Genomic DNA, 139,430 nt, shown 5'->3' with positions numbered 1-139,430 from the left:
ACACACATCTGATAACATATAAGGTCACACGACTTTAAGAATTCAGAACCAAGTCTGAAAGACAATACATGTGAAGAACTTGAATGAAGACTTATATGACAGGATCAAAAACTTTTACAACTTTACAAGAACATATCAAGAGAAAGTTTGTAAAGAACATAAAGACTCATTTGAACCAAGCAAAAAAAACTTTAAACCTTCACAACAAACAACGAATCACAAGATTCAAGACACAAGTCTGATAGAAATGAGAATACCATAACCAATCATACCAGACAAAATACACAACCTAAACAAATAATGAAATACAATATCACATGATTTAATATCTCACACACAAGGCTAAGAATAATGAGACATACACAAGACAGTAAGACACAGCCAAACAAATCCTGATTTAACACAAAATTACACAAATTTCAACCAGAGAATACATCTTCACAAGAAATAACATACAAGGCTGTCACAAATACAGAATAATCTTGACAACACCATCGGTTAAACATGAACCATACAGCTCAAACTAACCATACAAACAAGATCATAGACAAGCAGACATTAAGACTGCGAATAAAAGACATTTAACCACATATAAGACAAAGATCCTCAACATATGGATCTCATAGCAAGGCAGACACAGACATCAAGAACAATCTTGACAGAACAAGCGGTTAGAAACACTCAAACCATATAGTTGACTAACCAAACAATAAGACATACACTGATCATGGCCACAAGACATTTATACATTGTTCAAGACAAAAATGAATAATCACTTGATTCTAAGACAAGGAAAACTATCTCTTACACAAGAGAAAACACATTAGTCAGAAACAAACGTCCAATCAAAAACAATTTTGACTAAACCAACGCATGGTAAAACGATCAAACACAATAATAGACAAAACAAACATCGACTAAACCAAACAACAAAAAATTCCTCCAACTACTCACACGAGTATCAAGAACAATATTAAAACATAGTGTGCCGGATCTCATAAATTCAAAGAATGTTTTCCGGTTTAACCAAATTTGGAGATTTTTAAAAACACACCGAACAAGACAAATCCAAGTTTATTGTTACCACAAAAAAGAGAATACAAAACAAGAGAAACTTATATTTTTCAATCAACTTGTCCCTTTGAACAAAAAATCTTGACCAAACATATCAAAGCATCAACACTTTTAGAGCCATATAGTCAATTAGTACATATATCTTCTTTCAAACGAGTGAAAACAACGACCAAATAAACAAAAACATTTTTAAGGAACACTACTCAAAATATAACCTAGCAAAGGACTCGAGACTCAAGAACATGCATGTAGTGAATCACTAAGTCGATCAACTTTCAAACACTATTGCAACTAGCAACAACAAACTAACATAAGAACAATGACAAATTTATTATGTAATGCAACCAAGACCAACAAGCACTAGACTAACGCACATCACCAACATAATAACATGATCAGTGTAAAGAACAAAACTAACCCCTTTACCATAAATCACAAAACATTTGAAAAACAACCACAACTCATATGACAGATAGACATTTCGATTGTTCTCAACAAGAGACATTGAGCAGTCAAACCATAAGAATTTTCTCATAACAAATAACAATCGCACAAACACCAATAAAAAAACCTTAACATAGAGTTTAGAAACATAAGATCTCTACTAATGCTTTTATGGACCATCTTTAAAAAATTTTTTAGCATTTAAAAAACAAGACAATAAAAATCAGACAAACAAACACAATATAATCAGTAGACCACAAGTTATCAGACAAATAACTAATTACCGAAGCAACAGACAAAAAAGAATAAACAGCTCTAAGGCGAAGCTGAGTCAGAGACAAGATTCCAGGTTCATCACTCTATGGTGCCTGGACATGCCTTTACTCAGGAGCCACAATCTAACAAATGACAACAACAACAAAGTAATAAAAAATAAGAGCAGACTGGAAAGATCTTACAGAGGGTGCAATATGCTTCAAAAGAAGATCAGAACTGTAGTTTTCAAGAACTACAGGAACTGATTAAGCCACAACCAAACAAGACATGGTTTTCAGAACCAGCAGATAACAAACCTCACAGCAGACAACAGACATTCTTCTTGATCTCCAAGAAACCCTAATTAGGATTTATGTAACACCAGAAAGAACAACAGACAATAGATCCACCAACTTGTTCCTGCACACACTCCAAGAAACAATCAAAAAACGAAAACATACAAAAAAAACAATCAAAGAAACAGATATAAAAAACTTATTTCACAGCGGAAAATCCCAAAGAACAAACTCAAGGGCTATTACAAAGAACAACACAAAACACTCCCAGACCATCAATACAAAGATATGTAACACCACACTAACCAAATATATATGACAAAGGGTTCTTCATCACATAGAAATCACGATTAAAAAACAGATTTAGCAACCAAAAGAATTAGTGAAAAACTATCAAACAAAAAAATGTTTAGAAACCCTAACGAAAGAAACTGTGGAATCATTTGAGAATAACATAAAGAGAGACCAAGAACTAACAGGTTCGAAAAAAGACTCCACCAGATTTTAACAAATACACACACAATCTTGATTTAATCACCAAGAACATTTATCAATACCATAATCAGTTAGAGACGAAACCTCTAACCCTAAATCCGAATCTACTAAAATCACAGCGGAAAAACCATAAATCGGAGCATTATAGCTCTGATACCATGTAAAAAACTATGGTATGAACCGAAACAAGAACGAAAATAGAACAATCAACACAGCCGTAGCTACAAAACAGTGACGGAAAACTTTATTGTTTAACCCAAACCGAAAAACACCCCCCAAAACCCTAGATCTTACTTATGCAAGATCTGATGTACAAACATTTAGATCAACTGATTAATCAGTTGATCTACTAAATACAAAGACAGAAAAAAAACAAGAAAGTATACGACCTGATTTACACAGCAAGATACAGCAAGACAAACAAATCTCTCAGATGAGATTAACAACTAGACGGACTGATCTTCACGAGATCGATATGCAGGCCGAGAGGCAAACAGAACTCCATAGATGATATTGATACTGATCACCGATAGACTTACGGTGTGAACAACAGGGAACCACCAGTAAATTTTTCGGGAGAACTATCTTGAAGAAGTAAAGAGCCACACTGCTCATACTCTCTCTCTTCCTTTTATACCCAGCAAGAAACAATGTTACGCAATAGTCCCTGGATATTTACACTTTGCACCCTGAGTAACTAACCTGCACATGTTTACACCTTGTATGGCCCAATAGTTAGTAATTACTATAACAATATGTAACAAAACAATCCCAACAATAATAACAAAGTCATGACGTATATCAACAGTTAGTAATGTTAACAACCCAATAACAACTACATAGTATATGAATTAAACTGTTATTCTCAACAATTATATATATTATAGTTTTAGCTAGAAAGGATACCATATGGATTTATAATTTTAGTAGGCGTTGTATGGTTCCGTTGTGTTTTCTAAATTTGGTCCCCAAAGCATGTTTTGGGTGACCAAGTGATAGGTTCTCGGGGTATGTCCCGTTAAACATGTAACAACCTTCTTTTTATTGTAGTCATTTATTCACTACTTATATTATTGCTAAGATATAGATGGTTCAACATTTTGAAAAAGTGGAATATTTGCAATAATTTTGAACAAATATTTCAATGGATTAATTAATTATATTAAATAGTAATCACCATTTCAATCGATGGATATGGTCTAAATTGAATTTATGTTTCAAGCCCATTTTCATTTTACTTTTATAAATTAGGTTATCAACCTATATGTTATACTCAGTAATCCATTATATGTTTCATTCCTTCATACAATCATTTATATTCCTTTTGAAATGCTACTCTTTGAGATTTTGACCAATCTAAATGCTATATCAATTCATCGTTTCAAATGTGTATCCAGAGAATGACGAGACGGGCTATCATCCTTTCATCTTGGTCTGAATCATTCTACATACGTAGAACATTATCTGGTAATATGTTGAAAATTATATGGTAATTGTTACCATTGGTAAATCACATTGTTTGCATATATTATTATATACGATTAACATTGAATCATATTATATATATCCCCACAAATTTTATAAAACGGACCATTGTAATAAAATTAATAAAATATTAATATCCTTAAAAATAGAGTGACCCGTGGGTACCACGGGTTATAACCTAGTTGTACAAATAAATGTATACATCATGTTATAGAAGCACAGGTCATATCTGAAAGTAATATAGGTTATCACACTTTTATTCCTAGAATTGCTTTAACCCCTTCAGACAAAAGGATTCCATTTAAGTTTCAAAGAAGACAGTTCCCACTGGCTTTATGTTTTGCAATGACGATAAATAAGAGTCAAGGATAATCATTATCCCAGGTTGGTTTGTTTTTTAAGCAACCTGTTTTTACACATGGTCAACTATATGTTGCATTATTTAGAGTTAAAAAGTAGAAAGGGACTGACGTAGATAAGGATAATAGAATCTTGAAAATCAAGGGTCAAACTTGTCTCCTACACTTTGTACAATTATAACCTTTCTCAATATCATAAATGTATTAAGGAATATACTATTGTGTTTCGACCATAATAAATACTATGATTACAACTCTATCTATCTATACTATATAATAAAAGAAACTGATTAAAACACGTGTCACTCCAACAAAAGTTTGAATCAAACCGAAAATGAAGAAGATCAACATGAAAATGAAGGGTAACTTTGTCATAAAAGTTTTTACAATCTGATGTGGTCTAAAATATACAGATTTTTTATATAATTATTCCTAAACCGGTTGGTTCTATTAAATTTATACCCGTTACCTGTTCATATTTGATATTTGATTATTTTTAGAAATATGAGGAAAAATCTATACTATATAATAAAAGAAACCATTTTGGGGACACTTGTCATCATATTACACCATGTTTTACAGATAAGTATTATTTTAGTTTAATCTTTTCTAATTAATTATAGATAATCCTCCAACTAAATATTATTTAGTATAATTTCTTATGGATAATTATTATTTAGTTTAATCTCCTTCTCATTTATAAAGAACCTTGCTACTAAATGAACTGAGTCCTCTATTGACCAAGAAGGTCGGTTAGACTTTCGGTGATGCCAGAAGTCGTTTTGATATACGATTTTATCTTGTTTCTATTTTATTTATTATCCCTGATCCGGAATATTATTTATTTAACTAATAGAGTAAACTATGATTTTGGCCCCTCTGTTATATCACTTTTACTCTTTTAGCCCAAAAAGAATTTTTAACATCTGAGCCACCGTCTTTTTTTTTCTAATTTTTTTGGCCCCTAACGTCTTTTTTTAACCCTTTTGGCCCCTAACATTTAATGGATAGGGTTGGTGTTATGGGGTTAGGAAAAAAAAATGTTGGGGGCTCAGATGTTAAAAAATTCTTTTTAGGCTAAAAGGGTAAAAGTGATATAACCACAGGGGTCAAAATCGTAATTTACTCTAACTAATATTATTTATCATTTATACATTTACAAAGTTTTAAATAATAGATTAAATTTATTGAGACTTCGTTAACAAATTTTGCTACAACAAAATAATCTATTTATATCAATCTAAATTTTTATCTATACTATACTATATAATAAAACACTAATGTGTGACACATGTCGTTCATTGTAGGTATTTATTTTATGATTTTCTCGTCTCACTTCCAAACTTATCTTATACTAATTAAATAAATAAGTGAATAATGAGCTAATATTAAATTTTATCATACTTTAAATTTCGAATACCATTCATCTATTTTTCTAATAAAATATTATCCAAATTTGTAAATTGTTAATTTAAAACATTTTAAATAAAACAAATTATTTATCACGAAAACCAAACTTTGTATTAATATATTAATATTTTTATTTTCACTATACAAAATTACATTTACTAACTTTTTTTATTATTTGGTATATAAAATTACATTTATTTAACTCGTGTAATAAATGAGGTTTTTTAAAGATGTATTATTTTATTATTTGGTAAACAATATTACATTTATTCAACCCGTGTAATACATGTGGTTTTAAAGATATAATTTTTTTTATTTGGTATATAAAATTACATTAATTCAACCCGTACAATATGGTTCTTATATATAACTTTTTATTATCTATATATATTCTAAAGTTTAGTTATATGTTCTATTTTAAAACCAAAATTTATGGTTGTTTTAAATGCACTAGCCTATAAAAATCCTATTAATTGCATTTAATTTACTTTACTTAATAATCTATATCTATAATATATTAAAAAGAAGAAGTGATGTACCAAATTGTAATTTTACTATTTTTACAAGTTGTGAAGCATTACGTACAAGGATGTGTAAGCCATTTCATCCAAAATTTTAAGACACTAAAAGGGTAAATGGGGGATTTCAGACTCCTATATCGGCGATTGAATGCATCTGTTTCTAATCGATTCAATTCCTTCAACCCTGCTTCAATTCATGCTCAATTAATACATATAGAGAGAGAATCAGGCATAGATCGCCAGAAAGAGAATGGGGGGAATGAGAACAGGCAAGCAGAGGAAGGGACTTTGATGGTTATTCAATTGAATGTCAGTAATTGTGAAACCCTTTATCATCCAAACGCACAAAAGACAAGACCAAAGCACATCTTCATCATCATCTTCTACTTCCAAATTCCCAAATCTTCCATCTAGGGTTCCGATTGAGACTTGCAGAGGTATGTTTTTGGATTTGATTATGTTCGGTAATGATGATAATCGAATGAGACTAATCTATACCTGTGTTTTGAAGCTGTAATCGGTGTTTAAGTATACCGTATGGTGGATGTGAATCGCCCCTTCGTTCAATTCTAACATCGTCTGCAACGAATGCTTTATGTATATTTGCTCTCTCCCCAACCAATGATATATTAAGCTGATTACGAATCCATTGTTTTTGCAGGGACATAGGGTTCTTCGGCTTACCATGTCCAAGAAAGGGTTTTGTTTTCTTTTTTTGTTTACATCCACTTATTATTAGTCCTTTAATATTGGTTTTCCATTTCGATTTATAAGAAATCAACGTTTATCTATGTTTTGCAGGTTGGTATACACGATTGTTCCAGTAAAGGTTTTGTTATTAGGAGGTGTTATCTGATCCTTTTTAGTTTCCTGAAATACCCACGTTAAAATGATTATGCCTTTTTATCTGGTTGAACCTAATACTTTCTTGATTTGAAATTCAAAACTACAAGAGGTTGTGATGATTGAACACTATTTGAATCGAAATTGGGTTAATACTTAAGTAGTAAGCTCATTTACACAGGCTAGCCAACTCGAGCTCTATAACTGAAGCTTGGGCGTGAGTACTGATTCTTTTTTTTATGTGCAAAGATATATTAACTTTTTGTACTTCTTACGGTTCTGATTCTTTTTTTGTGTGCTTATAGTGTGTGTATAAGCCTTTGGAATGTCACCCAATGGTTCCGCAGTTACAACCTTACACTTTGGCGTGAGTACTGATTCTTCCTGTTTAATAATTCTTTGTCCGGCCTTTTTATTACTTGAGCTTTAATGCGAGTTTCTTTTATGGGAAAAATCACTTTGGAAATCTACATCTCTCATATTCACATATGGCTAAGGTATGTAAGCTGGCACCTTAGTGATGCTTATATATCTTAAAAAGTTTTACCTACAAATCTTGAGTAATTATCGTATTTGTTGTTTTGCAAGGCAAGTTATTGGTTAGCAGATCAAGAGTGCCAAATGATCTTTTCACGTTTATGTTTGTAGAAACCAGAAGACTTTTTGGCCAGAAAAGAGTGCTCGGATATACGTACGTGTTCAGGGCGCACAACTTAAAAAACACATTGATGCAACTTTGGGTAGTGGATATTTGACGGAAGTTGTTTGCCTACCTCCTGGAGAAGATCTTAACGAATGGCTGGCAATTAATGGTAACGATCTTCAATGATTTATCATGTAAATTAGCATATGATTACTAATTTTTGTAATTACTGTTTTGTTCATATTTTGTTATCTGCAGTTGTTGATTTTTTTTAATCAAGTGAACATCCTTTATGGTACTCTTGCTGAGTTCCGCACACAATCGACATGGCCAACATGACAGCCAGAACAAAGTAACTTACTTGCTTAAAGACTCTTCACCAGTAACTTGCTTAAATTAACCTATTCTGACCCGAACCTGTTTTGACCCGTTCTATTTTTTATTATCCTTTATTGAAATACAATTATATGTTTTAAAGCATTAAGCATATAAACTGCCATGTATTCTCACACAAACTTTATAAATTTTGTGATATGTTTATAAAAAATGTTTTATTACATAATATTATATGTTACTAAGCACTATTAGTTTGGATATTGTTTGTAAAATTTTTATTTTTGACTTTTTGCTATAGATGAGGTTCAAAGGATGGTATGTGGGTTTAACGATGGAAGAATTTGGAACTTGTGTTGGGCATTCATCATTTGGAAGCAGATGCCGTGATTGTGATTTCTGATTACCAAGAATAAATGTAATGTGATGTATGCTATTGAAAAACTTTTGAAAATTGAGGGCATGAAGATCTCTTTCTGGGCAGCTGTTTGCTATTAGCCATGATCAATAGTTAACCATTCCTAATGTTACAGGTATAGTTTATTAAAAAGGCGATTGAAGATATGGCTGCCAGAAGTTTGGGATACTTACTAGAATTGCTAATGCCAGAGCCATCCCAAGTTGAGCCCAACTTAAAAATCAAGTGAGTTTACAATGGCAGTTTTCAAACGTGTTTAGTAACGTGCCAAAACAAGTCATTTTGGTACGGGTCAAAATTGGCTGGGTAAGGTTGCCGTAAACAGTTTTTTGCACAAGCTTAGCCTACAATTGATTTAGATGTCAAAATTGGTTCAAAAAGTGATATTTTATTATTTTGTTTTTGAACATCCAGGCATACACCATTGAGCAGACGGATTCGTAGATTTTTTTTAATTAATACTTTCTGCACAAGCTTAGCCTATGATCAAGCATTTGACTTTGACCTCATCAAGTATATAGAGATATGCATGACCTCACCCATAAAGTTGATGTTCATATCCAGTAGTTAGTTGAACTATTTTTATATGCATCAACTTTTTTATATTATATATGGTTATATACTGTCACTTTAAATGGAAATGTTATTGATTCAAATTATGCATGCTTACAAGTGTTGGTGATTTTAGTGTAATTAATTTATGAAAGGTGTGGTCCGTGTGGGCTACGTGCTTGAAGTGGGTTCAAAGGGGAAACGCACAGGGCCCAAGGGACAAAAGTTTATAGTAGGAAGCATGAACTAATAATCGCTAGAAATTATTCTCTTAGTATTAACCGGTGATATTAGTAGTGACTACGACAAATAGTAACTTTGCCTAGCAACTTTAACTACCGTGATTACCCGAATTGATACTGTTCGAACATGGGTACCAAGGTTTGGTTTTTAATGGTTTTAATCCATGTAAAACCGGTGTTGATTGGTATATCGAATGCATGTATACCGAAACGAACCATTATAAACGATATCTGGTTTTGTTATGGAGTGCCCAAAATTCTTTGAATGGACAAATGCATTGCTTGCTAAATGAAAATCCATGTAGAAGCTATGCTGCAATGTCACAACACTTGAGTCAATGGGTGCCTTTTGGGTTATTATATCTCAACAATTATTACGTGGTTTTACTTTGTTTGATATAAATAAGTTGTTAACATGTTACTTACAACCCTTCCCCATGTACTGTTTAACCTGTTATAGCGTGGTCTCAAAAGGCAAAATAAAGACAATAACTATTATGTTAGTTACAACCCTTCCCCCTGTCGTTTCAGAAAAAAACCAATAACTATTATGCATGTCGTGCATCGCACGGGTATTCCCCCTAGTTTAATATAAAAAATTATATTTATTCAACCCGTGCAATAAAGGAAGTTTTTAAAGATATAATGTTTTATTATTTAGTATATAAATTTATTTACTCAACCCGTGTAATACACGGGGTTATAACCTAGTATCTATATAAAATAAAGAAGGCCAATTGGATTTTAACACCTTTAACTTTGAAGAATTGGCCGATAACACCCGCAACTAACACTTTGATCTGTGACACCCCAAACTTTTAATTTTGTTTGTCATTTCACCACTCAGTTAAAAAATGACTAACTGAGTTAGTCTTCCATCCTACGTGGCACAGACTTGATTACGTGGACAAGATGACATGGCAAATTCTTGATTACGTGGCACTACATGTGTATAACTGTATATAAAAAGCAAAAGAAAGTATTTTAACTGGGTCTCTGTTGGATGCGTTCTAGACAATCTCAAATCCATTAAATTCTAATAATCCAAATCCATTAAACTCATTTGCATTTACTATGGTTCATCATCATTTGAACACTCAACTGAACACTCAACTCCAAGACACCACCACCACAACCGCCACCGGAGATTCTCAACAGCAAAACCCACATCCACTTTTCAACAAACTCATCACACACACACACACACTCTCACACCAATCCACAAACCACAATGGACTTCGACACACCGTCAGATCTCATCCACAAAGCTCAGATCGGCTTCAAACAAGCTGCCGGACTTTCATCTTTCAATCGTAACGACACAAATCTGCTGTCCATTTCCACCGTCGAAGCCTCCATATCCTCCTTAGCCCCTTCGCCGCCCTACCTCGGACCGCCGCTGCCACTGTTGCCGGTGTCGGAGAAGACGACCAGAGCTTCTCTCTCTTCTGTTTTCTCCTCTCTCTCTCTCTCTCTGTCTCTATCCGTTACTCACCACCACTCGACAGTGGTGGTGGTGCTCCGTTTTGATGAAGCTAAAAATTGAGGGCGTGTTCCACCGGGAAACATCTCGATCGACAACAGGAACGACGGTCGGCACCTCCTGGACTATCCGCCGGAACCGACGGTCACCGGAGATGAGGGCGAAACAGAGGCAGGGTGTAGGTGTGCAGGTGATTGTAGGCTAAAACGTGATTTTGGGGGTGCTGTGGGTGGTGTTTGGCGGAGAGGGTGAGACGCCGGAGCGCCGGTGATACGGCTCCGGTCATCGGAGCTCGTGAGGATGAGAGAGAGGCCATGAATCGATGAGGATTATGAGGAAATTAGGGTTGTTTGGATTTGTCTGGTTATAAAGAAGGAGATGAGAGTTAAAAGACACATCATCGCCACACAATCAGCTCCAACTCATCACATTTGTGCCACATTGGCAAAAATAGTCCACGTAGGATGCCAGCTAGGATGGAAGACTAACTCAGTTAGTCATTTTTTAACTGAGTGGTGAAATGACAAATAAAATTAAAAGTTTGGGGTGTCACAGATCAAAGTGTTAGTTGCGGGTGTTATCGGCCAATTCTTCAAAGTTAAAGGTGTTAAAATCCAATTGGCCAATAAAGAACTAACATGAAAAGCTTTAAATATGAAAAAAAAACTAAGTTTACAATTATTAATTTAAAAGCAATTAATGATATTTAGTGTTGCATTAATATGTAAATTAATTTGTTTGTTTGTATACTTTGCGTAAATGACAGATTTAAGAAGACTTGGGCCAAGGTTTAGGAAAAAATTTGGTCGACAGAGGGCTTGGGCTACCAAGAGATAGTTGGGGGCGCAAGTTGTGGAGGAGGCTGCCATTTAATTAATGTAGAGTAAATTACGTTTTTGGCTCATGTGGTTATATCACTTTTACTATATTAGCATAAAATAATAATTTTTAATATATCTGTTCTCATGGTCTCTATAACTAACTATTTTGGCCCCTAAGTCTAACCATTTTAGCCCCATGATCTCTATAACTAATCATTTTGGCCCTCATGATCTCTAGACTTAGAGGGCAAAATGGTTAGTTATAGAGACCATGGGGGCAGATATGTTAAAAATTCTTATTTTGGGCTAATACAGTAAAAGTGATATAACTACAGGGGCCAAAAACGTAATTTACTCATTAATATATTGGGGAGAGCCATAAATTAAAACCCTACGGTACATATATAGACGGTAGATATACCATACAGAATATATACGGCTGCATATTAGACGCGCACGGCAAAAGAGATATATTCGAAGAAGGGGGGACGCAAGTCTTGGACGGCTGAGAAGACGATAACACTATTATTAGTGTGGGTGATCAAGAAGAAAGAAAAAGAAAATTGGTTTGAGGGTTCAAGTCGCGATCAAGATTCAAGTCCGGGTTTACAATTTATTAGTATTCGATTTTGCAAGACTTTGTGTTATTCATACTATATACTATGAATTGTTATATATTTAAGACTTGGTTCATGTTTGTTACTATGATTCCTGGCTAGTTATTTTTCTACCTGAGTTTGTGATGAATATTCGTTTTAATCGGTAATCTTTCGGTTTTGGTAATTTATTGATAAATTAATATTAAAGTAAGAGACCTAATTATTTTTGGCTAGATGTGTATGCGTACTTTATTCTAATTTATTATCTTATAATTGTTCCTCGTGTGTCTTTGTGAATGTCTTTCATGTATAGATGCATGTTAGGTTACCTACTTTGTGTTTGTAACTAGTTTATGGTTTATTGAGCTCGTATCCCATAGGAACATTGTTTGATAATTTAGAGGAGTTTAGTGTTCTACCTGTTCTTGAGACCGGAAGGAGATAGATAGTTGGGATTCTCTTTGGTGCTAGATATTTAGGTGCAGTGAGACCGGGAGAAGATCTGTCTAAGTTCCCTAGTATTATTTGTTTTTCTAAGTCTTGTCAAGATTTTTTAGGTTACCCCGTACACTTTAGGGTGTATTGTGATTAGTGAGACCGAGAGGAGATCTAGTTTTTGGGTACTTTAGTATTGTTAGAGAGACCGGGAGGTGATCCAACCCATACCAGTGAGCTTTATTTGACCTTTAGACCTTAGGAGAAGTTGATGAGACCGGGAGGAGATTCAACCTGTCTTTAGTCTTAGAGTGTCGTATTGTTAGAACCTGCTTCCATCATAGTTACCATTGCCGAGAGAAAACCGATAGTCACGAATATGATTCCAAACCTGAATAGTATTTTCTCATCCTTGATTTCACCTTAGTAACCTTCAGCCTGCGTCTAGGTACTCTAGTTCGTTTTAGTTAATTCCTTTAGTTTAATTAGTTAAAACCCCAAAATCCAATCAAATCAAATAAACTAGTTAAGTAATTAGTTGAGTCAGAGTCTAGTGTAGCGTCGCTAGTGTCTCGTGGGTTCGATACTCGGACTTCATTAGGCTTTACTACGTACGATAGGTACACTTGCCTGTCACTGGTCCAACATTAGAGAGTCTTAGGTGCTGTTTGTTTTTTAAGAGGTAAAATGTCTGTAGTCTGCGAACCACATCTGCAGACATCTGTTGAAGAAGAGGTGGACCAAATGTCTGCAGTCTGCAAGAAGAAGACTGTTTGTTTTTTAACATATGTAGACTTCTAAAATAAACTGGTGGAGGTGTACAGACGGTGGTGGGTGGTGGACGGTGATGGTGGTGGACAGTGGTGGTGGTGGGTGGTGGATGGTGGTGGTGATGGACGGTGGTGGGTGGTGGTGGTAGACGGTGGTAGTGGGTGGTGGACGGTGGTGGTGGCGGTGGTGATGGTGATGGTGGGTGGACGGTAGTGGTGGGTGGTGGACAATGGTTGTGGTGGTGGTGGTGGCGGTGGTGGTGGTGGCGGTGGTGATGGTAGGTGGACGGTGGTGATGGTAGGTGGACGGTGGTGGTGGGTGGTGGTGAACGGTGGTGGGTGGTGGACAGTGGTGTTGGTGTTGGTGGACGGTGGTGGTGGTAGACGGTGGTGGACGGTGGTGGTTGGTGGTGGTGGGTGGTCGTGGCTGGTGGTGGGTGGTGGTCCGTGGTGGCCGGTGGTGGTGGGTGGTGGTTGGTGGTGGTGTTTAACCTTCTGCAGACCTTAGAAGATCTTAGAAGTGGTTGGACCAAGTCTGCACCAAGAAGACCTCGCGCAGTTACAAAAGAGTAACCCTTGATAAATCATGATTGCAGTCGGTTGCTACTAAAGTCTCTCACGCATTCGAATATGAATATTCGTTAAAGTTTTAAGAGCTGGTATGTGAATTTGTTGATTAGAGCGTCATATTATAAATGTTGTAACTTGAAAATAGTTAATTAGGGTAAGCCAAGCCTACCTCGTAGTTTCAGGCATGACTAAAAGATTAAATCAATCTAAAGAAATAATACACATGTGTGCAACTTGTGGTGATAGATATGTTGTAGGCATAAAAGTGGTGGTGGCGTGGTGGTGTGATATACGGATATGAATAACTGAAGTGATATAATATTATGTGGGAGTACATGCAGCAGCATGATCAAATAACATGTGGTAGTGAAGAAAACCAAGCTTGGATAAGGTACGTTGCATGTGTTTATAGTATCGTGTATAAAACGTAAATTGGAACATAAAAAGTCTAGGCGTGTTAAATGACTTAGTGGTTAAAAGGAAGAATCCGTGTTAAGGTTGGGAGAGTTTTAACGTCGAAAAGTTAAAGGTGTGTATTAAAAGGTAGAAAGAGAAATGTTTTAGTGATCATATTTATAAGGCCAGAGGGTGTGGGGGGGCGCCACCACCGCCAGCTCACCAACTATGGCGCCGCCGGCGCTATACCCCACACCGAGCACTTCAAGGAGGGGCACTATAGAGGTGTCCGCCATCATGTTAACGGGAGGAAGGGGGTGTTCAGGTGGGGCCCATTTGTTTTGCACCAATCAATTTTTTTTTTTTAATTTTGATTAATAGGGGGCCCCATCCCACACCGTGCAAATTAAAGGGGGCGTTATGGCTGACGTGGATCCTACGTGGTGTTTACGTGTCTTGATAAAGCCCCTAGGGGCTCCATCCCACACCCTCCAGCCTAAGTAGAGATGTTGATTGATTTAAATTATAAGAAAAAAGAAAGAAAATATTATAATAAATAAAAAAGGAGTATTAAAGCAAAAGCCTTTTAACAGGGGGAGGGGAAGAAAAATAAACAAAGAGAGAAAAGGAAGGAAAAGACGGGACTTTTTTCGTGTTCTTGAGTTTAATGAAAACTAAAGGAAAAGAGAAGAAATCAAGCATTTTATGTGTTCCCGAGTTAGGAGGAAAAGAAAAAAAAAATAACAATTTTACCATTAACCCTTTAAACATAAAACATTTTAATTAGATATGAGGGCAATTTAGTAATTAATAATATTTTTTCTACTAATCTCTCCAATTTGGGAGGATGAATATATGAACAAATTTTCTTTCCTTTTCACTCCTTTTCCTTCCCCTTCTATCCTTAAAAAAACTTGAGAACATGGTTTTTTTTTATATTTTCATCTCTTTTCTTTCCCCGCCCCTGTTAAATGACACCCGGGATCAGTAAAGTAACTAAAATCCTAGTTATACATACTTATGAAAGTAATGAATTTAGTTTGGGACAAAAAGAATAAACCTTTGAAGATGAGGGGTTAAAGTTGGAATCTAATAAAAAGAATCAGACAAATTACGAAGGGGGAGAGTATGGGCATGTTTGGGATTCCTTTTCACTCAAAAGGACTTTTGAGAAGCAAGAAGTAAGAAATTCTTACTTATTGACTTCTCCTTCTTGAAGGCAAAAAACTGCATATAAGTCCTTTTCACAGAGTGTTTGGGATTCCTTTTAGATATACAAGTCCTTTTCTAGATGATGTTTGGGATTACTTTTAACTTTTAGTAGGTTAATAAGTCCTTTTGAGCTCAAAAGTCCTTTTTGAGAAGGAATCCCAAACACCCACTATATATATCAGCCCTACGCCCTTTTCTACTCTGATCGCAGCAATTAATTCGCAAACGATCGTGATTTCGAGATTCTTGGTGGTTATATCCCACTTCTTGTGTGGGATTAGGTGTAAGGTATGAATTTCAAGAACCCTGGTTATATCCCACTTCTTGTGTGGTATTGACTGTATAGATTACTGTTGTTGGAATTGGGTTTTTATGCCAATTTGATGCATGCCTTGGGGGTCGAACCCTATAACCGTTTAATGTGTAATGAGAAACTAAGTATGTGATACTTGAAATTTGTGTGTATAGTTGTTGATTATATGATGATGTCATAGCTTTAGAAGTTGATAATCATAGTTGTGCATGTCTATTGATAACTTATTAAATGTGCACACACGGTGTTTGTACAAATGTCACAACCAAACCTATATCTATTCTAATGTGGAATTACTTGTTACTAAAGTATGTCAAACATGTGAATTTAACCCGCGATCTAATTGCTTGATGATGACCGTATATATAGGTTGAATTAACCATTAAAATTTGATTAGTTGGTAAAAGCTCTAGGTGTCTTCATAATGTGCCTAACATGCATAATTAGAAGAGGTGGTTCAAGTATACTTGTGGTCGTCTTACGTGAAAGGAAGTTTTGAAGTTGGGAAAAAAATCACTAGCATCTCTGTTTGAGGTGTATTCTATATGGTTGAAAAGCTTGTTGAGAACGCTATGTTCAGTGGCGAAGCTTGACCCGAATGACCCGGGGGGGTGGGTCGAAAACATATATACCAAAAAATTTCTATAGAACCGGGGGGTCGAAAACGTATATACCAAAAAATTTCTATACGAAAACTACATATATAACACTGCTAAGCGAAAGTTCAGGGGGTCGGGCGCCCCCTCCCGCCCCTTCTATACTTCGCCCATGGCCATGTTTCATCTTTCAAATTAAGAATCTAATTCAGATCGGAAGTGATTCAAAACAGTACGTTAAAATGCCTTTTCAGCATGCTGTTTGGGATTGTTTTTAGGCTCTGTCCTGTTCTTAGATAGTTTTATATAAAATTGTACAAATATGTTTGGAGAAGGTGTGTAGTATACATGCTCGGAAAGCCCTTTGGATCTACTACACTCCATATTTGAACATGAAAGGCTAAATAAAATCAGAAAGTGGTCAAAAACTAATCGAATCGATGTGGTGGACTTCTCATTTGTTAAGTGATCGGTTAAGTTATATGTCATTACTCATTCCTAACATTTGTAATTCTTTTAGGGTATGTTTGGCATGGGGCTTTTAGCAGCTTTTAAGAAAAAGCTCCTACTTAATAAAAAAACCTTGTTTGGTTGAAGGAGCTTGAAGCTTTTAGGTTAGGAGCTTGAAGCTTTTGGTTGAACGCTCCTACTAGTAGCGTTTAGAAGGAGCTACAAGCTTTTAGGGAAAAAATGACTATTTTAACCTCTAAAAATAGTGAACTTTTAAATGCACAAACTTTTTAAATTTTTAATTATTTCCATTTTGGTCATTTTATACATTTTATTAACAGCTCCAACTACTCTGCCAAACACCAAATATATCTAAAAAGCTACATCTACTAGCTACCAACTACAGCTACCAGCCACCAGCTTCCAGCTACCAGCTTCCAGCCACCAGCTACTTTTGCCAAACATACCCTTAGTGTGTAGCAATCTGCAAAAGAAGAAGAAAAATTGGAAATTGATATGTTGAGTGCTAACTAACAGTAACAGCTAATTGATCATCAACGTTAGGATTCTTTGTACTTTAAGTCTGGTGTCTGGCATGTATATTCATATAGTGATATAGCTCTTCTGAAAAACAAATAGGTTTTACGTATTTTATAAACACTATTGATATTGGTATTTTGGTGTGGTTAGACTCTTTAGGGAATGGTTCTATTATCTGCACCAGTTTTCTCCTATTTTGGAAAAATAGTAAACCATAGAAAACAGCGTTTTATAAATGTTTACTTACACTTCTAAAAATTCGAAACCAGTTTACAAAATTCTGTTGGACCCTGTTTAATTTTTTTTGAATTTGACCAACAGTTTTGCAATGGATGACCTTCTGAGAGCAATTAAGGCAACAAAGGATATTAAAGATGACATTCCATCTCAAATAGAAGAGGTAAACTAAAACTGAAAAATTAATCTCCTAAAACTTTATTAACATCATCATGTTACTTATGAATTCTCAATCAATCTCACACATTGCTTTCTTGCCCAACGATGTAGGGTCTTTATTTGGGTTCAGTTGAAGCTGCCAATAACAAGACCCTTTTGAAAAGTCTGAACATCACTCACATTTTAACCGTTGCCTCATCAGTTCCACCCGCATACCCGAATGATTTCACTTACAAAACTTTTGATTGTAAGATGGTTCATTTTATTGATCAATGATAATGTTCCGCGTATATGCTTCAGTAAACTTTTTCTATATCTCACCCGTATAACTTTATTTGATTTAGTACACGACAGAGGAGACATAAATATTGCACAGTTCTTTGATGACTGTTTTGGTTTCATTAGTGAAGCTAAAAGAACGGGCAACGTGTTGGTTCATTGCTTCGCAGGAAGATCTAGAAGGTGATTTAGTTTTTATGAAATAATTTTTTGGAAATGACAGTTGTAGACCTTCCTTTCAATAACTTCAATAACGGATTATATGTTTGATCTAGTGTGACTGTTGTTGTGGCCTATTTGATGAAGACGCATGGCATGAGCTCGTATGAAGCCCTGAACCTCGTGAAAAGGAAACGAAGCGTGGCTGCTCCCAACGCTGGTTTCATATTGCAGCTGCAAAGTTATGAGAAATCCCTTCCAGGTATGTGGTGGTTTTATGTAGAAAACAGCTCGTGATTAAGGATCCTCTTGAAGGATACCTTCACGTTCACGATAAAGAATCTTAAACCTCAGTTGTTTTAGATACGAGGAATTAAAAGTAAGTCCGTAAATATGAGGAATTACTTTAGCTTTCTCTAAAAATTTAGGGATGGGAAACGAGCAGGGCCGGCCCTGAGAATTCATGTATCCTGTTCGAGCTTGAAAAAACGTGCCCTTAGGCCTTAACAAAATTGGGTATTGGGCCCACTAAAGGTCTAAACCGCTAATGGACTAATAACTAATCTAAACCATAAAAATAGTTTTGTAAGTGGGCCTATGTTGGTGTTTGTATGAGTATACCCTATTAATTTATTTATTTTTACATATACATATCGAAGTTTTTTAAAAAATATCGGACCCTTCGAAATATCAGGCCCTGGCCGGTGGTCCTCCCGCCCACCTTTAGGGCCGGCCATGGAAATGAGGATGGGGATTAGGATGGAGTGAAAATAGAGAAATGTGTTTTCCCTGTAATTGGAAGATGGGGATGAGGATAGGGAATGGATTAGAGCACTCACATCAGGTTCTCTAAACCTATCACTATCCTCAAAGCTTAAAGAAAAACCAAAGATCCTTTTTTTTCACCCTTACAATTAGGTTCTCCATCTATGTACCCCATCCTCAAAATTTGACGGAAATGTAATACAATAGTCCCTATAGTTGGGGCTGCCTTGTTGATAATGCAACTCATTCTTCCAACCATCACCTCCTTCCTTAACTGATTCTTTCTTCTCTCCACTCCAAGTCAAATTGTCGGCTTTTAGAAATGGGAACGTGCACAGATTCTTGGTAGCAATTTGCCTTTGGATCTTGACTCCGCTTCAATTGATCTGGTTGAAGATGAAGATGCATTTAAAATCTGGTTGAAGATGGCGATGAGTTTGAAAATTGATTTGGTTGAAGATGACAATTAGTTCGAAGTTTGTAGTTAGCTTAGCAACTTATGAGATGTTTACTTGGATTCTTGTCATGTTGTGTACTTGGGTTTTTGACTTTAACGTTTCACCATTAGGGTTCTTAACCGAGTAATCGAGTATCAACAACGTAACAAAGACTATGGAGGTTTAAGAATCTTAGCAAACTTGAATTTACAATTAGACAATTGAAACACATTAAGGGGCTATTTGGTAGCCTCTTAATGACCATTCAAATGCTATCTCTTAATGCTTTAAAACCTCTGAATGAATAAGAGGCAACCTCAAGTCTGAATGTTAAGAGGTAACCTCTCAATGATAAATCATCACATGTCACATTCTTATACCTTCTCATTGGTAAAATTTTTAATGGTTCCATTAAGAGGTAGCCTCTTAATGACCATTCAGAGGCTACCAAACAACCCCTAAGTGAATGTTTAGGAAACTAGAATAAGCAATTAACAGAATGCTGGATAAACTTGAATAAGCAATTACACTTCTAAACCGAGTACACAATTAAATATCGAGTCAAAACACATTATAGAGCTGGAAATTTTCCGTAATTAAAATCGCACTGTACATCCCATTCTAAAGTGTCTAACTTGGCCCTAGAGATGGGCAAATTGGGTTTTTTGTATACCCGGAACCGGTTCCTAACCGTACCCGGTTCTTGACTGAGTTTGAATGGAACTGATTCTTCTAGGACCCGGTTTCGGTTAGTACCCAGTTTCAAACCAAAATTACGGGAACTGTTCCTAACCGGTCCGGATATATTGTAACCGGTTCCTCCGAGGAACCGGTTCCTCCGGGTATCTTCCAGAAAAGCTGCAATAAAGCTGCCAGAAATCGATTCCTAACGACTTTATATCCGTTAGAATCGATTAATTGCCATTAAAACTTTAAAATCAGTTTCAAGTATTTATAAGCATATCACCTTCAACCAAAACTTAGTCCCACTCAAATCGGTTTCAACCTTCAAATTACACCTCAAATCGGTTATGGCATGCAACGATGAAGTGGTCATGGTTTTGGAAACCAAAAGAAACCCCAAGTTTGGAAGCACTTTGATCTGTGCCTGATGTCTGATAGCCATGAAATGGCACGTTGCAAAGGTTGTGGGAAGTTCATGAAGGCTACGGCAAACTCGACGCTTAAAAAAACACACCGACCGTCATTGTCCGGTGACAAAGGCTACGGCGAAGAAAAGTGAAGGCGGTGAATCATCCGGAACTGGTTCTTCGAATGTTTAGTGTGTTTATGTGATGTTGGTTTGAGTATGTTTTATGTTAATCTTATGTTTAGTTATGATGTTTAGGTATGATGTTTGGTTTTATGTTAATGTTATGTTTTAATGGTAGGTAGGTAATGTTAGTATAACTCCGAATTCATGTCTATTATATAATAATTTACATCGAGATAGTTGGTAAACGGGCAACAAGCTGCGCCGCTACCCCTTTTTGAGTAGCAAAACTAAGCCTTTTAAAAACTACGTCCATAGATCTCGGGGTCATAACATTACTATGCATGTCCCTTTGAACTCGACTAAGAAGGTCCACAGCCTGTGGCGCCAGAAAACCAAAAGTATCAAAAGCAAATGTTTGGTTTTAACTTTTGGATAAGTGTAAAATACATTAACGGCTTAATGTACATCACGTACGACAACGTCCGTGATTATGTGTATAACGTGCGTGATTAATGTTTTCCAACATGCGTGATTAATGTTTTCCAACATGCGTGATTTGGGTGTTTTAGTTTATAACGTGCGTGATTTTCAAATGAACGTGTGTAATTAGCTGTCGTACGTGATGTACGTTAAGCCGTATTGTACGTTAATTGGCCTCTTAACTTTTAATGTAATTGGTTTTATTTTAATCCTGCCGGTTCTTTGTGTTTACGGAGGAACCGGTTCCGGGTAGGAACCGGGTACGACCCAATTTTTTTTTTTTTTTTTATAAAATGTGGAACCGGGTAAAAACTTACGGGTTTTTTAAACCCGGAATCGGTTCTTCTATACAGCAGGTAGGAACTGGAACCGGTTCCTGGTCGGGTCTACCAGGTCGGGTTTGGAACCGGTTATTATGCCCCTCTCTACTTGGCCCTGTTAAAATTGTTATTCGAAAGCAACTAACGAAGCCTATATTCGAGTTTTAGGCTACCATATGTATGCCATCGCATTTAACCTACCCTTTAAGACCACGTTTAATTTGGGTCAAATACTTTTCATTTAAACATCTTCAGTATACTTATCCAAACATTAATAATCTATATGCACCAGCAAAAAACAACTCATTACACCCAAATCTTCATGAGATGAAAGAAATGCATAAAAAGGGTAAACGAGTTCAAGACATGATTACTTCCTACAATCCGACTCAAACACCAATGAGGAAATCTCAAAACAAAGTATTCACAGTGACAAGATTTTTAATTTTGAGAACACCCAAATTAATATCCTCTTCCAATTGCTCTCAAGGTACATGTTCATGGAATCGTGGTCGTGTTTTATTAGACATCAATGCTTTAAACATGCCTCCAAATAGCACATATGCATAAAAGTTCATTTTAAAAACATATGTCTAACTCATTGAATGCTTGACACCTACTTTATGCATTTATCATGTTTTCTTTTCATTTTTCCATATGGATTAGAACGAGATACATTTTTTATGTGAATTTTCAGGCATACGAGTCATTTTTCTTTCTATAATGACAAGGTAAAAAGGTTTTGTTGGTAACTTTAGTGTTATCACTTCTCAACTATTGTATGTAAATAATATACCATGATAGCAAAGGGACTTATGTTAAGCTTTAAAATGGGTGAGAATGTGTTGAGTAACAATGTAAATCTAATGGCTTTTATAAACGTTGACTATTTTTGGTTAGCTTTCGCCTTTACATTATTGCATAAACGTATAGATGAAAAGAACTTGCAAGAGATTCTTTTATTTAGCATATATGTCTCATTCGAATACGGCGGGACATAAAATAACAAAATGACTCAACAAATTGCACACACAACAATGTCTAGATACTCAAAAGCCCCAACTATAACCCTTTGAGCCCTTGGCTTTATGATGTTCTTCATCTTCACCAGAACGATGGTTAAATTTTTTAATCATCACTTGGATCCTTCGGAATAGACTTGGTTTATGGGTTGATACGCGGAACCCAATTGAATCCAGAACCCACCAACTTCTTCCATAAAAACTCACAATGTGGCCTCCATTTGTGAAGAACTTAAACGGTGTTCCTTTTTCCATGCCAAATGGCCCAAATGTTCTTCGATTACTCTTAAAACTAAGTGATTGAATCACAGGGAAACCTCCATAGACCATAGGGCAAAAATGCCCGCTGACACCTATCAAGATTTCCTCCGGAAATTGTAGCTTAACCTGAAATTAGTCCAAGAATAAAAAAAAAACCATGAATCTGTATAATAAATACGTACGCCTAGATTTAGCTGAAAATGTACCTGGGCGCTTTTGATTCCGCCCATGCCACCATGTTTTACCGCCCGAAAAGATTTATCATCGTTATCATATGTTACACGGAATGAGTCGATGCAACTTCCATATACTAGAGTGATTTCTCTAACTCCACCATGTATTCCATCATCCCATTGATTCCCAACATTTCCTCCCCATGGTCCCAATTGTATGCTTGTATCCTGTTGCATGTATTTCAGTTCTCAAGTATCAGTGATCGAGATCATTATCAAAATTCATAGAAGCTAGCCAGCACTACTAGAAAAATTAAAATTTCTGACACCATTTTCCATAGGAAATGCGTCACAACTCGCGATTTTCTACGAATTTGTGACGAAATGCATATGTAGGAAAACCACTCGTAGGAAACTGGTTTCTTACGCATTTTCTACGCATTTTCCTACCCATTTCTGACAGAAAAGGGCTGTCACAAATTGCTACACATTTTCTACGCATTTTCCTACCCATTTAATGGAAGTTAAATTTTAATTTTTGCTACACAATTGTCACGAAATTTAATTTTTATATTTTTTCTTAGTTTATGACAAATTTCCTACTACCTGTTTACTACGCATTTCTGACGAATTTGTAATAATAAAATGAAAAAAGAAAAGGTTTCTTGCGATGGATTTTGTGTCACAAACCCGTCACTAAAAATGATTTGTTTAAAAAAAATGTTTGTAGGTCCCTATCCGGTGGATGACGAACCTCAAACCTTGTTATACTAACTCACTAGCGAGTGCGGAATCCAAGCTAGCAAGCAAACCGGGATTAAACAAGTATGAACACAAGCACATACGGGTTCACCGATTAACACAACTTGTATTAATGCAAATGAAGGTTTCGGTTACAAGCACAATGTTTACAAACCTAACTTGTAAACTCTCAAAGTGTGTGTGTGTTTTCTGGACAGAATGCTCTCAACAATATCTCTCGGATGTGTGTGTTCTGTCTGTGTGCCTCTGTCTAAAACTCAACACTGCATGGGTATATATATACCCAGCCTAGCATGCCTGATCGAAGGATCTGATAGATGGTCCGAAGGATCATCTATCGAAGACCAAGTATTCGAAAGATCATCAAGGACCTCGAAAGATTACCTTTCGAGGTCTATGATTCGAACCATATCTTTCGATGAGGTCGAAGGATCCACATTATCCTTCGACCTCTTATCCTTCGACACAGTACATCTTTCAACTGTTGACTAAGTCAAACTAGGAGGACGGTTGACTTTGTCAACTTACAGGACTGACAAGGACATCGTTTACATACAGACCGAATACAGACAAAGTACAGACACAAGTGCACCAACAAACTTCCCCTTGGCTGTAGCTTTGTCTTTATCTTCTATAGTTGTAGACTCGTCTCGAACTTCGACGGTCTTTTGGTCTTCGAGTTCTCAAAACTCTGATGTCCTTTCAAGTCTTCAATGTCGGAGGATCTTCAAAGTCTTCACATCTTGAAAGCAGAGAGTGTATCAACAAACTACCCGTATCATGTAGGAAGTGTGTTGACAAACTCCCCCTTAACATAAGCTCCCACTTGAGTTATGCTCGTGAAAAGACTTTATCTTTATGAAGTGAGATCCTTGTGGTGTTGATGATGGTCAGCGGCTACTCGATCATCTTCATCTTTTGAGCGCCTTCTCGTCGTGTCCTCCTTCCAAGGCTTGTCATCGACCATGTTCTCCTAGCTTTTAGAATCTGCACATGCAAGAAATCTAAACACGTAATGAGAACAACTGTTTGGAACAGTATAAACAAATGACACACGAATGACCATGTCATAATCAAACACCGTCCGACAGTTTGAAAGTTTAATAAATTTGTTAATTTTAGATTTAACTTTCAAAACTTGCAAATTTTGACCGTTTATGAAGATTTAGTCAATTCGGTTTTCGTTCAGGTTTCAGGTAACGAAGACTTGAGCTCCAACATCGTACGATCGAAAATAAAGAAGAAAGAAAATCTTTTTGGCTTTTATAAAGTTTATATTAAAACACACCTAAAATCTTTTTGGTATTTTTGAAATTAAAAGACAACAATTTAAAATCCTTTGAGTGTTATCAAACGACATCACCGCTAATGTCGTGCTGATATGCACCAAACGACGAAACTGTTTAAAAGAAACACACTAAAAGTTAAGCAGTAAATAAATAAATATATACAAACATTCTTTTTGCGAGTTTCGAGGGTAAGAGAATCATATCAGTGTACGGTCATGCCAAAACACTCTTGTTGTTCAGTTAGTTAACATTAAGATAAGCATCCTATAACAATTATCGGTATTGTTGTCCACTTAAGCTCAACTTATCAGATGTAATCATGGCGAGGGGATACGTTAAGGTATGATTTATACTTACCGACCGGTGTTCATCCACATCACGACACATTCCCGTATCAAGGTATGCACGAGAGTTCATCTTACCGGTGAGTATACCGATTATCATCTGTTTGACCGTATAAATTGTGAGATACTCACTTATTTTGATTTGAAAACAAGTCCTATGTGATATAATCACTTATTGATGAGGAACTTGATTTTCATATGCATGAGGGCACAGGTGCAAGTCCGTGAACAGGTCAGTACTTTCGTACAGCAGAGAGACGAACTTGACACCCGGATAAATGTGATATTTTTATCACTTATTAGATGGACATGTGATTGTTTATCACTTATTGAGGTCGAATGCAGTATGTATTATGTACACGTATGTATGGTATCATGGAAGATCTAGACTTGCGTCCCCGTTATTTTTCGGTAAAAGATACAACCATGATACCCAGATGATAAGCAGCATAAAGACCGAATATCTCAGAACCTCGGCAATCTATCAAACGAAATTTCGGTACTAAGACCATATGCCAATGAATGGTTCCCACCTGGTCTTCAGTCGATTAAGATTTATATCACCCTGCACACTTTAAAATGATTGTGAGCCTACCGATACATCTTATATAGAGCTGCTTATCGTTTTTCATTTAATGTTTAAAGAGGTATGGATAGACCACTGATGTACTATCATTTTCTCTTTTGCTCGCCAGGAAACTCATTTTTGTTTTTCTATTGTTTTTGTGTTTTTGAAATTTTTCGATGTTTTTGGATTTTCCGATTTTTGGACTTACTCCCCCTAAAATCAATAAACTAAGATAAATTTAAAAACACAAAGGTATTTACAAAAATGATTTTCCGATGTTGGTTTTACTCTTGCTTGACCTTAATGCCGTTTACCAATAATAAGAAGTCAAATCTAGATTTGTCAAAAGCTTTGGTAAATAAGTCGGCACGTTGGTCATCGGTGTGGACCTTAACAACATCGATTAGCCTTTTCTCAAAGCAATCACGTATGAAGTGATATTTGATTTCGATGTGTTTGGTCTTTGAATGCTGCACAGGATTTCTAGTGATATCTAGGGCAGCAGAATTATCAACGTAAATAGGAGTAGTTAGGAATTCAAAACCGTAGTCCCGCATTTGTTGTTGGATCCAAAGAACTTGGGAGCAACAACTTGAGGCAGCAATGTATTCAGCTTCGCATGTTGATGTAGCTACACACGTCTGCTTCTTGCACTGCCATGTGACTAGGCGATTTCCTAAGAACTGACATCCAACCGTTGTGGATTTACCGTCGATTTTGCATCCGCCAAAATCAGAATCACTGAAAGCTACCAATTCAAAGTTATTATCCCTAGGGTACCACAGACCGGTGTCAGGGTACGCCTTCAAATAACGAAAGATCCTTTTAACTGCAGCAAGATGTGAGGCCTTCGGGTTAACTTGATATCTGGCAAGCAGGCATGTTGGGTACATTATGTCTGGCCTTGATGCTGTGAGGTACATAAGAGATCCGATCATAGCGCGGTAGTTTGAAGGACTAACAGCTTCTCCCTTCAAATCTGGAGTAATTCCGTGATTAGTTGGCAATGGGGTACCAATGGGCGTTGCATCAGACATCTGGAACCGGCTCAAGATGTCACCAACATATTTAGTCTGATGGATGAATATCCCAGACTCTGTTTGTTGAACTTGTAGGCCCAAGAAGAAAGTCATTTCCCCCATAGCACTCATCTCGAATTTATCCTGCATGATGCGCTCGAATTCCCTACACAAGACATCATTAGTAGAACCAAAAATAATATCATCAACGTATACCTGTACCAGAAGAAGATCTCCATCTTGTTCCTTGATGAAAAGAGTACAGTCGATAAGACCTCTACGAAAACCGTTCTCCAGCAGATAGTGTGATAAGGTTGCATACCAAGCTCGTGGTGCTTGATGAAGACCATAAAGAGCTTTGTTGAGCAACCAAACCCGATCGGGATGGATAGGATCTTCAAAACCTGGAGGCTGTTCGACGTACACCTCTTCTTCAACCACACCGTGTAAGAATGCACTTTTCACGTCCATCTGATAAACCTTGAATCCTTTGAAGGATGCATAGGCTAGAAAGATTCGAATTGCTTCGAGACGTGCCACTGGTGCATAGACTTCGTTGTAGTCGATCCCTTCAATCTGACGAAAACCTTGAACGACTAAACGAGCTTTGTTTCGGATAACAACTCCGCGGTCATCCTTTTTGCATTTGAAAACCCAACGGATACCAATCTTCTTGTATCCAGCAGGTTTCTCTACTAGTTTCCAGACACCCAGCTTCTGGAATTGTTGCAGTTCTTCCTGCATTGCCTCAACCCAAGCGTTATCTTTCAAGGCTTCTTTCCACGTTCTTGGTTCTTCCTGTGAGACATAACACGCGAAAGACCAATCGTTTTGTTGCCCGGATTCTCGAATAGCTGCGTACAAGCCTGCATTGTTGTTGTTTCGCAACATGTTTCTTGTTTGAACGCCACTCTGCACATTTCCAATGATGTTTTGTTGAGGATGGGTATTATGAATCCTTGTTTCTGGATTATCTGGAACTGGAACATTTATACCCAGGTTGTTGAGGTTAAGATCAACAACCAAATCAAGACCCGGAATTGACGAAGAGGATGATGCAGTAGCCTCAGTTGTTCTATGGGCATCTACTGGAGGAGTACCCTCTGAAGTACCATGAACTGCTGTTGTAGGAGCTTCCTGATCTGCATCTAGAAATTCATCATCCTCTGAAGATTCGTTCAATTCGTTTGCATCATGAAAATCCTCATTGTTGAGAGTATTGTTGTTCACCGAAGAAGATGGTTCTTGATTAACAAGAATTGGACGAACCACCGGTGAAACTGTTGCATTGTCACTCTCGAAAAACATCCTAGCCGCAGCATTTTCTTCAACGGCTTCAACATTGATCGAATTGAAAAAGTCATCGTACTCAAACATCCAAGGTTGACCCGGATTTTTGACTGGCAAGGTGTGCCTTTGTACTCTGACCTCAGACCATTCCTCGACCCTTTTAGTCTCTAGATTCCAGACTCGTAAGTTAGGGGTGGCATACCCAAGAAAGTATCCATCAATTGCTCTTGCCCCAAACTTTCCATTAGGATCGATGATTGTGCATGGAGCTCCAAACGGTTCTAGATAAGACAAATCTGGTTTCCGTTTTTGAAGAAGCTCAAAGCAGGTCTTGTTGTGTCTTTTGACTGTAAGGACTCTGTTCAATGTGTAACATGCAGAGGCCACAGCTTCAGTCCAGAATGGAATGGGCAACTGTGACTCTACCAACATTGTCCTAGCAGTCTCGATCAATGTGCGGTTCTTACGTTCAGCGACACCATTCTGTTGAGGAGTATAAGCTGCACTAAACTCATGAAGAATACCCTTTGAAGTGCAGAACTCCGCCATGGAATGATTCTTAAATTCAGTACCATTGTCGCTACGTATCCGCCTAACCTTCAACTTGTACAAATTCTCAATCTGAATGATCAAGTTTTTGATAATGCCAAAGGTTTCACTCTTGTGTGCCATGAACGCAACCCAAGAAAATCTTGAATAATCATCAGTAACCACGAGGCAGTATTGATCACCTCGAATACTCTTGTGCTTGACAGGACCGAACAAATCCATGTGCAAGCGTTCAAGAGGAACTGCCACCGTGTTGATCTTCTTTGTAGGGTGCTTATTCTTTGTTTGCTTTCCTTTCTGGCACGAAACACAGACGTCTTGAAGATGGAAATTTTTGAGGGGAACACCATTCACCAATTCATTTGAAACCAAATGATTCATTTTGCGTAAGTGAATGTGACCCATTCGTCTGTGCCAAGAGATAGTGTCTTTTTCTGTGGCTTTGGAAACGAAACAAGTTGCTTGTGCAGACGTAGTGATAGCTTGGCTCATGTCAAGGACGTACAAATCATTTATCCTTGGAGCCGACAAGAGAATCCATTCTTTTGGAATTTTGAAGCCGGGTTTCAGCACATAACATCCATTAGCATCAAAGTGTACTGAAAATTTCTTGTCACAAATTTGAGAAACACTAAGAAGATTGTGATCAAGTTGTTGCACAAAATTGATCTTGTCAAAGCTGACAATCCCGTTAGATATCATTCCTTCACCCGTTATATATCCACCCTTATCTCCAGCAAAAGCAACATAACCTCCTCTAATAGATTTAACGTCGTAGAGAAGCTTCATGTCGCCTGTCATGTGCCTGGATGCCCCACTATCAACAATCCAATGACTACTGATAGTTCCTCCTGAAGCACCCTGCACATGAACTCAAAGGAATTAGTTGGAGATGGGGACCCAAGCCATTGTGGTCTTGGGTCTTCCATTTTCATCAATGACAATAACTTCTTGTCTTTGATGGTTGGTGAATTGTGATGGTCCCCCTGATTCAGTAACCGATTTAGGTTTCCATGTCTGTTTTGTTTTACCAGTGTCTTTCTTTAAAATTTTAACTTCTTGATTGTTCGAAGTTGTAGAATTTTCTGGTTTTACATCAACAGATTGTTTTTGAACCACATCAGTTTTAATTGTTTTTTCAATCTTCTTGACCTGTTGGCGTTTCTGTTTCTTTTCCCTTTCTTTTACAAGTCGGGGATCTTGTTTTGTGGAAACAGTTGGCTTACGGTCAGTCTTGCCACGGGGATCATCAACCTTTCCTTTTTGTTTATGAAGATATGGACAATTACGAATAATATGTCCAATGGTTCCACATTCAAAACATGATCTTCGTTCTACAAACCCCGAAGAATCATGTGATCGTCTAGCCGATGATGTTGAACTTTGTGAACCCGAGGTACTAGGTTTTGAACTGCTTGGTTCATTTCTTTTCTCTACAATAGCTTTCTTGACAAAATCTAAGTTAGATTGATTTTCAAACTTTTCAATTTTGTCCGTTCCCGTCGATTTCACAAAGTTAACCTTTTTCTTCTTCTTTTGGTTCGGCTTCTTGTTAGCTTGAGCCGGTGTTTTACCTTTGGGTTTGGTGTGATTTTGCTGTGTTGGCACTGTTGGTAATTTCTTGTTACCAAATTGTTTTCGAATTTCAGCCTTTGGAATAGGAGGACACTATGTAACTGTAACTTTAGGTCCTGCCTTTCCCAAGAACTTACTCGTCGAATTCTCAAAGACTTTGCAGATTAAGGATTGATTAACATTCTTAATGGGAAAATCTTTGTCTGAGTAAATTTTATCATCACCAACTAGAGTGTACAGCAAATTCACACTCTCCGGCTCTTCTGCAGATGAGGACTCAGTTGCAATAGTCTTAACGGGTTGTACAGGGGGATCACATAGAATGTGATTCTCAAGAGGTATGTCCTCATTTTTGACTACCGCATCAGACTCTGCTGGGACAGTATCATCAGATTCATCATCAGAATAATCAGCATCCTCAATCACAACTGGAGGATCTTGATTCTGTTCAGCACTCACAAATGTATCTGCTGACACATCTGAATCTGAGGATACTTCCTTTTGGTATCCGAGTCCTGCAGCAAACTCCTTAACATCTAGAGGCACAGAAGGTTCAAAGAATACCCTGTCCTCTTCATCAGGCATGGCGTCATAATTATGTCTCACTGGTGGTGGACACTTCTTGTAGCCTATGCATGTGACATCTCTCTTTTCCTTCTGAACATCAATGATGTGATCTAACACATAGCTAGAGCTCAAATAACTGTCTAGCTTGAGTTGGATCGCATCACTTTCGGTTTTCACACAAGCCATCTCTTTTTGCATTGTTTCAAGACGAGAGATATACAAATTAATGTCCGTCTGTTTTCTTGAAACCATTTTTGTCAATTCAGTTTTATCTTTCTTTAATGTCTCAATCATTGACTTAAATTCTTTTTCATGGTTTTCATGAAACATGTTGGCTTCTGTGCATTTTGAGAGATCCACAGTCAATTTCTGATTGTGGAGAAAGGTCACATCATATTTTTCTTGCAAAGCGTCATGCTTACTTTGCAAGTCACTCAAATTCTCATTCACAGTAGTATGTTTGTCTTGCAAGTCAAACAAACTAGCTTGTAAAGCATCATGTTTGCCTTGCAACTCAGACATACTTTTCTCCAGATCAGCACATCTAGCATGCAACCTAGCACATTCATCACAATTAACAGCAGTGGGTTCATCGACACATACCTGACTTGATGAACCGTCGACATTAGCCATAAAGGCTGAATGGAGAGAAGACGAAATATAGGCAGCTTGATCCACCAGAATAGATCTTCTTTGAGTTTCTGCTGCAGCTTCCTCCAAGAGTTCATCAATATCTGCATCGATTGCTGCATTCGATGTCTCACCCACATGATCATCACCAGAATTGGATGATTCTTCATCAACACTTCTACTGTACCCAGAAGAGTCTTCATCTTCAGACGATTCACCACCACTGGCAGAAGATTCTCCACCACTGGTGTGAACTAGCTCCTTCACAATCTGAGCAAAACATGCTGTTCCATCAGGAGCATCACCACCCAACTGGATTGACCAGTCACAACCTTCATCCACCTGAACCGCAAGTGCCCGGTTGGTTTGGTTGTTGACGGGTACCATGGTACGATCATTGTTTCTGTTCTGCCGGTTGCCTTGGTTTCTGAAGGGGTTTTGATTCCCGTGCTGGGCTGGCTTGGTGCATTCCCGTTTAAAGTGACCCCTTTCACCACAGTTGAAGCATTTAACGGCCTGCTTATCGAACCCATACTTGGTGTCTCGCTTACTTTCCAAGCTGGTTCTTCCAGTACTCTCCATCCAATCCTTTGCTCTTCTCACAGCACTCGCAAAGGCCCACTTGATGTCCATCAAGTCCATCTCCTCTTTATCAATCTGCCTGTAATCTTCTTGTGTCAGATTAATGTTGCCAATCTGACCTTCTATCAACCCACAGTACGCGCTCACTACAGTGTTAAGCAGCTCCATGTGTTCCTTAGCTACTTCTACACTGATTTTAGAGAAGCTTGACGTGTCGAGCTGCACTGTACTTGACTTTGATTGTTGACCAGCAGATGATGTTCCTCCATAACATGCACGTTGTTGTTGTTGAGCAGGAGGAGGTGGAGGTGGTTGGATTGGATTTCCATACATGTCTGTGGTGGGAGGTGGCTTAACAGGAACTTGTATTGGGTTGCCAAAACAATCTGTGCTTGTGACAAACGCTGTCTGAAGTGGAGCATGTGGACCGGTTCTTGCAGACGAAGAATTGGAAGTTCCACAGTACATTTCTGGATTCTGTGGCAATGGAACTCTCTTCGCCTTCAATGTTTCCTCCTGATCCTTGTTTTCCAAAAGTTGCACGAATTCGTTGATATTAGTGGTTCTCAACACTCCGTTGTACTTCAGGATCTCCAAGAAACTACTCCATTGAGGAGGCAAAGCATCAGCAAACTTCTTCACAACTTCAGCTTGAGTTGTCACTACACTATAATTATCCAATTCCGTAAGCAGATGATAAAATCGGCTTGTCATATCTCCCAAGGACTCCTTATCCATACAAGTGAAACCTTCGAATTCTTTCTTGAGAAGATCATGACGCATTTGACGTGTTGCTGCATTTCCCACTCCTCTGTTTTTCAATCCATCCCACAACTTCTTTGTTGTCTTGAAGCTGACAAACTGATGGTAGATATCCTTGCTCAACGCCTGAGTGAGAATGGCGTATGCCTTCTTTTCCAGATCATAGGTTTTCTTTTTATCTTCTGGAAGATCAGCAAACGTAGCAGAATCTGAAGCAGCAACCTCTATGGCTTGATCGAAATCTGTGGTGAAACGTATCCACAGTTCCGTATTTTGACCAAGAACATATGTTTTAAACCTCTCAACCCATCCTGGATATTCATTCAAATGCATCAACTTTGGAGGTCGATTCAAACTTCCTGTTTCACTTTCGCTTAGTAGAATACTTTGAATGCTCGGAGTTTGATTCGATACCAAAGCCCATTGATTTCCCTGAGAAGATGTCGATACCGGCGACTCGACCCATAAAGGAGATGACCTTGTATTCGTGTATTTTCCATCGTCTGGAGCCGATGTACCCCACCATGAGGGAGTGACATTTGATCTTGTATATTCACCATTATCTGGAGCAGGATTCCACCAACTCGGATTCATGATAGATAAGCAAAATAAAAGCTAAGTGAGTAAACCGAAAGATATCACGGCCGAAAGATCCTGTTCCGAAAGATCTGAAATCACAGAAACTTGTTAACAATAAACTGTCCACAATCGAAAGATCAATCACTTGTTCGAAGGATCAACAGTACTCGAAAGATTACTGTTGAATTTCGAACAATGATGTCGAAAGATTCAAGAACTCGAAGGATTCTCCTTTGAAAGATCCTTATCTTTCGAGTTAAATATCCTTATCTTTCGGACACTTATCTTTCGAAAAGATTCCTTTATCGAAAGATATGTTTCAGACTTCGAAGGATGGGTCGAAGGATGATGATCTTTCGAGCCTTCCTTGATCGAAAGATGGTCTTTCGATGTCGAAAGATATCTTTCGAGAGATTCTGACACAACTGACGTTGATGTGATAGGTTGGTGAAAAAGGTGATGGGTTGGTGAAGTACTTTCGGCAGAAAGGTATGTTCTGCACACAGATCTTCACCAACTTTTTGACTTTCAAAAAAATGTCCAAAAATGGCAAACCTTATCCACAAAGTCCGGTCACCGGAAACACACCGGAAATTGGCCGGAAAACACAAAGTTTCTTAAAAACCAATTTCCAAGTTACCCAACCCAACTTTAAACACTCCCGAAGGTTTAGAAACCGTTTTCCAGTTTAGAAAAGCAAGAAAAACCACCAAAACGGGTGCTAAACCTAGTGTTCAAACACACCAAGAACTTGAAAAAAAACCCGGTTTTAAACAAGGTAAAGAGCCAAGCTCTGATACCACTTGTAGGTCCCTATCCGGTGGATGACGAACCTCAAACCTTGTTATACTAACTCACTAGCGAGTGCGGAATCCAAGCTAGCAAGCAAACCGGGATTAAACAAGTATGAACACAAGCACATACGGGTTCACCGATTAACACAACTTGTATTAATGCAAATGAAGGTTTCGGTTACAAGCACAATGTTTACAAACCTAACTTGTAAACTCTCAAAGTGTGTGTGTGTTTTCTGGACAGAATTCTCTCAACAATATCTCTCGGATGTGTGTGTTCTGTCTGTGTTCCTCTGTCTAAAACTCAACACTGCATGGGTATATATATACCCAGCCTAGCATGCCTGATCGAAGGATCTGATAGATGGTCCGAAGGATCATCTATCGAAGACCAAGTATTCGAAAGATCATCAAGGACCTCGAAAGATTACCTTTCGAGGTCTATGATTCGAACCATATCTTTCGATGAGGTCGAAGGATCCACATTATCCTTCGACCTCTTATCCTTCGACACAGTACATCTTTCAACTGTTGACTAAGTCAAACCAGGAGGACGGTTGACTTTGTCAACTTACAGGACTGACAAGGACATCGTTTACATACAGACCGAATACAGACAAAGTACAGACACAAGTGCACCAACAATGTTTTTTTTAGTTTTATTCTATTTATAAACATCCGGGAGATGAGATACAAAAACAAATAAAACTAAAACTATACAAATTCAATAACATTAATCACAAATTTATAAATATTTACAAAATAAAAAGTATAAAATCTACTAACATAAATTTATAGAAATTTACAAAAAAAAATAGAATCAAAAAGTCAACAAACTCCACATGAGGGAACCGTATTCATCTGCTTTGGGTTCCTGGACAAACTCTCGCAACAACTCTAAAGTAACATCTTACATATATTCATTTGTGAATGAATGAAACAACAAGGGCCAAATTTCTGATTAGTTTATTTGAATTGAGTTATTTGTTAACAGTGATAAACAATCTTCATTCCATTTCGTCTCCACTCCTTCCTGCTTTGTACGGACCGCATCACTTGATCTATAGCTTCAGATCGATCGATCGCCGTTTCATTAGCGAACAGATGTTCAAATTCCTGAAAGATGTGGTGACTGGATCTAGTGCGGGCGTGAAGGATTTGCCGTACAACATCGGCGAACCGTGCATATCCTTCCTAATTCGAAGTTGTGAGTACAAAGGCTGTTCCGGTGAGCATGAAGGAAGTTTCCGATGAGCATGAAGAAAGATTTTCAAAAATGATTTTTTTTTGAAGTTTTGTCTCTCTTTGTATGTGTCTAAGGTATAAAGATTTTGTGTTTTTGAAAGTGTATTTTCATCCGTTGATCTAAAAGGATGTGAGCAATGGATCACCCTAGGATTGTGATCCATGTGATGGCTGACCAAGCATTTTGATTGGCTCACATCTTTATATTTGAAAGTGATTTATTTATCACATGCCTCCATCACATTCTTTTTAATTGAAAATTGGAATCTATGATTTTATTATTGTTGCACATAAATTATCAATATATTTTTATAAAACATTTTTTTAAACAATATATTTCAAAAATTGTATTATATATACTATATAAACAAACGAAATAATTTTTTTATATCTTATATTTATTATACATTCAATATGTTTTCATTTCAAGTTTATAATTTTTTTAATCTTATATTATATTTATTATACATTTAAATAGTGTCATGTGTAAGAAGCTTCATAATACCCCAATCTTGTCCTCTTGTGCGTTATAAGGGCTTGAAGAGGTACAAGCATTTATATTATAATGCTAAATGAGTGTCAAGTAAACGAACCGAACGTTCAGCGAACGGCTCGTGAACCGCTCGGCGGGAAGTTTGTTTATGTTTGGTTCGTCTAGTAAACGAACAAACATGAACAAGAAATTCCATTCGATTAGTTAAATGGACGAACATGAACAAAGTTCTCGTTCGTTCAATTGTGTTCGTGAACGTTCGGAAAGGTGTTCATGAACATTCGTTCATTTGCGTTCGTTTATGTTCGTGTTTTAATTAAAGATTTTTATACTTTCATATATTTTATCTATACTTTTTATACAATTAAACTTTTATTTATATCATTACCCTAACAATTAAACTAGAAAACTCTCTTTCACCTTGTTTATGCACCATTTCTCTTTCTTTTCTCATTATTTACATCGACGAATATGATCTACCTCCGTTCCACAATAAGGGATTCAAGTTCTAGTGCTACTCTCTGGGCCATCCACATTTATCCTTCATCGCGTTCGCCAAATTTATTTGTGTTCGTGAACCGTTCGAAATCGGAAGCAGTTTTGAGGAGATGGAGAAGATAAGATGCAGGGGTATGGTAATAAATTTTCCATCACAAATGCGTAGCAAGTTGCTACACATTTCCTACACAATAAATTTTCCATCACAAATGCGTAGCTAGTTGCTACACATTTCCTACACAATATGGTAATAAATTTTCCATCACAAATGCGCAGCAAGTTGCTACACATTTCCTACACAATAAATTTTCCATCACAAATGCGTAGCAAGTTGCTACGCATTTCTGACGCAACAATTAATATTTAAATGAATTTAACATATAAATCTAATTCCAACAAATAAATAATGGTTCCGTCGGAAATGCGTAGCAACTTGCTACGCATTTCCGACACAATACTTAGAATTAGTATATTTGTCACTATTGTGTCACAAATTGCCCAAAAAAATCAAGGTCTTTTTTCCGTAGGAAATGCGTAGTAAATGTGTCAGAATTTGCGACGCATTTTTTTGCGTAGGAAATTTCCGTAGCAAAATGACCACTTTTCTAGTAGTGCAGGGAGGTTAGCATGGGTTAACCAAGTTAAAAGAATGTTAAGCATAGAAGAAGGATTTTCATACCATGATGAGTCCAAGGAGTTGCTAGAATGATAAATTTTAAAGAAAGATGTAATGATAATCATACCAACAAATTGATGTCTTATAAAGAGCAAACATAGTGGTAAATGTTCAGCATTCTATAAGAATTTTTATTCCTTTCCAAAGTCCTTATTTCATATTCTTCATGCATAAAACATTTTCGGTTTCCGATTCTATTCCTTCCCGATTCCATCAGTCTCAATTCCATTCCATTTCATCGCTGAGGTCTTACTTGTATTCTCGCATTCATAAAACATGCACAATTTCTGATTCCACTCTAGGACAGTTTATGTGCATAAAACATGTACCTTACTCAGTGGGATGAAGCCATGCTTTCCATGGATCTTGCGTCCCCTTTTGCATTTGTGGTGACAAAATAAAAAAGGTTCAAAAGAAGACCCAACCTAAAGCACGTTGCCTAAAATTTAAACTATTTTATTACTAATTAGTGTATCAAATACAACACAAATTTATATCGGTTTAATACTAATAAAGTTGTTTTAAAAAACTAAATCACATGGTTTTATGGATAAAAAAATACTGTTGGACGACTTTCGAGGTGTCGGAGGGGTCTTGCTGCAACCTGCTGGTCATGCAGTGCCGACCAAGAACACGGAGAAGGTCAAGGAAGCGACCTCACTAGGCGCCTAGCGGAGCTTAAAGCGCGTGGCTAACTGAAAGTTTACATGGATTCTAGTAATAACTTTATCTGAATTTTCTGATTGAACATGTAAATTTGACTGACTTATGTTTGTGTTATGTTCTTTTTTACTGCTGCTTGAAATTAGTACTTTGCATACATTATTATTATTATGCGGGTAACGTCAACTCGCTATTATTATTATTATTATTATTATTATTATTATTATTATTATTATTATTATTATTATTATTATTATTATTATTATTATTATTATAAAACAATGCATCTAGCTTCTGCTGCTTGTTGGGTTGATCGGGTCGTTCACGGGTCATGATCCCGGGTCAGCGGTAACGGGTCAAGATCCAGATTTAATTCAGTAGTTTGAATGGGTCAGTTGGGTCCAGATTTTCTTTATTCACAAGCTAAACAAGGAAAAGTGACGTTGAGGTTGACCAAGTTTTGCGGAAAAGACCGATTCATTTGGATGGTTACATACGTGGGTCATGGTGCATGTGTTTAATTGTTTTAGCTTGCTTTGGGCACACGGGGTGGTCCGTTATACCACCCCCATCACTCGTTAAATAAGAATGGAACACCGCCGCCGGCCAAAGTATCACTCGTTAAAAAAAATAACGAGTTGAAAACTTAACGCGTGAAAGTTGAACGTATCCATGGCATGACTGCATTTTTGTTTGTGAGAGTATCATGCATGTGTGACACCTAAGCTCTGGACACGTGCAACACCCACTTAAATGGAATTTAAAATAAAAAATTAAAAAAAATTGGGAGTGATAGAATCCCATCACTAGTGATACCACCCCGCCTACATTTCTATCACTAGTGATAGAATATTGGTTGTACACATGGCATGACTTGATTGGATAGTGGGAGTGATAGAAACTATCACTAGTGAACCACCCCTCCTCCCCTTATAAATAGTTGTTTATTTTATTTGTTATGTACCCTTCTTTCTTTGATAATATAGTAATACAGAAGTTTTCTTCTTCATATATTCTCTGCATATTTCATACTACATACATACGTGAGTGTTACTGTGTGTGTGATAGGGGCCTGTAACCAACACTGCTTTAGTTATTTTCTCTGCCAATGGAAACATATTATGTTTGGAGTTCAGATTATACAACATGCTGCTGTTTGACAATTTTTTATTTAACTGGTAATTAACATCATTCATTTTATTTAATTTTGAACAAGTTTATTGGTTCGACAACAATTAAATACTAGATGAAATTCTGACTGCATATCCTGCAATCATTTACAAGAGATTCCTATATCTAGGGTCGATATCTTTCTAAAAGTGGCTGCAATACCATACTTTAGGGAAAAACTCATATGCCCCACCAATGACCTTTTGAGCCTTTGGTTTTGTTATGTTCACCATCTTTAATAGCAAGAGGGTTGAACCCTTTGAACTTTATCTGGAATCTTTGAAAGAGGTTTTGTTTAGGGCTTGATAGGCAGAACCCGAGTGAATCCAGAAACCACCCGCTTCTTCCGTTAAACCCTACAATATGGCCCCCATTTGTGAAGAAGTTAAAGGGTGTTCCTTCTTCAACCCCGAATGGCCCAAATGTTCTTTTGTTGCTCTTGAAAGTGAGTGACCGAATCACAGGGCTGCCTCCATAGACGACGGGACAATAGTGCCCGCTAACACTTACCACTACTAGAAAATTAGGCAATTGCGACCAAAATTTGCGACCTACATAAAGTGGTCGCAAAATTAGCGACCGGTTTGCGATCAAAACCAAATAGTCGCAAAATTAAAGACCAACTCAGATTCGGTCGCAAAACGATCGCAAATTTTGCAAGAAAATAAAAACGCAAAAGTTCCAACCGTTTAAAGCGATCACAAATACGAGAAATATATAGAAGGACAAAAGTTGCTGTCACACCCCCAAATTACCACCTAGGGCGTGTCCCTAATGGAGGTGTAACGATTCAACAAAGAGCCACCAATCATATCAAACACAAGTTATAATAAAATACCAAATTACTAGAAATGTATTGTTTGAAAGTTAAACCAAAACCAAAGTACTGAGCGGAAGCATAAACGTAATAGTGTGTAATGTATCAAAACCAAATCAAATAACTGTTTATTATGACCATAACCACTCCAGCAGCATCAGACAGCAAGCTCCCAAGTCCCTTCAGTAATTACCTACAAGCATGTAAACAAGTGTGTCAGACTACGCTGGTGAGTTCAAGGTTTGTGTCCGTTTACCAAGTTGTGTTACCAATCATGTGTATAAAACAGTTTACAAGACGATATGCTGTTTGTTGTTAAAATGTTTGATGTTTCGATGTTGTTCATGTTAGATACCCTAGGGAGTGTGCCCATGTGTATCCGGGGAGTGGATACCCCTTAACGACCGTTTTCTATGTTGCCATCGTTAGATACCCTAGGGAGTGTGCCCATATGTATCCGAGGAGTGTGCCTCTAACAACCATAGCCATACCCAGATAATTAGTTCACGCCCGTCCTTACGGCCCGGTGTGAGGTTTCCCACCTAATAGCGCTATCAACTAATCACCCCCATTGCCCTCCAGGCAATAACCAAAACCGATTAAGTTATTTACCCAATGTTTCCCTTCCAAATGTTTACCAGTTGTCCCAAACCACCGGGACGCATGCTTGAGAAAAAGTGCAGTGAACTCACCTTGGTTTTGCTCGGTAAGATTAAAATACGTGTTCCAAGTTAATCAATTAGTTCCTAACGTAATTACCAACAATAATCAGTTTCATACACACATAATTCATGCATCTTAGGTACAATCAGTTCATGTACACTTTATTTACACATCACTCATTTATTGGTCATGCAACATATGGCTCGAGTCACACAGTCAATCTAGCAATTCACCACCAATACATAATCATCCAACATGTATTCGGTTCATAAGCAAGTTCATCCGTACATCCTTTTAACACATTATCCTCCAACATAAGTACACACAAACTAATCTAATCCATCAGGTCACTTAACTACCTATTCATTGGAACTCTAAGACACTAATATATATCAACCTTTGTTATTTAATTCTTTTGTTTCCATGTATAATAATTAAACAGTACAACTACACACACATGGTTAGACCAGCCGCCCCCATTGGGCCCTTGATCGGCCCATCACTTGCGTGACAACACATGCCCACATAACTAAACTCATCAAAATATCACGAACAGTGACCGCCAACTTCAAATAGCACACACACATGGCCAAAAATCAATATTTAATTACTTTAATTCTATTGGACTGATGTTGTGGGTTTGACTAACATGGCATCTCACATGATCTCATACACTCACATATGTTTGCCACAAATCAACAACCAATAATTATCTTAATCATTAACCTTCCCATACAAATCATATCTTGAAATAAATCATTAAGCGAAATCATGAGTTCATCGATTTGTGAGAGCACTTATCTGATTGCATTTGATCTAATTACACCTATACCATTAACAGGTTGCACACACACACATATGAATTATGACACACCACTGACAAACCCACATGCATATCAGTCTACACATTCATTAACTTACCATATTATTCACAAATAATGTGTCACAAACCGCCCTCCCCCCATTGGACCTCCACTCGGTCCAATAGTTGATTAACATCCCCACTTGGACGGCCACACACACACATGATTCACAAAACACACAACAATTCCTTTGAACTATTGTTACCAAGTATACTATACCCTTGCTGTTGCCTTTGAGACAAGCTACTCGAATCAGATTTAGTGAGCAACCTGTTCGCATTAAACCTAGTGTGTATGACTACTTCTCATTATAAATTTATGTGCTGTTTGGTAACCCGAAACCCTACAACCCGATAATCATGCAGATTCAACAAACCCCATTATCTTCATAAACATCATTCAAGAACTATCATATATCGGCATTAAGCACACACATAAGGACGCGGTTCTAACCTGACGTTGATGTCGTATCGGGACGTGCGATAAGAAGAGAAATAAGCGGAGTTTCGAGTCGTAGTATCGTGAGCCACCGGAGGTGGAACGGGGAGCGCCGGTGTCGTCGGGGTTTTGTACACGCCGGAGAAGGAAGTGGCAGTGGTTGTCGTAGAGTTTCGGTGAGGGGAAGCGGGTTACATGAGTCGGCAGGTAGGGTTTGTGTTTTTAGGAATCATATGCAATATATATACAAACTTCATGCAGAATAAATTGCTGAACAAGAGTCGGTGGAAGGAATTGTGGATGTGGGCCGAGAGGTGGGCAAGATGGGCTGGGGGTTGGGTTTCGAACAATATCCACAATCAAAACAATACTTATGACTAAGTATTGTGTATTAATTTATTTAATTATTACTATTATTATTATAATATAAATATATTTATACACACCATGCATCAACGATGTCGTGTACAGTATCCATGCTATCTATTGACCCTCTAAGGTTTCGGGTTGAGTAGGTTGGGTTGGCAAGCGAGATATATGATTTGGTTCAAACGGTTCGGATCGGTATAATACGACAAAGATTTGGTTCCAGATATTCGTTGATGCACTAAATTTTTAATAAGCATATAATTAATCCATCAAATAAAATAACTATAAGATTTGAGTTATAAAAGAGAAATAGATGGGCTTTTATCTCAAAGTTACGAGTTGTCACATCATTCCCAACTTGAAAGAAATTTCGTCCCGAAATTTAGCACGTAGTCACAGAGGAAGCTAACTGGGTTGCGTGGTTTTCCTGGGGTGTCACATCGTCCCCTACTTGAAAGAATTTTCGTCCCGAAAATTGATCTAAAACAATGGCTTGAAATGAGTTCCGACGAACTCGATCTATAGATACTTTATAACGCCTAGGGGGGGCTAATCTTGTGATCGGTGGAAATCATGGTATGGTGGTTAGCGTTTTGTTATATCAGTTGCCAATCAAAGAAACAGGGAATTAATGAGGTTCGTACAAAGAATCGAGCGAAACAGGGGTCCATTAAACATCCGAAGGATTTGCCCAGCAAATTTGTTGTCTAGAAGAAATTTCCGGTAGTGGTGCATGGCGGCATGGCACAACAGGGAGATTCGTTACATTGCGGTCGCGCGAGTGTATCATTTGTCCAAAACAGAGTTCGGTGGGTAAAGGTTAGTGTTGCAAAACGACGTACGCGTGTAACTGTGACTGCTTCACTTCTAGCGGCGATGACAAGTGAAAGTGATAAGGTTCGTCTACAGGGATGCGTGGGTACAGTTCTCCTAATCCCGTGTTCGTTCGGAGGTTCCATCTAGCGATCATCGGTATCCTCGGATAGAAGCGATGCTCCGCGTGTTGTAGGGTTGGGTTTCAAAAGCTGCAAGGACGATGATAATGCCAACAACGGCACCACCACGATGATCTTAAACTGATAAGGATTCCCCACTGGGGAGAGGGAACGCACGATAACCAGGACCATGTCAAAACTTACAAGAGTATTGGGAAGTAGGTCAATGTCGAACACTTGACCCACGAGATCAAGTTTACAACCAAAAAGAACATGAGAAGCTTCTATTGATATACTATTAGTCAGTTCTACTACATGCTTATTTACAAGGAGGGTGGAAGTCAGTCCTAACTAACGACTGAATTCCTAAGGCACAAAACTCCATTTGAAACAAGAGTCGAATAAAACCGAAGTAGAAAAGGTTATTCAAAGAAGACGTACCGGCCTCTACATTGCCATCATTGCGAGTCTTCCCCAGCGCCAATAGTAAATACCCTTCCACGTGCTCCGTTCCCACCATTGTTCCCATTGTTGCCGCTCCCAGTATTGTTGTTGTTGCCAGCATTCTGATTGAGCTGAGGGCAATCCCTCTTAAAATGACCCTCGTCACCACACTGAAAGCACCCCTTTTGATTTCCCTGGTTTTGTTGCCCTTGCTGTCTCTGATTCGACTGAGTCTGCTGCTGCTGCTTTGGCTGAGGAGCCCTACAATCCTTGGCCTCATGGCCTATCTTGTCGCACCTGCGACAAACCCGATCACACTGCCCATAATGATGAAACCCACATTTGCTACACTGAGGCTTCTTTCCTGCATAAGACCTCTGATTTTGATTCGCTGAGGATGATTGGCTAAAGCTGCGAGTACTGCCAGTGTCTGTCTTCTTTTGAGGCTGAACCGAGTTGGACGCTTTGTCCATATCACCCCACTTGCGTTTACTATCAGCGGCAGGAGTAGTGGCGGTGGTGGCGGCAGTAGTTGCTTTAGAAATACGTGGTGGCAAGGAGTCGCTCTCCACCTCCTGGTCAACGATTTTATGTGCCAATCTAACGATCTGGGTTAGGTTATTGAGGTTCGCTGCTGTAACTAAACCCTTCACCCGTGGAGGTAACCCCTTAATAAACAACTCGATTCTTCGGGACATGGGTCGGGACAAGTTCGGACACAAATCAGCTAACTCATACGACCGCTTCACATACGCCTCGATTTCAGACCCCACCATTGTCAGATGATAGTACTCATTCTCTAACTTCGCTATTTCGTCTCGAGGACAGTATTCCTCTCTCATCAGTTCTTTAAAATCATCCTACGTAGTGGCGTTCGCCGCCTCAATACCTAGCAGTTGGACCTGGGCATTCCACCAGGTCAAGGCACCATCCTCAAGCGTGCCTGTTGCATACTTCACGCGGTCCCCCACAGGACAGTTGCACATAGCAAACACTGACTCAGCTTTCTCGAACCACCTTATAAGTCCCACAGCCCCTTCCGTCCCGCTGAAGGTCTGTGGCTTGCAATCCATAAACATTTTGAACGTACAGACAGGCTGGTGGTTTGGGTGCGCAGCTTGGTAGGCTGCCAGTGCCTCAGCCACACGTGTGTTTATCAGGTTTGTTAGTTCAGCCTGAGTCATGTTGATGCTACCGCGACCGTGTCCTCGTCCACTCATGGTTCTATAATAGGAGAAGGGAACGAATTTAGGAGTCGAGAACGAGAAAAGTATTCAGGTTTATCACGTTAAGGGCGATTAACTACCAGGTTCATACACAAATAGGGAAGAACCCCTCTTACACTCGTTAAGTCTCATTGGGATTTGCATGCACCACGCGTTATTATTATGTGTGCACCCATAGTAATAAGGCGGTTTGCATGCTCCTCTCGATGCTTCTTAACTTATGTTTGAAGTTTCTCCCACTCCAATCAACACAAAATAAGCACTACCAACAAGATTAAAGTTTACTAGGTACAAGCGTTATGTTGCACTAACAATGTGTCATGATGCCTGCCATATCGCTTCATGCATGTTATAAATATAGTTACGTTTACTAGGCATATAAAGCATAAGCTAAGGAGGAACGAACCTTGCAGTCTGAAGCTGAGTGTCATGGTCATCGTTTGGATCAATTCGGTTATAGTCTGGTTTTATGAAAACATTTTTAAAACCGAGTTCTCTATAACCAGTGGCTCTGATACCAAACTGTCACACCCCCAAATTACCACCTAGGGCGTGTCCCTAATGGAGGTGTAACGATTCAACAAAGAGCCACCAATCATATCAAACACAAGTTATAATAAAATACCAAATTACTAGAAATGTATTGTTTGAAAGTTAAACCAAAACCAAAGTACTGAGCGGAAGCATAAACGTAATAGTGTGTAATGTATCAAAACCAAATCAAATAACTGTTTATTATGACCATAACCACTCCAGCAGCATCAGACAGCAAGCTCCCAAGTCCCTTCAGTAATTACCTACAAGCATGTAAACAAGTGTGTCAGACTACGCTGGTGAGTTCAAGGTTTGTGTCCGTTTACCAAGTTGTGTTACCAATCATGTGTATAAAACAGTTTACAAGACGATATGCTGTTTGTTGTTAAAATGTTTGATGTTTCGATGTTGTTCATGTTAGATACCCTAGGGAGTGTGCCCATGTGTATCCGGGGAGTGGATACCCCTTAACGACCGTTTGCTATGTTGCCATCGTTAGATACCCTAGGGAGTGTGCCCATATGTATCCGAGGAGTGTGCCTCTAACAACCATAGCCATACCCAGATAATTAGTTCACGCCCGTCCTTACGGCCCGGTGTGAGGTTTCCCACCTAATAGCGCTATCAACTAATCACCCCCATTGCCCTCCAGGCAATAACCAAAACCGATTAAGTTATTTACCCAATGTTTCCCTTCCAAATGTTTACCAGTTGTCCCAAACCACCGGGACGCATGCTTGAGAAAAAGTGCAGTGAACTCACCTTGGTTTTGCTCGGTAAGATTAAAATACGTGTTCCAAGTTAATCAATTAGTTCCTAACGTAATTACCAACAATAATCAGTTTCATACACACATAATTCATGCATCTTAGGTACAATCAGTTCATGTACACTTTATTTACACATCACTCATTTATTGGTCATGCAACATATGGCTCGAGTCACACAGTCAATCTAGCAATTCACCACCAATACATAATCATCCAACATGTATTCGGTTCATAAGCAAGTTCATCCGTACATCCTTTTAACACATTATCCTCCAACATAAGTACACACAAACTAATCTAATCCATCAGGTCACTTAACTACCTATTCATTGGAACTCTAAGACACTAATATATATCAACCTTTGTTATTTAATTCTTTTGTTTCCATGTATAATTAAACAGTACAACTACACACACATGGTTAGACCAGCCGCCCCCATTGGGCCCTTGATCGGCCCATCACTTGCGTGACAACACATGCCCACATAACTAAACTCATCAAAATATCACGAACAGTGACCGCCAACTTCAAATAGCACACACACATGGCCAAAAATCAATATTTAATTACTTTAATTCTATTGGACTGATGTTGTGGGTTTGACTAACATGGCATCTCACATGATCTCATACACTCACATATGTTTGCCACAAATCAACAACCAATAATTATCTTAATCATTAACCTTCACTACAAGAAAAAACCCCTATAGGGAGGACACCTATAGGGACAACAAAGGTCCTCTCTATAGATCACCCTATAGAGACGACATGTCGTTTCTATAGGGTTTTTGTGCCTTTTAAGATAGGCTACCTTATAGAGACGACATATCCTCTCTATAAGGTGAAAATATTTTTTTTTTGCTTTTTTTTTTGTTGAATTGGTAACTTTAAAAAAACATTTTAACTTATAGAGACGACATGTTGTCTCTATAACTTTAAATATTTTTCTTTTAATTTAATTTTATTAATGATCAATATATATGAAAATTAAAATAAAACTAAAAAATAAAGTTTAATCTATAGAGACGACATGTCGTCTCTAAAAAGTTTCACTATTCAAAAAATTATTTAAATTTAGGCGGCATAATTTCCCACCATTCCAATTTTTTTTGGGAGAAAAAGCCTAACCTATAGAAAGGACATATCGTCTCTATAGGGAAACATGATTTTGTTTTGTTTTTTTAGTTTTGGTTAATAAATAATTTCTTCTTTTTTAACTAAAAATATATATTTAACCCTATAGAGACGACATGTCGTCTCTAAAATGTTTGAAATAAAAAATTTAAAAAAATAAATAAACTAATCTTTAGAAAGGATATATCATCCCTACAATGTTTGAAATAAAAATTTTAAAAAATAAATAAACCAACCTATAGAAAGGACATAACGTCTCTATAGGGAATTGTTTTGTTTTTTAATTTTGGTTAATAAATAATTAAAAATACAAAAAATGTTATTTAACTCTATAGAGACGACACGTCGTCTCTACAATGTTTGAAATAAAAATTATCAAAAATAAATAAACTAACCTATAGAAAGGACATATCGTCTCTAAAATGTCTGAAATAAAAACTTTAAAACATAAATAAACTACCATATAGAAAGGATATATCGTCTCTATAGGGAAATATAATTTTGTTTTGTTTTTTTAGTTTTGGTTAATAAATAATTAAAAATACAAAAACTGTTATTCGCATATAGAGACGACATATCGTCTCTATAAACCCAATTAAGTTTATTAATTTATTCTTGTTTTTAACTAAAAATATATATTTGAACCTATAGAGACGACATATCGTTTCTAAAACGTTTGAAATAAAAATTTTAAAAATAAATAAACTAACCTATAGAAAGGACATATCGTCTCTAAAATGTTTGAAATAAAAAATTAAAAAAACAAATAAACTAACCTATAGAAAGGACATATCATCTCTAAAATGTTTCAAAGGTAAAAAAAAATTCATTTAGGAGGCAAAATTTCCCACCAATTCATGAAAATTTGAAAAAAAAAATTTAACTAACCTATAGAAAGGACATGTCCTCTCTATAAGTAAAAATAGTTAAATTTTAATTTTATTCATGATTTTTACCAAAAAAAATAATATTCAATTATATAATTATCATTTTATTAAGTAATAAACAATTAGGTTATATAATAAAATTAATTTTGTCTGGTTTATTAGATGTATTTGAACTTATATATATATATATATATATATATATATATTTATATATTTATGAATACTACATAAATATAATTCTAAATAAAATACATAAACTTAAAAAGACCTACATAATAAAATATAAAAAACACGTAATATCAAACATAATAAGATATTTAATTCCATCAAAGGAGCAATCTGAATTCGATGAACACTCGTCTTCCTATTGATATGTGTATATGTTATGTGTTCGTATATATGTGTTAGGGGTACAAACGAGTCGTGCGACTTGCGAGCTGCACGAGATCAGCTCGAGATAAAGCTCGAAACGAGTCGAGTCTTGTCGAGCCTGTGCCAAGCATGAGCATAAAAATAAAATAATGCTCGTTTATCTATCGAGCCTGTTAGGTGAAGCTCGTCAGGCCTGTTCTTGAGCCTTAGTGTAATATTTGTTCTTTATAAATATTTAATTAAGCTTGATAAGCTACCAACGAGCCGAGCTCGAGCTCTCACAAGTTAATTGAGCTCAAGCTTTGTCCAGCTCGGGCTCATGTACGTGTGTACGTGTTTGTGTGTCTGTATATAGGGTTATTGGATTTTATCACCCCTAACTATTGGCTATTTTATCACCCCTAACTTAACACTGAGTATGTTCTGTCATCACGACGTTAACTGATCACTAACTTTTGATCTTGTTACTATACTTTTGGGGGTGTCATAGGGATCTTAGGACACCCTAAAATTATAGTAGCAAGATCAAAAGTTAGTGATTAGTTAACGACATGGTGACATAACACACTAAGTGTTAAGTTGTGGGTGACGGACGTCAAAGCGATGGTTGAGGGTGGAAGCGGGTAATAGCCAATAGTTGGGGGTAATAAAATCCAATAACCCCTGTATATATGTACGTGTGTATGTGTTAGTGTGCGCGTGTGCACGTGTGTATATGTAATCGTGTACGTGTGTGTATGTGTTATTGTACGCGTGTGTGTATGTGTATATATATTTATACCTTTATAATTATTTGTTAATATAAACAGGCAAGATTCATATGCATAGGCCAAGCCCAACGTAACTCCACTACACCCTAAACCAAAAAATGTAATACCTACATACCTATAAATATTATGTCAGTGTGTACATATCTGATGTATGTGTATATGTATATGTGTGGTTGTGTATGTGTATCTATGTGTGCGTATGTATACACGTGTATGTGTCTCTCTGAACATCTGTGTATGTATGTTTAATAGTGTACGTACGTATGTATATGTGAATGTGTACATATGCGATGTATGCGTGCACGTAAATGTAATTGTGTACGTATGAGGGTACGACTATGTGTGTGTGTACGTCTTTGTGTAGTGTGTGTATGTATGTATATGTGTACGCGTGCGTGTGCGTATGCATGTATGTATATTTAATTGGATATGGATCTGTTTGTGTTTACCCTATATTGATTTGTGTTAGTGTACGTTTATGTGTATATGTCTACATGTTAGTGTGTGCACCTGTAATGTGTTTGTGTATGTGTATATGTAAGTGTGCACGTGTACGTGTACGTGTGTGTATGTGTTAGTGTTAGTGCTAGTGCGCACGTATGCGTGTGTGTATGTATTTATGTGTACGTATGTGTGTAGTGGTGAATCTTGAGATTTCCGATTGAGGGGTGGAAAACGTATATACCTAAAAAAAATTATAAAATCAAGGGGTCGAAAACGTATATACCTAAAAAAAATTATACGGTAACTACATACCGGGTCGAAAACTATATATCTAAAAAATTCTACAAATGAAGGGCGGAGAAATGATTGCTAAATTGATTATACCGTGTGGTTTCTAAACGATCATGGATCTTCATACTGAACAACTGCATCACAAATTCAATCAGATCCTCACTCCCTTCGGTTATTAATATATAGGAGAATTATTTTTATTATTTATAATATCATACTTATCAATATTATTTTCATTAATTATATTAGTTACAAAATATTCCATTATTTTTAACAAAATAACAATACTTATTAGTTATTATTAACTATATCAGTAACAAAATAGTTATTTTTATTTTTTTACCATATAGAAAAATAAATTTAATAAAACTAAAAAAAATAATTAAACTATTAGAGAGGACATGTCCTTTTTATAAGATTTTGGCTAATAAAATAATTAAACTATTAGAGAGGACTTGTTCTCTCTGTTGAGGACAGATATGCCCTAAAACACAAGCCCGCCAATCTGATCCTCATTACCCCAATTTCCCCCTTTTGATTTTCCCCAAACTTCACAAGCCCGCCAATCTGATCCTCATTACCCCCCAATTTCTTCCCCTTTTCCCCAATTCGTGACACACCGTCACCAGCTGCTACTCCCCTCGATTGCACTACCTCCCTCGTCGCACCACCTCTGCCGTAGCTGTCCCACCTCCACCATCACCGACCCACACTGCCACCTTGGGAGAGAGAGAGATTGACGACGATGGTGGCGAATCTCCGCCCTATTCATCACCACACTGCCACCTTGACCATCGCCCAACCCCCAGCGCACCTCCCCCGCCAACCCCTCGAAAACACCACTTTAAACCCCCAAATTGTCAGAGATTTTTGATTCAAGAAGCAAAAACTCATCTCCTATGGGCTCCAAGCAACCTGGCTTCGATGACGACGCAAGCCCCGGGTTCGTCTTCAGTTTATTTATTAATATTATTATTTTTACATTTAATTGATGATATAGGCTTGAAATTTGTTTGTTTAATTGTTACATGAAGATTTTAATCGGTGGTTTAGCAAAGGATACTACCATAGGTTAGTGTTTAGTTGTGTGTGTTTGTGTAGTTATGACAGTGCCATTGTTTGTATCGTTGATTTGAAGTGTTTATTTGTTTAATTTTGTATAGGTACCTTAGTTAACTATTTTACAAAGTATGGAGACCTGATGGATTTGGTTATCATGAAAGATCGATAGACTGGTCGTCTAAGGGGCTTTGGGTTTATTAAGTATGCGGATCCTTCGGTTGTTGACACTGTTATTGCTGAGACAAATGTTATTAATGGGAAACAAGTAAGTTTTTTTTTAGGTTATCATGGTTATGAATGAGGAATTTGACTGTAACTATTTTCATATCTAATGCATGTTTTGTTAGCATAGTTGACTGATTACATGTTATGTGGTACTACATTGATTAAAACCTAAAATAGCGGCTAATTTATTAGCTATTAAAATGTGAAGTTGTTATCGGGCCTTTATAGATAGCTATTTTTATTTCTTAAATTTTAACTACCTTATCACTATTACTAAACACGAAATAGCGGGCGCTATCTATCGCGACGTAGCGTATAGGTACGTTGTCGCTACTTAGCAACTGACCATAGACAGGGTGCTGTTGTGTGGGGTGGTGCTTCTAGTTTTAATCAACTAATCCTGAAACTATGTTCTTAACTATAGGTCAAACTTATTGACTTCTCTCTTGGTGAGAAATCTTTGGTTACTTGCAGCAGTCATGAACCAAGCAACCCTCGCGACCCTCATGTGAGAACACCATTCTTTTATCCATTTTTAGTGATTATTATAATATTTATTCGTTAACGACTGTATGGTTCACTAATGATCAGAGAGTAGTGCTTAATTTGATGCGAGAACTGGAAAAATAATGAAAGATTTCAACGAAAGGGCAGATGAGTTTGCGTTTGGAGAAACCGGCGGTTTCACTGGGGTTTCTTGGCCTGTTTTCAGGTAATGAATTAGTACGATTAAGCTAATTTATGTTGGACGTTACTGAAGAAATCCTTCCAGATGTCGGCATCTTTTAGATTCGATCTGTTGTGTCATAGATTTGGCTAGTCAAAAACAATGATACAGTAACTTTTTGTTATGATGCACAGGTTTGTTAAACTCATACACCATTTTTTGTAATATTATAAATATATGCTTTCTGTTTGATAGCTGCCAAATGTTAATTGAAAGAAATAGTACCCAAATTTAACAAATCTTTACATCACTTAATGTACCTTTAGTGAACTGATGTATTGATATGAATTAAGAGGTTTCTTGCCTTACATGATGGCTTTTATATCATTTAATGTATCTAATTTGTGTTTAAAAACCTGGCCCGACCCGACCCGAAACCGTTCTGACCCGTGCCCGTTCCGACCCGAACCTGTTTCGACCCGAACCAAAACAACCCTTTTTATAATTGACCTGTTTTGACCCATGTCCCGACCCAACCCAACCCGTTTACCAGGTCTAAGTGGAGCCCTTGTGGACATTAACTATCACTCTGTTGTTTATAAGTGTCAGTTGAGCTGTTGCATACCTGGCAGATCATATGGCTCACATATCCACATTTTATGGGGAAAACCATATAGATCTTTGTTTTTCTATATCATTGTATATCGTATGTGATAAGTTTGCTTTTTTATTAGTTATCTCTATGTTTTTTTTCATGTTGGGTGTAACTTTGGGCGAAGCTATGGGAAAGAGAAGTTGAGTCTGGAAAGACAGGTAAAACTAGTCGTTAGTATGTTAATTTCTTGATTTTTGAAGCATTAAATGCAAGACTGATTGTATAAAGTATCTGATGATTTTTTTCTTCATGCAGATCTACTGAAATGCTGTTGATTTTTAGTCCTAAACCACTTAATATTGCTGTACAGGTATCCTGTTTACTATGATTCTACTGTTAGGTCTCAAACTTGTATAAATTCTTTGCTCAGGTTAAACGGGTTAAAATCGCCACTTCTAATTGTGAGCTTGTTCCTTATCCAGAATGGTAGCGATCATGACACGGGTTTGATGGCAGATGTTGGCAGTGATCAGGAAGATCATTCAGTTGCTGTAGCGAAGCACATAGAAGTTGCAGATAAATATGACGTCGGGGAATACGGTGACTTTCTTTCATCCAAGGTTTCATTTATTTGGTTGTTTTATGTTTGACTTAAACAAAAATTCGAACTAGTTAACTTTTATGTACTTTTATGTGTATACATGTACACATCAGTGGTTTCGTATGTATTCGGGAAAATTGGTTATAGCACTAAAATGTAATTTTTTTTTTACTATTTTTCGACTTTTAGTGGCGACAAATGTCGCCGCTAAAGATAAACATGTCGTCGCTAAAAGTGAACAACCTTTAGCGGCGACATGTGGGACGTTTAGCGGCGACTTTTGTCGCCGCTAATGCTCCGTTTTCCTGTAGTGTTAAACGGGTTCACGGATGATGTAAATGGCTTGCTAATATACCTTTTATCATTCTGTTTAACATGTTTAAGAGGTTTGAATCTATTTGATTGTTGAGATTTTTTGGTTTAAGAACCTGGAAAAACAATTTTTTTTTAAATTTTATAGGACCTATAGAGACGACATGTTGTCTCTATAGGTGAAAATGTTTTTTTTTTAATTTTTGAAAGTAAACCTATAGAGACGACATGTTGTCTCTATAGGTGAAAATGTTTTTAAAAGGAAATCCTATAGAGACGACATATTGTCTCTATAGGGTTAAATTTTTTTTTTTTAATTTAAAAAAAAAAAGCTTATAGAGACGACATGTCGTCTCTATAGGTGAAAATATTTTTAAAAAGAAAATTCTATAGAGACGACATGTCGTTTCTATAGGGTTTAAATGTTTTTTTTCAAAAAAGCTTATAGAGACGACATGTCGTCTCTAAAGGGCTTCAAAATATTTGAAGAAAATGTTTTTTTTTTTATTTGGTAAATATTAATTAATATTTTATTATTTTTTAGCAAATACTTATAGAGGCGACATGTCGCCTCTATAAACAATCTATAGCAAGGACACTTATAGAGACGACTTGGGTGACCTATAGGAACGGAGCTGTAGAAACAACATGTTGTAGAGACGACATGTCCTCTCTACAGGTTAAAAAGGCTTATAGAGAGGACATGTCCTCCCTACAGGCCAAAAAAATATCGTCCCTATAAGATCTTTTTCTTGTAGTGCTTCCCATACAAATCATATCTTGAAATAAATCATTAAGCGAAATCATGAGTTCATCGATTTGTGAGAGCACTTATCTGATTGCATTTGATCTAATTACACCTATACCATTAACAGGTTGCACACACACACATATGAATTATGACACACCACTGACAAACCCACATGCATATCAGTCTACACATTCATTAACTTACCATATTATTCACAAATAATGTGTCACAAACCGCCCTCCCCCCATTGGACCTCCACTCGGTCCAATAGTTGATTAACATCCCCACTTGGACGGCCACACACACACATGATTCACAAAACACACAACAATTCCTTTGAACTATTGTTACCAAGTATACTATACCCTTGCTGTTGCCTTTGAGACAAGCTACTCGAATCAGATTTAGTGAGCAACCTGTTCGCATTAAACCTAGTGTGTATGACTACTTCTCATTATAAATTTATGTGCTGTTTGGTAACCCGAAACCCTACAACCCGATAATCATGCAGATTCAACAAACCCCATTATCTTCATAAACATCATTCAAGAACTATCATATATCGGCATTAAGCACACACATAAGGACGCGGTTCTAACCTGACGTTGATGCCGTATCGGGACGTGCGATAAGAAGAGAAATAAGCGGAGTTTCGAGTCGTAGTATCGTGAGCCACCGGAGGTGGAACGGGGAGCGCCGGTGTCGTCGGGGTTTTGTACACGCCGGAGAAGGAAGTGGCAGTGGTTGTCGTAGAGTTTCGGTGAGGGGAAGCGGGTTACATGAGTCGGCAGGTAGGGTTTGTGTTTTTAGGAATCATATGCAATATATATACAAACTTCATGCAGAATAAATTGCTGAACAAGAGTCGGTGGAAGGAATTGTGGATGTGGGCCGAGAGGTGGGCAAGATGGGCTGGGGGTTGGGTTTCGAACAATATCCACAATCAAAACAATACTTATGACTAAGTATTGTGTATTAATTTATTTAATTATTACTATTATTATTATAATATAAATATATTTATACACACCATGCATCAACGATGTCGTGTACAGTATCCATGCTATCTATTGACCCTCTAAGGTTTCGGGTTGAGTAGGTTGGGTTGGCAAGCGAGATATATGATTTGGTTCAAACGGTTCGGATCGGTATAATACGACAAAGATTTGGTTCCAGATATTCGTTGATGCACTAAATTTTTAATAAGCATATAATTAATCCATCAAATAAAATAACTATAAGATTTGAGTTATAAAAGAGAAATAGATGGGCTTTTATCTCAAAGTTACGAGTTGTCACAGTTGCGACCTTCTAAAGCAGTCGCAAATAGAGAGAACAAAAAAAAAGTTGCGACCTATTAAAGCGGTCGCAGATACGAGAAATATAAAAAAATTGCGACCACTTTAGACGGTCGGAAATACTAGAAATGTATCAAAAGTTGCAACCGTGTAAAGCGGTCGCAAATATGAAAATTAATTTTGTATTTAACATGTTAAATTTGGATTTCATCACAAGTAAGAAGGGGTCTCAGGGGTAATATGGGAATTTTTTGTCTCAGGGACAAAGGGACAAATAAGAAGGACCCCACCCCAACTCCTTTATCAGCATCTCTAACAACCGCTCCACCACCGCCTCTTCCGTTCTAGCCATCAACAACTGCTCCACCACCGCTGGATTTAATGGCATCTCCTTCAACTTTTCTTAGAACACACTCTAGCGAGACGCCTCTTTGTCTCTCTCTCCTCTTTCTCTCTCTTCATGCTACTAAAAAAAAGGGCACTTGCACCAAATTCTGCTACCAAAATGAACGGTAAGAAATTAAGTAATAATTTCTCACATGAATCGTATATGGTTATTTTTGGTGGCAAATTGATGGCAAAAGTACTAAATCATGAAAAGTAAAAAGGTATTAATCGAATAGCTGATTAAACCCTCACACTCAGAACTCCACCAGACTCCCCATCCTCGTCCCCTCACACCGCTTTCTCCACCGGCAATGATCAACCTCATCTCCACCGGACGCGACATCTCCACCGCTCTCTCCACCGGCAATGATCAATGATCGGAAAATGTTGAAGCTTTCGAGCTCGAACATCTCCACCGGAAAACGATTTTGCAAATGAAACATCCTGATCGGAAAACAGTGACGCAGAACTCCGACGGTTTCCACAAGGTCTGACTCGATTCTATTAATTTCAAGGTATGATTCTCGATTCTATCAATTTCATCTTCTCTTGTACCAGTCAAGGTCGAATTCGACCTCAGTTCTTGTTAATTTGATTACTGATTCGATCAATTAGGGTTTGCTAAAATTAATTCTCCAAAAAACTATTTATGTGTGCAATTTGGAAGCAATTGTTTCTATCTCACTGATAATTTCAACTATTTGTCTCCAACTATCACTGTTTAGGTTCTTCTTAAACCCTAGTTAATTCATATTTCCATTCAGTTTGAATTCTATGAGCAGCAACTTTACTTAATTGTTTGTTTTTTGGTTCGTAGATATTGAATGTCAATTTATTTCAAAAGAAATCAACAGGAGACAACAAGGTAATTTGTTATTTGTCTTTCTAGGGCTAGTGTTTGGGGATTTTGAAGGAATCGAGTTGAAATCTGATCTGTTGGGAGTTTGATGAACTTTTGTACTGGAACGTGTTGATTTTGATTAGTGATGAATTTTGAAACATTTGGAGTTTACAATCATATTCTTAGTGAATTAGCCATTAGGAAGATATTTTCAATCATATGATTGAATGTTGAAATATGAAGTTTCTGGCTTCTAAGAGTATTTGGTCAACTAGGAGATAGTAAATCACTGTTAGTCAACTCATGGAAGTATATGCAACTGGTATCATTCACTATAGTCTATAGGTTTATGCAAAATCTATATATGAAGTTTTGAAATGTGAAAAATGTAGATTTAGATTATAGATTGCTAGAATTATTACTTTGTTGTTAGTTTTGATGATTGAGGAATGCAAGGTCAATGACCAGAAGTGATCTCATGCTGAAGTTAGCTAGTTTAGTCAAAGGCTTTAAGCAGTTTTTAGGGGGAAAACTTGCTTGTTAAATCCAAAGGTTTTGTTTGCGTACATATACGAGTCATAAAAGTTGAAATGCTTTGATATAACTACTGTACAGTTGTGACCCAAGCTGGACTGTTTGTGTACAATCATTTACATGAAGATCCATCCAGAGAATACTTGATTTCAATGGATTATGAGTGGCATATGAGCTCATGATTGTCATCTGTCAATGGATTGGATTGGCCATGCAATGGCACATGCCTCAAAAGGGAAGCTTTTCTATGCTTTTCTTTTTCTTTTTTTAACAACCTATAGATTGTTGAAGATTGCTCAAGTTATTATAACTGCTTGGCTGTTTGCTTTTAGTTTTGTTAGAATTCTTTTCATGGTTATGACATTTGGTGTATCACCTGCACTATTTCATGATCCGCTAATGGATCTTATGGTGGGTCGAACCCACCATTCTCTTTTTCTGTTTAGACAATGATCAAATTCCTAGAATTATATGTGTACATTTGTATGAATTTTAGCATTCAGCGTGGTTTTAAAAAGCAAAACGGGGTTTCAGTATCTGCGGGTTCGATCGAGGTGGATGCGGTGACGGGCGGAGCTGAAGGAGAACGGGTTCAGGAGCACGCGGAGGACGAAGCTGGTGTGCACGATCGGACCAGCAGATACTGTTTCACTTTTTTTTAAGTTAATAAACCAAACACATCTACCACACTTTTTACTAATATGCATTCATCGGGCGATGATCGGAGCTAAAAACGATGTCGTTTATGTATGATATGTTTGTTTTGCAGTCGTTTCCGAGGGCCGTCTGGTTGGACGGAAGTGGGAGGCAGCTGATCCAATCGCCTGTGGAGGAGATTTGATGATAATTTATTTTCATCCATCTGGAACATGCAGGAGAGTATCTTGCTTCTGGTGCTGTTGGTACGAGTTATTAAGTTGATTTGATGATAATTTATTTTCATTAATAGAGAGACAAATACACGCTTTAAACTCTTATAAATGTAGGTGGTGAGCTGATAATATGGAAGCAGAACAAAATACTGACTCTGGTCAAGTATGGAAGGTCCTCAAGACACTATCGTACGGCCTTTCGTTTCTAACATATAACATATATGTTGATATTGATATGTAAGCAATATACTATCAGATAAGCACTATGTTCAATTGGAAATGAGAATATTTTAGGTTAGTGATTGAATCTTATGGTCAGTGGGGGTGCCCCGAGAGTGCTCGGGATTGATTTTGTGTGATGCTTCCTGACTAACAAGACTTGTGCTGCTGTCGAGATCTTCAGCAATCAGAAGTGGAAGAGGTTCCATGGCTAAGTTATGCCCGGTCAGGTTATTTAGTCCTGTTTTGATCCGAACCCGACTCTGCTTTTCCCATTTCTAACCATATAAAACTCCACTTTGTTGGTACACAGTGGGAATTTCAAGTTGGGCCCTGTTATAGCCTGTAGGCATCTTCGTATGTGATGAACTATGTGGCTTGTTACATTCTTGTGGTATTTGTAGGCGATGAACTGTTTGTTTTTGTTTTCTCGATACATACTGTGGTTAAGAATCTTGAAATTCTAACATCGAGCTTTTGTTTTGTTCCGAGGATTACCTAGGTTGCTGGAGTGGTAGTTTCATGTGACCTTAAGCTGATCCCGGTCAGTTATGTTTTAATTTTTTAGTTTTAATCATGTTAACTATGTATGTATCGCGTATTAAAGATGAAATCTTGAACAGGGCGACTCGAACGGGGCTGGTGCTCAATGTTACTGGGGCTGGTGCTCATTGTAACTACAGGTAAATGCTCACAAAATCGTCATCTTTCTACACAATTATATTGACAATTTTGTTACTTCTTTTTTCTTTAAATAAACAAAAGGACTATTTGTCAAATCTTTTAAATAAATCTAACACTTTGGGGATAAAGCTACCACTTTAAAAGAGCATGCCACTTTAGTTTTGTATCAACATTCAACAACGCCAACATTCCACATATCATGCAACCAACTATTCGGGTTCGGGTCAAATTCGGGTCCATATACTATGAGATCAATATTAGTTCTCAAGCTACATTTGGTAATTAATTTATTCTATTTTGAATATGGATTTTTTATGTTTTTTTTTTTAAATTTTGGTTTTGTGTGATGCAGCGGAATTGAAGAAGATGTTATCGGGGCCGACAGGACTACACCATGAGGATCAGAAACTGATGTACAAAGATAAAGAAAGGAGCTCCAAAACGTATCTGGATGTTGTCGGTGTGAAGGATCGGTTGAAAATGGTGTTGGTGGAAGACCCGATTAGCCAAGAAAAGAGGTATATCGAGATGCGAAAGAATGCGCAGATGGAGAAAGCCGCTAAATCAATATCCGATTAGCTTGGAAGTCGATAAACTTGCTGGCCAGGTACATCGTTACAAGAATCATAATTCTTATTCTTAGACGAGTTTATTATCATTGTGTGTCTCTGGTTTGAATATTAGGATAGTTATTAACGTTTTATCATTGTTATTAGTTGGTTAGCTTTATCTTTTTCGTTGCAATATGCCTTTATAAAAAGATCTAGTTTTCGCCTTTTTGGTAATGTCATTTTGTTCTCCCTTTCATTTTTTTGGTTATCAGTTAAGACACTAATGTTTGTGAATTTAAATGCGGGTAGGTATCTGCGCTTGAATTGGTTATCTCAAAAGGAGGGAAAGTAGCGGAGAAGACATTGTTAAATCTGATCGAGTTATTGATGAACCAACTACTTAAATTGGATGGAATTACCGCGGATGGAGATGTAAAACTACAGAGAAAAATGCAGGTATGTTTGTCACTTAAAGTTTTAGCATACTTAGTAACATGATTATGTTAACGTTGTTCTATCGATATTTTTAGGTGAAAAGGGTTTAGAAGTACGTGGAAACGCTTGATGTGTTAAAGATTAAGAACTCAACCGCAGGGACCAATGAGAATGGGGATGCGAAACAAGTCCAGGAGCCGCCGGCTTCACAGCGCCAAGAGCATATAATTTCAAACGGACATATGAATGCCGCCTCACCAAATCAACATGACCTGTTACGAAAAAAAAGAATATAGAGATGGAGAATCAGATGTGTTTTTTTTTTTTTTTTTGCTGCTGACCTGTTGTTAATTAGAATTGGATTAAAATTAAAATTCAATCTCTTTGATGAATGAGATGCTTAGTTCAGATTTTAATGACTCTATTACGCTGTAATGTTATATAGAATCTGTTTGCTGCTGTTAAAATAGAAAATGGCTTATAATTAATAAAAGTTGCGACCGCAAAAACGGTCGCAATTTTTCAAAAAGGCAAGCAGTTGCAAAATGGTCGCAATTTGTAAAAGGCATGCGGTCGGAAAACGATCGCAGCTTGTAAAAGGTAGGCGGTCGGAATACGGTCGCATCAAGACCGTCGCAACCAAAGTCCCACAAAACCAAGAGCAGTCGCAATATTTGTGACCATTATCAAAGTCGCAAAACCCGGGTCGCAAAAGATAGCAGCAGTCGCAAGTTAGTCGGAGTAGAGCAATTGCGACGGGTGTTTTTCCGATCGCAGCTCCGGTCGGAAAACGGTCGCAGCAGGGCAATTGTGACTGGTTTGCGACCAAAATTGCCGTCGGAAAAACCTAGTTTTCTAGTAGTAAGATCTCCTCAGGAAATCGCAGCTTAATCTGAAATTAATTCGTAAGAAATCCCACAATCAGTTTCCAACTTTAGTTTAAGTATCCGGAGATTTAGTGAAAATGTATCGTACCTGAGCAGATTTAGATCCGCCAATACCACCATGTTTTGCAGCCAGAAAGGGTTTACCATAGTTATCATATGTTACACGGATTGAGTCGATGCAGCTGCCGTATACGAGAGTTATTTCTCTAACTCCAGTGTGTACTCCATCATCCCATTCATCTCCTCCATTTCCTCCCCATGGTCCCAATAGTATACTACCGTCCTACAATATCCAAATACGAGGGTAAATAGTGAGACCATTTTCAGAATTTAGAAAAATTAGAGGGTAAACACAGTGAGGAATTTCCATACCATGACGATATCGCTGGAAAAGAAGTGTTTACAAAGATGTAGTGGTAATTGTGTATAATGTTGTTGCAGTCTTGCACACGAATTATATATACTACATATATAGAGCAAACAAAGTGCTAAAGTGCTCTCCTTATTCCCATTCTGATTCCATTCCAACAAATAGGTCATTCATATTTCACAGTTCACATGCGTAAAAAGTGAACTTATTCCAATTCCATTCCATGTATTTGTTTTATTCCCGCGTATGTAGAGCTTTCTTGAACAGCTGAACATGAACTGTAGTACGTTAATAGGGGGAAAAAGGGACAATGCCTTCTCAAAACACCCTTGCCACACATCTCTCCTTTTTCTATGAATATATACCATTCTGGTCACATACAATACGTTATGATTGTACCGTATAAATTCAATGTACTTGACGTTTTGATCCAATCGCAATGCCTATATGAGTTACATTAAGTTCAATCAGATACGTCGAAACACGCGTTTTCATATAGTTAACGAATCACATAACACTTAGACTAATCCATTCGATGTTTACGATGTACCCGCGCTGCAACGCGCACGGGTCTTATTACTAGTTTTATATAAATTTCTAGCATTTATTTTGCATTTGAAATACAAACACGCCATCCATATATTCCAGCACAGGTTTTTGTTACACAAAACATGCATCGATTCCGTATCAATCCGGTTCCATTCCATCACATGTTTGTTAATAAAACACACTAGTAGGGTTTCAAAAAAGATTCAATTTTGTATTCATCGGATGGATCGAACTTCGAACAAAAATCATTGGTGAAAAGTTCTCATATATAGTAAAATATTAATAAAGTATCCCACATGCCAAAATAATGTTTTCATATATAAAATATTATTCGTGGTCATGTTTTATTGGACATCATTGCTTTAAACATGCCTCAAATAGCACATATGCGTAAAAGTTTATTTTAGAAACATATGTCTATCATTGAAAACTTTTATGTTTATGCATCTTATCATGTTTTCTTTTGATTTTTCCATATGGATTAGACCGCGACACATTTTTAGGTGAATTTTCAGGCATAAAAGTCGTGTATCTTTCTATAATGAGAAATTAAAAAGGTCTTGTTGGTAAATTTAGTGTTATTACTCATCAACTATTTTATGTAACCAAGAACACCATGATACCAAAGGGACTTATGTTAAGCTTTAAAACGGGTGAGGATGTGTAGAATAGAAACATTGTAAATAAAATGGCCGAATTTTATAAAACTTGACTATTTCTTGGTTAGCTTTCGCCTTTACATTATTGCATAAAAGAAAAGAATTGGCAAGAGATTCTTTTACTTGGCATATACTACAACTCATTCGAACGCCCTATAACATAAAAGAACTTGCACGGGACATGAAATAACAAAATGACTCAACAAATTGCACACACAACAATGTATAGATACTCAAAAGCCCCAAGTATAACCCTTTGAGCCCTTGGCTTTCTAATGTTCATCATCTTCGGTAGAATGATGGTTAAATCCTTTAATCCTCATTTGGATCCTTCGGAGTAGACTTGGTTTATGGGTTGATAAGCGGAACCCAATTGAATCCAGAACCCACCCACTTCTTCCATAAAAACTTACAATGTGGCCTCCATTTGTGAAGAACTTAAACGGTGTTCCCTTTTCCATGCCAAATGGCCCAAATGTTCTTCGATTACTCTTGAAACTAAGTGATTGAATCACAGGGAAACCTCCATAGACCATAGGGCAAAAATGCCCGCTGACACCCATCAAAATTTCCTCCGGAAATTTTAGCTTAATCTGAAATTAGTCCAAGAGATTTTTTTTCATGAATGTGTATAATAAATACACCTAGATTTAGCTGAGAATGTACCTGGGCACTTTTGGTTCCGCCCATGCCACCATGTTTCACTGCTCGAAAAGATTCATCATTGTTATCATATGTTACACGGATTGAGTCGATGCAGGTACCGTATACAAGAGTGATTTCTCTAACTCCACCGTGTACTCCATCATCCCAATAATTCCCAACATTTCCTCCCCACGGTCCCAATTGTATGCTTGTATCCTGTTGCATATAATTCAAGTATCAGTGATCGAGATCATTATTAAAATTCATAGAAGCTAGCCTAGCAGCATTGGCTAAACTAGTTTAAAGAATGTTAAGAATGGTTTCATACCATGATGAGTCTTAGGAGTTGCTAGAAAGATGTTGGTGCACTTGTGTCTGTACTTTGTCTGTATTCGGTCTGTATATAAACGATGTTCTAAGTCTGTAAGTTGACCAAGTCAACCATCCTCCGGTTTGACTTGGTCAAACAGTTAGAAAGTAGTTGTCTGTCTCGAAGGATAGCTCCTCGAAGGATACTGTTGATCCTTCGAGGTAATCGAAAGATATGCTTCGATTGTTAGACCTCGAAGGATCATCCTTCGAGGTCATTGCTGATCATTCGAACATCTTGTCATCGATAGATGATCCTTCGGACCATCTATCGGATCCTTCGGACATGACCTGCTGTGTATGGGTATAAATACCCATGCATTGTGTTGAGTTCATTAGACTTGTTGGAGACACACAGACAGACACTTAGACAGATTCACACACCAAAAGAGAGAGTCTTCTTGAGAGCATTCTGTCCGGAACTCACACACACACTTTGAGAGTTTACATGTTAGATTTGTAAACATTGTGCTTGTAACCGAAACCTTCATTTGCATTAATACAAGTTGTGTTAATCGGTGAACCCGTGTGTGTTTGTGCTTATACTTGCTTAATCCCGGTTTGCTCGCTAGCTTGGATTCCGCACTCGCTAGTGGGTTAGTATAACAAGGTTTGAGGTTCGTCATCCTCCGACAAAAGGGACCTACAAGTGGTATCAGAGCTTGGCTCTTTACCTTGTTTAAAACCGGGTTATTCGAGTTCTTGGTGTGTGTTTGAACACTTGGTTTAACACCCGTTTTTGTTGGTTTTTCTACACTTTTAAACTGGAAAACGTGTTTTAAACTTACCGGGAGTGTTCATAAGTGGGTTGGGTAACTTGAAAACTTGTTTAAGTGATTTGGTGTTTTTCCGGCGAATATTCCGGTTAAACTTCCGGTGACTGGTTCTAGGATAAGGTTATCCTTTTTGGGCAATCTTTTCAAAGTTGGTGGGAAAGTTGTCAGCCTGCCATACCCTTTTGCCGAAAGTTGACTTACCAACCCATCACCTTTTCACCAACCCGTCACATCTGTGTCAGTGTGTCAGTGCACATTCGAAAGATATCCTTCGACTTCGAAAGATATCCTTCGACATCGAAAGATCATCTTTCGATCAAGGAAGGCTCGATAGATCATCATCTTTCGACACATCCTTCGAAGTCCGAAACATATCTTTCGACCAAGGAATCTATTCGAAAGACAGTGTCCGAAAGATAAGGATTTAACTCGAAAGATAAGGATCTTTCAAAAGGGAATCCTTCGAGTTCTTGAATCTTTCGAAATTATTGTTCGAGATTCAACAGTAATCTTTCGAGTACTGTTGATCCTTCGAACAAGAGTTGATCTTTCGATTGAGGTCAGTTTATTGTTAACAAGTTTCTGTGATTTCAGATCTTTCGACCAAGATCCTTCGGCTGTGTGATCTTTCGGATTACTCACTTAGCATTTATTTTGCTTATCAATCATGAATCCGAGTTGGTGGAATCCTGCTCCAGATAATGGTGAATATACAAGATCAAATGTCACTCCCTCATGGTGGGGTACACCGGCTCCAGACGATGGAAAATACACGAATACAAGGTCATCTCCTTTATGGGCTGAGTCGCCGGTATCAACTTCTTCTCAGGGAAATCAATGGGCTTTGGTATCGAATCAAACTCCGAGCATTCAAAGTATTCTACTAAGCGAAAGTGAAACAGGAAGTTTGAATCGACCTCCAAAGTTGATGCATTTGAATGAATATCCAGGATGGGTTGAGAGATTTAAAACATATGTTCTTGATCAAAATACCGAACTGTGGATACGTTTCACCACAGATTTCGATCAAGCCATAGAGGTTGCTGCTTCAGATTCTGCTACGTTTGCTGATCTTCCAGAAGATAAAAAGAAAACCTATGATCTGGAAAAGAAGGCATACGCCATTTTCACTCAGGCGTTGAGCAAGGATATCTACCATCAGTTTGTCAGCTTCAAGACAACAAAGAAGTTGTGGGACGGATTGAAAAACAGAGGAGTGGGAAATGCAGCAACACGTCAAATGCGTCATGATCTTCTCAAGAAAGAATTTGAAGGTTTCACTTGTATGGACAAGGAGTCCTTGGGAGATATGACAAGCCGATTTTATCATCTGCTTACGGAATTGGATAATTATAGTGTAGTGACAACTCAAGCTGAAGTTGTGAAGAAGTTTGCTGATGCTTTGCCTCCTCAATGGAGTAGTTTCTTGGAAATCCTGAAGTACAACGGAGTGTTGAGAACCACTAATATCAACGAATTCGTGCAACTTTTGGAAAACAAGGATCAGGAGGAAACATTGAAGGCGAAGAGAGTTCCATTGCCACAGAATCCAGAAATGTACTGTGGAACTTCCAATTCTTCGTCTGCAACAACCGGTCCACATGCTCCACTTCAAACAGCATTTGTCACAAGCACAGATTGTTTTGGCAACCCAATACAAGTTCCTGTTAAGCCACCTCCCACCACAGACATGTATGGAAATCCAATCCAACCACCTCCACCTCCTCCTGCTCAACAACAACGTGCATGTTATGGAGGAACATCATCTGCAGGTCAACAATCAAAGCCAAGTACCGTACAGCTCGACACTTCAAGCTTTTCTAAAGTCAGTGTAGAAATAGCGAAGGAACACATGGAGCTACTTAACACTGTAGTGAGCGCGTACTGTGGGTTGATAGAAGGTCAGATTGGCAATATTAATCTGACACAAGAAGACTACCGGCAGATTGATAAAGAAGAGATGGACTTGATGGACATCAAGTGGGCCTTTGCTAGTGCTGTGAGAAGAGCAAAGGATTGGATGGAAAGTACTGGCAGAACCAGCTTGGAAAGTAAGCGAGACACCAAGTATGGGTTCGATAAGCAAGCTGTAAAGTGCTTCAACTGTGGTGAACGGGGTCACTTTAAACGGGAATGTACAAAGCCAGCACAGCACGGGAATCAAAACCCCTTCAGAAACCAAGGCAACCGGCAGAACAGAAACAATGATCGTACCATGGTACCTGTCAACAACCAAACCAACCGGGCGCTTGCGGTTCAGGTAGATGAAGGTTGTGACTGGTCAATCCAGTTGGGTGGTGATGCTCCCGATGGAACAGCATGTTTTGCTCAGGTTGTGAAGAAGCTAGTTCACACCAGTGGTGGAGAATCTTCTGCCAGTGGTGGTGAATCGTCTGAAGATGAAGACTCCTCTGGATACAGCAGGAGTGTTGATGAAGAATCATCCAACTCTGGTGATGATCATGTGGGTGAGACATCTAATGTTTCGGATGATGTTGACTTTGATGAACTTTTGGAGGAAGCTGCAGCAGAAACTCAAAGAAGATCTATTCTGGTGGATCAAGCTGCTTATACTTCGTCTTCTCTCCATTCAGCCTTTATGGCTAATGTCGACGGTTCATCAAGTCAGGTATGTGTCGATGAACCCACTGCTGTTAATTGTGATGAATGTACTAGGCTGCATGCTAGATATGCTGAAATGGAGAAAAGTATGTCTGAGTTGCAAGGCAAACATGATGCTTTACAAGCTAGTTTGTTTGACTTGCAAGACAAACATACTACTGTGAATGAGAATTTGAGTGACTTGCAAAGTAAGCATGACGCTTTGCAAGAGAAATATGATGTGACATTCATTCACAATCAGAAGTTGACTGTGGATCTTTCAAAATGCACAGAAGCCAATATGTTTTATGAAAACCATGAAAAAGAATTTAAGTCAATGATTGAGACATTAAAGAAAGATAAAACTGAATTGACTAAAATGGTTTCCAGAAAACAAACGGACATTAATTTGTATATATCTCGCCTTGAGATGATGCAAAAGGAAATGGCTTGTGTCAAAACAGAAAGTGATGCGATCCAGCTTAAGCTAGACAGCTATTTGAGCTCTAGCTATGTGTTGGATCACATCATTGATGTTCAGAAGGAAAAGAGGGATGTCACATGCATTGGCTACAAAAAAATGTCCACCACCAGTCAGACACAATTATGATGCCATGCCTGATGAGGAGGATAGAGTGTTCTTCGAACCATCTGTTCCTCTTGATGTGAAGGAGTTTGCAGCAGGACTCGGATACCAGAAAGAAGTATCCTCAGATTCAAATGTGTCAGCAGATACATCTGTAACTGCTGAACAGAAACAGGATCCTCCAGTTGAGGTTGAGGATGCTGATTCTTCAGATGATGAATCTGATGATGCTGCTCCAGCAAAGTCTGATGCGGTAGTCAAAAATGAGGACATACCTCTTGAGAATCACATTCTATGTGATCCCCCTGCCACACCCGCTAAGACTGTTGCAACTGAGTCCTCGTCTGAGAAGGAGTCGGAGAGTGTGACCTTGCTGTACACTTTGGTTGGTGATGATAAAATTTACTCAGACAAAGATTTTCCTATTAAGAATGTTAATCAATCCTTAATCAGTAAAGTCTTTGAAAATTCGACAAGTAAGTTTTTGGGAAAGAAAGGACCACATGTTACAGTTACACAGTGTCCTCCAATTCCAAAGGCTGAAGTTCGAAAACAATTTGGCAACAAGAAATTACCAACAGTGCCAAAACAGCAAAATCACACCAAGCCCAAAGGAAAGTCACCGGCTCAAGTCCAGAAGAAGCCGAATCAAAAGAAGAAGAAAAATGTTAACTTTGTGAAATCGACGGGAACGGACAAAATTGAAACGTTTGAAAATAAATCTAACTTAGATTTTGTCAAGAAAACTACTGTTTTGAAAAGAAATGAACAAAACAGTTCACAGCCTAGTACCTCGGGTTCACAAAGTTCAACATCATCGGCTAAGAGAACACATGATTCTTCGAGGTATGTTGAACGAAGATCATGTTTTGAGTGTGGAACCATTGGGCATATAATTCGAAATTGCCCTTATCTTCATAAGCAAAAAGGAAAGGTTGATGATCCCCGTGGCAAGACTGACCGTAAGCCATCTGTTTCCACAAAACAAGATCCCCGACTTGTAAAAGAAAGGGAGAAGAAGCAGAAACGCCAACAGGTCAAAAGGATTGAAAAAGCAATTAAAACCGATGTGGTTCAAAAACAATCTGTTTCTGTAAAATCAACAAATTCAAAAACTTCAAACTGTAATGAAATTAAAATTTTAAAGAATGACACTGATAAAACAAAACAGAACTGGAAACCAAAAACGGTTAATGCATCAGGGGGACCATCACAATTTACAAACCATCAAAGACAAGAAGTTATTGTCATTGATGAAAATGGAAGACCCAAGACCACAATGGCTTGGGTCCCACTCTCCAACTAATCTCTGAGTGAGTGTGCAGGAAGTTCCAGGAGGAACTATTGATAGTCTTAGGATTGTTGATAGTGAAATGTCCTTGCACAAGATAGGCGACAGAAGAAATTGTTGCCTTTGATGGAGAGAGAGGAAAGAAAAAGAAAATGTGGTTGAATGAAGTTGCAAAATTCGACCAAATGAAGAACGTGTCAAAATTTGGTCATTATGGTTTTTGATCGGGTCCACAGGAACGAATGAAGTGAAATGTGTGTCGATGCCTTGGCGTGGATTGAACATCCGCACACCATTTCTGAAAGAGAAAGTCAAAGACCTTCGCTGGTGAAATGTGGAAGACCAGCCGGACCCGGAGGCTTATGATTGTATTGCTGTCAAGAGATTTCTCAGTAGCTGCAAAATCGACCGTGAAATTCACACCGGGTGAATATCAAGTTGGGGGAGTACTTAGATTCCTTGCAATGCACGGAACAGTTGCAGGATACGCCTTTAAATTCTTAATCTCTCCTATACTTGTCGATATTTAAGCTACTTTGTGAACTATTATTATCTCGAACAGCACTCTTTAACCTGACACGTTGATCTCGGATATCACCTCACACGTGATTGTTTCAATATGAAACTCATCAATGTTGTCATGGTCCGCACCGCTTACCGACATGCCAACTCACTTTTCCAAAATTTGTTAAATCTTTTCTGATAAAACTTAATTTTGGTAAACGGCATTAAGGTCAAGCACAAGAGTAAACCAACATCGGAAAATCATTTTTGTAAAAATCTTTGTGTGTTTTAAATTTGTCTTAGTTTATTGATTTTAGGGGGAGTAAATCCAAAATCTGAAAATCCAAAAACATCGAAAAATTTCAAAAACACAAAAACAATAGAAAAACAAAAATGAGTTTCCTGGCGAGCAAAAGAGAAAATGATAGTACATCAGTGGTCTATCCAAACCTCTTTAAATCTTAAATGAAAAACGATAAGCAGCTCTATATAAGATGTATCGGTAGGCTCACAATCATTTTAAAGTGTGCAGGGTGATATAAATCTTAATCGACTGAAGACCAGGTGGGAACCATTCATTGGCATATGGTCTTAGTACCGAAATTTCGTTTGATAGATTGCCGAGGTTCTGAGATATTCGGTCTTTATGCTGCTTATCATCTGGGTATCATGGTTGTATCTTTTACCGAAAAATAACGGGGACGCAAGTCTAGATCTTCCATGATACTATACATACATGTACATATTCATACTACATTCGACCTCAATAAGTGATAAACAATCACATGTCCAAACAAATAAGTGATAAAAATATCACATCTATCCGGGTGTCAAGTTCGTCTCTCTGCTGTACGGAAGTACTGACCTGTTCACGGACTTGCACCTGTGCCCTCATGCATATGAAAATCAAGTTCCTCATCAATAAGTGATTATATCACATAGGGCTTGTTTTCAAATCAAAATAAGTGAGTATCTCACATTTTATACGGTCAAACAGATGATAATCAGTATACTCACCGGTAAGATGAACTCTCGTGCATACCTTGATACGGGAATGTGTCGTGATGTGGATGAACACCGGTCGGTAAGTATAAATCATACCTTAACGTATCCCCTCGCCATGATTACATCTGATAAGTTGAGCTTAAGTGGACAACAATACCGATAATCGTTATAGGATGCTTATCTTAATGTTAACTAACTGAACAACAAGAGTGTTTTAGCATGACCGTACACTGATATGATTCTCTTACCCTCGAAACTCACAAAAAGAATGTTTGTATATATTTATTTATTTACTGCTTAACTTTTATTGTTTTCTTTTAAACAGTTTCGTCGTTTGGTGCATATCAGCACGACATTAGCGGTGATGTCATTTGATAACACTCAAAAGATTTTAAATTGTTGTCTTTTAAATTTCAAAAATACCAAAAAGATTTTAGGTGTGTTTTAATATAAACTTTATAAAAGCCAAAAAGATTTTATTTCTGTTTTATTTTCGATCGTACGATGTTGGAGCTCAAGTCTTCGTTACCTGAAACCTGACTGAAAACCGAACTGACTAAATCTTCATAAACGGTCAAAAATTTGCATGTTTGAAAGTTAAAAACTAAAATTGACAAATTTATTAAACTTTCAAACTGTCGGATGGTGTTTGATTGTGACATGGTCATTCGTGTGTCATTTGGTTATACTATATTCCAAGCAGTTGTTCTCATTACGCGTTTAGATTTCTTGCATGTGCAGATTCTAAAGGCTAGGAGAACATGGTCGATGACAAGCTCTGGAATGAAGACACGACGAGAAGGCGCTCAAAAGATGAAGATGATCGAGTTGCCGCTGGCCATCATCAACACCACAAGGATCTCACTTCATAAAGATAAAGTCTTTTCACGAGCATAACTCAAGGGGGAGCTTATGTTAAGGGGGAGTTTGTCAACACACTTCCTACATGATACGGGTAGTTTGTTGATACACTCTCTGCTTTCAAGACGTGAAGACTTTGAAGATCCTCCGACAATGAAGACTTGAAAGGACATCAGAGTTTTGAGAACTCGAAGACCAAAGACCGTCGAAGTTCGAGACGAGTCTACAACTATAGAAGATAAACACAAAGCTACAGCCAAGGGGGAGTTTGTTGGTGCACTTGTGTCTGTACTTTGTCTGTATTCGGTCTGTATATAAACGATGTTCTAAGTCTGTAAGTTGACCAAGTCAACCATCCTCCGGTTTGACTTGGTCAAACAGTTAGAAAGTAGTTGTCTGTCTCGAAGGATAGCTCCTCGAAGGATACTGTTGATCCTTCGAGGTAATCGAAAGATATGCTTCGATTGTTAGACCTCGAAGGATCATCCTTCGAGGTCATTGCTGATCATTCGAACATCTTGTCATCGATAGATGATCCTTCGGACCATCTATCGGATCCTTCGGACATGACCTGCTGTGTATGGGTATAAATACCCATGCATTGTGTTGAGTTCATTAGACTTGTTGGAGACACACAGACAGACACTTAGACAGATTCACACACCAAAAGAGAGAGTCTTCTTGAGAGCATTCTGTCCGGAACTCACACACACACTTTGAGAGTTTACATGTTAGATTTGTAAACATTGTGCTTGTAACCGAAACCTTCATTTGCATTAATACAAGTTGTGTTAATCGGTGAACCCGTGTGTGTTTGTGCTTATACTTGCTTAATCCCGGTTTGCTCGCTAGCTTGGATTCCGCACTCGCTAGTGGGTTAGTATAACAAGGTTTGAGGTTCGTCATCCTCCGACAAAAGGGACCTACAAAAGATAAACTGAAAAGAAAGATGTGATGATAATCGTGGAAACAATTTGATGTCTTATATAGAGCATACATAGTAGCACAATGTTTGGCATTCTATCAGTTTTTATTCCATTCTTCATGCATATAACATGTTCGTATTCATATTCAGATTCCCTTCTCATTCCATAGGTGCTCGGGTTTTCATACCATGATCACGAGTCAAAGATTTTGTTAGATATGATGTGAATAAAATAGTTAATAATAATAATGGAAATTAGCATAGAATAGTTATACTATATGCAATAGATTTTATACAAAATTGAATACCGAAAAATACACATGATAGAAAGTTGGTAAATTATTGTAGGGATAATTCCTCGGCATTTATTTTGTATTTGAAATACAAACATGGCAACCATATATAATTCCAGCACAGGTTTTTGTTACATAAAACATGCATCGATTCCATATTGATCCGGTTCCATTCCAACACATGTTTTTGTTAATAAAACACACTAGTTAATTAGTGTTTTGAATTAAAAAGATTCAATATTTGTATTCATCGGATGGATCGAACTTGAAACAAAAATCATTGGTGAAAAGTTCTCATATAGTAAATATATTAATCAAGTATCCCACATGCCAAAATAAAGTTTTCTTACAGATAAAAGTTGTGTCAACTCATTTCAGTACACTTGGCACAAAACCGTCTCCGGAAATCACAAAAAAGAAAAAAAATAGCCCTGTGCGAGATAAAAAATTTGGAATCTATTCATTAATCCATTATGTATGTTTATTGATTTGCCCAAGTCATTAATCCACTACACAGTGCCGTTCCTACGTTTTTTGAGGCCCTAATCGAACTACAAAGTGGTGGCCCTTTTGCAAAATTATCATTTTCAACATATTTAGTAATAAAACCCTCCTACGTTATCCGGGCTTGGGACCGGCAATTATAAACTAAAAATTTTATAACACTTTGTTCCCGAGACTCATTTAACAGGGGGAGGGGAGGGAAAATAGATGAAAATATGAAAAACCATGTTCCCGAGTTTCATTTAACAGGGGGAGGGGAGGGAAAAGGGAAGAAAATATGACCAAATATAACCATATATTCATCCTCCCAAATTGGAGAGATTAGAAGAGAAAATTTTCCTTCCCCTCCCCTCCCCCCTGTTAAATGACTCGGGAACATAGTGTAATTGGCGTAGTTAAAAATTTGACATTGCTAATTATCCCTAATTCAACAAATTAGCACTAATTCAACGAATTAGCCTAATTCAACAACTTAATCAGCCCTAATTCAACAATTTAAAATAATCAAATAAACCCTAAAGGCCTAAATAACAAACTGAAATCAGCAAATTAGCCCTAATTCAACAAATTAAAATCAACAAATAATGAAATAAACATAATCCCTAAACAAGAGATTCAAATTGGCAAACACACCCTAGTTCCCTATTCAATAAATGAGGATGTGAATGTCTAACCTGAGTGAGAGCCACAAGATTAAATCGTCAACCATAAAATCGCAAAACTGAGCAGAGTGAAAATCGCAAAACTGAGTGGAGTGAGCACAGCAGTGTGAAAATCGCAAAACTGAACAGAGTGAAAGCCATCGGTAGTTAAATGTTACCTAGCGATGCAAAGTCCTGATGCCATGATTATTGCGTGTCTGATACTTTGATTACTCATTGCTCAGTTCCATATCGTAAACTCAAACGTATCTTAGAGACGGTCGCCGCTTTGGCTTCTGCAACCACAGCACGTGCTTTCAAACGTCTGTTAGTGCCATTGGGTTATTAGGTTTACGTTCACAGATAAGAGATTTGGGCCTTCAAATTGGTGGCCCTTCAAATTTATAAAGAAAATCTATCAGAAAATTGGTGGCCCTAGGCCTGGGCCTAGGTTCATATACCCATTGGGCCGGCTCTGCCACTACACACTAAAACAGTTAGACTTTTGAATTTGATTGGCAAAAATAGTTCAACTTCTAAACAGTTGGACTTTAAAGCTTTTGTTTAATAAATCCAGACCCTTTAAGTTTTTTTTCTTTAAAAACATACAGACTTTTATATATATATACCGGAGAAACCGAGACCGGGTTCAGAGTATAGGGTTTCGAGAGATCTGGTTCACTCGAAATATAGAGACATTAACTGCAACAATTTTCAAGTGAAACATCCGAATCGATCACATAATTTGAAGACGGAATGTTCTAGAACATCTCCCCGGAGTTTGCAGAATCAAGTAACAATGACAATGGATGGAAAGTTGAAGAAGAGATTGAAGATGAGAGGAACCGATGAACAGTTCAGTGATATGAATGCATTGAAACAAATTCTAGAAGTTTTGCAACCCAATTTTCCCCTTATCTTGCAAAATCCTACATTGTCGAGGAATCCCTGCTAAACTAAAGGCCCTATAGTGATTATGGAGGTTGATGTGTGCTTGGGTGATACCATAGCCTCCCCCCACCTCTGTTCATTCTCAACAGTCCGCAGTCGGAGCTGCGAGTGGGTATATGCATAATTTATGTTTTTTTAATTGTTTTATTATTTGTGTTTTAGTTAAATTGTTCATGGGTAAATTAGTAACTGCACACACATTTAACTGAGAAAGTTAACACAAGTTACTGATAAGGACCATATGAGTGCAAAAATTACAATCACTGTGACCAACTTTGTAGTTATTGAAGCATTGGGATCAACTCTTTAATATCTGCAAACCACAAAGACCAACCAGACATTTAGGGTCTGTTTGGTATGGGGTAATGGAAGGGACGAGAGAATGGAATGAATGAGGTAATGGAATGAATGTGGTAATGGAATTGATCATTACCATTCCATGTCTTGTTTGGTTACCATGTTTGAATGGAATATACAATTACTTTTTGTTGTTTAGTATGCGAAAAAAGATGAAGGAATAAAATCAGATGGCGGTGGTCAGTGATGGGCGATGATGGGAGGTGGTGCTAGGTGTCAGTTGTAGCGGCGACGGTTGGCGGTGGTGGTGGTGGTGGGTGGAGACGACGGTGGATGGTGACAACGGTGGTGGTGGTGGATGACGGTGGACGTAGGTGGCGGCGGTGGCGATGGTGGTGGCAGGGGTGGTCGGAGGTGGTAGCAGCAGCGACGGTTGTCGGAGGTGGCGGTTGATAACGGTGGCGATGGTAGGTGGCGGCGGCGATCGGAGGTGGCGGTGGCAATGGTGGCGGCGATGATCGAAGGTGGGTGGTGGCGATGACCGGAGGCGGCAGTGGCGACGATGGGTGGCGGCGACGGCGGCGGCGAGGACGAAGGTGGGTGGTGGCGGTAGGTGGTGGCAGCAGCGGTGGCGGGTGGCGGCGGAGGTGGGTGACGGCGGCAGATGACGGTGGTGGTGGTGTGTGTGGTAGCAAGAGTGGTGGGTTGTGGTGTTGTTAATGAAGGGTGAAGAGGGAATGGAATGGAAAAAAAAACAGGGGGAGGGGGGCAGATGGAATGATTTTGAGAGAATAGAATGCATTTTGGAATGGACGATTTCATTCCATCGACCAACCACACACTCTTTTCTTCATTCCCTCACAATTGTCCATTCCATTACATCTCTCATTCCTGCATACCAAACGCTACCTTAACTGTTTGTTTTAATCTTTATCAAAGATTTTATGTGCGGATGAAGAGAGAGGAGGGAGGGAGGGAAAGAGAGTTGTGAGAAATTTTTCAGGGTTTTTTTTTTTAAATAACATAGAGCGGGCAGAAAAAAATGTGTTATTTTTAGACCATCTGTCCACTTAATTAAAGTTGTGTCACTGACTAATATTAATATAGATAGCTTTTTAATGCATAAGTATATGTAAAGGAGAGTCAAATAAATTAAGGTTGATCAATTATTTTTTCTTAAATAATAACATGAGAATTAAGAGACATTATGATAATAGAAATAATATCATTAGGGGTCGTTTGATTTACGGATTTCAAAGAAATTGGAATTACAATTATGATAATAGAAACGGGCCCTTAGATGCCCCACAATTTGCACATTAATAATCGATACGACTTATCATTATAATCAATTTTTCTTATGTTTGATCAATAACAAAGTACACAAACAATTTATTTTGGTTTAAGACTAGCTATGGTACTCATATGCCCCCAATGGTTTTCAATTTTCACCATCTTTAATAGAAAGAGGGTTCAAAACCTTTTAAACATAGCCCATACTCTTTGGCCTAGGCTTGGTTTTGGCCTTGATAAGTAGAACCCAAGTGAATCTAGAAACCACCCGCTTCGCCCATAAAAACCTACAATGCGGCCTCCATTTGTTGAGAAATTAAAGGGCGTTCCTTCTTCGACCCCAAATGGCCCAAGTGTTCTTTTGTTGGTCTTGAAAGTGAGCGATCGAATAACCGGATTACCTCCATAGACCACACGACAATAGTGCCCACTAACACTTACTAAGATCTCCTCAGGAAATTGCAGCTTAATCTAAAATTAATCCATAAGAAATTACATAAATTAGTTTCCAACTATAAAGTACCTGGAGACTTGGTTAGAATGTATGTACCTGAGCTGATTTCGTTCCACCAAAGCCACCATGTTTTTCAGCGAGAAAGGGTTTACCATTGTTATCATATGTTACACGGATTGAGTCGATGCAGCTTCCGTATACTAGAGTTATTTCTCTAACTCCATTGTGTGCTCCATCTTCCCATTCATCTCCTCCATTTCCTCCCCATGATCCCAATTGCTTGCTCTTATCCTTTGGTATTTAAATACTAGTTACAAATTTATTTAAAAAAAACTGTAAATTAGAGGTGAACCGGAGTAAGGGATTCATACCATGACGAGTCCAGAAATTTGCTTGAAAAATATACCCCCAAAGAAGGATTAATAATCTGTTTGTGAATGATGGATTATGCTTCAAACAAATTGCGATCGGTGTATATATTGCAAAACAAAGTACAATTGGGCTAAGCATCTGATTCTGATCTCATTATTTATTCCAATTCCGATTTTCTATCAATTCCATTCCACCACAGAGATCTTTGTTTTGTGTTACATACATAAAACATGCAAGATACTGGTTCCATTATAAGATAGTTTATGTATACAAAACATGCATCTACATTAGACAGGAGGTTGAATATATATAATAAACCTTTTGGGCCACCCAGTCCATGAATATTGCTTTCCCTTTTGCATTAGTGGTGATAAAATGGTAGAGGTCCGACCGGCTGTGCTCATAACACGTTTTGTCCAATATTTTATAGTTTTTAATTCGTGAACTTGTCAAATACAATTGAACATGTATACATTAATTCAATGATAAACTAGTTATTTGAGTAATAGATATACATGGGGTTTTATTTATTAAAATACATTTTGGATGACTTTAGTCCTATTTAATGATTTTACTTTTTTTTTTCCAACCCGTTTAGAATTAATATAACTGAAGTTAATTCATTAACAGAAAAAAAAAATTATATTATACACTCATAATATACAAAAATGTTCTTTTATCAAGTATCAACATCAGAACATAATGGTATATATTTAGCTTATTTTCTAACTTAACAAACATAACCAGAACATACTCCTTTTAGAACACTAAACCGAATAAAAGAATTCATTCAAACAAAACTTAAAATGTTAAAATACTAAACCTTTAACGTTGAATTATAAAAATTCCATCATGTTTCGTAAAAAGGGTATTACGATTTAAGGTTGTTTACAATTTTATGAATAATCTGATTTTAAGTTAGAATACATTTTTTTTTTCAAAATTCTTTTTGAAGAAACACAATCTCTTATAAAATCATTAAGGTTGTTTTAATTTGGTAGGGAAAATATTACAACTTTTCTTTTTCTAAAATAAATAAGGATGATCTACAAACCGAATTATAAAAATAATAACACATTGGGAAGACTAAAATAAGAGTACGAATATTCAGATTTTAGGAGGTGAAAGAGCGCTTGAGAAAGACCCACTACACAAAGTACAAACCACATAAAGTTAGATTTACACACACGGATACAACTATCGCAAACTACATGCGTTCGGATCACTGTCCGGTCATTCTCTCGACTATTCCTCATGACTTTGGCCCCACTCCAACACGAATTTTTAATTCGTAATTGGAAATTCCAGGTCTGGTCTTCTGGAATATGTTCATCAGCAATGCTCTTTATTCCGCTTCACGGGTCCCGCGGACATAGGTTTGGGGGTTAAAATTAAGTGGGTCAAGAAGAGAGTTAGGGAGTGGGTGTCAAACTGTAAAGAGCAACAAAGGGGCCAGTATGTCGAAAATTTGAACAAGTTGGAAGCATTGGATATTGTGGCTGAATCTAGAGGTCGGACGATGAACTCGCGTCCAGGACCACTTTCAAAAAATATGTGCTAGAAATTGACAGGATGAAGTCTATGGATCTGAAACAGAAATCACGAATTAGGTGGGCGGTAGACGGAGATGAAAATTCTGCATATTTTCATGGGTCATAAATGCGAATACTACTAACAACCGGATTAGTGGTCTACGTATAGATGGAGAATGGGTCGATAATCCATTTTTAATCAAAGACTATGTGGCGGCCTTCTTTGGGGAGCGGTTCACTGAACCAATGGTGGACAGGCCATCGTAGGTTTGCCCAAATTTGGTACAGTTGTCTCGTCATGAAGCCGAAGCCTTGGTTGGTTCGTTCTCGTTGGAGGAAATTAAAAGAGCTATGTGGGATTGTCATGGTGATAGGGCGCTAGGACCGGATGGGGTTAATTTCAGCTTCATTAAAAGATGCTGGGATGGGTTTCAATAGGATTTCGTCAAGCTTTTCAATGAGTTTCATCAGAAAGGTTCGATCAACAGTGGGTGCACCTCTTCTTTCTTGGCTTTGATTCCTAAGTGTAATGACCCTAGTGGATTAACAGATTTTAGACCCATTAGCCTTATTGGCTGTATCAAGAAGGTTATTTCTAAAGTCTTGGTTAATAGACTGAAGGTTGTAATCCATAAGCTTATCTCTGAAGAACAAACAACCTTCTTGTCGAACCGTAGTATTTTAGACGGGCCGATTATCCTGAATGAAGTGGTGGCGTGGTTAAAAAAGGTGAAGAAAAAAGGTATGTTTTTTAAAGTGGATATCGAGAAAGCGTACGATACGCTAAATTGGGCCTTTTTGAGATCTATTATGTGCCAGATGGGCTTCCCGAATAAGTGGGTTGATTGGGTTATGGCAACAGTGACAACGGCTAAAGCATCGGTTTTGGTGAACGGATCTCTAACCCAAGAGTTCGTGTGCCATTGGGGGCTTAGGCAAGGGGATCCACTGTCTCCGGTTTTTTTCGTGATTGCTATAGAGGCACTATCTGGGGTTGTCAAAAAAGCGGTGTCATCGGGACTTTTCCAAGGTATTCAGTGTATGTCTCAGGGCCCAGTATTATCACATTTTTTATATGCTGATGATGCGGTATTTTTGGGTGAGTGGTCGGAGTTGAATGCACGGAACATAAATTGGGTCATGCGTTGCTTTTACTTGGCCTCAGGTTTGAAGGTAAACTTGGGAAAGAGTAGTGTGTTTGGGGTCGGTACTAATGAGGTGGAGGTAACTATTATGGCCGGAATATTTAGATGTAGAAGGGGTGCCTTCCCTTTCAAGTACTTGGGATTACAAGTGGGCCCTAATATGAATTTAGTCTGTAATTGGAGGCCGGTTGTGGACACGTTCAAAAATAGGCTCTCGGTATGGAAGGCAAATACACTATCATACGGGGGTCGGTTGACACTCATCAAATCAGTACTTAACGCACCGCCTACTTACTACTTTTCACTATTTAGAGCACCAGTACAGATTTTAAAGGAATTAGAACGACTAAGAAGAGATTTCTTGTGGGGAAACACACCGGAACATAAATGGGTGACGTGGGTAGCATGGAATGATATCATGGCTCCGAAAGAGGCGGGAGGGGTGGGTATTGGCTCGTTGAAAGAAGCTAATTTTGCACTCCTTGCCAAGTGGTGGTGGCGTTTCAAGGTGGATAATAATAGCATTTGGAAAAAGGTAGTATGGAGCATTCATCACAATAACAGGTCTTGGTCTCCGGTGCCGGTTAAAATATCCATGACAGGTTCGTGGAAACAGATAGTTGGCATTGCTAAGGATTTATCGGCGTTAGGAATCGAATTGGGGTGTTGCTTTTGGGCAGCAGTGGGGAATGGTTTGGGCACTTTGTTCTGGTTGGATTGCTGGTTTCAGATGTGCCGCTATGTGTTATGTTTCCAGCCTTGTTCCAGCTAGAAAGTAACAAGAAACCTTGGTTGCGGGACGGATTAAGGTTCAAGAGGGGGTGCGATATGTGGCATTTAGTTGGGCCCGGTGCCCTTACCAACAACAGGAGATAAAGGAGATGATGGATCTTTCAAGTTTATTGGATAAAATCAACATCACTGAAGAAGAGGATCTGTGGAAATGAGTGGCGGATGCATCTGGGTCATTTTCTATCCGTGGGATTAGACAACTTTTGAGGCCCACTCCGGATAATGAACTGGGCCAGATCTGTGGTATTTCACTTATTTTAGTGCTTAAAAATCTTCAGATCTGCATTTGTTTCAAAGGGGGTTCACAACCTCATGTACAAGGGAGCTCAGATCTGTTGCCGTACAAGACTTTCTCAAGTTATAATTTCAAGATCCAAGTTTTGTGGGTTTTATGCCTCCGTTAACGAGGATTAGCCATGATTTATGAAAAAGAAAAAACCGGGTACGTTATTTGCTTTTCTTTGACGCAATCTTCTATCAAAACGAGGTAGGGCAAAAGGAAGAAATTGCAAATTCCTTTCTTACGTCACCTTTAGAAGCCCTAAACTTTTAAAAATGGCTGTTAATTTATTATTTGATGATCAAAGTTCAATTTCAGGATATTTTAGATTGGTAAATAATAAAAAGTAGAGTTCCTGACATACGTTCAATTTCAAAACATATACAGCTGTAAACAATTTACAAGACAGCTGTAAACAACTATATAAAGTTGTCTGACATGTACCTGCACATTTTTGTCTTCACCCAAAAATAAATGAGAGCATCACCTCTGCCTTCACCCTTACAAGATTTTAGTGCCTAAACCCTTCAAAACTACATTTTGTTTGAAATGGGTGCACAATTCTCAGCTACGAAGAGGTGCACCTCTGTTTTCTTACAAGGCTTTTTCAAGCTATAATGAATCTTCAAACCATGTCCATACTTCATCTTAAAAAGAAGGTTTCAGTGAAAAAAAAAAGACCCACTGTGCATGGCGGGCCTCTACTCCGACACCCCATGCGCATCGAGTAAGCTCCGTCGGACCAACTCCGCTGCGGCGCGCACCGGGGGTGATGTGGGTCTGAGTGCAACTCCAGTAAGAAACTTTCTACATTACATAATTATGAGTGGATAAACACACACGCGCGGCGGCGCATGGCGTGCACAAGCTCCATCACCCAGCGCCCGTCAACGACCACCATGCCTGCAAAGACTGGCTTCACCACCATGCAACCTTCATGCGCAGTCTCACACATCAATGACCGGCATGCTTCCGCCACTCGCGCATGGTGCGTTATCGGGGCAAGCTTCCGCCATCGCGCGCATGTCGACATGATCCCCACCCATTTGTGCGCGTCGCGCGCGGACATGATTCCGGCCAGCCTTGCAACAGATCTTGTTTTGTACGTCTCCGGTGAACTTCCATATGGTGACACCCGCGCATCCGCACCAGAACATTATCCTTAGTCGATGATATTATTCCGCACCACTCGCCATTCAACGGAACCGGTCTTCACCCGATGCTGGAGCCAGGCTTCTTCAGTTGAACCAACGCTCCACTATAAAACCGAGTGAAAGTTGTCAACAGCTACAGTTGTCAATATATGCTCTGATACTAACATGTCGTTTTCAAAAGAAATATGGTTGTCTATTTACAAAGTCTGCAACCACGTTCATACTTCACATTAAGAAAAGGCTCGAGTGAAAAAACCACTGCGCATAGCAGACATCTCTTCCGGCACCGCGCGCGCATGCGAGCAAGCCCCGCCGGACAAGCTCCACTGTTGTGCGCACGTGAACGTGTATAACGGGGGATGACCTCCATTCCGCGCCCGGGCGAGTCTAGATGTAACTCCGGCAGGAGATTTCCCACATCGCACCATCATGGCGGATATACACACACGCGCGTCCGCGCATGCTGTATAAAGGCTTCGCCACCCCCGCGCGCGTCGGTAGTTCATCACTGGTGCCATCAAAAGCGCTCTGCCGCTCGCCCAAGCGTTCTAACCTTTGCTGCTCTTAATACCTTACCGGACGTTTTGACGCAGCTTGACAAGGGTCCGCGCATGCAGGAGCTTCGCGCGCACGATGGACAAACTCCGTGGTGCCTGAAAAATCCACAGTCCGACATACTTGCCTCAATTTTTAAAACGAATTCTCATCTGGGTTTTCTTATATAACATCTTTTTTTTTCCTTTTTTGGAAAAATGGAAAGCAACCAGGACATCTTGTATTGAGGTTATATTTTGCTGGTTGTCTTCAATGCAATCGATAGTTATTTTTATAAAGGGTGTAGGTCCCATGTTGCCTACAAAACAATTTGGTTTATTTTTATAAAAAAAAAAGAATACATATGAAGATGCCACTTGCTATGTGAAGCATGTGCACGTATAAAGCTGAAAAAGCTTTGTGGTTTATAATATATGGCATTAAATATTGGGTGCACATATTTATCTTTCATTTTTACATCATCTCATAGAGCATTTACATTTTTATGGGACATTTGTTTATAAAAAAAAGGTTGTTAGAGGCCATCCCAAAAAAAAAAACTTTCAAATACTTTCCATCTCATAATGGGATTTTAGAGTAACCATTAAAACTCCCATTATGACTTTGGGGTTGGACTGGCCTCAAATTGTAAAAGGACTCCCACTGTTGTTTATAAATCACATTCCAGAGAAGTGGAAGACTCATTTTTTTTAGAACAGCGGATCTTTACATTATTTTGTTATGTTTACCATATGTTCGAACTATACTACAAATGCGCGTCCCACTCGGGTTCACGCGGAAACAAATTGGAAACGTAAAAACTCCAAGTGCGTATCGCAATCTTCCGGAAGCGCAACGGTTTCCACGCGGAGCCCCATCTTGATGCTTCAATATGCACAAAGGTATTTCCAATGGTAGGTCCTTTGAGCAGGCTCAGATACTTACTCCATCGCCCTGACAGAACCACACGTCAATTTTCATCTGCTACAACGTGTACAAAGTGTACAATCATGGGTGCATAACTTACAAGCACATATGGGCATGCTCCTTATTTATGGTCGTGGTTTGGTAAAACTCATGTTTACATGTCGGTCCCTTATAGTGACTGGACTATTTATCTTGTGATTTCAATACTATTAACATTATTTAGCATCTATAAACTGAGTGACCGGAATGGTGCAACACCATTTCGAGGTTCAAAATTGCTTTCCCATATTACGGAGTATGGATGTATAGAACGAGCACTTCTCCTAAGGACAAAGTTTCGGTACAGTGTGTTCCATATGTCACTCTTTATTAGAATATATCTTGTCAACTTATTTTAAGTTCGAGAAATACTAATATACGACTGGGCATCTCATGACACACCAGCATTTGATACTAAATTTTGCAGGTTTGGTGACGCACTACATATGAGCACGTAAGTCGCCATGCGCGCATGCTCCTTTACTTACGAGCGAGCACACATGCGCCATACGCGCATGCTCCTCTATATACGAGCACGTAAGTCGCCATACGCGCATGCTCTTTTACATACGAGCACGTAAGACGCCACGCGCGCATGTTCCTGTACTTACGAGCGAGCACACATGCGCTCGCGTGCATGCTCCTCTACATACGAGCACGTAAGACGCCACGCGCGCATGCTCCTTTACTTACGAGCGAGCACACATGCGCTAGCGCGCATGTGTAACACCCTGTGTTTTCGAATGTCAAAGTCAAAGTTAAAGTCCAAGTCAACCTTGACTTTCTTTGACTGTAGATAGTCGATTTTGTGTTTTAGTTGTATTATGTCGAGTAAGTGTTGTAATCAGCAAGAATCGAGGTAATCGAATGTGTTTTAATGTGAACCTATCTACGACTGTGAATGATAGGAAGTAACAATGCGATAAAGTTAACCAAATCAGCAATCAAACCGATCTAACAATCAATCGAACTCGAGACTCGAATTATGCAAATTATGGTATTGTTATACGTGTGTGTGTGCCTTATGTGTTAATTGTGCGTGTTTACTTTATGTTTGGTGTGGTATTCAAGCAATCAAATCGAAACTCGAAAGGCAATCGAATTTAATCGAAACCGACAACGAAGTACGACTTATAGAAGATTGTATGTTAGATATAGTGGTTGGGACTAAAAGTACTTTGACTAGGAACCAGAGCCGTCCCCGAAAACTCTTGAAAAAATTAGGCCTCGGGCGATAAAAAGAACTGGGCCCAAAATTATGGTTAAGTGTAAATGAATTACAAAAATAAAAACTTAGTGATGGAGGAAAGACTTGAACTTGAGACCTTTGCATTATTTTGAGATAGTTTTCGCCACTACACCACCAATACTTTTTTGCATAATAAACGGATAAATATACTAAATACATAATTTAATAAATATATACAAACTTATAAAGAATTTTCGGGCCCTTTGAAATTTTGGGCCTCGGGCGTCGGCACGGGTTTGCCGGGCCCAGAGCCGACCGTGCTAGGAACTCTATCGAAATCGTATCATCGTCCATCGAAATTGAAACGTCGAAAATCGTCACAAAATACTCAAAGTGTGTGGCGGATCGAACAGGAAGCATCCTGATCGAACAGGCCAGCCGATCGGCTAGCACCTTGCCAGCCGATCGAGCAGCCCACTCGATCGGAACTCCCAGCCGATCGGCTGCCACTTTCCTCTTTTGGAAGCCTATAAATAGGGCTGTCATTGTCTTCATTTCCACTTTTGGAAAGTTCTGACCGGCCAGCTCCTATTCTTCACCTTTTCTCAGATTTCTCTTAATCCCGGTAAGTTTTCACTCTAATTCTTGTACGTTTTTGATCATTACTTGATTCTACACCTTTCTATCTTTCAAAACTTGGATTCTAACCGTGAAATCACCAAGATCTAAGTGTTCTTGGGTGATGTCATCATGGTGTTCTTGAAGAACATCATGTTTTGGCCTCATTCCACTATGATTAGCTTAGATCTAACCGATTTCCACATAAACAAGTTAAGATCCATCATGGATCTAAACATTTTCATGATGTAAAGGAGTGAAAGAAGGATTTCCAACTTTCTTTCAACTCTTTTACACTCAATGCTTTCAAATCAATAGAAACGGAGCTTGTACCGGCTAACCAATCCTTCTAACAGTTAAGGGGTTCAAGATTCGGATTCTATATACAAGGTTAACCCGATATCGGTTAAACTCTAAACCGACACTCCGAACCGTTCACCGGCCGGACTTGGGTGATTCCTGTTCGAGCCAAGGAAACAAGTAGGAACGAAGGTTATCATAGTTCAACACGTTGTCAAGATGCCTTGAAAGAATGACAAATAAACAAACAACCAAGTGTTAGACGAAAGGCCGACCAGGTCAGAAAATGCTAGCCGAACGGCTAGGCTGTCGAACAGCCCAGCCGATCGGACATGCCAGCCGATCGACCGGGCCAGCCGATCGGCTAGCACATGGTCCCACACTCCCAAACTTTTGAAGTATAGTATTGACGAAGTAATGTTCAATCGAATGGGTCACTCGATGGGTAAACATTACTGTTCGGATCATGAGATACTATGCTTCAACACTTGATCGTTTTCACAACTTGTTTGTAGTAGGGAATGCCAGCCGATCGAACAGACTATTCGATCGAGTGACATTCAGTTGAGGACTAACCCTGAAACTCCTAGCCGATCGAGTGAGCTTTCCGATCGAGTGAGCTAGCCGATCGAGCGAACCGCTCGATCGACCGACTTGAAAGGTAGGAACACTTCAGTGTTCTCAAATACTGCAACAAAAACTTCCAAAGTTCAAATCCTCTAACACAAACACACCAGAGGAAGAAACAATCCACTCGAGTGGTCCAGCCGATCGAGCCAACCGGCCGATCGAACAGGACTGTCCAATCGGATATACCAGCCGATCGCACAGGCCGTTCGATCGAACCTGCCGTTCGATCGACCAGCCCATTCGATCCACCCATACTTGTTTACTTTTCCGCGTTACTTATCGTTATGCTATCGAACTATTCAGGCTAATCTTACTCTCAGCGCTCCCTTCAATCCACAATCAATTACTGTGAGTATACTCGAACCCTTTTTGCTTTAGCACTTTTGGGTGTTACATACGTTACCTATCAAAATCACAATCGAACACTCTATACAAACTATTGGAACGCTAACCGATCGCATGTATTACGTGATTAAATGTATGCTTGTTATTATGTTTACACGTGGAAAGCTGTCTACCTGCCTTAGCAACGTTGTACTATAGTTTAGACTCAGCACCCGTTCACACGGCGGTTGTTAAGGACAATCTACTTGCATGATTTACGGTGGTGATCATGTATTGCGAACTGTCTCGGACAGTCAACCCGCAGTCACTGGTATTGATAGGTCCATGTAGATAATTTACATGCATCATTACCCTCTGTGTACGTGCTGGTTATGCGTAAACTATTCGAAACTCTATATGCTATTATCAAACTTGTATGCTCACCTTTACATTTTATGTATTGACTTTATTTTAACGTATGTGACAGGTGTTTAGGATGCTTACTTGCTCTCTCTCTCTCTCTGCTGTGAAATCGAGGCTAGGAAAGAGTCTAGAAACCAAGACAATTTATATTTATATGATTAAATCTGAGTTGTCGGAACATGTTTTGTTTGAAGAATATCTATGTCTGTAATAACTAAATTTATCTTATGGGTCACGGTATGGGACGTGACATATAAACTATTCGGTAATAATAGTTGTTATGGAATTTCTTTGAACAATCTGTTTCGCTCAGTGTCGCGCCCCGATGATTCCGCCATCGGTTGGGGTGTGACAGATTGGTATCAGAGCCATAACTATAGGGAATTAGGCAGACACGACCTAGTCCGGGTCGCTGTCTTAGAGACCTAGACTATAGTTAGGAACCATCAGACCCAGTTTATGTGCCTTGTTCTGTAATTCTTCCCGATCACTGCACTCGAATTTTCAAATAAAGTCGGTAGATTTAGTTGGGAATAGGTGTGAAAGCCGCAAACTCCTGACCAAACTGCCTGACTTATGCCGATTTTATTTCGTTATTCATGCTCATCTCATTATTTTTACCAACAAACAAGGGGGAGATTATACCAAATCAGGAGTGAAATCCATATTTTGACGCATAATTTCCTCTATTTTTATTAAAAACAAGGAAGAAATTGCTAAGCCAAGGGGTGAAACCCTGACCTTGGCAGTTTGTTCTGTACTTACTTATCTCACCAAGGCATCGACGGACTCCAACGACCTGAACTCACAAGTATGACCTAGGGAACGCGTGTGGAATGCCCGAGAATCGAGGCAGAAACACGACCTCTAGAGTCGAAAGTGACGACAAGTCTACTGCGAATAGTCGAATTGCCATGGGTAGTCGATGTCTAGTAGCCGCAGACAATCTATCTCTCGATTTTATATGTTTCAAATTTAACAAGGTCGTCTGGTACTCTTGTTGATTTTATGTGTTTATGTGTGCCTTTTTTGCTTTGTGTTTATAATTGCTTCTCTGTTTTATTTCGGGATGTTATTCGATTTTGCTACCAAATTTCAATCGACACACGCGACTCGCACTATTATTCTATCCCTAAACGACACCCAGCTATCGCGAATCTAGACGATACCATACTATACTGTGCTGTACGACTAAGCTAGGCTATTCGATACAATATTCGAACAGTACTCGAACTTTGAAGGATAGGTTTCTGTTTTCTGACCACTTCTGTGGTTAAATGATTACGTGTTTTCGTGCTTATGTGACTTTGTGCTTATGTGCTTCTGTGCTTGCGTGCGTCTGTGGTTTTGTGCATATGTGTTTACGTGCTTATGTGTCTCGACGTGATTCTAAGCTTTAGATAGTAGACGTGTGAGGAGAGATTCGATTACGTTGTGTTGAGTCCTGTGACGATGTCTGTTGCAGACCATGTCGTCATCTGGATCCCGTCAACGTCTGACCCGCCAAGAAAAGAAAGACCGACGTCTCGCTGCTATCATCTCCAAAACCGTGGCGAAAGCTGTGAGTGAGGTGTATGAAAACGTTAGCAAGTCGTCAGAAGAATCCCGAACTGAGATCTCCAAGGATTCAAGAAAGGCTGCTTTCAGCTTCAAGCAGTTCAAAGCATGCGGACCAAAAGAGTTCACTGGCGAAGATGGTCCAACAACCATGTTTCACTGGTTCAACTCGGTCGAAGTCACTCTGCGCCAGAGCGGATGTCCTAAGCATCTCCGTACTCTCAATGCTACAGGCGTCTTCCAGTCCCGTGCTCTAGACTGGTGGACGGCCGAACGAAACAAGCGCGGAAATGATGCAGCTTACGGGCTATCATGGAAGGAGTTGAAAGCGATTATGATCGAAGAATTATGCCCTCCTCATGAGCGCCAAAAGCTGGAGGACGAGTTCTGGGGAATCAAGCAGAAGGATGGAGACAACGCTGCTCTCACTGCTCGCTTCAAGCAGCTTAGCATTATCTGTCCTGATCAAGTCAAGACCTCAGATCAAGCCATCAAGAAGTACATCCGAGCTCTACCCGACTGTGTAGCCGACTTCGTTCACGCCGCCAAGCCAGAAACAATCGAGGAAATCTACCTACTCGCCGCTGAGATCAACGATAAGCGAGTCAAGTCAGGTTTCTGGGATAAGCAAACCAAGTCTCTGCATCAAGCCACTGCAACACCCACCGACTCACCTACTCAATCCTCCAAGTCTTCAAGAAGGAAGAAGAAGAAGAACAACAACAACAGCTCCAGCAACAAGAGCTGTGCTGCCGCGACCACTGCTGCTCCCCTACAATCTGTGCCAGCTCAACAGCAGCAGCACCAGCGTTCAGCTCCAGTGATCAATGCACCGCCAGCAAAGCGTGCATACACCGGCCCTCACCTACTCTGCCCGACATGTTCGTATCATCATCCAGTGGGTCTAGCTTGTCGTTTTTGCGCTCACTGCAACCTCTACGGTCATTTCACTGCGAACTGCCGTTATGGTCCTCGCCAAGCCCCAGCTCAAGCTACTGTCAACCCAGCTCTACTCCCTGCTCCTCAAGGTCAACCAGCAGCTCTAGCACCAGCAGTCAATGCTAGAGTCTGCTTTGCATGTGGTGACCCTATCCACTTTGCCAACAGATGCCCGAACAGGGTAGTCAAGCAAGAGCCCCAGCAACAACAGCAGTCTCAGCAGCAGCAGCAAGCAGCCCATGCCCGAACTTTCAACATCAATGCCCGCCAGGCTCAGGCGGATAACAACGTGGTTAATGGTACGTTCCTTGCGAATGGTATTTATGCATCATGTTTGTTTGATACTGGAGCCGATAACTGCTTTGTGTCATTTGAATTCGAGAAGCTCCTTAGTTGTAAGCGCTCTTATCTATCCTCGTCATTCGAAGTCGAAGTTGCTACAGGAAGAACTATTGCCGTTAACTCAGTACTCCGTGATTGTACCCTCGAACTCAACAATCACATCTTTTCGATCGACCTTATTCCGATGCAACTCGGAAGTTTTGACGTCATAATAGGCATGGACTTTCTTTGTGAAAACCATGCTGAAGTTGTGTGCTTTGAAAAGATGATTCGATTCTCGCTCGCGAATAGTGATCTTCTATGTGTTTACGGTGAAACAACGTCGAAAGGTCTCAAGCTTATGTCGTGTATTCAAGCCAGCAAGTATCTCCGCAAGGAATATCGAGCCTTCTTGGCCAACATCGTAGTAGCGGAGAAGGGAAAGAAAAAGAAAGTTGAAGTCAAAGATGTTTCAGTGGTTCGTGAATTTCCTCAGGTGTTCCCTGATGACCTTCCCGGACTACCACCAAGTCGTGATATCGACTTTCGTATCGATCTTATTCCTGGAGCTAACCCCGTCGCCAAAGCCCCTTATCGACTCGCTCCATCTGAGATGCGGGAACTCTCGAACCAACTCCAGGAATTACTCGAAAAAGGCTTTATTCGCCCAAGCACCTCTCCTTGGGGCGCGCCAGTCCTTTTTGTCAAAAAGAAGGATGGATCGTTCCAGATGTGCATCGACTATCGGGAATTGAATAAGCTAACCATTAAGAACCGATACCCTTTGCCCCGAATTGACGATTTGTTTGATCAGCTACAAGGTGCAGCATGTTTTTCTAAGATCGATCTGCGTTCAGGATATCATCAGCTACGAATTCAAGAGGAAGACATTCCTAAAACTGCTTTTCGAACCCGCTATGGCCACTACGAATTTGTTGTCATGCCCTTTGGTTTAACCAACGCACCCGCGGTTTTTATGGACCTCATGAATCGCGTGTGTAAGCCTTATCTTGACCGTTTTGTCATCGTATTCATCGACGATGTCTTGATTTATTCCAAATCGAAAGCCGAACACGCGCAACATCTACGTTTGGTTCTCGAGTTACTTCAGGGGAACCAACTCTATGCCAAATTCTCCAAGTGCGAATTCTGGTTGGAGGAGGTTCAGTTTCTGGGTCACATAGTGAATAGTCGGGGTATCCATGTCGATCCTGCGAAGATTGAAGCTGTCAAAAGCTGGATTACGCCTAAGAACCCGTCGGAAGTTCGTTCTTTCCTCGGACTGGCGGGCTATTATCGATGATTAATCGAAGGATTCTCCAAGATCGCTGTGCCGCTTACCGCTCTTACCCATAAGGACAAGCCTTTTGTGTGGGGAAACGCACAAGAGACTGCCTTTCAAACCCTCAAACATATGCTATGCAACGCACCGATTCTTACACTGCCCGACGGAAGCGACAACTTCATTGTCTACTGTGATGCTTCTAACCTTGGTCTCGGCTGTGTTCTCATGCAGGGAGACAAGGTTATAGCCTACGCATCTCGTCAGCTCAAGATCCACGAGAAGAACTATACAACCCATGACCTCGAGCTAGGCGCGGTTGTCTTTGCATTGAAGATTTGGCGACACTACCTGTATGGCACTAAGTGTACTACACTGATCACAGGAGTTTACAACACATCTTTAATCAGAGAGAGCTTAATATGCGTCAACGCAGATGGGTAGAACTCCTCAATGATTACGACTGTGAGATTCGTTATCACCCAGGCAAGGCGAATGTGGTTGCTGACGCTCTGAGCAGAAAGAGTTACGTGCTCAGTACTCGAAACATCCAAGCACAACACAACCTCGAAGCCCTTATCCACGAAGCCCAACATGCTTGCTTCAACGAGCGTACATTGAAGAAAGAAAGGATCTATCACGATGGAGCTCAGTTAGGCAGCAAATCAGATGGGATATTCTATTATCTGGACCGAAATTGGATCCCTAAGCGGACCGAATTGCGAAAGATTATCATGAACGAAGCCCACAAATCCCGGGATTATATTCATCCCGGTGCAGATAAGATGTACCAGGACCTTCGTTATAAGTACTGGTGGCCGGGTATGAAAAGGGATATCGCTCTGTACGTTGGAAGCTGTTTAACTTGTGCAAGAGTCAAGGCTGAACATCAAAGACCTTCTGGCTTACTCGAACAACCGCCGATACCTATATGGAAGTGGGAGAGTATAGCTATGGATTTCATAACGAAGCTCCCGCCCACGCCATCAGGTCACGACAGTATTTGGGTCATAGTTGATCGTCTAACGAAATCAGCCCACTTTTTGCCGATACGAGAAGACTACAAGGTGGAACGACTAGCCCAAATCTACACCGACGAGATCATTCGTAATCTTGGTACGTTTCGTGATATCATTTCAGATCGTGACGCTCGGTTCACTTTGCGATTGTGGGAAACGTTTCAAGCGGCCCTTGGTACGTCACTTAATCTGAGTACTGCATTCCACCCTCAAACCGATGGACAGACTGAAAGAACGATCCGTACTCTTGAAGACATGCTCCGAGCGTGTGTTATAGATTTTGGTGGCAGTTGGAACAAACACCTGCCATTAGTGGAATTCTCGTACAATAACAGCTATCATGCCAGCATCCAAATGGCACCTTTTGAGGCTTTGTATGGTAGAAGATGTCGATCGCCTATTGTGTGGCACGAGATCGGTCATTCGTAACTAACCAGTCCCGAGATTCTACAAGAAACGACTGACAAAATCCACCAGATAAGAGACAATTTGGTAAAAGCTCGGAACAGACAGAAAAGTTACGCCGATAAAAGACGCAAGCCCCTTGAATTTGAAGTTGGTGACTACGTACTCCTAAAGGTATCACCTTGGAAGGGTGTAGTCCGATTCGGCAAGAAAGGGAAACTCGCGCCTCGATATGTTGGACCTTTTAGGATTCTGGAAAGAATCGGAAAAGTCGCCTACAGACTCGAATTACGGGAGGAACTCAGTAACGTCCACCCGACTTTCCATGTCTCTAACCTCCGAAAATGCCTTGCTGATCATGATCTAATCGTACCACTCGACGATCTCCAGGTCAACGAAACGTTACACTTCGTGGAAAAGCCTGTCGAAATCATGGATCGCCAAACCAAGCAACTCAGGCGCTCTCGCATCCCAATCGTGAAGGTCCGGTGGGAAGGCAAACGAGGCGCGGAGTTCACTTGGGAACTCGAAAGCGACATGAAGGCCAAGTACCCGCAGTTGTTTAAATAAATAGATCTGAAGCATCAAATTGGTAAATCACGGTGTTGTGTAGCCTTCGAGCCTAATTTCGGGACGAAATTCCCTAAACAAGGGGAGGCTATAACACCCCGTGTTTTCGAATGTCAAAGTCAAAGTCAAAGTCCAAGTCAACCTTGACTTTCTTTGAGTGTAGATAGTCAATTTTGTGTTTTAGTTGTATTATATGGAGTAAGTGTTGTAATCAGCAAGAATCGAGGTAATCGAATGTGTTTTAATGTGAACCGATCTACGACTGTGAATGATAGGAAGTAACAATGCGATAAAGTTAACCAAATCAGCAATCAAACCGATCTAACAATCAATCGAACTCGAGACTCGAATTATGCGAATTATGGTATTGTTATACGTGTGTGTGTGCCTTATGTGTTAATTGTGCGTGTTTACTTTATGTTTGGCGTGGTATTCAAGCAATCAAATCGAAAATCGAATCGAAACTCAAAAGGCAATCGAATTTAATCGAAACCGACAACGAAGTATGACTTATAGAAGATTGTATGTTAGATATAGTGGTTGGGACTAAAAGTAATTTGACTAGGAACTCTATTGAAATCGTATCATCGTCCATCGAAATCGAAACGTCGAAAATCGTCACAAAATACTCAAAGTGTGTGGCGGATCGAACAGGAAGCATCCTGATCGAACAGGCCAGCCGATCGGCTAGCACCTTGCCAGCCGATCGAGCAGCCCACTCGATCGGAACTCCCAGCCGATCGGCTGCCACTTTCCTCTTTTGGAAGCCTATAAATAGGGCTGTCCTTGTCTTCATTTCCACTTTTGGAAAGTTCTGACCGGCCAGCTCCTATTCTTCACCTTTTCTCAGATTTCTCTCAATCCCGGTAAGTTTTCACTCTAATTCTTGTACGTTTTTTATCATTACTTGATTCTACACCTTTCTATCTTTCAAAACTTGGATTCTAACCGTGAAATCACCAAGATCTAAGTGTTCTTGGGTGATGTCATCATGGTGTTCTTGAAGAACATCATGTTTTGGCCTCATTCCACTATGATTAGCTTAGATCTAACCGATTTCCACATAAACAAGTTAAGATCCATCATAGATCTAAACAATTTCATGATGTAAAGGAGTGAAAGAAGGATTTCCAACTTTCTTTCAACTCTTTTACACTCAATGCTTTCAAATCATAGAAACGGAGCTTGAACCGGCTAACCAATCCTTCTAACAGTTAAGGGGTTCAAGATTCGGATTCTATATACAAGGTTAACCCGATATAGGTTAAACTCTAAACCGACACTCTGAACCGTTCACCGGCCGGACTTGGGTGATTCCTGTTCGAGCCAAGGAAACAAGTAGAAACGAAGGTTATCATAGTTCAACACGTTGTCAAGATGCCTTGAAAGAATGACAAATAAACAAACAACCAAGTGTTAGACGAAAGGCCGACCAGGTCAGAAAATGTTAGCCGAACGGCTAGGCTGTCGAACAGCCCAGCCGATCGGACATGCCAGCCGATCGACCGGGCCAGCCGATCGGCTAGCACATGGTCCCACACTCCCAAACTTTTAAAGTATAGTATTGACGAAGTAATGTTCAATCGAATGGGTCACTCGATGGGTAAACATTACTGTTCGGATTATGAGATACTATGCTTCAACACTTGATCGTTTTCACAACTTGTTCTTAGTAGGGAATGCCATCCGATCGAACAGACTATTCGATCGAGTGACATTCAGTTGAGGACTAACCCTGAAACTCCTAGCCGATCGAGTGAGCTAGCCGATCGAGCGAACCGCTCGATCGACCGACTTGAAAGGTAGGAACACTTCAGTGTTCTCAAATACTGCAACAAAAACTTCCAAAGTTCAAATCCTCTAACACAAACACACCAGAGGAAGAAACAATCCACTCGAATGGTCCAGCCGATCGAGCCAACCGGCCGATCGAACAGGACTGTCCAATCGGATATACCAGCCGATCGAACAGGCCGTTCGATCGAACCTGCCGTTCGATCGACCAGCCCATTCGATCCACCCATACTTGTTTACTTTTCCGCGTTACTTATCGTTATGCTATCGAACTATTCAGGCTAATCTTACTCTCAGCGCTCCCTTCAATCCACAATCAATCACTGTGAGTATACTCGCACCCTTTTTGCTTTAGCACTTTTGGGTGTTACATACGTTACCTATCAAAATCACAATAGAACACTCTATACAAACTATTGGAACGCTAACCGATCGCATGTATTACGTGATTAAATGTATGCTTGTTATTATGTTTACACGTGGAAAGCTGTCTACCTGCCTTAGCAACGTAGTACTATAGTTTGGACTCAGCACCCGTTCACACGGGGGTTGTTAAGGACAATCTACTTTCATGATTTACGGTGGTGATCATGTATTGCGAACTGTCTCGGACAGTCAACCCGCAGTCACTGGTATTGATAGGTCCATGTCGATAATTTACATGCATCATTACCCTCTGTGTACGTGCTGGTTATGCGTAAACTATTCGAAACTCTATATGCTATTATCAAACTGGTATGCTCACCTTTACATTTTATGTATTGACTTTATTTTAACGTATGTGACAGGTGTTTAGGATGCTTACTTGCTCTCTCTCTCTCTCTGCTGTGAAATCGAGGCTAGGAAAGAGTCTAGAAACCAAGACAATTTATACTTATATGATTAAATCTGAGTTGTCGGAACATGTTTTGTTTGAAGAATATCTATGTCTGTAATAACTAAATTTATCTTATGGGTCACGGTATGGGACGTGACATATAAACTATTCGGTAATAATAGTTGTTATGGAATTTCTTTGAACAATCTGTTTCGCTCAGTGCCGCACCCCGATGATTCCGCCATCGGTTGGGGTGTGACAGCATGCTCCTCTACATACGAGCACGTAAGTCGCCACGCGCGCATGCTCCTTTACTTACGAGCGAGCACACATGCGCTAGCGCGCATTCTCCTCTACATACGAGCACGTAAGTCGCCACGCGCGCAAGCTCTGTTACATACCAGCATGTCGGTCTCCATACGAGTCTGGTGTTATACATACGATCATCTATGTCTCCACGCGAGCCTGACGCTCCACACATGAGCACGCAAGTCGCTATACGCACATGCTCCTTTAGATATGAGCACGCCAGTCTCCAGGCGAGCTTGCTGCTACACATGAAAGTATGCTAAGCCCCATGCGGCCCTGCTGCCTTTACATACAGGTGTGTATGTCGCGCACGCGCGCATGTTTAGCCATATATGAAAGCGCTTACAAAACGTAAACTGAGCTACAAATGCACGCACCACTTTGGGTATACGCAAAAACACATTGGCTGAAATAAAGTTTCGTTTACACCTACATTCTTCAAGACAAGCCACATCTCCTTACTTCACGCCACATTGTTGTTGTGGCACAACGGAGGATTAGCGCAGGCTCGGGTTTCCACTTCATTATCCTGACGCAACTATATGCCAATTCTCATTCGCGATAACCTGCTCAAAGTGGATTAACACGTGCAAATATTGTAGACAACAGTTTACAAAGATTTAAACACCAAGTATACGTATTCCACAAGGTTAAACACGCGCGCGCCTTGCGTTAACCAACAGAAGTCACACCAAAGGGTGAATATTTTACAGTAGCCACACGACTGTGTGCGCACCGCTAAAGCTGGGCCACACTCGAAAATCAACCGAATGGAAGACACTTATCTAGTCCAGAATTCCACCCACTTGCAATTCGCGCATGGGAGCAACACTGGACTGGGGGACCTGAAGGGCTATGGTCCCAAACGCTGCATAAGTCATGACCCCGTTGGGCCCTAACCACACTTAATCGCCAAAACTCAGCCTGTTCCAAGACTCATGCATGTGACCTAACCACGTACGCACAACCTGGACAAGCTCATAGGTAATGCGCTGGTACAAAGAGCAACTGCCTACAACCAATCAGCGTGCGCCATGTTTAAGCAACCAATTTCCACGATGAACAATCGTGGGATGTTCACTGTTCCATTATCTCTACTCACAGCTGAAGACAGACGCAACAAGCGTAGCCAACAACTTTCCCGCACACGGGCGACAGGTAAGCCTAAAACTCAGTCTTTACTTTCGAGCACTCCTAACAAGTCTAGTACTCCTCCCACGCTTGCACGCGGGAGCAGCACTGGACTGGGGGACCTGATGGGGTATGGTATTAGACCCAACCCGAACGACCGGACATATCCGTTACTTATCGCCTTTTATTATAATATTTATTATTATTGTGTACTAACCCGCGAAGCCTAGCGCGTTGTAGTTTACACTACACTAGGTTGTGGGCTTGTAGAGATAACCCCTAACTGCGCCTGGCCCATTGAGGTTAGGGGAGGCTCATATCTTCTATATAAAGAGGTGTTCACCTCATTATTAGGGCACAAGATATGGAGCCGCCACACTTTTGTTACTGGAAACAGGGGATTCTTTCCCCTACCGGTCATCTCTACAAGCTCCACTTTCTTGTCTTCTCCATTGCAGATCTAGGTTCAAGAGGAAGAACAAGATGTGATTCTTCACCCTCATGGAGAAAGCGGTCCAATCATCCCGGCGGGATTCCGTGTTTCAACAACCACCAATAAGGAAATCTCAAAACAAAGTTTTCACAATGACAAAATTTTCAATTTTGAGAACCCCCAAATTAATATCCTCTTCCGATTGCTCTCATGTATATGTTCATGGAATCGTGGTCGTGTTTTATTAGACATCAATGCTTTAAACATGCCTCCGAATAGCACATATGCATAAAAGTTCATTTTAAAAACATGTGTTATTCATTGAATGCTTGAAACCTACTTTATGCTTTATCATGTTTTCTTTTCATTTTTCCATATGGATCACACCGAGATACATTTTTAGGTGAATTTTCAAGCATACGAGTCATTTTTCTTTCTATAATGAGAAAGTAAAAAGGTTTTGTTGGTAACTTTAGTGTTATCACTTCTCAACTATTTTACTTCTCAACAACTATTTTATGAAACAATGCATCTAGCTTCTGCTGCTTACTTATTGTCTCTGCCAATGGAAACATATTATGTTTGGAGTTCAGATTATACAACATGCTGCTGTTTGACAATTTTTTATTTAACTGGTAATTAACATCATTCATTTTATTTAAGTTTGAACTGGTTTATTGGTTCGACAACAATTAAATACTAGATGAAATTCTGACTGCATATCCTGCAATCATTCACAAGAGATTCCTATATCTAGGGTCGATATCTTTCTAAAAGTGGCTGCAATACCATAGTGTAGGGAAACTCATATGCCCCACCAATGACCTTTTGAGCCTTTGGTTTTGTTATGTTCACCATCTTTAATAGCAAGAGGGTTGAACCCTTTGAACTTTATCTGGAATCTTTGAAAGAGGTTTTGTTTAGGGCTTGATAGGCAGAACCCGAGTGAATCCAGAAACCACCCGCTTCTTCCGTTAAACCCTACAATATGGCCCCCATTTGTGAAGAAGTTAAAGGGTATTCCTTCTTCAACCCCGAATGGCCCAAATGTTCTTTTGTTGCTCTTGAAAGTGAGTGACCGAATCACAGGGCTGCCTCCATAGACGACGGGACAATAGTGCCCGCTAACACTTACTAAGATCTCCTCAGGAAATCGCAGCTTAATCTGAAATTAATTCATAAGAAATCCCACAAATCAGTTTCCAACTTTAGTTTTTGTATCCGAAGATTTAGTGAAAATGTATCGTACCTGACCAGATTTGGATCCACCAATACCACCATGTTTTGCAGCGAGAAAGGGTTTACCATAGTTATCATATGTTACACGGATTGAGTCGATGCAGCTGCCATATACAATAGTTATTTCTCTAACTCCAGTGTGTACTCCATCATCCCATTCATCTCCTCCCTTTCCTCCCCATGGTCCCAATAGTATACTACCATCCTACAATATCCAAATACGAGGGTAAATAGTGAGACCATTTTCAGAATTTAGAAAAATAAGAGGGTGAGGAATTTCCATACCATGACGATATCGCTGGAAAAGAAGTCTTTACAAAGATGTAGTGGTAATTGTGTATAATGTTGTTGCAGTCTTGCACACGAATTATATACTACATATATAGAGCAAACAAAGTGCTAAAGTGCTCTCCTTATTCCCATTCTGATTCCATTCCAACAAATAGGTCATTCACATTTCACATGCATAAGAAATGAACTTATTCCAATTCCATTCCATGTATTTGTTTTATTCCCGCGTATGTAGAGCTTTCTTGAACAGCTGAACATGAACTATAGTACGCTAATAGGAGGAAAAAAGGGACAATGCCTTCTCAAAACACCCCTGCCACACATCTCTCCTTTTTCCATGAATATATTCCATTCTGGTCACATACAATACGTTATGATTGTACCGTATAAAGTCAATTTACTTGACGTTTTGATCCAATCGCAATGCCTATATGAGTTACATTGAGTTCAATCAGATACGTCGAAACACGTGTTTTCATATAGTTAACGAATCACATAACACTTAGACTAATCCATTCGATGTTTACGATGTACCCGCGCTGCAATGCGCACGGGTCTTATTACTAGTTTTATATATAGTTCTAGCATTTATTTTGCATTTGAAATACAAACACGCCATCCATATATTCCAGCACAGGTTTTTGTTACACAAAACATGCATCGATTCCGTATCAATCCGGTTCCATTCCATCACATGTTTGTTAATAAAACACACTAGTTAATTAGTGGGTTTGAAAAAAGATTCAATTTTGTATTCATCGGATGGATCGAACTTCGAACAAAAATCATTGGTGAAAAGTTCTCATATATAGTAAAATATTAATAAAGTATCCCACATGCCAAAATAATGTTTTCATATATAAAATATTATTCGTGGTCATGTTTTATTGGACATCATTGCTTTAAACATGCCTCAAAATAGCACATATGCGTAAACGTTTATTTTAGAAACATATGTCTATCATTGAAAACTTTTATGTTTATGCATCTTATCATGTTTTCTTTTGATTTTTCCATATGGATTAGACCGCGACACATTTTTAGGTGAATTTTCAGGCATAAAAGTCGTGTATCTTTCTATAATGAGAAATTAAAAAGGTCTTGTTGGTACCTTTAGTGTTATTACTCATCAACTATTTTATGTAACCAAGAACACCATGATACCAAAGGGACTTATGTTAAGCTTTAAAACGGGTGAGGATGTGTAGAATAGAAACATTGTAAATAAAATGGCCGAATTTTATAAAACTTGACTATTTCTTGGTTAGCTTTCGCCTTTACATTATTGCATAAAAGAAAAGAATTGGCAAGAGATTCTTTTACTTGGCATATACTACAACTCATTCGAACGCCCTATAACATAAAAGAACTTGCACGGGACATGAAATAACAAAATGACTCAACAAATTGCACACACAACAATGTATAGATACTCAAAAGCCCCAAGTATAACCCTTTGAGCCCTTGGCTTTCTGATGTTCATCATCTTCGGTAGAATGATGGTTAAATCCTTTAATCCTCATTTGGATCCTTCGGAGTAGACTTGGTTTATGGGTTGATAAGCGGAACCCAATTGAATCCAGAACCCACCCACTTCTTCCATAAAAACTTACAATGTGGCCTCCATTTGTGAAGAACTTAAACGGTGTTCCTTTTTCCATGCCAAATGGCCCAAATGTTCTTCCATTACTCTTGAAACTAAGTGATTGAATCACAGGGAAACCTCCATAGACCATAGGACAAAAATGCCCGCTGACACCCATCAAGATTTCCTCCGGAAATTTTAGCTTAATCTGAAATTAGTCCAAGAGATTATTTTTCATGAATGTGTATAATAAATACACCTAGATTTAGCTGAGAACGTACCTGGGCACTTTTGATTCCGCCCATGCCACCATGTTTCACTGCTCGAAAAGATTCATCATCGTTATCATATGTTACACGGATTGAGTCGATGCAGGTACCGTATACAAGAGTGATTTCTCTAACTCCACCGTGTACTCCATCATCCCAATAATTCCCAACATTTCCTCCCCACGGTCCCAATTGTATGCTTGTATCCTGTTGCATATAATTCAAGTAACAGTGATCGAGATCATTATTAAAATTCATAGAAGCTAGCCTGGCAGCATTGGCTAAACTAGTTTAAAGAATGTTAAGAATGGTTTCATACCATGATGAGTGTTGGTGCACTTGTGTCTGTACTTTGTCTGTATTCGGTCTGATATAAACGATGTCCTGATTTGTGTTGTAAGTTGACCAAGTCAACCATCCTCCGGTATGACTTGGACAACAGTTTAAAGATGTTCTGATCGAAGGATAGCCTCGAAGGATACACCTGATCCTTCGAGGTGATCGAAAGATATGGTTCGACCATGGTTCGACCATTAGACTTCGAAGGATGATCCTTCGAGGTCCATGCTGATCTTTCGTGTGAACTATGATCGATAGATGATCCTTCGGACCATCTATCAGATCCTTCGATCCAGACCTGCTGAGCTGGGTATATATACCCATGCATGTGTTGAGTTTCGGTAGACAGAGACACAGACAGAAAGAGAGAGTATTCTATGAGAGCATTCTGTCCAAAACTCACACACACACTTTGAGAGTTTACATGTTAGATTTGTAAACATTGAGCTTGTAACCGAACCCTCATTGCATTAATACAAGTTGTGTTAATCGGTGAACTTGTGTGTTTGTTTTCTCTACTTGCTACTAACTCGGTTTGCTTGCTAGCTTGGATTCCGCACTCGCTAGTAGGTTTGTATAACAAGGTTTAGGTTCGTTATCCTCCGCGAAACAGGGACCTACAAGTGGTATCAGAGCTAAGGCTCTTAACCTTGTTTAAAACCGGGTTTTTACAAGTTTTGGTGTGTTGAAACACTTGGTTTTTGCACCTGTTTTTACTTGGTTTCTTGTATTTTCTTTGAGTAAAAACGTGTCTAAACTAACCAGGGGTGTTTAAAGTTGGGTTGGGTAACTTGGAAATTGGTTTTTAAGAAACTTTGTGTTTTCCGGCCAATTTCCGGTGTGTTTCCGGTGACCGGACTTTGTGGATAAAGTTTGCCATTTTTGGGCATTATTTTTGAAAGTCAAAAAGTAGGTGAAGATTTGTGTGCAGAACATACCTTTCTGCCGAAAGTACTTCACCAACCCATCACCTTTTTCACCAACCTATCACATCAGATCAGTCTGTGTCAGAGGTCTCGAAAGATATCTTTCGACATCGAAAGACTATCCTTCGACATCTGTCGATCAAGGAAGGCTCGAAAGATTGTTATCCTTCGACCCATCCTTCGAAGTCTGAGTCATATCCTTCGAGAAAGGAATCTAATCGAAAGACAAGTGTCCGAAAGATAAGGATCTATCGTATTGGTGAATCTTTCGAGATCTGTTGTTAGAAAGATAAGGTTTTAGCTCGAAAGATAAGGATCTTTCAAAGGAGAATCCTTCGAGCTCTTGAATCTTTCGAAATCATTGTTCGAGAGTCAACAGTAATCTTTCGAATACTGTTGATCCTTCGAACAAGGTTGTATCTTTCGATTGTGGTCTGTTTATAGTTAACAAGTTTCTGTGATTTCAGATCTTTCGACCAGGATCTTTCGGTTGTGTTATCTTTCGGATCATTCTTACTTAGCATTTATTTTGCTTATCTATCATGAATCCGAGTTGGTGGGGAAGTCCGGCTCCAGACAGTGGAAAATACATGAATACCAGTCAATCTCCATCATGGGCCGAATCTCCGGTATCTACATCCTCACAAACAAATGCCACTCAAGCTGGTCAATGGGCGTTTGTTTCAAATCAAACTCCGAGTATTCAAAGTCTTCTACTAAGCGAAAGTGAAACCGGAAGTTTGAACAGGCCTCCAAAGTTGATGCATCTTAATGAATATCCGGGATGGGTTGATCGTTTCCATACATATATTCTTGGTCAAAATACAGAGTTATGGTTGCGGTTTACTACGGAATTCGATCAAACTATCGAGGTTGCTGCTTCTTCTACAGCTACATTTGCCGATCTTCCTGAAGATCAAAAGAAGACGTATGACTTAGAAAAGAAAGCATACGCTATTCTCACTCAAGCACTGAGCAAGGATATTTATCATCAGTTCGTCAGTTTCAAGACTACGAAGAAGCTGTGGGATGCATTGAAGACAAGAGGAGTAGGTAATGAAGCCACACGTCAACTACGACGAGATCTACTGAAGAAAGAATTCGATGGCTTCACATGTATGGATAAGGAGTCCTTGGGAGATATGACAAGCCGCTTCTATCATCTACTTACTGAGCTGACCAACTTTGAAGTCACAACGACTCCAACAGAGGTGGTAAAGAAGTTTGCCGATGCATTGCCTCCTCAATGGAATAACTTCCTGGAAATCTTGAAGTACAACGGAACGTTGAAAACTACAAATATCAACGATTTCGTGCAGCTTCTGGAGAACAAGGATCAGGAAGAAACGTTGAAGGCAAAGAGAGTTGCAGTGCCACAGAATCCAGAGATGTATTATGGCACCTCCACTACTTCATCTGCAAAAGCCGGTCCACATGCTCCACTTCAAACGGCGTTTGTCACAAGCACGGATATGTATGGCAATCCAGTGCAAGTTCCTGTAAAGCCGCCTCCAACCACAGATCTGTATGGAAATCCAATACAACCACCTCCTCCTCCTCCTGCTCAACAACCACAATATGCGTGTTATGGAGGAACATCATCTGCTGCAGGTCAACAATCAAAGTCAAATCCAGTACAGCTTGACACTTCAAGTTTTTCTAAAATCAGTGTAGAAGTAGCTAAGGAACACATGGAGCTGCTTAACACTGTAGTAAGCGCGTACTGTGGGTTGATAGAAGGTCAGATTGGAAACATTAATCTGACACAAGAAGATTACCGGCAGATTGATAAGGAAGAGATGGACTTGATGGATATCAAGTGGGCCTTTGCGAGTGCTGTGAGAAGAGCAAAGGATTGGATGGAAAGTACTGGCAGAACCAGCTTGGAAAGTAAACGTGACACCAAGTATGGATTCGATAAGCAGGCTGTTAAATGCTTCAACTGTGGTGAAAGGGGCCATTTTAAAAGGGAATGTACAAAGCCAGCACAGCACGGGAATCAAAATCCCTTCAGAAACCGAGGCAACCAGCAGAATCAGAACAGAAACACTGAGCGTTCATTGGTGCCTGCAAATAGCCAAACCAACTGAGCACTTGCAGTTCAGGTGGATGAAGGTTGTGACTGGTCAATCCAGTTGGGTGGTGATGCTCCTGATGAAACAGCATGTTTTGCTCAAATTGTGAAAGAGTTAGTTCACACCAGTGGTAGAGAATCTTCTGCCAGTGGTGGTGAATCGTCTGAAGATGAAGACTCTTCTGGTTATAGCAGGAGTGCTGATGAAGAATCATCCAATTCTGGTGATGATTATGTGGGTGAGATATCGAATGCAACAATCGATGCAGATATTGATGAACTCTTGGAGGAAGCTGCAGCAGAAACTCAAAGAAGATCTATTTTGGTGGATCAAGCTGCTTATACTTCGTCTTCTCTCCATTCAGCCTTTATGGCTAATGTCGACGGTTCATCAAGTCAGGTATGTGTCGATGAACCCACTGCTGTTAATTGTGATGAATGTGCTAGGTTGCATGCTAGATGTGCTGAAATGGAGAAAAGTATGTCTGAGTTGCAAGGCAAACATGATGCTTTACAAGCTAGTTTGTTTGACTTGCAAGACAAACATACTACTGTGAATGAGAATTTGAGTGACTTGCAAAGTAAGCATGACGCTTTGCAAGAAAAATATGATGTGACCTTTCTCCACAATCAGAAATTGACTGTGGATCTCTCAAAATGCACAGAAGCCAACATGTTTCATGAAAACCATGAAAAGGAATTTAAGTCAATGATTGAAACATTAAAGAAAGATAAAACTGAATTGACAAAAATGGTTTCAAGAAAACAGACGGACATTAATTTGTATATCTCTCGTCTTGAAACAATGCAAAAAGAGATGGCCTGTGTGAAAACCGAAAGTGATGCGATCAAACTCAAGTTAGACAGTTATTTGAGTTCTAGCTATGTGTTAGATCACATCATTGACGTTCAGAAGGAAAAGAGAGATGTCACATGCATAGGCTACAAGAAGTGTCCACCACCAGTGAGACATAATTATGACGCCATGCCTGATGAAGAGGACAGGGTATTCTTTGAACCTTCTGTGCCTCTAGATGTTAAGGAGTTTGCTGCAGGACTCGGATACCAAAAGGAAGTATCCTCAGATTCAGATGTGTCAGCAGATACATTTGTGAGTGCTGAACAGAATCAAGATCCTCCAGTGGTGATTGAGGATGCTGATTCGTCTGATGATGAATCTGACGATACTGTCCCAGCAAAGTCTGATGCGGTAGCCAAAAATGAGGACATACCTCTTGAGAATCACATTCTATGTGATCCCCCTGTTAAACCCGCTAAGACTGTTGCAACCGAGTCCTCATCTGCAGAAGAGCTGGAGAGTGTGAATTTGCTGTACACTCTAGTTGGTGATGATAAAATTTACTCAGACAAAGATTTTCCCATTAAGAATGTTAATCAATCCTTAATCTGCAAAGTCTTTGAGAATTCGACAAGTAAGTTCTTGGGAAAGGCAGGACCTAAAGTTACAGTCACACAGTGTCCTCCAATCTCAAAGGCTGAAGTTCGAAAGCAATTTGGCAACAAGAAATTACCAACAGTGCCAACACAGCAAAATCACACCAAACCCAAAGGTAAAACACCAGCTCAAGCTAACAAGAAGCCGAACCAAAAGAAGAAGAAGAATGTTAACTTTGTGAAATCGACGGGAACAGACAAAATTGAGAAGTTTGAAAATCAATCTAACTTAGATTTTGTCAAGAAAGCTATTGTCGAGAAAAGAAATGAACCAAGCAGTTCAAAACCTAGTACCTCGGGTTCACAAAGTTCAACATCATCGGCTAGACGATCACATGATTCTTCGGGGTTTGTAGAACGAAGATCATGTTTTGAGTGTGGAACCATTGGGCACATTATTAGAAACTGCCCATATCTTCATAAGCAGAAAGGAAAGGTTGATGATCCCCGTGGCAAAACTGACCGTAAGCCAACTGTTTCCACAAAACAAGATCCCCGACTTGTAAAAGAAAGGGAAAAGAAACAGAAAAGGCAACAGGTCAAGAAAATTGAAAAAGCAATTAAAACTGATGTGGTTCAAAAACAATCTGTTGCTGTAAAACCAGAAACTTCTACAATTTCAAACAATCAAGAAGTTAAAGTTTTAAAGAAAGATTCTGGTAAAACAAAACAGACATGGAAACCTAAATCGGTTACTGAATCAGGGGGACCATCACAATTCACCAACCATCAAAGACAAGAAGTGATTGTCATTGATGAAAATGGAAGACCCAAGACCACAATGGCATGGGTCCCCATCTCCAACTAATTCATTTGAGTTCATGTGCAGGGTGCTTCAGGAGGAACTATCAGTAGTCACTGGATTGTTGATAGTGGGGCATCTAGGCACATGACAGGCGACATGAAGCTTCTCTACGACGTTAAATCTATTAGAGGAGGTTATGTTGCTTTTGCTGGAGATAAAGGTGGATACATTACGGGTGAAGGAATGATATCTAACGGGATTGTCAGCTTTGACAAGATCAATTTTGTGCAACAACTTGATCACAATCTTCTTAGTGTTTCTCAAATTTGTGACAAGAAATTTTCAGTACACTTTGATGCTAATGGATGTTATGTGCTGAAACCCGGCTTCAAAATTCCAAAAGAATGGATTCTCTTGTCGGCTCCAAGGATAAATGATTTGTACGTCCTTGACATGAGCCAGGCTATTACTACGTCTGCACAAGCAACTTGTTTCGTTTCTAAAGCCACAGAAAAAGACACTATCTCTTGGCACAGACGAATGGGTCACATTCACTTACGAAAAATGAATCATTTAGTTTCAAATGAATTGGTGAATGGTGTTCCCCTCAAAAATTTCCATCTTCAAGACGTCTGTGTTTCGTGCCAGAAAGGAAAGCAAACAAAGAAGAAGCACCCTATAAAGAAGATCAACACAGTGGCAGTTCCTCTTGAACGTTTGCACATGGATTTGTTCGGTCCTGTCAAGCACAAGAGTATTCGGGGTGATCAATACTGCCTCGTGGTTACTGATGATTATTCAAGATTTTCTTGGGTTGCGTTCATGGCACACAAGAGTGAAACCTTTGGCATTATCAAAAACTTGATCATTCAGATTGAGAATTTGTATAAGTCGAAGGTTAGGCGGATACGTAGCGACAATGGTACTGAATTTAAGAATCATTCCATGGCGGAGTTCTGCACTTCAAAGGGTATTCTTCATGAGTTTAGTGCAGCTTATACTCCTCAACAGAATGGTGTCGCAGAACGTAAGAACCGCACATTGATCGAGACTGCTAGGACAATGTTGGTAGAGTCACAGTTGCCCATTCCATTCTGGACTGAAGCTGTGGCCTCTGCATGTTACACATTGAACAGAGTCCTTACAGTCAAAAGACACAACAAGACCTGCTTTGAGCTTCTTCAAAAACGGAAACCAGATTTGTCTTATCTCGAACCGTTTGGAGCTCCTTGCACAATCATCGATCCTAATGGAAAGTTTGGGGCAAGAGCAATTGATGGATACTTTCTTGGGTATGCCACCCCTAACTTACGAGTCTGGAATCTAGAGACTAAAAGGGTCGAGGAATGGTCTGAGGTCAGAGTACAAAGGCACACCTTGCCAGTCAAAAATCCGGGTCAACCTTGGATGTTTGAGTACGATGACTTCTTCAATTCGATCAATGTTGAAGCCGTTGAAGAAAATGCTGCGGCTAGGATGTTTTTCGAGAGTGACAATGCGACAGTTTCACCGGTGGTTCGTCCAATTCTTGTGAATCAAGAACCATCTTCTTCGGTGAACAACAATACTCTCAACAATGAGGATTTTCATGATGCAAACGAATTGAACGAATCTTCAGAGGATGATGAATTTCTAGATGCAGATCAAGAAGCTCCTACAACAGCAGTTCATGGTACTTCAGAGGGTACTCCTCCAGTGGATACACATAGAACAGCTGAGACTACTGCATCATCCTCTTCGTCAATTCCGGGTCTTGAATTGGTTGTTGATCTTAATCTTAACAACCTGGGTATAAATGTTCCAGTTCCAGATAATCCAGAAACAAGGATTCATAATACCCATCCTCAACAAAACATCATCGGAAATGTGCAAAGTGGCGTTCAAACAAGAAACATGTTGCGAAACAACAACAATGCAGGCTTGTATGCAGCTATTCGAGAATCCGGGCAACAAAACGACTGGTCCTTCGCGTGTTATGTCTCACAAGAAGAACCCAGAACGTGGAAAGAAGCCTTGAAAGATAATGCTTGGGTTGAAGCAATGCAGGAAGAACTGCAACAATTCCAGAAGCTGGGTGTCTGGAAGCTAGTAGAGAAACCTGCTGGATATAAGAAGATTGGTACCCGTTGGGTTTTCAAATGCAAAAAGGATGACCGCGGAGTTGTTATCCGAAACAAAGCTCGTTTAGTCGTTCAAGGTTTTCGTCAGATTGAAGGGATCGACTACAACGAAGTCTATGCACCAGTGGCACGTCTCGAAGCAATTCGAATCTTTCTAGCCTATGCGTCCTTCAAAGGATTCAAGGTCTATCAGATGGACGTGAAAAGTGCATTTTTACACGGTGTGGTTGAAGAAGAGGTGTACGTCGAACAGCCTCCAGGTTTTGAAGATCCTATCCATCCCGATCGGGTTTGGTTGCTCAACAAAGCTCTTTATGGTCTTCATCAAGCACCACGAGCTTGGTATGCAACCTTATCACACTATCTGCTGGAGAACGGTTTTCGCAGAGGTCTTATCGACTGTACTCTCTTCATCAAGGAACAAGATGGAGATCTTCTTCTGGTACAGGTATACGTTGATGATATTATTTTTGGTTCTACTAATGATGTCTTGTGTAGGGAATTCGAGCGCATTATGCAGGATAAATTCGAGATGAGTGCTATGGGGGAAATGACCTTCTTCTTGGGCCTACAAGTACAACAAACGGAGTCTGGGATATTCATCCATCAGACTAAATATGTTGGTGACATCTTGAGCCGGTTCCAGATGTCTGATGCAACGCCCATTGGTACCCCATTGCCAACTAATCACGGAATTACTCCAGACTTGAAGGGAGAAGCTGTTAGCCCTTCTATCTATCGCGCCATGATCGGATCTCTCATGTACCTCACAGCATCAAGGCCAGACATAATGTACCCGACGTGTCTGCTTGCCAGATATCAAGTTAATCCGAAGGCCTCACATCTTGCTGCTGTCAAAAGGATTTTTCGTTATTTGAAGGCGTACCCTGACACCGGTCTGTGGTACCCTAGGGATAATAACTTTGACTTGGTAGCTTTCAGTGATTCTGATTTTGGCGGATGCAAAATCGACGGTAAATCCACAACGGCTGGATGTCAGTTTTTAGGAAATCGCCTAGTTACATGGCAGTGCAAGAAGCAGACGTGTGTAGCTACATCAACATGCGAAGCTGAATACATTGCTGCCTCAAGTTGTTGCTCCCAAGTTCTTTGGATTCAACAACAAATGCGGGACTACGGTTTTGAATTCCTAACTACTCCTATTTATGTTGATAATTCTGCTGCTTTAGATATCACTAGAAATCCTGTGCAGCATTCAAAGACCAAACACATCGAAATCAAATATCACTTCATACGTGATTGCTTTGAGAAAAGGCTAATCGATGTTGTTAAGGTCCACACCGATGACCAACGTGCCGACTTATTTACCAAAGCTTTTGACAAATCAAGATTTGACTTTTTATTATTGGTAAACGGCATTAAGGTCAAGCAAGAGTAAAACCAACATCGGAAAATCATTTTTGTAAATATCTTTGTGTGTTTTAAATTTCTCTTAGTTTATTGATTTTAGGGGGAGTAAATCCAAAAATCGGAAAATACAAAAACATCAAAAAATTTCAAAAACACAAAAACAATAGAAAAACAAAAATGAGTTTCCTGGCGAGCAAAAGAGAAAATGATAGTACATCAGTGGTCTATCCAAACTTCTTTGAACCGTAAATGAAAAACGATAAGCAGCTCTATATAAGATGTATCGGTAGGCTCACAATCATTTTAAAGTGTGCAGGGTGATATAAATCTTAATCGACTGAAGACCAGGTGGGAACCATTCATTGGCATATGGTCTTAGTACCGAAATTTCGTTTGATAGATTGCCGAGGTTCTGAGATATTCGGTCTTTATGCTGCTTATCATCTGGGTATCATGGTTGCTTCTATAAATAGACTAAGTCTAAGATCTTCCATGATACTATACATACGTGTACATATTGCATACTGCATTCGACCTCAATAAGTGATAAACAATCACATGTCCAAATCAAATAAGTGATAAAATATCACATTTATCCGGGTGTCAAGTTCGTCTCTCTGCTGTACGGAAGTACTGACCTGTTCACGGACTTGCACCTGTGCCCTCATGCATACGAAAATCAAGTTCCTCATCAATAAGTGATTATATCACATAGGGCTTGTTTTCAAATCAAAATAAGTGAGTATCTCACAATTTATACGGTCAAACAGATGATAATCGGTATACTCACCGGTAAGATGAACTCTCGTGCATACCTTGATACGGGAATGTGTCGTGATGTGGATGAACACCGGTCGGTAAGTATAAATCATACATTAACGTATCCTCTAAACATGATTACATCTGATAAGTTGAGCTTAAGTGGACAACAATACCGATAATTGTTATAGGATGCTTATCTTAATGTTAACTAACTGAACAACAAGAGTGTTTTGGCATGACCGTACACTGATATGATTCTCTTACCCTCGAAACTCGCAAAAAGAATGTTTGTGTATATTTATTTATTTACTGCTTAACTTTTATTATTTTCTTTTAAAACAGTTTCGTCGTTTGGTGCATATCAGCACGACATTAGCGGTGATGTCGTTTGATAACACTCAAAGGATTTTAAATTGTTGTCTTTTACTTTCAAAAATACCAAAAAGATTTTAGGAGTGTTTTAATATAAACTTTATAAAAGCCAAAAAGATTTTCTTTCTACTTTGTTTTCGATCGTACGATGTTGGAGCTCAAGTCTTCGTTACCTGAAACCTGACTGAAAACCGAATTGACTAAATCTTCATAAACGGTCGAAATTTGCATGTTTGAAAGTTAAAAGGCTAAAATTGGCAAATTTTTCAACTTTCAAACTGTCGGACGGTGTTTGATTATGACATGGTCATTTGTGTGTCATTTGGTTATGCTATATTCCAAGCAGTTGTTCTCATTACGCGTTTAGATTTCTTGCATGTGCAGATTCTAAAGGCTAGGAGAACATGGTCGATGACAAGCTTCGGAATGAAGACACCACGAGAAGGCGCTCATAAGATGAAGATGATCGAGTTGCCGCTGGCCATCATCAACACCACAAGGATCTCACTTCATAAAGATAAAGTCTTTTCACGAGCATAACTCAAGGAGGAGCTTATGTTAAGGGGGAGTTTGTCAACACACTTCCTACATGATATGGGTAGTTGGTTGATACACTCTCTGCTTTCAAGACGTGAAGACTTTGAAGATCCTCCGACATTGAAGACTTGAAAGGACATCTGAGTTTTGATAACTCGAAGACCAAAGACCGTCGACGTTCAAGACGAGTCTACAACCATAGAAGATAAAGACAAAGCTACAGCCAAGGGGGAGTTTGTTGGTGCACTTGTGTCTGTACTTTGTCTGTATTCGGTCTGATATAAACGATGTCCTGATTTGTGTTGTAAGTTGACCAAGTCAACCATCCTCCGGTATGACTTGGACAACAGTTTAAAGATGTTCTGATCGAAGGATAGCCTCGAAGGATACACCTGATCCTTCGAGGTGATCGAAAGATATGGTTCGACCATGGTTCGACCATTAGACTTCGAAGGATGATCCTTCGAGGTCCATGCTGATCTTTCGTGTGAACTATGATCGATAGATGATCCTTCGGACCATCTATCAGATCCTTCGATCCAGACCTGCTGAGCTGGGTATATATACCCATGCATGTGTTGAGTTTCGGTAGACAGAGACACAGACAGAAAGAGAGAGTATTCTATGAGAGCATTCTGTCCAAAACTCACACACACACTTTGAGAGTTTACATGTTAGATTTGTAAACATTGAGCTTGTAACCGAACCCTCATTGCATTAATACAAGTTGTGTTAATCGGTGAACTTGTGTGTTTGTTTTCTCTACTTGCTACTAACTCGGTTTGCTTGCTAGCTTGGATTCCGCACTCGCTAGTAGGTTTGTATAACAAGGTTTAGGTTCGTTATCCTCCGCGAAACAGGGACCTACAATGAGTCTTAGGAGTTGCTAGAAAGATAAACTGAAAAGAAAGATGTGATGATAATCGTGGAAACAATTTGATGTCTTATATAGAGCATACATAGTAGCACAATGTTTGGCATTCTATCAGTTTTTATTCCATTCTTCATGCATATAACATGTTCGTATTCCTATTCAGATTCCCTTCTCATTCCATAGGTGCTCGGGTTTTCATACCATGATCACGAGTCAAAGATTTTGTTAGATATGATGTGAATAAAATAGTTAATAATAATAATAATGGAAATTAGCATAGAATAGTTGTACTATATGCAATAGATTTTATACAAAATTGAATACCGAAAAATACACATGATAGAAAGTTGGTAAATTATTGTAGGGATAATTCCTCGGCATTTATTTTGTATTTGAAATACAAACATGGCAACCATATATAATTCCAGCACAGGTTTTTGTTACATAAAACATGCATCGATTCCATATCGATCCGTTTCCATTCCAACACATGTTTTTGTTAATAAAACACACTAGTTAATTAGGTAGCGTTTGGTATGAAGGAATGAAAGGTGGAATGGAATGGATCATTCTGATGGAATGAAAAGAAACATGTTTGGTTATCATGTGTTAATGGAATGAAGCATTCCGAAGGAATGTAACTCCTTCCAAATATAATAATTTTCATTCCTTGCTATGTAGGTGTTTTTTTTTCCATTCCTTCAAGTAATGGAAAGAAATATGTTATTATTATTATTATTATTATTATTATTATTATTATTATTATTATTCATATTATTATTATTATTATTATACTTTTATTTGTATTTATATTTATTAATATTCATACTAATATTAATATATATCAAAAATCTATTATTAATTTTTTTTATCATTAATATATTATTATTATTATTATTATTATTATTGAGGCAATTATATTTTTGTCGTTTTTAATACAGTTGTGTTTCGTTACTTCATCTTTTTTTGTTTATCAAATTGTACAAAGTAATGATTCATTCTATTTACATATGAGTAACCAAACATCACAATGGAATGGAATGATCCATTTTATTCCGTTGTCCATTCCATTAACTCGTCCATTCTATTCTCTCATCTATTCCATTACCCCATACCAAACAGATCCTTAGTGTTTTGAATTAAAAAGATTCAATATTTGTATTCATCGGATGGATCGAACTTGAAACAAAAATCATTGGTGAAAAGTTCTCATATAGTAAATATATTAATCAAGTATCCCACATGCCAAAATAAAGTTTTCTTACAGATAAAAGTTGTATCAACTCATTTCAGTACACTTGGCACAAAACCGTCTCCGGAAATCACAAAAAAGAAAAAAAAATAGCCCTGTGCGAGATAAAAAAAATTGGAATCTATTCATTAATCTATTCTGAATTTGATTGGCAAAAATAGTTCAACTTCTAAACAGTTGGACTTTAAAGCTTTTGTTTAATAAATCCAGACCCTTTAAGTTCTTTTTCTTTAAAAACATACAGACTTTTATATATATATACCGGAGAAACCGAGACCGGGTTCAGAGTATAGGGTTTCGAGAGATCTGGTTCACTCGAAATATAGAGACATTAACTGCAACAATTTTCAAGTGAAACATCCAAATCGATCACATAATTTGAAGACGGAATGTTCTAGAACATCTCCCCGGAGTTTGCAGAATCAAGTAACAATGACAATGGATGGAAAGTTGAAGAAGAGATTGAAGATGAGAGGAACCGATGAACAGTTCAGTGATATGAATGCATTGAAACAAATTCTAGAAGTTTTGCAACCCAATTTTCCCCTTATCTTGCAAAATCCTACATTGTCGAGGAATCCCTGCTAAACTAAAGGCCCTATAGTGATTATGGAGGTTGATGTGTGCTTGGGTGATACCATAGCCTCCCCCACCTTTGTTCATTCTCAACAGTCCGCAGTCGGAGCTGCGAGTGGGTATATGCATAATTTATGTTTTTTAATTGTTTTATTATTTGTGTTTTAGTTAAATTGTTCATGGGTAAATTAGTAACTGCACACACATTTAACTGAGAAAGTTAACACAAGTTACTGATAAGGACCATATGAGTGCAAAAATTACAATCACTGTGACCAACTTTGTAGTTATTGAAGCATTGGGATCAACTCTTTAATATCTGCAAACCACAAAGACCAACCAGACATTTAGGGTCTGTTTGGTATGGGGTAATGGAAGGGACGAGAGAATGGAATGAATGAGGTAATGGAATGAATGTGGTAATGGAATTGATCATTACCATTCCATGTCTTGTTTGGTTACCATGTTTGAATGGAATATACAATTACTTTTTGTTGTTTGGTATGCGAAAAAAGATGAAGGAATAAAATCAGATGGCGGTGGTCAGTGATGGGCGATGATGGGAGGTGGTGCTAGGTGTCAGTTGTAGCGGCGACGGTTGGCGGTGGTGGTGGTGGTGGTGGGTGGAGACGACGGCGGATGGTGACAACGGTGGTGGTGGTGGATGACGGTGGAGGTAGGTGGCGGCGGTGGCGATGGTGGTGGCAGGGGTGGTCGGAGGTGGTAGCAGCAGCGACGGTTGTCGGAGGTGGCGGTTGATAGCGGTGGCGATGGTAGGTGGCGGCGGCGATCGGAGGTGGCGGTGGCAATGGTGGCGGCGATGATCGAAGGTGGGTGGTGGCATGACCGGAGTCGGCAGTGGCGACGATGGGTGGCGGCGACGGCGGCGGCGAGGACGAAGGTGGGTGGTGGCGGTAGGTGGTGGCAGCAGCGGTGGCGGGTGGCGGCGGAGGTGGGTGACGGCGGCGGATGACGGTGGTGGTGGTGGTGTGTGTGGTAGCAAGAGTGGTGGGTTGTGGTGTTGTTAATGAAGGGTGAAGAGGGAATGGAATGGAAAAAAAAACAGGGGGGGGGGGGCAGATGGAATGATTTTGAGAGAATAGAATGCATTTTGGAATGGACGATTTCATTCCATCGACCAACCACACACTCTTTTCTTCATTCTCTCACAATGGTCCATTCCATTACATCTCTCATTTCTGCATACCAAACGCTACCTTAACTGTTTGTTTTAATCTTTATCAAAGATTTTATGTGCGGATGAAGAGAGAGGAGGGAGGGAAAGAGAGTTGTGAGAAATTTTTCAGGTTTTTTTTTTTTTTAAATAACATAGAGCGGGCAGAAAAAACTGTGTTATTTTTAGACCATCTGTCCACTTAATTAAAGTTGTGTCACTGACTAATATAGATAGCTTTTTAATGCATAAGTATATGTAAAGGAGAGTCAAATAAATTAAGGTTGATCAATTATTTTTTCTTAAATAATAACATGAGAATTAAGAGACATTATGATAATAGAAATAATATCATTAGGGGTCGTTTGATTTGCGGATTTCAAAGAAATTGGAATTACAATTATGATAATAGAAACGGGCCCTTAGATGCCCCACAATTTGCACATTAATAATCGATACGACTTATCATTATAATCAATTTTTCTTATGTTTGATCAATAACAAAGTACACAAACAATTTATTTTGGTTTAAGACTAGCTATGGTACTCATATGCCCCCAATGGTTTTCAATTTTCACCCTCTTTAATAGAAAGAGGGTTCAAAACCTTTTAAACATAGCCCATACTCTTTGGCCTAGGCTTGGTTTTGGCCTTGATAAGTAGAACCCAAGTGAATCTAGAAACCACCCGCTTCGCCCATAAAAACCTACAATGCGGCCTCCATTTGTTGAGAAATTAAAGGGCGTTCCTTCTTGGACCCCAAATGGCCCAAGTGTTCTTTTGTTGGTCTTGAAAGTGAGCGATCGAATAACCGGATTACCTCCATAGACCACACGACAATAGTGCCCACTAACACTTACTAAGATCTCCTCAGGAAATTGCAGCTTAATCTAAAATTAATCCATAAGAAATTACATAAATTAGTTTCCAACTATAAAGTACCTGGAGACTTGGTTAGAATGCATGTACCTGAGCTGATTTCGTTCCACCAAAGCCACCATGTTTTTCAGCGAGAAAGGGTTTACCATTGTTATCATATGTTACACGGATTGAGTCGATGCAGCTTCCGTATACTAGAGTTATTTCTCTAACTCCATTGTGTGCTCCATCTTCCCATTCATCTCCTCCATTTCCTCCCCATGATCCCAATTCCTTGCTCTTATCCTTTGGTATTTAAATACTAGTTACAAATTTATTTAAAGAAAAAACTGTAAATTAGAGGTGAACCGGAGTAAGGGATTCATACCATGACGAGTCCAGAAATTTGCTTGAAAAATATACCCCCAAAGAAGGATTAATAATCTGTTTGTGTATGATGGATTATGCTTCAAACAAATTGTGATCGGTGTATATATTGCAAAACAAAGTACAATTGGGCTAAGCATCTGATTCTGATCTCATTATTTATTCCAATTCCGATTTTCTATCAATTCCATTCCACCACAGATATCTTTGTTTTGTGTTACATACATAAAACATGCAAGATACTGGTTCCATTATAAGATAGTTTATGTATACAAAACATGCATCTACATTAGACAGGAGGTTGAATATATATAATATACCTTTTGGGCCACCCAGTCCATGAATATTGCTTTCCCTTTTGCATTAGTGGTGATAAAATGTAGAGGTCCGACCGGCTGTGCTCATAACACGTTTTGTCCAATATTTTATAGTTTTTAATTCGTGAACTTGTCAAATACAATTGAACATGTATACATTAATTCAATGATAAACTAGTTATTTGAGTAATAGATATACATGGGGTTTTATTTATTAAAATACATTTTGGATGACTTTAGTCCTATTTAATGATTTTACTTTTTTTTTTCCAACCCGTTTAGAATTAATATAACTGAAGTTAATTCATTAACAGAAAAAAAAAATTATATTATACACTCATAATATACAAAAATGTTCTTTTATCAAGTATCAACATCAGAACATAATGGTATATATTTAGCTTATTTTCTAACTTAACAAACATAACCAGAACATACTCCTTTTAGAACACTAAACCGAATAAAACAATTCATTCAAACAAAACTTAAAATGTTAAAATACTAAACCTTTAACGTTGAATTATAAAAATTCCATCATGTTTCGTAAAAAGGGTATTACGATTTAAGGTTGTTTACAATTTTGTGAATAGTCTGATTTTAAGTTAGAATACATTTGTTTTTTCAAAATTCTTTTTGAAGAAACACAATCTCTTATAAAGGGAAAAGATCAAACAGTAAGTTAATTTTGGCTAGGAAGGATAGGAAGCCATAGGATTATGACATGTGGCAACATTTAAAATAAAGAAAAAGGGTATTTTAGTCAATCCAACTCCTTCTTCTTCCTTTTTCAAAACCCGTAACTTCAAAACCCACCATCTTCAAAACCCACCATCTTCAACCATTTCTTCACTTTCTATCTCAATAATCACTACATTATAGTGCGATTTTCATCACCAATCAATGATTCAAAACCCGATCAACGTGTTCTTCAGCTTTTTTTTTTTTTTGAAGAAAACCCAGTTTAATTTCATAAAAAAGTCTCATTTTTTCCGGTGATTTTGGAGATAATCACTCGATTCGTTCGATTCGAGCGTTGATAAGTGTTTCTATCATTCAAATTTCGTCAATTGATGAAGAAATCAGCTTCGATCCATGTAAGAAATTCTTTAATTTCATTTTCACGATCTGGGTTTTTTATTTAGTCATTGCGTTTTACGATCTTGGCGGGGGTCCGGGGGCGGCAGCCCCTGACGGGGTCCAAGGGGCAGAAAAATTAAATTGCTGTACTAAAAATGCATCAGAAAAATTAATTTTCCAGAAATTGGCTCATTTCGAAGACAGTAATTCGTAGACAATTCAGACAGTTCACAGTGACAGACAGTTTTATGTGTCCATTGCGTTTTAGAAATAAGAGAGTTTTATGTGGTTTCTGCCTATTGCGTTTTAGAAAAAAACACATTTTTAAGTGTTTTTAGTCAGTGCGTTTTAGGTAAAACACATTTTTAGGTGTTTTCAATCCATTGCGTTTTAGAATGAGTCACTTTTAAGTGTTTTCTGGCCATTCCGTTTTACAAATAAGACATTTCTTTGTGTTTTTGGTGCATTGCGTTTTAGGTAAAACACCTTTTTATGTGTTTTTGGTGCATTGCGTTTTAGGTAAAACACATTTTTATGTGTTTTCTGGCCATTGCGTTTTACAAATAAGACATTTTTTTTGTGTTTTCTGGCCATTGCGTTTTACAAATAAGTCATTTCTTTGTGTTTTTGGTGCATTGCGTTTTAGAAAAATGTCATTTTTTAGGTTTTTTTTTCATTGCGTTTTACGTAACTGGTGGTTTTTCTATTGTGTTTTACGCAACTGGGTTTTAATTTTTTTTTTAATATAGCAATAGTATACTCGTTTTAAAGATAAAAAACGCTCGTTTTTTTGGTGCAATTTTTATAAAAAAAATAATGTCGTATGAAAGAGTTATTAACGTTTAAAAAATGGGGGGGAATTGGAGGAGAGAGAAACTATTGGCTTGGATTGACTAGAATACCCTTGAACAAACTCACGCGCCTCTTTTCTTCCTTTCAATTTCCCTGATTTAATCTTAGACCTTGATTAACTTAATGGATGGTCAAGATCACTTCCTAGCCTTCCTAGCCAAATAAACTTCCTATTGTATCTCCACCCCTCTTATAAAATCATTAAGGTTGTTTTAATTTGGTAGGGAAAATATTACAACTTTTCTTTTTGTAAAATAAATAAGGATGATCTACAAACCGAATTATAAAAATAATAACACATTGAGAAGAATAAAATAAGAGTAATATTCAGATTTTAGGAGGTGAAAGAGCGCTTGAGAAAGACCCACGACACAATGTACAAACCACATAAAGTTAGATTTACACACACGGATACAATTACTATCGCAAACTACATGCATTCGGATCACTGTCCGGCCGTTCTCTCGACTATTCCTCATGACTTTGGCCCCACTCCAACACAAATTTTTAATTCGTAGTTGGAAATTCCAGATCTTCTGGAATATGTTCATCAGCAATGCTCTTTATTCCGCTTCACGGGTCCCGCGGACATAGGTTTGGGGGTTAAACTTAAGTGGGTCAAGAAGAGAGTTAGGGAGTGGGTGTCAAACTGTAAAGAGCAACAAAGGGGCCAGTATGTTGAAAATTTGAACAAGTTGGAAGCATTGGATATTGTGGCTGAATCTAGAGATTTGTCGGACGATGAACTCGCGTCCAGGACCACTTGCAAAAAATATGTGCTAGAAATTGACAGGATGAAGTCTATGGATCTGAAACAGAAATCACGAGTTAGGTGGGCGGTAGACGGAGATGAAAATTCTGCATATTTTCATGGGGTCATAAATGCGAATACTACTAACAACCGGATTAGTGGTCTACGTATAGACGGAGAATGGGTCGATAATCCATTTTTAATCAAAGACTATGTGGCGGCCTTCTTTGGGGAGCGGTTCACTGAACCGATGGTGGACAAGCCATCGTAGGTTTGCCCAAATTTGGTACAGTTGTCTCGTCATGAAGCCGAAGCCTTGGTCGGTTCGTTCTCGTTGGAGGAAATTAAAAGAGCTATGTGGGATTGTCATGGTGATAGGGCGCCAGGACTGGATGGGGTTAATTTTAGCTTCATTAAAAGATGCTGGGATGGGTTTCAACATGATTTCGTCAAGCTTTTCAATGAGTTTCATCAGAAAGGTTCGATCAACAGTGGGTGCACCTCTTCTTTCTTGGCTTTGATTCCTAAGTGTAATGACCCTAGTGGATTAACAGATTTTAGACCCATTAGCCTTATTAGCTGTATCAACAAGGTTATTTCTAAAGTCTTGGTTAATAGACTGAAGGTTGTAATCCATAAGCTTATCTCTGAAGAACAAACAGCCTTCTTGTCGAACTGTAGTATTTTAGACGGGTCGATTATCCTGAATTAAGTGGTGGCGTGGTTAAAAAAGGTGAAGAAAAAAGGTATGTTTTTTAAAGTGGATATCAAGAAAGCGTACGATACGCTAAATTGGGCCTTTTTGAGATCTATTATGTGCCAGATGGGCTTCCCGAATAAGTGGGTTGATTGGGTTATGGCAACAGTGACAACGGCTAAAACATCGGTTTTGGTGAATGGATCTCCAACCCAAGAGTTCGTGTGCCATAGGGGGCTTAGGCAAGGGGATCCACTGTCTCCGTTTTTGTTCGTAATTGCTATGGAGGCACTATCCGGGGTTGTCAAAAAAGCGGTGTCATCGGGACTTTTCCAAGGTATTCAGTGTACGTCTCAGGGCCCAGTGTTATCACATTTTTTATATGCCGATGATGCGGTATTTTTGGGTGAGTGGTCGGAGTTGAATGCACGGAACATAAATCGGGTCATGCGTTGCTTTTACTTGGCCTCGGGTTTGAAGGTAAACTTGGGAAAGAGTAGTGTGTTTGGGGTCTGTACTAATGAGGTGGAGGTAACTATTATGGCCGGAATATTAAGATGTAGAAGGGGTGCCTTCCCTTTCAAGTACTTGGGATTACAAGTGGGCGCTAATATGAATTTAGTCCGTAATTAGAGGCCGGTTGTGGACACGTTCAAAAATAGGCTCTCGGTATGGAAGGCAAATACACTATCATACGGGGGTCGGTTGACACTCATCAAATCAGTACTTAACGCACCGCCTACTTACTACTTTTCACTATTTAGAGCACTAGTACAGATTTTAAAGGAATTAGAACGACTAAGAAGAGATTTCTTGTGGGGAAACACACCGAAACATAAACGGGCGATGTGGGTAGCATGGAATGATATCATGGCTCCGAAAGAGGCGGGAGGGATGGGTATTGGCTCATTGAAAGAAGCTAATTTTGCACTCCTTGCCAAGTGGTGGTGGCGTTTCAAGGTGGATAATAATAGCATTTGGAAAAAGGTAGTATGGAGCATTCATCACAATAACAGGTCTTGGTCTCCGGTGCCGGTTAAAATGTCCATGACAGGTTCGTGGAAACAGATAGTTGGCATTGCTAAGGATTTATCAGCGTTAGGAATTGAATTGGGTGTTGCTTTCGGGCAGCAGAGGGGAATGGTTTGGGCACTTTGTTCTGGTTGGATTGCTAGGTTTCAGATGTGCCGCTATGTGTTATGTTTCCAGCCTTATTCCAGCTAGAAAGTAACAAGAAAGCCTTGGTTGCGGAACGAATTAAGGTTCAAGAGGGGGTGCGATATGTGGCATTCAGTTGGGCCTGGTGCCCTTACCAACAACAGGGGATAAAGGAGATGATGGATCTTTCAAGTTTATTGGATAAAATCAACATCACTGAAGAAGAGGATCTGTGGAAATGGGTGGCGGATGCATCTGGGTCATTTTCTGTCCGTGGGATTAGACAACTTTTGAGGCCCACTCCGGATAATGAACTGGACCAGATCCATTGTTGGAACAAATGGAGTCCAATTAAGGTAAATTTCCTTACTTGGAGATTGTTTTTGAACCGGCTGCCGACCAAAGAAGCTCTTGCAAGACGAAACGTTCAGATCACGTGCACTGACTGCGTCTTTTGTGAAGAAGCTGTGGAGTCCAGCGATCACCTTTTCGCGGCGTGCATGTTTGTTCAAAGGATCTGGGATGAGATTTTTAATTGGTGCCGAATTCCTACGCCGTTTTTCTTTTGCGCAAAGGATGTACTACAAATTCACACTTTCTGTCGAGGTTCCAGAAGGTGGAAAAACGTCGTATACACGGTCGTTCAAACTGCAGTGCGGTGTATATGGTGTGTGCGTAACGAGGTGATTTTTAATAATAAAAGGGTGGCTGCTGCAAACATGGTGGAGGAGGTTAAGGTTCTGTGCTTTCTATGGCTGAAACATCGGGCGACAACAAGTTCGCTTATTTGGGATAATTGGTGTATGTTTGATTTAATTTGTATGAATGTGTAAATTTTGGTGGATGTAAGGTGTTGGTTAACTGTTGTTAACTATGATGATTAATGAATAAAAATATTTGTTTGCCTTCAAAAAAAAACATGTGTTCGGGTCAGGGCATTCACTTTTATATGGGTGTGTTTCCTATGATACAGTAGGGCGTTCACTTCTATACAAATGTGTTTCCCATGATACAATAACTAAAGCATTAATTGTACTAACTCACTGACCTCACTAGTTGATACCGCATCATGTATCTTTTGCGTAAAAGATAGGAGATATATATAGTAGGCGCTTGTGAAAAAGATATGAGATATTTCACTCTTAATTAATTACATATCTAAGGTTATTGTAAAAATAAACTTAATATACTAAACGTAAAAAGTGAAGAAGAGAACCTTTTTTTCATTTTTTTATTATTATTATTATCCTATATTGTTAAACACGTATTTAGTTTTAGAATCTAAAAAAATTGTGTATCTACACTCGTAGAGTAATTATGTAATCACTCTAGTGCAATTGCACGTAATTACTCACCTAAAGTAAATACACGAAAAAAACTTTTTTTTGTTTTTGCATTTTCTCTACTAAACATCATGATTAAGTAAATAGGAACAAAATTCCAGAAAACAAAATTCTTACTTCATTTCTCATGTTTAGTATGTTAACACCCATTTGTATTTGATCTTTACCTTATAAAACTAATTCATATAGAAAACGTATTTTATATAAATTCCCAACATTTATTTTGTATTTGAAATACAAGCATGGCATCCATATATTCCGGCACAGGTTTTTGTTACATAAAACATGCATCGATTCCTATCGATCCGATTCCATCCCAACACATGTTTTTGTTAATAAAACACACTAGTTTAATCACGAATCCCACATGCCAAAACAAAGTTTTCATATAGAAAACGTTGTGTCAACTCATTTCAGTCCACGTCGCATTCCCTGTTGATTTCCGAATCAACATCAACCAAATATTTTTTCATAAAAACATTTAACTTTCGTAAAAAATTCTTTTCTAAAAAAACAATCAACTCAATATTATTACAGTATTATTACACAAATAGTCACCATGGTTTGGTTCTAGACTCATATTTAAAGTCTAAGGGGTTGTTTGGTAGCATCCTGGTGATTCTATTAAGAGGCTACATATGAATCGGTTGTGTTTGTTTTACTTAAAAGACATCTCTCAATGTTTCTTGGAGCCTAATAATAGGTAATTTTAAGAAGCATACTGATTGATTCAGATGCTACCTCTTAATCGGTTAGGCTTCTTAATGGCTCAACACAATATTTGTCACACCCCAACCGATGACGGAAACATCGGGGCGTGGCACAGAGCAAAACAGATTGTTCAGAAGTTTCCATAACAACTATAATTACCAATTATTTAAAGCATCATTTCCCACACCATGACATAAAAGATAACATAATTATTACAGACAAGATCTAGTCAAATTGTTCTGTTCCGACAACTCAGATTTCAAATACAGACAATTCGTTTATTTGTTTCTAGACCTTTCCTAGCCTCGATTTCACAGCAAGCCAAGCATATAAACATCCTAAGCACCTACCACATACGTTAAAATAAAATTCAATACACATAGTGTAAAGGTGAGCATACAAGTTTAATAGATATAATAGAGTTCGAAATCGATTACGCATAACCAGCACGTACACATGGTGAAATGAAGCACGTTAGTTATCGACATGAACCTATCGATACCAATGACTGCGGGTTGACTGCCCAAGGCAGTTTGTAACACACACTCACCACTGTAAGCCATGTAACAAATTGTCCTTAACAACCCCTGAGTGAACAGGTGCTGAGTCCAAACTATAGTACTATCGTTGCTAAGGCAGGTAGACAGCATTCCATGTGTAAACATAACAAACAAGCATTCATTAAGTCACGTATAACATGCGGTAACGGTTAGCGTTTAAAGTGTTGCGTAGTGTGTTCGATGTGATTTAGAATAAGTAACGTATGTAACACCCAAAAGTGCGTAAAGCAAAAAGGGATCGAGTATACTCACAGCGATGATGGATTGAAGGGAGCGCTAGAGAGCAAGATTAGCCTGATCAGAACGATAGCAATAACGATAAGCGGCGCGTAAAACGAAACAAGGTGTCAGTGGAACGGACGGTAATCTGATCGGGTGGCAATCCGATCGGGTGGCCGGTCGATCGGATGACAATCCGTTCGGGTGGTCGCCCAATCGGGTGGCCACTCGATTGGATAGTCATCTCGTTTGGGATGGATGTGTTTGTGTAGGAAGGCTTGTCTTTTGAAGTTTTCGTTGTAGCATTTTGAAAACAGAGAAGTATCTCTACCTTTCTGTAACACCTCGAATTTTTGTGTCCAATGATGTGTTAACACGTGTCATTTGATTACACGTGGCATCCATAATAAACAAAGGACTAATTTTGACAAACCTTGAAAGTATATAAATTCGAGGGTTATAAATGTCAACAAGGGTATATATACTGTATAGTAACCCTAAATAACGCTTATACCTTCAAACGAATAAATCATAGATCGTACGGAAGCGAAACGCGGAAGAAGGTGAGAGATTACGAGCTACAGGGGTTAACTGTGTCAACATGTTTAATATTACCTCTGAGTGACCCTTTAACGTTCCCAAGGCTTCGTAACAGTATTACACGCTCACTAGAATATACTGTATAAATTCCGCGAAGTTCCGTCTTAAAACGAAAGAGTTATACTCAAATTCGTATGAGAAGGGTTAAAAGCGTCAACAGTGAAAGTTAAGGCTTTCCAAATAATTAATAAACTAAACGGGGACTTTATAATGCGGGTAAATAACACGAGGCCCCTATCGGTAAATAACCGAGGGCCAAACCGCAAAGTTACCCCTTCAAAATCGAAAGGTCAGGTAAATCATTATGAAAGATTTCGTTATTAATTACCAGGATTTCGTAATCATTTCAAAAGATTTTAAAAATCTGAAAAACAGGCCCCTCGCGACCCGCATTGCATGTTTGGTTAAGTTGAGGCGGGCCGCGAGCCTCCTCTTTTACTCGCCTGGTATTTAAATCCCAGGCGGCCCGCATTAGAAACGCATGGAACTCCCATGCGGGCCGCATTAGACGCCCAGATGCAGAAAGTTGTAACTACTTGCCTTTTGGAGCATTTGAACGACCAAACATCAATCAGTGAGGCATGGGTGCCCCCTACTCGACCCATACACCTTAGGGACACCTGCCCATGATCCATGATCAAATGTAGGCTGAGTTGTGATGATCTTGAGGTCCTTTGAGCACTATAAATAGCAATGTTGAGGTTACAACATTCACACAACTCAAACACTTCCATCTGATCATTCCAAGAGCTCCCTAGCATTCTCTTCTGTTCCATAATCAAGATACAACTTCTGTAAGTCGTTCATAACCATTTTGGTCACACATTTCCTTAGTTTTAGCCTATAAACACAACCGTCGTAACTAACGGTTGTCATTACAATAACTCGCAAAAGTTTGACTTTTGCTTTGACTTCAGTTCTGACCCGTTTTATTGAGGTATAGATATACCTTAGGACTCTCTTAGGACCAGGTTACATGATGGTATGAACCTCTGTGATCGGTTCATGAGTTATCCGAGTCTTTTGCGCATTTCCGTCATTCGCCTAAAAATTGACCGTAACGGTCTTTATAAAATAAAACGAGTATTTCGGACACGTGAACGGACCATAACCTTGCTTATTAAATTATAAGCATGTCCTTAAAGTTTCACGTCAATCCAAGGTCTAGAATGAGAGTTATGCTAAATAGCGCATTTAAAGCAAACTTTAGTAATTAACGGCGCAATTAGCATAACACCTATCTAAACCAAGATTTCGTCACCAAAACTTTTACCCACTGTATTGAAATAATATTTTGGGAATTTTAAAGATTTTTAATAATTTTTACCTCGCTCATAACCTGCGGTTATGGCTACGGTTCGGTAAATACCGAATATGCCCTTTTCGGCCAAAACATGAGTTCTACAAGGTCTTTTGACCCGATTCCAGTTGCTACTGGTTTTAAATAATAAATAAAGTATTTTAAGCTTCATAAGCTGTTCGGGAAACTCAGATTTCCTGTAGAACTCGAAAAGCCCTTTTAAAGCCTTTAAAATGACCGAAAAGCCCCTACGGGGCATAATATTAACTTAAACTCGTTACGGGCGTCACGGAAGGTATCCTACTGATACCACAATCCATTTAAGGCATATTGACTTAGGAAATAAGCGTACGACTCTCATGGTTAACCGTTTCGCCTATTGCGCGCACGGTTCGGCTTATGAAACTAGTTTTCATAAATTAGCCGATACGGGTCAACTTATATTATTTGAACCCCAAAATCCAGAGTGTGAACCATTAACCCATATAAAACAAGTCTCTGAACTTGTTGGGTCAGAATCACACTCCATTCCCGGTTTTCGCCTTTTCGCGCGATTAAACCATATCTATATATATATCGAAACCAACCGGTCTAGGCTACGGCCATTATAAAGACTCGTTAGGATTCTAAGAGGTTAATTAAAACCTTCGTTCCAGATTAGGAGCCCCAGTAAAAGCTATCGGTGATTTAATCCAAATTAAGGAAATATACTTGCAAAGGTAAATACTTTAACTTATTTCCCCTATATGGGCTTGGGTTACGGTATATTAATACCGCTTGATTGAGCATTATATTCATCCATCGCTTAGGTGGTTATTTAAATAATATGATCGGCTCATTTAAACAGTTTTGTTGCTTAAAAGCCTTTGGGGGGTTTAATGACCGTTGTCCCGGATATCCTTGGCATCATTTTACGAAATGGCCACGACCATCGACATCCCGGTGTAGGCGTACACCCGGTATATAGTGTCGACATTAAATTAAAAGACGTAGCCGTTGGTTTTTTTATACTACGGTTTTACGCAAACGTGGTGTGTCTATAAATCTTTAACCCGACACGATCCGGGCTACTGAACGCATAAAAGAACATGTAAAACGTTCACAAGATTTTATTATAATTTTCCCAAGTTATAAAAGAGTTTGTGCCTTGTGCATTCAAATCAATTTTAATAAACATTTTCAAATGTGTCAGTTGAATGTATTTACCAGTGTAAACTGACGTATTTTCCCCAAAAAGATTAAGTGCATGTACTAGACGAAATTGGCTGGTATTAGCTGCCTAAGCATCGTACATAGTCTCGCAAACTCGATGCCGTATCTGAATGAACAATATTTATTTATTTGATCCGTTGTGGATATATTCAACTTCTGTAATACATTTGATATTACAACCAGAGGTTGAAGTTTATATATTTATCTTAAGCTTCCGCTGTGCATTATATAATTGTGTGGTTTGACTATATTGTTGCCAACATCGTCACGGTAATCCCCCACCGGGCCCACCGGTGAGACACGTGGAAATCGGGGTGTGACAGGTTGGTATCAGAGCCAACATTGAGTGAATTAAACACTATCCTATTGTGTTTAATCTCAATGACACAATTGCACATACTTGAGTCTAGACAATAACTTAGGACAAATTCGGATTAATACTCCTTTTTGTCTTGATTTTCAATTCAATTTTTAATAAGTTTTGGAGCAGGAAAATGCCACCTGTTATATTCCGAGGAAGAGGAAGGGGAAGAAGAGGCAGAGGAGAAGTCGTGACACATCACGATAACGAAGCTGGACCATCTGGTACAAGACATCCTTCGATGACACGGAGCGAAGAGCCACAACGACGAAGGGATCTTTACGAACCCGCGAGGCATTCCACTTCACACAGCTCGACGCCATCCTACCGGCACTCCTTTGGACCAAACTCAGAGAATGATCTCAACAACCCACAACCTTCCTTCATACCTCTACAACGTTCGGTATCGACCCAGAATTATGACGACCCTACTCCATACTACATAGGTCAGTTTAATCCAGCTGACTACATACAGGAACCTTCGGGCTTTGTTCCACTAGGGCCGCAAGATCACTTCTCCGAGGACCATATGGATGAAGATACTGATCCAACTGAACCTGCGCGTGGTACGCCCACGCATCCGATAGAAGTCTCTGATGGGTCATCCTTCCATGGCACGCCCTATCAAGGACCAGACAGTTTCCAAGCGTTGTTTGACCGACATGAGTGGTTCTACACGCCACCTCAACAGACATCACAACAACCGCAACATCCACAGGATCCCTCTGAGGATTCACGCTTTGTGGCAGTTACGCCACCACCTCCGCCACCGGCACAACCAGTAATACCTGATCCGCCAAGGCGTAGGAGGACAAATGCTCGTATGTCTACACGAGGAGGAGGGGGTATCCACTTCAGCACTCCTCGACATTCTAGTAGTAGCCACTATCCGCCACTACAAGAAGAAGGACCTTCAAGTCCTATACAGGAGGCGAACTCCGCACCAACTGCACAAAATTCGCCACCATTTGGGTATGACCAACCCATACCTGCTTATACGGGTCCAACGGCGTACAACCCGTTCGAACCATCACAAGCACAATACAACTACGGCTATGAGCGCGACCCATATGTGGTGTCGGCAAGATATAATGCGTGTTACCCTGACGGAGCACATGGAAACATGGGACCACCGGACTACTCAGCTCATGGGTATCCAATACCTCCCAGACCTCCAGTTCCGCATCAAGCGCCACAACCACGTTTCTCTCCTCCTGAACAGGAAGAAATACTCCATCGACTAGATCGTGTGGAGAGAGAGTTCGAGGAAGAGAAGAAAAGCCACCGAGGATTTCTCAAAGGCTTGGCGAACCTACTAAAGGGCAAAAAGAAGAAACGTGACCATTAGCCCTTAATAGTTGTACTAATGTAATTTCTACTCTGAAATAAGTCCCTGCGTGGACACTTATCGTATTTCAGTCCCTACGTGGACTTATCTTTTAGTCCTTACATGGACACCTATCTTGTATTAGTCCCTGCGTGGACTTGTCACTTATTTTAAACCTCTATGGAGGTATGTACTATTTGAAAGACCCGTTTAGGGCAATATGTAATTGTATTTGAGATTTTGGAATGTATGTTATGAGTTTTGTTTTAATATATATAAAATAAATCAAAACCATTCCTTTTATATTGATCTGCCTAGATAAAGAATCTTAAAAGGAGAAACCTAGCTTGGTGTCTTTTAAGATCCAGTCAAGATGGTACGACCTAATTGAAAAGATTCTGATTCCCTGTTAACCTCTGTACGCATGTTAACAATCATGGCAGATGTGATTCGTTAGAAATCACACCCGTCATTCTTATACAATAATCCTTTAAGGATTTCAAAGCCCAACTAAATGATTTATAAATCATGGGTTAAATCATCAATGAAGATGATTATTTATAAACATCCATTAGTGATGTAGTGCCTACGGGCCAATATTATTAAAACATCCATTAGTGATGTAATGCCTACGGGCCAACCTTATTAAAAACATCCATTAGTGATGTAGTGCCTACGGGCCAGTATTATTGAAAACATCCATTAGTGATGTAGTGCCTACGGGCCAACCATGTTAAAACATCCATTAGAGATGTAGTGCCTACGGGCCAACTATATTAAAACATCCATTAGAGATGTAGTGCCTACGGGCCAACTATATTAAGACATCCATTAGAGGTGTAGTGCCTATGGGCCGTAATAATTGTCTTACAAAGACAAAAGGCAGTGGTGGTCTATGACTCCCTGTCAGAAAGAGATAAAATAACTACGGTTCAAATCTCTATGCCTTTGATTCTCTGAAATCTCGGCTAATATTATAAAACATCATCGTGATTAGGCTTTATGCCGCCAATACTATTTATATAGCTGAAATAGGATATATTCAAATCCTAATACATAATGAAATAATAAGTTAACCGAATGTGGTCTCTGTACCATGGTTGACAAATTGTCATAAAAGACGATTATATAATACTCTCCTAAATAAAATTTTGTTATCTTCTATAACAGATTCAAGTTACAATGGCGGATCCTAACGGAGAAAATAGCCATACTAATGATGATGAATACGACAATGCGCCAGTGCATCTGACAGGCGCACAACTGAAGGCTCTGATTGACAATGCTGTTCAGGCAGCTCTTGATCGTCAATATACTGAGTCCCAAGGCAGAACCGTGTCAAAGCCACCCTCTAAACCAAAGACACACTCCAAACCACCCTCTGAACCCAAGAAAGAAGACGACAAACATTCGTCCACAGAGAACAGCGTTCATCGCGATAGAGAATATACTGATGCATCAAATGCTAAGGGTTGCACTTACAAGTATTTTGTATCTTGTAAGCCCCGGGAATTTACAGGGGAGAAAGGTGCTGTGGATTGCATCACCTGGCTAGATGAGATGGACACTATAGTGGACATCAGCGGGTGTGCAGCGAGGGATGTGGTGAAATATGTGTCTCAGTCATTTAAGGGCGAGGCCCTGGCGTGGTGGAGAGCGTTGGTGCAGGCATCTGGTAAGTCTGCTTTGTACAAGATGACATGCGAGGAATTTATTGCTCTCATTAAGGAAAACTACTGCCCTCAGCATGAGGTTGAGAAGATCGAGGCTGACTTTGTGTCACTGGTGATGACGAACCTGGACTGCCAGGCATATTTGACGAGTTTCAATACAATGTCTCGTCTGGTCCCGTACCTTGTGACCCCAGAACCTCGAAGAATCGCCCGTTTTATTGGGGGCTTGGAGCCCGCAATAAAGGCGAGTGTAAAGGCCTCTCGGCCGACGACCTTCCGGTCAGTTACTGACCTCTCCTTGTCTCTAACTTTAGATGCTGTCCGCCTGAGGACACTAAGGAACAAGGAGGCTGAGAAGAGAAAACGTGAGGATGATACCTCACGAAGATCAGGGAAGAAGCGCCGTGGAAACGGTGAAGGCAAAAGAGGGTCGGAGGCAAAGAAGGATGGGCAAACTGGTGAAAGGCCCAACTGCAAGATCTGCAAGAAACCCCACTCTGGGAAATGCAGATTTGCATCAAACTCACAGTCTCAATCAAAGACTCCTTCCTGTGGACTATGCAAGTCCAAGGATCATAAGACTGTGGAGTGCAAGAAAATCAAGGATGCAACCTGCTATGGTTGTAACGAAAAAGGGCACATCAAGAGTAACTGCCCTAAGTATGCCAAGAAGGCGGAAGAAACAAAGAAGTCAAATGCGAGAGTTTTTCGCATGGATGCAAAGGAAGCGGTCCAGAACGACAACGTGCTTACAGGTACTTTTCTCGTAAATAATATATTTGCAAGAGTACTATTCGATTCTGGCGCTGATAAATCCTTTGTAGACCAGAAATTTTGCCAACTACTAAATATGCCTATCAAAACCCTTGATGCGAAATACGAAGTAGAGTTAGCAGACGGCACGATAGAAACCGTCTCAACTGTTCTAGAAGGATGTGAAATGTCCATTAGGAACCATTCTTTTCCTTTATCTCTACTTCCCTTCAAATTAGCGGGTTTTAACATCGTGCTAGGCATGGACTGGTTATCCCATAATCAGGCCCAAATCATTTGCGGCAAGAGGCAGATAGTTTTAAAGACTCCGAGTGGTGAATCACTTACCATTCGAGGGGATACGCAGTACGGGTTACCCGAGGACGTATCTATGCTCAAAGCTTCAAGGTGTTTGAACAGAGGCTGTGTAATTTACATGGCTCAGATTATAATTGAAGAACCGAAGCCGAAGATCGAGGATCTTCCTGTCATTTCTGAATACCCCGAGGTTTTTCCCGAAGAACTACCTGGTTTGCCACCAGATAGACAAGTGGAGTTCAGAATTGACATCATTCCTGGAGCAGCTCCGATAGCAAGAGCACCTTACAGATTAGCTCCAACGGAAATGAAAGAACTGAGGACCCAGTTGGATGAACTGCTGGCAAAAGGTTTTATCAGACCTAATTCATCTCCCTGGGGAGCACCAGTCCTATTTGTAAAGAAGAAGGACGGATCGATGCGGTTGTGCATCGACTACCGAGAGCTAAATAAAGTTACCATAAAGAACAGATATCCTTTGCCGAGGATCGATGATCTGTTCGACCAGTTGCAAGGAGCAAGCTACTTCTCCAAGATCGACTTGAGGTCGGGTTATCATCAGCTAAGGGTCAGAGATGAAGATATACATAAGACAGCATTTAGGACTCGCTATGGTCATTACGAGTTCCTAGTGATGCCTTTTGGGCTCACAAATGCACCGGCTGCGTTCATGGATCTCATGAATCGCGTCTGCAAGCCGTATTTGGACAAATTTGTCATAGTCTTCATCGACGATATCCTTATATATTCCAAGAACCAAACTGACCACGAGAAGCACCTCCGTTGCATTCTCGAATTACTACAGCGTGAGAAACTCTACGCCAAATTCTCGAAATGTGAATTCTGGCTACGAGAGGTTCAGTTTTTAGGACACGTTGTGAGTGAGCGTGGTATCCAAGTGGATCCCGCTAAGGTAGAGGCAGTCATGAACTGGCAAGAGCCAAAGACGCCTACCGAAATCCGTAGTTTCCTAGGATTAGCAGGATACTACCGGAGATTTATTGAAAATTTTTCGAGGATTGCTGCGCCCTTGACTTCCTTGACCAAGAAGAAAGAAAAGTACATTTGGGGCCCAAAGCAGCAAGAGTCCTTCGAAATACTGAAGCAAAAGCTAAGCAACGCACCTGTGTTGACATTACCGGAAGGTACAGATGAATTCGTAGTTTACTGCGATGCATCACACACAGGCATGGGGTGTGTGCTTATGCAGAAGGGCAAGGTGATTGCCTATGCTTCAAGGCAATTAAAGGTGCACGAAAAGAATTACACCACCCATGATTTAGAGTTGGGTGCCGTTGTATTTGCACTGAAATTATGGAGGCAATACCTTTATGGTATTAAATTTGTGATTTATTCTGATCACAAAAGCCTCCAGCACCTGTTCAACCAGAAAGAGTTGAACATGAGGCAGCGCCGTTGGATGGAGACCCTGAATGAATATGATTGCGAGATCAGGTACCATCCCGGCAAGGCGAATGTAGTCGCTGATGCCTTAAGCAGAAAAGAAAGGGTAAAACCTATTCGAATCAATGCCAAGAGCATTGAAGTCAAGAACAATCTAATTGAAAGGATATTAGCTGCACAGCGAGAGGCTGTGTTGGAAGCTAACTATCCAAATGAAAAGCTGGGAGTAACTGAGGAGCAGTTGACTCTTAGCAAGGATGGAATCTTGAGGCTGAACGGACGTATATGGGTTCCGATTTATGGAGGACTACGAGATGTTGTTCTCCAGGAAGCCCATAGTTCCAAATACTCAGTCCATCCTGGTGCAGACAAATGTACCAAAACTTAAAGGCAAATTATTGGTGGATAGGCTTGAAAAAGTCTGTAGCCGCCCACGTAGCAAAGTGCTTGACTTGTGCTCAAGTCAAAGCCGAGCACCAAAAGCCGTCTGGCTTGCTACAACAGCCTGAACTTCCCGAGTGGAAGTGGGAATGCGTAACTATGGACTTCATAACCAAGTTACCCAAAACCAGGAAAGGAAACGATACAATATGGGTCATAGTCGATAGGCTGACTAAATCAGCTCATTTTCTACCCATCAAGGAGACGTATAGCTCCGATATGTTAGCCCAACTTTATGTTGATAAGATTGTAGCCTTACACGGCATACCTGTGTCTATTATCTCCGACAGGGATACCAGATACACGTCTCACTTCTGGAAGAGTTTCCAGCAATCTTTGGGCACGCGTTTAAACTTTAGTACGGCTTACCATCCACAGACGGACGGTCAAAGTGAGCGTACTATACAAACGCTTGAAGACATGCTTCGTGCATGTGCGATCGATTTAGGTGGTAACTGGGATAAGAACCTACCCCTGATCGAATTCTCCTACAATAATAGCTACCACACCAGCATAAAGGCTGCGCCTTTTGAGGCATTATATGGTAGGAAATGTAGATCGCCTGTTTGTTGGGCGGAAGTATGAGAGGTCCAATTATCGGGACCAGAGATTGTTTTCCAGACAACGGACAAGATTGTCCAGATCCGGGAACGTCTCAAGGCTGCCCGCGATAGGCAGAAGAGCTACGCTGATCCAAAGCGTAAGGATTTTCACTTCGAAGTGGGTGAAAAGGTATTACTTAAGGTGTCACCCTGGAAGGGAGTGATGCGTTTCGGCAAGAAAGGCAAACTGAGTCCGAGATACATAGGACCTTTTGAGGTCATTGAACGGGTCAGGTCAGTCGCCTATAAGTTGAACTTGCCTGAAGAGCTCAATGGAATTCACAATGTGTTCCACATCTGCAATCTCAAGAAGTGCTTCGCCGATGAATCGTTGGTGATTCCGCATACAGATGTGCATATAGATGAGAGCTTAAAATTTATAGAAAAACCTTTGTCGATTGAAGATCGACAGGTGAAGAAGCTTCGCAGAAAGCACGTACCGATTGTAAAAGTCAAATGGGATGCTCGTAGAGGTCCTGAATATACGTGGGAAGTCGAAGCTACAATGAAAGAAAAGTACCCCTATTTATTTAAGTAAATCTCGGGTCGAGATTTATTTTAAGGGGGTGAGGATGTAACACCTCGAATTTTTGTGTCCAATGATGTGTTAACACGTGTGATTTGATTACACGTGGCATCCATAATAAACAAAGGACTAATTTTGACAAACCTTGAAAGTATATAAATTCGAGGGTTATAAATGTCAACAAGGTTATATATACTGTATAGTAACCCTAAATAACGCTTATACCTTCAAACGAATAAATCATAGATCGTACGGAAGCGAAACGCGGAAGAAGGTGAGAGATTACGAGCTACAGGGGTTAACTGTGTCAACATGTTTAATATTACCTCTGAGTGACCCTTTAACGTTCCCAAGGCTTCGTAACAGTATTACACGCTCACTAGAATATACTGTATAAATTCCGCGAAGTTCCGTCTTAAAACGAAAGAGTTATACTCAAATTCGTATGAGAAGGGTTAAAAGCGTCAACAGTGAAAGTTAAGGCTTTCCAAATAATTAATAAACTAAACGGGGACTTTATAATGCGGGTAAATAACACGAGGCCCCTATCGGTAAATAACCGAGGGCCAAACCGCAAAGTTACCCCTTCAAAACCGAAAGGTCAGGTAAATCATTACGAAAGATTTCGTTATTAATTACCAGGATTTCGTAATCATTTCAAAAGATTTTAAAAATCTGAAAAACAGGCCCCTCGCGAACCGCATTGCATGTTTGGTTAAGTTGAGGCGGGCCGCGAGCCTCCTCTTTTACTCGCCTGGTATTTAAATCCCAGGCGGCCCGCATTAGAAACGCATGGAACTCCCATGCGGGCCGCATTAGACGCCCAGATGCAGAAAGTTGTAACTACTTGCCTTTTGGAGCATTTGAGCGACCAAACATCAATCAATGAGGCATGGGTGCCCCCTACTCGACCCATACACCTTAGGGACACCTGCCCATGATCCATGATCAAATGTAGGCTGAGTTGTGATGATCTTAAGGTCCTTTGAGCACTATAAATAGCAATGTTGAGGTTACAACATTCACACAACTCAAACACTTCCATCTGATCATTCCAAGAGCTCCCTAGCATTCTCTTCTGTTCCATAATCAAGATACAACTTCTGTAAGTCGTTCATAACCATTTTGGTCACACATTTCCTTAGTTTTAGCCTATAAACACAACCGTCGTAACTAACGGTTGTCATTACAATAACTTGCAAATGGTTCAGTCTTATGACGGATCAAAAGTAGTTTTGAGTAGGTAATTATGTGGGTAATAAACCTCTAAAAAGGTTCCCCCTGATCACCACTCTAACTATGTCAAATATCGAGTCAAACGTGCGGTTAAAAAGTCAACAGAAAGCTATTTTAGCGATTTATGCATAATCTGTAATGTATATGTTATGAAACCTGTTTTGACACTTATAAAACATGATAATAAGTATATAAACTTGTTTGCGCTCGTTTGAATCGACCATTTGCTATATTGAACCGGTTCGGAGCCGAATGTCGCAAAAGTTTGACTTTTGCTTTGACTTCAGTTCTGACCCGTTTTATTGAGGTATAGATATACCTTAGGACTCTCTTAGGACCAGGTTACATGATGGTATGAACCTCTGTGATCGGTTCATGAGTTATCCGAGTCTTTTGCGCATTTCCGTCATTCGCCTAAAAATTGACCGTAACGGCCTTTATAAAATAAAACGAGTATTTCGGACACGTGAACGGATCATAACCTTGCTTATTAAATTATAAGCATGTCCTTAAAGTTTCACGTCAATCCAAGGTCTAGAATGAGAGTTATGCTAAATAGCGCATTTAAAGCAAACTTTAGTAATTAACGGCGCAATTAGCATAACACCTATCTAAACCAAGATTTCGTCACCAAAACTTTTACCCACTGTATTGAAATAATATTTTGGGAATTTTAAAGATTTTTAATAATTTTTACCTCGCTCATAACCTGCGGTTATGGCTACGGTTCGGTAAATACCGAATATGCCCTTTTCGGCCAAAACATGAGTTCTACAAGGTCTTTTGACCCGATTCCAGTTGCTACTGGTTTTAAATAATAAATAAAGTATTTTAAGCTTCATAAGCTGTTCGGGAAACTCAGATTTCCTGTAGAACTCGAAAAGCCCTTTTAAAGCCTTTAAAATGACCGAAAAGCCCCTACGGGGCATAATATTAACTTAAACTCGTTACGGGCGTCACGGAAGGTATCCTACTGATACCACAATCCATTTAAGGCATATTGACTTAGGAAATAAGCGTACGACTCTCATGGTTAACCGTTTCGCCTATTGCGCGCACGGTTCGGCTTATGAAACTAGTTTTCATAAATTAGCCGATACGGGTCAACTTATATTATTTGAACCCCAAAATCCAGAGTGTGAACCATTAACCCATATAAAACAAGTCTCTGAACTTGTTGGGTCAGAATCACACTCCATTCCCGGTTTTCGCCTTTTCGCGCGATTAAACCATATCTATATATATATCGGAACCAACCGGTCTAGGCTACGGCCATTATAAAGACTCGTTAGGATTCTAAGAGGTTAATTAAACCTTCGTTCCAGATTAGGAGCCCCAGTAAAAGCTATCGGTGATTTAATCCAAATTAAGGAAATATACTTGCAAAGGTAAATACTTTAACTTATTTCCCCTATATGGGCTTGGGTTACGGTATATTAATACCGCTTGATTGAGCATTATATTCATCCATCGCTTAGGTGGTTATTTAAATAATATGATCGGCTCATTTAAACAGTTTTGTTGCTTAAAAGCCTTTGGGGGGTTTAATGACCGTTGTCCCGGATATCCTTGGCATCATTTTACGAAATGGCCACGACCATCGACATCCCGGTGTAGGCGTACACCCGGTATATAGTGTCGACATTAAATTAAAAGACGTAGCCGTTGGTTTTTTTATACTACGGTTTTACGCAAACGTGGTGTGTCTATAAATCTTTAACCCGGCACGATCCGGGCTACTGAACGCATAAAAGAACATGTAAAACGTTCACAAGATTTTATTATAATTTTCCCAAGTTATAAAAGAGTTTGTGCCTTGTGCATTCAAATCAATTTTAATAAACATTTTCAAATGTGTCAGTTGAATGTATTTACCAGTGTAAACTGACGTATTTTCCCCAAAAAGATTAAGTGCAGGTACTAGACGAAATTGGCTGGTATTAGCTGCCTAAGCATCGTACATAGTCTCGCAAACTCGATGCCGTATCTGAATGAACAATATTTATTTATTTGATCCGCTGTGGATATATTCAACTTCTGTAATACATTTGATATTACAACCAGAGGTTGAAGTTTATATATTTATCTTAAGTTTCCGCTGTGCATTATATAATTGTGTGGTTTGACTATATTGTTGCCAACATCGTCACGGTAATCCCCCACCGGGCCCACCGGTGAGACACGTGGAAATCGGGGTGTGACACTTTCAGGTCGGTCGATCGAACGGCTGTTCGATCGGACAGCAATCCGATTGGCGAGGCTTCTCAGGTTGAGAACAAGTTCACCGCAGGATGGTCACTCGATCGGATGGCAATCCGATCGGGTGGCAACCCGTATGCATTGAACATGTTGAAAATTGTTTAAGTGTTGAAGTCTAAACATCACATGGTCGAGTGGCAATCCGATCGGACGGCAATCCGTCCCAGATGACCTGGTCGTCTTCTTCCTTGGTTGTTTCGATAGTTTGTCATTTTCTCGAGATTGTATGATAACATGCTAAACAACAGAATCCTCGCTAATACTTAGTAACCCGATCGGACAGGAATCACCTAAATCCGACCAGTTAACTGTTCGAGACGGTGTTTCATGTTTAACCCGAAATCGGTAATCTCATGGATAGAATCCAGATCTTGGACCAACACATCAACAAGAAAGAGTAGAAGATCAGAACAAGCTCCGATTCTATCGGTTTTGAGTGCATTGAGTGTAAAAGAGTTGAAAGAAAGTTGGAAAACCATGTTTCAATCGTTTTCACCATGAATATGTTTAGATCTATGAAAGATCTTTGTTTATTTGTGTGGAAATCGTTCAGATCTAAGTTGTTCTTGGTGGATTGAAGCCAAAACATGAAGTTCATAAGAACACCATGATGACATCATCCTAGAACACCTCAAATCTAGTGCTTTCACGGTTAAAAGTTAAGATTCAAAAGATAGAAAGGTGTGGGAGTGCGTGTAGATCAAGAAAGTACAAGATTTAGGTGGAAAACTTACAAGAATCGCGAGAAATCTGAAGAAAAGAGGGCTGGAGCGAGTAGGGCAGAGAGAGAGCTATCAACATCAAATGATGTTGACATATGGGGTATTTATAGGGTTTCTATAAATGGAAAGGGGAGGAGAGGTCTGGTCGATCGAGTGGCAGCCCGATCGGGTGGCAGCTCGATCGAGTGGCAACTCGATTGGGTGGCAGCCCGCTCGGGTGGCAGCTCGGTCGGCTGACCACTCGATTCGAGTGCACCGCGCGGCGAGTTTTGCAGTTTCGATTCATGTGCTGAGCGTTGCGATGCGATAGAGTTTCCTATTCAAATTACTTTTAATCCCAACTACTATATCAACATACAATCATCCTAGTTTAACTTGCGTTTAGCGTTTGCGATT

At 39.3% G+C, this 139,430-nt stretch overlaps 8 protein-coding genes, 5 long non-coding RNA genes and 1 pseudogene across 17 annotated transcripts; 6 read left to right on the top strand and 8 right to left on the bottom strand.

Moving 5' to 3' along the window:
- Window positions 1-7,210: 7,210 nt before the first annotated feature.
- On the top strand, window positions 7,211-8,819 carry LOC110875118. Its single transcript, XR_004868267.1, has 5 exons — window positions 7,211-7,399; window positions 7,488-7,549; window positions 7,831-7,994; window positions 8,084-8,177; window positions 8,460-8,819. It is a non-coding gene; the product is annotated as an uncharacterized LOC110875118 (long non-coding RNA).
- A 6,915-nt stretch (window positions 8,820-15,734) lies between these two features.
- On the top strand, window positions 15,735-19,767 carry LOC110880139 (dual specificity protein phosphatase 1). Its single transcript, XM_022128714.2, has 6 exons — window positions 15,735-15,944; window positions 17,877-17,955; window positions 18,063-18,198; window positions 18,296-18,413; window positions 18,506-18,651; window positions 19,456-19,767. The coding sequence occupies exons 2-6, from the start codon at window positions 17,884-17,886 to the stop codon at window positions 19,575-19,577; spliced, it is 594 nt and encodes a 197-aa protein (XP_021984406.1). The 5' UTR covers window positions 15,735-15,944; window positions 17,877-17,883; the 3' UTR covers window positions 19,578-19,767.
- Window positions 19,768-22,656: 2,889 nt separating this feature from the next.
- Window positions 22,657-23,300, bottom strand: LOC110876953 (jacalin-related lectin 19). The gene is made up of 2 exons (XM_022125111.1): window positions 23,097-23,300; window positions 22,657-23,016 (listed from the first exon to the last, which is right to left on the bottom strand). Exons 1-2 carry the CDS (start codon window positions 23,298-23,300, stop codon window positions 22,657-22,659), a joined length of 564 nt encoding a protein of 187 aa, XP_021980803.1.
- A 15,998-nt stretch (window positions 23,301-39,298) lies between these two features.
- On the bottom strand, window positions 39,299-61,864 carry LOC118481860 (jacalin-related lectin 19-like). Its single transcript, XM_035977175.1, has 4 exons — window positions 61,787-61,864; window positions 61,088-61,282; window positions 60,977-61,004; window positions 39,299-39,630 (listed from the first exon to the last, which is right to left on the bottom strand). The coding sequence occupies exons 1-4, from the start codon at window positions 61,862-61,864 to the stop codon at window positions 39,299-39,301; spliced, it is 633 nt and encodes a 210-aa protein (XP_035833068.1).
- On the bottom strand, window positions 45,619-55,202 carry LOC118482293. The gene is made up of 3 exons (XR_004868266.1): window positions 54,891-55,202; window positions 46,170-46,223; window positions 45,619-45,670 (listed from the first exon to the last, which is right to left on the bottom strand). It is a non-coding gene; the product is annotated as an uncharacterized LOC118482293 (long non-coding RNA).
- On the top strand, window positions 50,535-53,402 carry LOC110880142. 3 transcript variants are annotated; one of them, XR_002559232.2, is made up of 8 exons: window positions 50,535-51,021; window positions 51,113-51,149; window positions 51,242-51,405; window positions 51,790-51,873; window positions 51,964-52,077; window positions 52,812-52,845; window positions 52,943-52,997; window positions 53,110-53,402. It is a non-coding gene; the product is annotated as an uncharacterized LOC110880142 (long non-coding RNA). The 3 variants fall into 3 exon arrangements; XR_002559230.2 differs by having other exon boundaries at window positions 51,957-52,077; XR_002559231.2 differs by lacking the exon at window positions 51,113-51,149 and having other exon boundaries at window positions 51,957-52,077.
- Window positions 56,183-58,489, top strand: LOC118479334. 3 transcript variants are annotated; one of them, XR_004868264.1, is made up of 4 exons: window positions 56,183-56,491; window positions 56,794-56,841; window positions 57,433-58,253; window positions 58,338-58,489. It is a non-coding gene; the product is annotated as an uncharacterized LOC118479334 (long non-coding RNA). The 3 variants fall into 3 exon arrangements; XR_004868263.1 differs by lacking the exon at window positions 56,183-56,491 and adding an exon at window positions 56,521-56,701; XR_004868262.1 differs by lacking the exons at window positions 56,183-56,491; window positions 56,794-56,841 and having other exon boundaries at window positions 57,358-58,253.
- LOC118479337 lies at window positions 58,491-59,224 on the top strand. The gene is made up of 3 exons (XR_004868265.1): window positions 58,491-58,836; window positions 58,945-58,986; window positions 59,066-59,224. It is a non-coding gene; the product is annotated as an uncharacterized LOC118479337 (long non-coding RNA).
- Window positions 59,326-60,447, top strand: LOC110880140 (annotated as a pseudogene).
- Window positions 61,865-62,836: 972 nt separating the features above from the next.
- On the bottom strand, window positions 62,837-63,447 carry LOC110876954 (jacalin-related lectin 19). Its single transcript, XM_022125112.1, has 2 exons — window positions 63,244-63,447; window positions 62,837-63,170 (listed from the first exon to the last, which is right to left on the bottom strand). Exons 1-2 carry the CDS (start codon window positions 63,445-63,447, stop codon window positions 62,850-62,852), a joined length of 525 nt encoding a protein of 174 aa, XP_021980804.1. The 3' UTR covers window positions 62,837-62,849.
- A 12,718-nt stretch (window positions 63,448-76,165) lies between these two features.
- On the bottom strand, window positions 76,166-77,035 carry LOC110880141 (jacalin-related lectin 19). The gene is made up of 3 exons (XM_022128716.2): window positions 76,945-77,035; window positions 76,670-76,864; window positions 76,166-76,590 (listed from the first exon to the last, which is right to left on the bottom strand). The coding sequence occupies exons 1-3, from the start codon at window positions 76,945-76,947 to the stop codon at window positions 76,300-76,302; spliced, it is 489 nt and encodes a 162-aa protein (XP_021984408.1). The 5' UTR covers window positions 76,948-77,035; the 3' UTR covers window positions 76,166-76,299.
- Window positions 77,036-98,214: 21,179 nt separating this feature from the next.
- Window positions 98,215-99,418, bottom strand: LOC110876956 (jacalin-related lectin 19). The gene is made up of 3 exons (XM_035977174.1): window positions 99,341-99,418; window positions 98,659-98,853; window positions 98,215-98,574 (listed from the first exon to the last, which is right to left on the bottom strand). Exons 1-3 carry the CDS (start codon window positions 99,416-99,418, stop codon window positions 98,215-98,217), a joined length of 633 nt encoding a protein of 210 aa, XP_035833067.1.
- A 758-nt stretch (window positions 99,419-100,176) lies between these two features.
- LOC118481859 (jacalin-related lectin 19-like) lies at window positions 100,177-101,051 on the bottom strand. Its single transcript, XM_035977173.1, has 2 exons — window positions 100,806-101,051; window positions 100,177-100,732 (listed from the first exon to the last, which is right to left on the bottom strand). Exons 1-2 carry the CDS (start codon window positions 101,049-101,051, stop codon window positions 100,373-100,375), a joined length of 606 nt encoding a protein of 201 aa, XP_035833066.1. The 3' UTR covers window positions 100,177-100,372.
- Window positions 101,052-115,835: 14,784 nt separating this feature from the next.
- LOC110916182 (jacalin-related lectin 19) lies at window positions 115,836-116,956 on the bottom strand. The gene is made up of 3 exons (XM_035977172.1): window positions 116,936-116,956; window positions 116,340-116,534; window positions 115,836-116,260 (listed from the first exon to the last, which is right to left on the bottom strand). The coding sequence occupies exons 1-3, from the start codon at window positions 116,954-116,956 to the stop codon at window positions 115,970-115,972; spliced, it is 507 nt and encodes a 168-aa protein (XP_035833065.1). The 3' UTR covers window positions 115,836-115,969.
- Between the last annotated feature and the right edge of the window lie 22,474 nt (window positions 116,957-139,430).

Source organism: Helianthus annuus, chromosome 9, assembly GCF_002127325.2.
Source record: "Helianthus annuus cultivar XRQ/B chromosome 9, HanXRQr2.0-SUNRISE, whole genome shotgun sequence".
NCBI lineage: Eukaryota > Viridiplantae > Streptophyta > Magnoliopsida > Asterales > Asteraceae > Helianthus > Helianthus annuus.
The sequence above is the reverse complement of the archived record's forward strand: the minus strand, read 5'-3'. Positions and strand labels throughout refer to the sequence as shown.

Bases quoted from the DNA above. Each gene is read 5' to 3' on its own strand.
- LOC110876954 (XM_022125112.1), bottom strand. From the start codon at position 63,447: ATGCAACAGGATACAAGCATACAATTGGGACCGTGGGGAGGAAATGTT. The intron at 63,171-63,243 runs GTACATTCTCAG...GACTAATTTCAG, and splicing joins GCGGAACCAAAAGTGCCCAG to ATTAAGCTAAAATTTCCGGA.
- LOC110880141 (XM_022128716.2), bottom strand. The intron at 76,591-76,669 runs GTACATACATTC...GATTAATTTTAG, and splicing joins GTGGAACGAAATCAGCTCAG to ATTAAGCTGCAATTTCCTGA.
- LOC110876956 (XM_035977174.1), bottom strand. From the start codon at position 99,418: ATGAAAACACGTGTTTCGACGTATCTGATTGAACTCAATGTAACTCAT. The intron at 98,854-99,340 runs GTAAATTGACTT...TGGATATTGTAG, and splicing joins CGATTGGATCAAAACGTCAA to GATGGTAGTATACTATTGGG. The intron at 98,575-98,658 runs GTACGATACATT...AATTAATTTCAG, and splicing joins GTGGATCCAAATCTGGTCAG to ATTAAGCTGCGATTTCCTGA.
- LOC110916182 (XM_035977172.1), bottom strand. From the start codon at position 116,956: ATGGACTGGGTGGCCCAAAAG. The intron at 116,535-116,935 runs GTATATTATATA...TAAATACCAAAG, and splicing joins TGGACTGGGTGGCCCAAAAG to GATAAGAGCAAGGAATTGGG. The intron at 116,261-116,339 runs GTACATGCATTC...GATTAATTTTAG, and splicing joins GTGGAACGAAATCAGCTCAG to ATTAAGCTGCAATTTCCTGA.
- LOC110880139 (XM_022128714.2), top strand. From the start codon at position 17,884: ATGGATGACCTTCTGAGAGCAATTAAGGCAACAAAGGATATTAAAGAT. The intron at 18,199-18,295 runs GTAAGATGGTTC...TATTTGATTTAG, and splicing joins CACTTACAAAACTTTTGATT to TACACGACAGAGGAGACATA. The intron at 18,652-19,455 runs GTATGTGGTGGT...CTCCACTCCAAG, and splicing joins TTATGAGAAATCCCTTCCAG to TCAAATTGTCGGCTTTTAGA.
- LOC118481859 (XM_035977173.1), bottom strand. From the start codon at position 101,051: ATGAATTTTAATAATGATCTCGATCACTGTTACTTGAATTATATGCAA. The intron at 100,733-100,805 runs GTACGTTCTCAG...GACTAATTTCAG, and splicing joins GCGGAATCAAAAGTGCCCAG to ATTAAGCTAAAATTTCCGGA.
- LOC118481860 (XM_035977175.1), bottom strand. From the start codon at position 61,864: ATGAAAACGCGTGTTTCGACGTATCTGATTGAACTTAATGTAACTCAT. The intron at 61,005-61,087 runs GTACGATACATT...AATTAATTTCAG, and splicing joins GCGGATCTAAATCTGCTCAG to ATTAAGCTGCGATTTCCTGA. The intron at 39,631-60,976 runs TACTACTAGAAA...ATTTTCTAGTAG, and splicing joins GCGATTTCCTGAGGAGATCT to TGGTAAGTGTTAGCGGGCAC.
- LOC110876953 (XM_022125111.1), bottom strand. From the start codon at position 23,300: ATGCAACAGGATACAAGCATACAATTGGGACCATGGGGAGGAAATGTT. The intron at 23,017-23,096 runs GTACATTTTCAG...GACTAATTTCAG, and splicing joins GCGGAATCAAAAGCGCCCAG to GTTAAGCTACAATTTCCGGA.